Source organism: Prunus persica, chromosome G3 (assembly GCF_000346465.2).
Source record: "Prunus persica cultivar Lovell chromosome G3, Prunus_persica_NCBIv2, whole genome shotgun sequence".
In the NCBI taxonomy this organism is placed as follows: domain Eukaryota; kingdom Viridiplantae; phylum Streptophyta; class Magnoliopsida; order Rosales; family Rosaceae; genus Prunus; species Prunus persica.
Genome location: NC_034011.1, coordinates 624,894 through 763,018, shown reverse-complemented (window position 1 = coordinate 763,018; position 138,125 = coordinate 624,894). Strand labels below are relative to the sequence as shown.

Below are 138,125 nucleotides of genomic sequence, written 5' to 3'. Positions count from 1 at the left end.
TTGTCTCAAAGATTGAAGTGCTTACAATTCTCACATATGGGATTATGCTGCCTCCTCTAAAATTTGGAATATGTTGGGACTGGAAATAAGTTTGTCAAGTTTACAAGTTTAGGTTTTTGCATCAGCCAGTGGTTGGTAGCGTTAATAATAGACAAAATGAATTAAGTTTTACTGTTGATTAGAGCCACTCTATTAGATTGACAAATAGCAATCCGTAGGTCATAGTTTCTAGGTTGTGTGGACAGCGAGACTAAAGTAAGCTCAAACAAGAACACATGTTAGGAGTTTTGTTAGAGTGCTTTGCTCATTCATTATGAGCTAGAGAACCGACCTGTATTGAGCTTTGAGTTCTGGGGAAAAGACAGCGTGAACAAATTCTTGGCTCCAACGTCACTGCGTACACCATATTCAATAAACAAAATTGCATTAGTGCCTTCGTCTCTAAGTGAAAATAATCTTATCTGTGTTTAATTTACAAATCTTCAAATGCTATATATGTCTTTCTGGTCCCCCTTTGTTTTAAAATGTTTTTGGGTTTTCTGTATTTTTTGAAGATCTTCTAATAGAGTACAGCCGATCGGCTATACTTTTAAAATGTTCTATTTTAGGGTACAGCCAATCGGCTATACGTTTGAAATATTCTATTTATCGCATATAGCCGCGCGGCTATATGTTTATGATATTCTATTTATGGAGTTATATTTATAGAGTATAGCCGAACGGCTATACGTTTTAGATTTTCTATTTTGATTATAGAGTATAGCTCCGCCGCGATGCCTTTAAAATATAACGGCCTTCCCAGCTGTCAGACCTGTACTTGTTGCTGCAGCCTGCAGGTGCTTATTGGGTGGAGCCCGTGACCATGGTGGCGTGTGTTGTTGATGGTAATATAATAACTGGGGCTACATATGAAGGCCTTCCTGAGTTCATTAGTCTTTTTTGAAGGCACTATAGGAAGTAACATAACTGGTTCAGATAGGAGGATCCTGTTTCTCTGTGGGGTAATTTTTATTTTCCTTCGTAGTGCAATGAGAAATATGAAGTTGTGATGCCAATCAATATTGAATATATCACTGTTCAGTATTTGTTTTTTAATGTGATTCAAATTGCAGTAACCCAGAATAAACAAAAATAAATGAATAAGGTCAAAATGGTGTATGTGCTGTTGAACCTGTCTTCATGAATCGGTATACATTTGACACACAATACATGCCATATGTCAAAAACTTCTTCCTATAATATGTACATGCATGAATGGGCATAAAGATAAAGTGAAAAGAAGAGAATTGATGGAGATTTGCCCCATTACAGATACTTCTGAAAGATATATAGTGAAAATAACCTGAATAGGCTTCACCAGATTTGCCACAATTCTGGTGTGATAGGGTTCCATCATTCATTCCTATGTGTATTTTCAATGTTTTGGTGGTATGCTTCATTTTAGGGAAAGAAATGTACTGCGTATCCAGCGGTGAAGCTTAATGCGGTTTTGTCAAGAGCAACATGGCTGGAACCTGATCCAATAGATCATTGCTTCACAGATGGAAATTTGGACTGGGCAACCCAGAGTTCATTTCTCAGTTGATGACATTGCTTGATATTCGAGTATCATTTGCTGTTTATTGGGTCAGCTGCTTGCATGTACTATATGTAATTCATGAAAGAATAAGGCATGTATGTTGTGTTATGTTAAGGTGACGTTTGTATATATGAGGGAACAAATGATTCTGGTCTCGATATGTATATGCCATGTTCCATGCAAGTTTGGTTGTGGATGAAGCTTGTATTATACTACTTATGCTTTATTAGTCATCGGCCCCCTTGGTTTCTCTCTCTCTCATCGTACACCTCGAAGTTTTACCTGAATGAATATCAGTTGTCTAGAATTAGCTTATACTTTCACAACCATCCTGCAACTGGGAAATGAGGATCGACAAGATATTGCATTTTCTTTTGAATATCGTGTTGTCCAGAGTTAGCTTATACTTTCACAACCATCCTGTAACTGCAAAATGAGGATCGACAAGATATTGAATTTTCTTTTGAATATCATGTTGCCCAAAGTTAGCCTGTATTTCACAACCATCCTGTCACTGCGAAATGAGGATCCACATTATATTGCATTTTCTTTTGGGTCAATTAATATAGTTTGTTGACAAAACCAGACCTCATAACACCAAGCAAGCAGCTTTGCTGCGTTGGTGAAAATCAACATGGCAGTCGAGGTACAATCAACGCGCACGCTATTCGAAACTATCCATACCTGTTAGAGATAAACATTACATTTATTGTCCATGCCTGTTAGAGATAAACATTACAAGTTTGAATCTTCCTCGAATAATTATAAGACAACAGAGAATATCAAACTTGGCTCGAAACTCATTGAATAGTTATCCGAACTGAAAAGAAGAGAGGAATAGAAAGAGATGCCACGATAACTAACTGCGACGTGTCTAGCTGACTCCACAAACCTCCAAAAACGCTTGTGTGAGTATTAGTATTTAAAGCAGGCCTTCCTTCCTTTATTAGACCATCTCTCTCTCTGAAAAAGAAGAAAGAAGAAAGAAGAAAGAAAAAGCAAGAAAGAAACTAAAGAAGGAAATAAGAAAAGAAATGGGAAATCCGAAAGGCGAGGAGCAGAGGAGGGTGTTGTTACTGTGCGGGGACTACATGGAAGATTACGAGGCAATGGTCCCATTTCAAGCACTGCAGGCATTTGGAGTCTCTGTTGATGCAGTTTCTCCTGGCAAGAAAGCGGGTGATATCTGCGCCACAGCCATAACCATTAAAGTGGAGTCCACTGACCGGGTCAAACTCTGTCTTTCCTGTTCATTTATTTATTTTGTATCCCCTTACTCCTGTTTTAATGTGTGTGTTTGGTTTGGTTTTCTGTACGGACGTACGTACCTTTTTGGGTTACAGGCTTATACCGAATCTCGTGGTCACAATTTCACACTGAATGCAACATTTGATGAGATTGAATTTGACGAATATGATGGTCTACTTATACCAGGAGGACGATCTCCTGAACATCTTGCTATGAATGCATCGGTTGTAGAATTGGTGAGAAAATTTTCTGACTCCAGAAAGCCAATTGCTGCTATTTGCCATGGGCAGTTGGTCTTAGCAGCTGCAGGCGCTGTTAAAGGTCGCAAGTGCACAGCGTTTCCAACTGTGAAACCTGGATTGGTTGCTGCTGGTGCTCACTGGGTAGAACCCGATACATTGTCAGTGGGCGTTGTTGATGATAATATAGTTACTGGGGTCACGTATTATGGCAATCCTGAGTTCATTAGGCTTTTTCTCAAGGCACTAGGAGGCAACATATCTGGTTCTGGGAGAAGGGTCCTCATCATCTGTGGAGTAAGGTTTCTTTTCTTTTTCTTTAATATTGCAATGACATATATAGGACAAAATAGTATGCTCAAGTTCAAGTGACAACCAACCTTAATATTATTAAAAGAGAAAGGGGAGAAAGCCCGAGTCGGCTTTACCAGTTTCGCCACGACAAGTTCATGGTTTTAGGCTTCTAGCCAATGATCAAACTGTTAGATACTAATCATTATCATTTAATTGCTCCCCTCCCCAATATTTGTAATATTTGTAGGACTACGTGGAAGATTATGAGGTAACTGTGCCTTATCAGACCCTTAAAGTTCTAGGATGCCATGTTGATGTGGTTTGCCCCAAGAAGAAAGCCGGTGATACCTGCCCAACTGCTATCCGTGATCTTGAAGGGGCCCAAACCTGCAGTGAAACGCAGGGACAAAATTTTGTTTTAACAGCTGACTTTGAATCCGTAGATGCCTCAAGTTACGACGCTCTTGTACTCCCTGGAGGAAAAGATCCAGAGGTTTTGTCACTAAATGAGGATGTTATTGTACTAGCGAAACAATTTATGGAAGCCAGGAAACCAATTGCATCCATCTGCCATGGCCTGGAAATTTTAGTTGCTGCTGGTGTTCTGCAGGTATGGTCTTAAAGAAAAAACATATATCCTACCTGCATTTTAGTGGTTAAACGTTTGTCACTAAAACATTAATATAATGCTTCCAGTTTTAATGCTACTTATTAAAGATAAAGTAAAACAGATTGAAATACTTTATCGATTGAACTTGAAAAGGAAGTAAAAAAGGTTACATCTAGTGCTTTGTATTTCGGTTCTGTTGAGCTGATCTGTTGTGACCTATTAACCTCTCAATTGTAAATAACTATTGGGAAGAAGGAGGTGAGTACTCTTTAAAATCGCAAACGAGATAATATTTTTTCTGTTTCTTTTGATTAGTGGTTAATGTACTTATTTCTTGATTAGGCACTTTTTAACATGACATAATTGGTTTAATTGGCTATATTTCAGGGGAAGAAATTTACTGGATACCCAGGGATTAAGGCTCATGTGGTTGTGTCAGGGGGGACGTTTGCGGAAGCGAATCCAATAGATCGTTGTGTCACTGATGTAAATCTGGTTACCGCAGCAGCGTGGCATGGCCAACCAGAGTTGCTAATTTAATTGGGATTGATTTGATTCCTACATTCAAATCCCTAATTAAGCCAATCTCGCCAAATCAGGGAGGAATAATTCATTTCCATATGCGGAATTATTCCTCTAAAACCCTAGCCTCTGAGGCCCCTGTAAATAAATGGCTACGTACAAGGGTTTAGGTACGTCTAAATTCTTACTGAAACTCTGCAGAAATTATCCCTCACAAACCTTAGCCGCCATACTCTCTCTTCCTTTTACACAAGGCTCCGACCACCACTCACGGCTCCGGCCATCCGGTTTTCACCTTACATATATATATATCTCCGTACCCTATTTAGCTATTGTTTTCTCTACGAATCAATTGAACTAACTTAGGCATCTGAGGGCTTTTGGCCAACACCTCACGAGTGTGGTCCTCTTGTTTCGATCTATTTTGCAATGAGAAAGGGGCGGCGAAGATGAAAGAGAAATCTTTCAATTGAATATTCTCGTGGGAAGAAATCGCTCCCACAAATATCATGTTGTCCAGAATTAGCTCTTGTATTTTCACAACCATCCTCATGCAACTGCGAAATGAGGATCCACATGATATTGCATTTTCTTCTAGGTCAAGCAATATAGTTTGTTAACAAAACCAGACCTCATAACACAAAGCAAGCAGCTTTGCTGCTCTGGTGAAAATCAACATGGCAGTCCAGGTAAAATGCACGCGAACGCTATTCCAAAAATATCACGGCTCAAAAAGCATGACCTGTCAGAGATAAACATTACATTTATTTATCCGCATGGTCCTTATAGTATAGGGACATTAGCTTTTCTATTGGGCCACACACGTGCTACAATGAAGGCAAGAGGAAGATGAGGACTCTAAAGAGCTTTAATATAGTATAGGGACATTAGCTTAGAAGCAGGGGTGGTCCTGAGGGTGTGCAAGTGGTGCCACGGCACAGGGCCCTTAATTTTTTAGGGGCCCCAATTTTTTTTCATGTGTATAATATATGTAGAGTACAGCTATTTTCACCCACCTCATATTTTTCCACCCACCTTATTTTAAAAAATTTAAAGACAAATTTATCCCTATGTAAAATGACTTCTAAAACCCTAAAAATAAAACAAATTTTAAAAAGAAAATAAATTTTTTCTTTTACTCTCCATATTCTTTCCATCTTCCTGGCCTCAACAAATTCAGCGAGCATTGATCTACCCATCTCAATCATTTGAAAAGTTTTTAAAAAAAAATTCAAATCAAATTCTCAACTCCACCTTTAATATTGTGTCAGGGTTGGTAGGTGTTGATAATAGAGGCCAAATTGTCCTATAATTTTATTCCATTTTAAAGATTTTTTAGTCTGATTAACCCACATACGGGTCCTTATTCCATATAACATCACTTCAATTAAAAATCCATTGTAGTCTTGTTGGTTGTATGTTGTTGTGGTGGTGGTGTCGTGGTCGTGAAGCCACCAGTACTGCTAAGGGGTTTATGAGAATATTAATATGGTAGGGTAAGGTCGTGATGTTGAAAACACATGAAGAAGATGAAAAATGTTTTTTTTTTTTTTGGATTAAAATTTTTATGTTTTTAACTTGGAGTTGATGGTGTTTGGTCGAATTAATAATTAAAGGGTTTTTTAGGAATAATGTTGGGTGGAAAAGTAGGATTTTAATTTTTCAAATTTACATAGTGGGTGAGAAAATAGGACAAGTGGGTGGAAATAGCAGCACTCTATATGTATAACAAATGTTATATATATACAGAGTGAGCAAATTGTTGACACAAAGACGTTTCTAGTTGTGTTGGTTTGTAGGGCCTCAACTTCTATTCAGGACTCGACTTCAAAATCTGCTTGTGTTAAAGGCTTGTTCGATGTCAACACCAACATTCAATATCCCATCTACTTTCACAACCACAAACGGAAATAATAAATACCCGATCACAATGAATTAGTCAATAATTATGCTAAGATATTCAATTTCGCAAAAATAATGCATCCAACTAAGTCAACCAAAATAATTGCATCGAATTAATGATGTTCTTGGAATATTGATACAAAATAAATTAGGTGTTAAAAAATATTTAATATCTGAGTATGACCTATGATGACAAAGACTCATCGTCACAATCATGGTGATTATTCAAAAGGTGTAACATCTCTGACTCAATGTAATCAATTTAATCCAATTTAATTCTTTTGTGAAATTTCAATTTTTTCCTTGGGAGTAGGGGTACTTTGATCACTTGAAAAAAAAAAAAAATTTATTGTATGGCATTACATAATGGTGTAAGTTTGTGTTAGCTTATGTGAGGCCCCAATTTAAGGTTTTGCACAGGGCCTTCAAAATCTCAAGACCGGTCCTGCTTGGAAGCATTGAGCTTTTCTATTGGGCCACACACGTGCTACAATGAAGGCAAGAAGAAGAAGATGACGACTCTAAAGAGCTTTTCTATAGTATAGGCTTGGAAGCATTGAGCTTCTTCTTTTTTTCAATCGAAAAGGAAGCATTGAGCTCGAATATTTGAATATTCACAATAAGACAGTGAGTACGCTTCTTTGCACTATATAATTTAAATATTTCTCTAATAATTTAGATTATCATTTGCACTCGTAATAAGACAGTGAGTCCACTCCTTTGCACTTAAATTTGTGCTCTTTGCACTCAAGTTAGAATACTTCCCTAATAATTTAGACCATTATTTGTATTCACAATAAGAGAATAAATCCGCCTCTTTGCAAGTTTTAATCATCCTCCAATAATTTAGACTCACTTGGTCCGTGAAGAGAACAAACTCAAGTTTCAATCTTCCTCCAATAATTTAGACCCACTTGGTCCGTGAAGAGAACAAACTCAAGTTTCAATAATTTAGACTCACTTGGTCGGTAAAGAAGACAACAAAAAAACGTATCAAACATGGAGACGGTGATAGGCTCGAAACTAATAGAATAGTTATCCGAACTGAAAAGAAGCGGCGAATAGAGAGATGCCACGATAACTGACTGCGATGTGTTGCTCAAATTGCGAGCGACCGTATCGAGCTGACTCCACAAACCTCCAAAAACGCTTTTGTGAGTATTTAAGTAAGCAAAGCGGAGCAGCTCAAGCTATAACCTACCTTCTTGTATTCAGACTCTCTCCCTCTCTCTTTCTCTCTGAAAAATCTCTCTGAAAACTCTCTCTGTGTGAAAAAGAAGAAAGAAACTAAAGAAGGAAATAAGAAAAGAAATGGGGAATCCGAAAGGCGAGGTGCAGAGGAGGGTGTTGTTACTGTGCGGGGACTACATGGAAGATTACGAGGCAATGGTCCCATTTCAAGCACTGCAGGCATTTGGAGTCTCTGTTGATGCAGTTTCTCCTGTCAAGAAAGCTGGTGATATCTGCGCCACTGCCATAACCATTCAAGTAGAGTCCACTGACCAGGTCAAACTCTGTCTTTCCTGTCTTTCCTGTTCTTTTTTATTTGTAAACAAGAGGAATATGTTTTATATATTTAATATTGAACACAGTTGTTGGAAAACAACCTCTGATGAGTTTGAGTTTGAGAGACAAGCAAGACAAAGAAGCTTGAATTCCCCTAACCATTACTCTTGTTTTAATGTGTGTGTTGTGTTTGGTTTTCTTTCGTGTACCTTTTTGGTTACAGGCTAATAAAGAATCTCGTGGTCACAATTTCACACTGAATGCAACATTTGATGACATCGAATTTGACAAATATGATGGTCTAGTTATACCAGGAGGACGATCTCCTGAACATCTTGCTATGAAGGCATCCGTTGTAGAATTGGCGAGAAAATTTTCTGACTCCAGAAAGCCAATTGCTGCTATTTGCCATGGGCTGTTGGTCTTAGCACCTGCAGGCGCTGTTAAAGGTCGCAAATGCACCGCGGTTTCAACTATGAAACCTGGATTGGTTGCTGCTGGTGCTCACTGGGTAGAACCCGATACATTGTCAGTGTGTGTTGCTGATGATAATTTAACTACTGGGGTCACATATTATGGCAATCCTGAGTTCATTGGGCTTTTTCTCAAGGCACTAGGAGGCAACATATGTGCTTCAGAGAGAAGGGTCCTCATCATCATTGGAGTAAGCTTTCTTTTCTGTTTCTTTTATATTGCAATGACAAATATGGGACAAAATATAGCCAATGATTAAACTGTTAGTTACTAATCATCATCATTTAATTGCTCCCCTTCCCAATATTTGTAGAACTACGCGGAAGATTATGAGGTAACTGTGCCTTATCAGACCCTCAAAGTTCTAGGATGCCATGTTGATGTGGTTTGCCCCAAGAAGAAAGCCGGTGATACCTGCCCAACTGCTATCCGTGATCTTGAAGGGGGCCAAACCTACAGTGAGATCCGGGGACATAATTTTGTTTTAACAGCTGACTTTGAATCCATAGATGCCTCAAGTTATGACGCTCTTGTACTCCCTGGAGGTAAAGCTCCAGAGTTTTTGGCACTAAAGGAGGATGTTATTGTACTAGTGAAACAATTTATGGAAGCCAGGAAACCAGTTGCATCCATCTGCCATGGCCTGGAAATTTTAGTTGCTGCTGGTGTTCTGCAGGTATAAGAAAAAAACATAGTGGTAGTGCTTTGTATTTTGGTTCTGTTGAGCTGATCTGTTGTGACCTATTAACCTCTCAATTGTAAATAACTATGGGGAAGAGGGAGGTGAGTGCTCTTTAAAATCGCAAAGGAGATGATATTTTTTTCTGTTTCTTTTGATTAGTGGTTAATGTACTTATTAACCGATTAGGCACTTTTTATCATGTCATATAATTGGTTCAATTGGCTATATTTCAGGGGAAGAAATGTACTGGATACCCAGGGATTAAGGCTCGTGTGGTTTCGTCAGGGGGGACATTTGTGGAAGCGGATCCAATAGATCGTTGTGTCACTGATGGAAATCTGGTTACCGCAGCAGCGTGGCATGGCCAACCAGAGCTTATTTCTCAGTTGATGACATTGCTTGATATTCAAGTGTCATTCTAGGCACCCTTTACCGGGTCTGCTGCTTCAAAGTAATATATGTAATTCCATAAACAAATAAGAGAATAAAAGAAAAAGAAACATAGTCAGAAACTCCGTGTAATTCAATAAAAGAATAAAAGCATATGTTAAGGTGATGTGTGTATCTGTGAGGGAACAATGATGCTCTGATTCTGCTGTATATATAACAATTGTGGATGGATCTTGTATGTTTGTAACTACGTAATGTTGATTATGCTTTTTATGGAAATCCTTGAATCTGCTTTCAGATCTAGCGTTTACATTCTTAGTTTAATGATTAAAATCTGGCCGTATTTCGAAAAAAAAAAAAAAGGCTCCGGAGGATGCAAATGATCCCACCATAATAAGATGCCTTCACCATCTCCTTGTGTTGATGGATAAAGTTTTTTCACTCAAGCCACCCAAACTCATTCTCAACTCTTAAGATAGTTTCTTCTCCACTTCAATTTTATGAACCATTCATGTAAATACCAACAGTTATGCAGTATTATTGAATACTAAAGATTTAAGTACATCAAATGTTTGGCTCTGGGGCATACAACTAGCATTTGTGCTTTACATGAAAAACCAAGAGGAATTCAAACAAAGAAAAAGGAGTGTGAAATCACTGTTGTTAACAATCCTAGTAGACATAAAAAAAAAAGGTCTTTGCTTTGAAACTAAACATTGAAAGGAAACTTCCAAATTTTAAGTACAAGAGTTGAAATATACTTCTTTAATTAAGCACTTAGCGACCTGAAACTTGAGAAACCGATACGGTGGCGTTGGATGTGGAGGAAGCAGTAGAGGTTGATGTGTCTCCCTTCACTCTCTTATCAGAATCAACAAAAACAGGCCTAGTGAGCGCCCTATTCTCCAAGGAGCTAGTGCTTTTAAGTAGAACTATAACTTCAGACATTGTAGGCCTTTGAGCAGCTGATGGTTGAGTGCACATCAGAGCAATTTCTATAATCTTCTTTACATCTTCTGGTTTGTATTCATTTGGATCCAAATTTGGATCCACCAGCTCCACGTGCTTGCCATTCTCATACAGTTTCCATGCCTAATCATTAATGTGAAAAGAAATAAAATAAAATAAAACATGTCACAATTCTAAAGTAATTAAGCAGAATAGAAATCTCAGGGAAGAATTATATATAGAGTTTGGAAGTTACCTTTTCAAGTAGAAATTCACCCATAGCATCAGATTTGATTTCACTGCTCTTTTGGCCACTTATGATTTCAAGGACAACCACACCATAACTATATGTATCCACCTTTTCTGACAATTGTCCATGAATTGCATATTCAGGTGCTGTGTATCCCCTGTCAGTGTCACACAAGATCAAATTAGTGGAGTCACCCTAGTGTACCGGCCATGTATATAGTAGATTCATATCACTTTTTGAGTGCGAATAGAACCGCAAGTAGGTCAAAACAAAAGATCGGTATAAACATTGTACAAGAGTAATGATCATATAGATCTCCAGCAGCGGTTGATGCCTGTGGGAATTGAAGTACTTTAACTTACAATGTTCCAGCAAATCTGGTACTAAGATGAGTCTGATCATCTGGTAGAAGCCTTGCCAGCCCAAAATCTGCAATTTTTGGCTGGAAACTATCATCCAAAAGAATATTGCTGGTTTTTATATCTCTATGTATGATGCATACATGAAACTCCTCATGTAAATAGGCAAGACCCCTAGCTGTACCCAGGATTATGTCATTTAGCTGTTTCCAGTTGAGAGAGCCTCTTTTTGGACCTATTTCCCATGGAAGAAGAAGAAAAAAAACAGATCTTTAGATGAACAAATAAAACAATAAAATGTATATGTAAGCATACATTTAGAGGTATAGCTGAACAAAGAAGCCTAAAATTACCAAATATGAATCTGTCGAGGCTGTTGTTTGCCATGTATTCATATATGAGAAGTAACTCTGGTCCTTTGCTACAACATCCAAGAAGACGAATGAGATTCCGGTGATGAACGTTACTTATCAGCTTCACTTCGTTTATGAAATTTGCCTTTGCCCTGTCGGATTGGAGAATTGCTAGTTTTTTAACTGCAACTATTTTTCCGTTGTTTAGAGTACCCTGTCCAATCATGTAGTTGTAAATGAACATTAGGGATTATATTTTGAGCAATAAAATGAAATATGCCCATGGATAATCAAAAGCTTGACAATGCAACTTTCCCATTTTTTTCAAAACTTTATGCATGTCAAAAAGGAGTACACCATATTCGACCGTACTGAACTGAACTGAACTAAATTATCTTAGAGCTCTTTAATTAGCATATAATTTACCTTATAGACGTCCCCAAATCCTCCTTCTCCAAGTTTGTTTTCTTCACTGAAGTTTTTGGTTGCTGACTTCAAATCTTTATATTTGTAATTCATTGGTCCTTGCAACTCGGTTGCACCCAAAATATCACCTAAAAATGAGTAAATTTAAACAATTGAAGACATGTACGAGCAATTTTTTTATGTTTATATATATACGTAAACATGGTTAGAGCAGGAGCTAATTGAATAATAGTATATATGTAAGAGGAAATGCAACTTCGAATTCTGTGGTTGTGGCAGAAGAATACCTCTACGAGCAGCCTCGGGCTTTCTTGAAAGTTTAAAATAGAGTAAAACTCCAACAATGAGAATAAGAAGACCTACACCTCCAACTACGACTCCAATAATGATGGCTTTCTTTCTTGAATTGCCTCCTGCCAGATAATATATGAAAAACATTATGCTTTCGGGTACTTCCAAATTAAAGACAAAGTACTTTACTCGTACGCATAAAATTGTTAGGACCATCAAATTTGTTCACCAAATGATGTAGTAGATAACAATACTTCATGTATCTAAATTCGGATTCACGTAAAGCCTAGCTAGCTTATATATTTCTAAAAAGTTTACATGTAACGATGACACATTATTTAATGAACAAATTTAATGACTACATGATAAAAGTTTATTCTTACCGGTTTTTAAGAAGGACACTATGTTCGTAGTCTGGTTGTCAGGGAAGAAAGAAGTACTAGAGTACCTCAAGAAACACCCGGCATCGACGGCCCTGCCATCCGTATCAGGCGGGCAGCTTTGAAGGTTGGCGTATGCCACATTCAAGCAATCTTGGCAACCAGTCTTGCTGATTGTCTCAGCACATTGTGCCACACCATAGACTGTTTCATTTCCACTACCACTACTAACAACTTCATTCTTAGTTGCTGCAAAGAAACCGTTGATCTTGGGAGTTGCAAGTTGGAGATCCACTAGCAATTTTCCAGCAGCTGCACTAAATGCGGTAGCTTGTGATGCAGTTTTATTGCTACAAAGCCCTACATTACCAGGAAGGGAAGTCTGGTCAAAGAACCCAGCGCTCTCGTACCTAAACCAACCAGACAAAAGTTAACAACGATGTGACTAACTTTAGCAACACGCTATGTTTATTTTTCTTCCACTGCCAAATTTTTCTTATTGGATTATCGTTTAAAAAAGAAAGAAATAAGTGACTAACTTTGGCAGTACGTTTGGTTTCTATTGTCAGCGTTTTCTATGTGTCTATAGGTTGCCGTATCTTAATTTGTTGATCAATCTTCATCGACAATAATCATCGACGGCAACTTTGACTAAGCTATCGAAATTATTTCTCCAGTAATATTATTTACATTTTTTAAAGGATCATTAATTCATAACCTTAGGCCTCGTTTGTTAGGGAGGATTAGACTAGGCTAGACTAGACTAGCAAAATGGCTACATTTCATGTGCAATTAAGGCGTAACATGAATATTGTTGTCTTGGAGGATGGAAGACTATTTATAAAAAGTTGATGACTAAAAACTATCCCTCGTAAATTAATTTCCGAATTTTCTTACATATAGTTTCCATCATAATCTTATAATTTCATAAGACCCACATCATCATGTGAGAATTAATGTTAGAACATGTCCCTATTATTTTTGTTAACGACTTTGAAGTCAATTATCAAATTTTGTAGCTACTACTTAGTGTTGATTCAATGAAGTTATGATTGAACTTGTTTTTGGTCAACGATCACCATACCCGTTTACTGATTAGGCCAATCCCACTAATATCTAGCTCTATTGGTGATATTGTGTCTCTGTACATAAAAAATGTGGCTGGCAGCAACTTGGAAAGATGCTAGGCTGCCACGACAACGTCGACGACCCTAGGAAGGATGCAATATGTTCCAAGTATATTTGACTTCTTCTAATTCTGTACTTTCTGAATTATGACACCGACTGCCAATTAGGGTGAGGAGCCATAGATTTTTAGTTCAATATTCTAGAAAGGGTAAGGCATTATTATGTGGAGCAGATGGAAACTTTGGAAAATAATAAGGGCACGAATGTCATTTAGTTAAGCAATTATTAGAATGAGAAATAATTGAATTTGAATGAGAAATAGCAAGACGTGATAGATATTAATGCATTTGTGTTTTGTTTCCAGCAAGTGGGTGTATCTAGTTGTCATTTAGTTTAGAAAACAAATAAATATACAAAACTAAATCATGGAAGAGTAGTAGAGACCAGGGTGTACCTGAGGAAGCAACCGTCGTAGATGACACGGGCACCGTTGGCAGCGGAGCAGTTGCGAATTTGGGACACCGCGGCAGCGAAGCAAGCAGCGCAGTCAGCCGCGGAGAGGTAGTTCCTGCACTGCACCATGGCGTAGACGGGATCCGAACCCCTGGCCTGCTGTGCCGTGGCAAAGTGGGTGCTGTTTTTGTTGAGCTGTGTTTTGAGGTCTGAGAAAGTGGCATTGAGATTAGTATAGAAGTCAGGCAAGTTTGTGGCATTGTATTGGCTGCAGCCCTTGTTTAGTAGATTGATCTGTGGGCTTGCATCAACGCCTCTGATCAGACAACTCCACCACCATATTGATGTAATTGTTATTGGCAATACCATACCCAGATATCCTTGCTTCATCTTCAGTGCCTGCGTAGCTTGACCTACCATTAAGGACAAGGTAGTTGCTAATTAACACACACATTATATATGAAGACCGGGAGGTGAGCTTATATATAATATGTTGCGGCCAATGGAGGCAAGACATGTTAAAAGACAACATCATCCATGACGCAATGCATTATATTTACATAGCCTCGCCTATATATATATATATGTCACACCCCAATTATTTTATTTATTTTTTGGGAGTGTGAGGTAAAAGAAAAATTAAAACTAAAAATTTAAATATCAAGAAACATGAAGATTGAACACAAACTTCTATTTAAACCAAAGTAATTTACATTGTAATTTTATAAGCAAAATAACAAGAAAATAACAAACTTTCAACAAAACATTCAAAACTATCCACAACTCGTTCTTCTTGTTTCCTCGTCACAAACTAAACTTCAGATTCAAAACCTGCAATAGATTCAATAAGAGGTGAGCATTACATGCTCAGTAGGGGTCCTATGTCTTATGTGATTAGTGAGATTTATAATGTAGGTATTTTACCACTGTGATTCAGATAAACTAACACTCATCTCAATTATCCCATAATTCCCCTTTTGCTAGTCATCTTGTCTACACCATTGATCTCCTAGCCCAAATCACTCAATCGACAATTATACCGTCGATTTCCAAATCTACTGAGCACACAGGCTCGCCTAAACTTGGTCCCTACAATGGTCAGACTCAACTACACAAAAGAACCTTCCCATTACCCTCTTTTCCATAATTTTTTTATCAACCCAAGAATTCCAACCACCACCGATAACATATGAACATGTCAATATTAATCAAATTATAATGATAATTGACAACATGTAAACACCCAATATCAAGGATAATAATCAAATAATATTACCAAGCATAATATAGTGTTCACAATATTTAATTAAATCAATTTATGTAAAGCTTCCCCAAGAAAAAACCCCTACCTCAAATTCAAAGCTATTGTATAACTCTCAGTTGCAAGTCCAAACACTTTGAGCTTCTCCAATTTGTCTACGATTTTAGGAAAATTAAAGCAATTGAAGAACCTATGATTCATAGGCGAATGAGCTATCATTTTTAGCCTAAATCGTATTTTGAACTAAAACCGATTTTTCATATTTTGATTTTGTGGGAATTTGATTCTCTAGTATTTTTATTTGAATCCAAATAGGGGGTACTTCCTTACTTACATTGTAAACTTAAGTAATATTTATTTTTATATTACTCCATTTACTTAAATGTTAAAAATAAAAATAAAGTAATCTGCACAGCGCCACTGACTGAACTAATATTAAAAATAAGTTAAATATATAAGTTTTTTTTTCCCTTAAAAAATCACGCTTGACTACAGCCCACTGGAACCCTTAGTGTGGTCCCGGCCATGCCTATGAAACAAGGAATACTAGGTAGTGCTATTTATAGATAGTTAAAGTCGGCAAAGATATAGATGTAAACTTAATTTTGTGCCACACAACTAGTCTATAGGATAGTCTATAGGTTCCTAGACTACTTCAGTGGCTTGAAAATAATCTGCCATTCCAAATAGCCTTATGAATACCTATTGTGCTTACACCTCATGCCAACATATCCCACCTCATGCCTTAATTGGTTTTGAGGACTCCATAAAGCAACACGTCAATCTTTAACAGAAAGCTTAGTAAGCAACTAAAACCTTTCTAAATGCTTTTGTAAAGTGTGTGTATAATATATTGCTTCTTTTTTACCACATTTATTTACTACATTGTTAACACCTCTCTAATACAGCAAGTGGGTCCCACACATGCACTAGGAGGAGTCCAGTCTATTAGAGGCGAACGACTTCCATGCATTACATTTTTCAATCCACAACAGACTGAGGGATTTGAGGTTGTCTGAGCTGGGAATAGTCTCTAGATAAGGACAGTCAGTTATTCTTAACTCCTCAAGAGATACAGGGCTTTGTAGCACATCCAATAAATTCCTGAAATTTTGACAAACTGGATACGCAGAAAACGAAGACAAGTACAAGATTCTAGGCCACTCAGTATGCTTACAAATCCTTCACATTTGAAAACTCTCAATTCATGGAGGGATGCGCATCCCTGTAAAGTTGGAACAGACTCCAGTATTTTTGCAGTAGCTTATAGACAACTCCTCAAGACATGGAGGGGTGTAGAATCTGCCAATGATAACATCCATCACACCTATGAATCTCCAATTTGCGGAGGGATGTCAGACCCTGTCTTATTTCCAACTTCTGAAGAGAGGTCAAGTTTTCTTGCCCACTCGGTAGGCTCGATAGTTCATCACAAGCTGTAATATTCAATTCGCGGACGGGACCACTCGGCAGGCTTGACAATTTATCACACCTTAAAATCTTCAATTTCCGGAGGGAGGGAAAATGACTATCGATGTTTCTCATCCTAACGTATAGCCGCGCGGCTATACTTTTAAATTGTTAATATTATAATTTTTAAGTATAGCCGACCGGCTTTACTGTTAAAATATTCTATTTAACAAGTATAGCCGCTCGGGTATACCTGTCTTCATGCATTTCACACACAATACATGCCATATGCCAAAAGCTTCTTCGAATAATGTATACGAGCATGAACGGGCATAAAGATAAACTGAAAAGAAGAGGATTGATGGAGATTTGCCCTGTTACAGATACTTCTGAAAGATAGTGAAAATAACCTGAATGGGCTTTACCAGATTTGCCTCAATTCTGGTGTGATAGGGTTCCATCATTCATTCCTATGTGTATTTCCAATGTTTTGGTGAGTTGTGAACTTATTATACAACAGGAATTTTGGACCTCACGTCATAATAATCTGTGATTTTGGACCTCACGTCATATATATATATATATATATATATATACAGTCCCCTTCTATTGAGGGATCCCTCAAATAATTTTATTTGAGGGACGCCCTTTAGAGTACCCTACAATTCTTTTCTCAATAATCCAAACCATCTATTTTTTAGGTATTCATTCATAGATCATCCTTACAAAAAATTAGACAAATCGGAAACCGTTTCGACATCCAATTGTGTCTTACAAAATCAATGAACACGGTGCTTTAAGAAAAGTACTAAAATTTCAATAACTCAATTGAGTGGTCACATGATATCGGATTCAAGTGATTTTTTGTAGAGATGATCTTTGAATGAGTATCTACAAAATAGACGGTTTGGATTAGTGAAATACAATCCGTAGTGGGGCCTACAAGAGGTGTCCCTCAAATAAACTTATTTGAGAGATCCCTCAATGGAAGCTCTCTGTATATATATATATATATATATATATATATAATTCCTGTTGTTGGGTCACCTGGATATCACCACTCTTGGGCCTAATATATAAGGTGGTATATGCCGATACTGGGTGGCCTTTGAGTGTATTTGTTTTTGTTTTTTTCCAGTAAGTTTTTGTGGCTTAGTTATCAATATCTCCAATACAGTCTGCTTTATCTTCTTTTGGAAGATAAAAGTATAGTGGAGGGCAGGTTATTGTCTTGAATATTGTCTCATGCTTCTGTTTATGGGACTTGTGATCCAAGTTCTTGCAGATTTGTAGTTTACATGCTACTTAATTATTTAATTATTGAAGCTGTGTTTGTTATTGCAGGACATTGCCGTACGCAACCTTGACTATATATTTACGGTATCATCACAAGCTACTGCTAGTGCTTCACCAGATATTCTAGCTAACCTTGAAAATATATTGGACCTAAGGTCATCTGAACCATGGAGTTACCGTCGTCCCCCAAACCTACAGCTAAAGCGAGCTTGCTGAGCTTGGTGTTCCAGTTGAGACACCACAATTGAAGGCATCATCTTCAGTTCAGCCAGATGGAAAAGGGAACAAAGGGGTTTCACCCCAAAACCAATTGGCAATGGGAGAAGTAGCTCAACTCCTTATAAGCCCTTGCTAGGTTTCTCAACTTTCTAATGTGGGACTTTTTACCTTCGCATTCTCACAGAGCTATAAAAAAAACAGAGAAAGAACAATAATATGAAGTTAATTTGTTAGGCACACTCACACAAACTGTCATGATTCAATTAGGTTTGAAATTGGATGATTTGTATTCACATAGAACTAGAATATTTATACAGGTGGTGGATACTTGGTCTCCAAGTACATTCCTATTTGGTTAGAATTAACTATTTGGTATAGTGACAATAATGTTGCTTCCCTGAGCTGAATCAAGTTTTGTCAAGCAACTCATCATCTAGTATAAGAATATATATTTTCCTTTCAAATTTTCTTGAAGGTTTTTAAGCAGTGCATCATGACTTGTGATCCCAACCCTTGTTGAGTTAAGGGATTCTAGCATTCGACTCAATATAGAATTTACGTCAAAAGTGTCAGAGACATATTTTCTTATCAAAGTGTCATTTTGTCTCAAATTCATTGTAAACTGAGTTAGCCAAAGTTGCCTTTCCTAGGCCTGGCATTCCAACAATGGCCATAATCGAAACATTTTCTAGATTTTTGGAGTTGATCAAGGTTGTAATTATACTTGACACAACCTCCTTCCTTCCAACGATGTTTTCATCTTTATCTAAGAATGAGTTGGTTTCTCTGTCCCCTACAATTCCACGAGGGACGTACTGCGTTGTAGCCATAACATTTTTTGCAACTAATCCAATAACAAATGCTCTATTCTCCAGATTTACCAAGGATGCATTTATGATCTTAATTTTATGTGCCATTTTAAGATGAAAAGCACTGGGATAGGAGGGTGATCAATACCTTTATGTGGATTTGGTTTCGGAGCCCTACTTTACTCCGAAGATCTTCATATTTGAACTCATCCAACACATCATCAGCATCATAAGCTATCTGTTTAAGTTTCTTCACCCACTCCTCTACCGCCTTGCCCCGACCTTGCGGTTGCTCGACAGCATCACTTAAGATATCTTGAATCATGTTCAAAGATTCACTGAGCCTTGTCAGCTCTGCTTTGAATCCCCAGGCAAGATTGAATTCTTGAGCTGCAAGCGAAGCCACCTTCTTCAGTATTCCCTCAGCAGCAAAAGTAAGGAAAATTTCCGCCATGCTTACATAGTGCTTAATCGCCAATTAGCTAGAAGACAGCAACACAAATTAAGAGCAGAATACTACTAGCAGCAGATTGAAGACGCACAGGTGTGTTTCTCTGGTAAGCTAGAAGACAGCAAACAAGCTGCAGGGTTGAAATTGCTGCCTTATTATAACTTTGAAATTTTCAGAATAATTGAGGACACGCATGCCTATTTTTCTGATCTCTTATATACGACTCTATGCGTAGAGGATTTTATTTTTATTTTTATTGAGAGTGGAGGATTTAAATTTCGGATATCTTTCAACGTTGGAAAGAAAGTACCAGTTGGTGTAGAGGAAATAAAAATATGTGGGATCTAGTTTAATTATATATAAGGTAATCTAGAAATATTACAATGTAGAAGACGGTGACTTGCACAGAACAGAACCCTCAGTTATAACTTACAATTCTGGTGTCTGTCTGACCCACAGGAACCATTCATCCAAGAACGAGAAACTCATATTCAACAAAAGAATTACGGTTTTACAATTTCGGCAAATGAAGCCTTATGAAAGAGGATTGCATCATAAAATAATGATCCTGTTGTAACAAGTGCTTTCAGCAGATTGATCAATTTCTATGAAGGACACAAAAGCTTACTCATAAAGAAAAATAACTCGTTGTTAACAGACGACCTTAAGTGGCTATGCTTCATGTAATTTCCTACACAACATCTTCTGATGCATATAATTTGCAGGGAAGAAAAATAAGGAAGGGAACAATTACTTGATACTTTATATTCTAGATAGCATTTGATTCAGAACGGCAACAATGTTCTCATAGCATTGTCGGATATATGATGCATCTTTATCCCTAGCTGCATAATCAAGCTGCAATGCACAAAAAACTTGGTCAAGTCAATTGAAATAATTTTGTCAAGTCCTATGTTTATTGGGTGGAAATGGCAAAAACTTACTCTGGTCACATTGTTGAAGAGGTCAGAATAAAGTTTTCTCAGTTGAGGCCTCTCATTTGCAGGTTTTGCTTGAATTAGGGTATATATGTCCTGTTTCAAGACCGATGAGCTCTTCCTGAGAGCTATTTGTACTTCTCTCCATGACTCTAAATCTATCAGCTCTTTCACTTGTAACAGAGCTTGTGCATGCCCTTTGATTCCACTCCGTGCCTCTTCAATTGTCTGACCAGGTGCTACCAGTTGCAAGTCAAATCCATTTGCAGCTTCAACAAAAATTGCTTCTTTCGCCGCCATTAGTGCCCAACTTACTGCTGCTATTGCCCCAATTCTTCTTTTGATATTGAATTCAAAATCCTTCAGTGGATTCTCCCTGAACTGAAAGGATGGTTTCAGGCAGCAAGAAAATGTGGGGTTGAAGTGTGGTGGGTTTTTCGGTTGCACTATAGCTGATTTGAATGCCATTGTTCTGGTGAGCTTCATGTACAAAGAATGAATCAAGAATTAAACTTAGAACCAACCTGGGATTAGTAGGGGATTGGAGAAGATTAGAGAAGAAGATAAAGATTGGGATTGGGGATACCGTGGAGGAAAGGAGAAGATGGGTGGGTTGGAAGATGGAGAGGAACAGAGAGCATACGAAGAGATAGACATAGAGAAAATAAAGCAGAGTGGGAGTGGGATAGCTTGAACGGTTAGTGGGGCTGAAGTTTTGGGCTGGGCTGAGGTTGAGACCAGGTTGGGCTGAGGACAAACAATATTACTTGGGAATTTTAGAAATAAAAAAAGAGTTGAGTTAAAAAGACGATATAATCACATAAATGCCGCACAAATTGATATCTACTCAAAGTGCTTGGGTAAATGCCACGCAAACTTGAGGTTCAAACAAAAAAGGTTATAATGTAGTTGATGTGAGTTAGATCAGTTGTTTAAAGTAAATATGCGTTTTTCTTGCATCCGAAGTCGATTTCCTTTCTCACATATTTAGAGCAATTAGAATATCACTTGTTAAAAAATATATATATAACGCCCATAACATTTTTTTTTCCTTGAGTTGGGTAGGATGGGTCATTTTTCTTTTCTAGTATGATGATTTTTTATTGTAGTATGAATAATACGATGATGAGGAATTTTTTTTATAAATATTACGTAACACTTTAAAACATAGTCCGTACTCTGACAAGGACCACTGAAGTATGGTGGCACATGGCTGCTGTCACATCAGTCTCAGAGTGGACGGTTAAGATTAAAAAGTACGGATCCGTGGACGGCCGAGATTAGAGCTTTCCCATAACGCTCCCAGACTCTCTTCTAGTATGAGGTCCAGCTCGGTCGGGACCCTTATAAGAGGGAAAAGAGTAAAGACCATCACTCTTTCTCTTTCTCTTCTTCTCTCTCACTGTGAGTTTCAACTTTCAAAGCAAAATCTTCCTCTCTTCTCTTTCTTTCTTTCTCTCTCTTTCCTTTTCTCTTTCTCTCACTTTGGGGTTTGAATCGAATGGACAGTGATAGACCGGAAAAGGAGGAAGAAAAAGCTTTTTACTAAAACAACCACTTTGGGTAGTCTCTCAGAGCTTTCTTCCTGCTTCAGCTGTTGCTTGTTTCCATGGCGATCTCTTAGAGCAGAGCATGATGTTTCTATGGAGGGAGGGGTTTCCTCCATTTGGGGCTTCAATTTGGGACTAAGTAGGAAAAAGGATCTTAATTCTGTCGAGCATGGTCTAGAAAGGGGGTGACTTGAAGCCAATAAGTAGCAGTAGTTGTCAGTAGAGCTCATTTTCTCTCTTTGATGGTTATGGCTGGTTCTGTAAAATTAGGGTTTTCTATTATGGTTTTTATATAGATAGAGAAAGGCTTAAGGTTGATATTGATAGTTATATTGATATGAAGCTTTCAACATCAGGGTTGGGTCAGCAGGATCATGAAGGTAACCCTATTTTAAAATTTCCTCATATTCTGCTTTTGTTTATTATATTTCTGACTTCTATGTTTAACTTTTCTCAAATCTCAATCATTACTATTGTTGTTGTCATTGTTATTGCTTTTTGAGAATAAAAACAAAAAAATTAAAATTGAGCTTAAAAATGACAGCAGCCGGAGGAGCTGAAAAGAAGTGCTTGAATTCGGAGCTATGGCATGCATGCGCAGGGCCTCTGGTTTCCCTGCCAACGCCTGGAACTCGTGTTGTTTACTTCCCTCAGGGCCACAGTGACCAGGTTGCTGCCACTACTAACAAACAAGTTGATGCCCACATACCAAACTACCCGAGCTTGCCGCCCCAGTTGATCTGTCAGCTGCACAATGTCACAATGCATGTGGGTTCCCTTTGTCTTTGTGAATTTTGATTCAGCTACGTCACTCTTACTTGTTTATTTCTTCTAGAAGAAAGAAAGAAAAAAGAGTTAAAAATTGGAACACAAATGGAATTGATTAAGCATTGGATTTCAGGCAGATGTGGAGACAGATGAAGTATATGCCCAAATGACATTACAGCCTTTGACGCCAGTAAATTATTCTTTTCTTTTTCTTCTTGGTCTTTTTTTGGTTTAATTTGTTGGAGTTTTAGCTTAACATAATAAGTTGTAATGTTGTTGAAACCACACACATTCTCACACAGCAAGAGCAAAAAGAAACATTTCTTCCAATGGAGTTGGGAATTCCAAGCAAGCAACCCACAAATTACTTTTGCAAGACATTGACGGCGAGTGATACAAGTACACATGGAGGCTTCTCTGTTCCTCGTCGTGCTGCCGAGAAAGTTTTTCCTCCACTGGTATTTCCCTTCTCAAACTCTTGTTGTCTGTTCTATTCTTTTATTTGACCGTATTTGGTTGCTGATATTTTTTATTTAAACCCCTTTATTGTATCCTGCAGGATTTCTCGCTACAGCCACCAGCGCAGGAACTTATTGCCAGGGATCTCCATGATGTTGAATGGAAGTTTAGGCATATTTTCCGAGGTAGGATCTGGAGCATTTCTTTGTGGCATTGCATGTTAGGGCTTTTATATTTCACTTTTCCATCTATTTTTCGTAATGTATAATTTCTGCATTAAGTTAGGATTATTTTGAAAAAGTTCAAAATGCTTCAACTGCCAATTCTATCAGGATCTATTCTTCTGATGACTTGCAACATAAAACTACAGTTTTCAGAGTCATCATGTGCCCAAGACAAGCACATATTTGTAGTTTCTCATCTTCTGTTATTTACGCAATGGAAGAAACTTTAGGTTACAATCATTCATGTAGCTGCAGGATCAATTGGGTTGTGAGGTTCTTGTTTTAAAATTTTGCTCATGCTGTCTTAATGGTATTAATACTTATTTCGTGGACTAATCCACTTATTTGTATATGCATCCTTTCTTGCATAGGTACTCTTCCTAGGATAGGATCTCTCTCTGTTTAAAACATCAATGTATAACACATGCAGGTGTTATACATATATCCAGTGGACTAATCCACCTATTTGTCATGCATCCTGTATTTTGACTAGGTATCGTTATAGGATTCTGTTGGACTCTGTTTTAACACATCAATGTATAACACAGGCATGGTATATATGATTAATTCTTTGTTCATAAATGAGATGTTAGCCAAATTTTCTATACCTCTGTGGGACACCGCATTAAGTTCTTTATTGCTGTATTGCCTTCAGCACATGCATCCCATGCCATATCATGTTCAACAATGGTGCATAAAGCACTTAAAGTGTTTATTAACAATGTGCATAAATTCCTGGATGTTTCACCTGCTCCTACCCTTCCACCAATCCCGCTGAATATTTTAGTCCTAAGTCCTAACGTGCACAAGAGATTGTGATAAGCAGCAATGAGATAATGTATGAATAAAAAACTGCTTCAGAGGAAAGCAAAATCTTGAAAGAGACAGTTTAATGTAATGGACGCTCAGTCTCCTATGAATATGTTGAGGTCACTAGACTTACCACTCTGGTTAAAGTTGTCTTGAATAATCTTGGAACAGTAATTTTGTTGATGAGACGTTCTTTGGTCAGATTTCATCTACCTGGTGTGGTCCCTGACAGAGTTTAGTCACCTGAACTGGTGACATATGAGGAATAAATTTGTTATTCTTGGGCAGAAGTACATATGAAGAAGATAAATAAGAGGACATATTGCTATTTTATTCGTGTTTATAGTGTTTTATTGAGTGATCTCCTTTACCTTTCAGATAATCCAGCATACTGACGATATTAATCATTATGCACAGGCCACGTTTTCCACTTAATGAGTAATGTTTTCTTGCTAGACGTTTGTTGCCAGACTGTGAATCTGGACCACACATTCAGGGAAAAGTCAAACGGATCAATGAATTAGGTTCAGAGTGTGGCAGGAGAACTTTGCTCCCATTTAATAGAGTAATATAAATTTGTGACATTTAAAAACCTAATAATCTCTTGATAGTGTCAGCAAGGTTGATATAGTTGTTAATATTATTGAGAGAATAAATGGTAATGATATTTGACCAGTGGTTGTTGGATGAGATATTCCTTATAGCAATATCAAGGTAAATTACTAATTAGTAATGAACATTATGGTAGATAAGAGAACATGTAATCCATGTTGAAGCCTTTTGGGGAAGTGCTGCTAACATTGGCTGTATGTTGTGAGTGAAGGCTTTATTTGAAGATGTTTGACTGGCTGTCCCAGGTGTTAACTCAATAGACATTGTTGGTCCATTCCTTAACAACTTGAGCTTTTGAGCTCTAATGGTTATCTGACTCCAAGTATTATAAGTTGGTTTTCTTTTCTTTTTATATTTTTGTTTTCATGTTTCACACGGCCAGGCTCCCTGTTAGATTTGTGGCACTTAGATAACACATATCTTCTGAGCTGTGGTTGCTCTTTATCTTTGGATTCATCTTGGATGAGTAGTTCACTGATCACTGCTGTGTTGACAGTGCTAGATAGTTTGGCTCTTTCTGATATCAGTGGTGCCCTTGCTGTTTGAGTAGTTGCGTGGAGGAAGCAGTGCATGACGCCAAACACCGGAACTTTTGCTGGTGTGTGGCCCATGTGCTGCAATGGTTCCAGATGACACATCCTGGAAACAAGAGATCTACATGCTCTGATTCTTATGATATCTATGTTTGGGAAAGAAATAACTTATGATTAGATTGGCATGTACGACATACACGATTTTGGCAGTGGTACATGTAGTTTGCATCAGTGGTGGATCTGAGGTGGCCCATGGCTAGGTTCTGTTGAATATGTGATGCCTGGAATGGTTGCAAAAATGATGAATTGAATTTGGGCTTTAATAGTTGGCCAGGACAAGAATGATATGCAAGAATGCTCTGATACCAAATAGTACTTCTCAAAAAGTATAGAATAGAGGTTTAACGAAGGAAAGAAGAAAAAATAATGGAAAGAGATCAAGGAGGAGTCTAAGAGAGGCAAAGTCGGATAAAGGCAATTCTTTTTATCAAATCAAAGTATGTGAGCCCAAAAAATATACAGGACTTCTAAGTTCTAACCTCCATATATAATGGGAAGATCCAAAATATTATAAAATAAAGCCAAATAAATAGTGAAATACTAATTATAGTAAATAAGATATAGTTAAAATAAACCTAGTTTATGAGTTTGTACTCATGCTTAAGATATAGACAACTTTTCTTCTTGCTTGCTTTCCATTATCAATGCCTCCACTGTTATGTGATTGTAGAATACCAAAAATGTCAGAAGTACAATTTTGTAGGATTATTGAAGATAGATATGCTCTATAAAGCAGAATATCTCTTCTCAAAACTTGCCTCAAGAGTAAGTGCTGAGGTGATGGTGTTGGTATGGATTAGTGGAAACATGAGCAAGGATAAAATAAGATAAGAATCCGGTTAATGTTAGTGAGGGCACAAACGTGTGGTGAAGACCAGCAAGTGCTATGGGAGAAATTTGATTCAAGTCCAAAGTGCCATAATGCTAATAAGAGGATGAAATGCATGAGCAGAACATGTTGAAGATATGATAAAGGGATATAGTTTTTTTTTCCATCTTTTAGAGTTGTATTTTGTTGTATTTACTTGCTACTTCCCAGATTGTGGGTTCCTTATCCGCTCTTTGTAATTAGCATTCCTACTTTAATAAAATTATGTTTCTCTTCCGAAAAAAAGGGGATATAGTTGTATAGGATTAACAGTAAGAGATGATCTGTGTAGTTGACCCAAATTATTTGGAATTAAAGCTTGGTTGAGTTGAGTTTATGAACACTTGGGAGGGGATTGCATAGCCAAATTTTACTGTTGTTTGTTCATAAGGTTTTTCTTTTGGTAATTCTATATGAAACAGTTTTAAATGCAATTTGTTTCAAATTGTTCCTTGATGGACGTGCTTAACTCAGTTGTACCCTATCCATATCCCCTTCTTCTAATATTAATAAAAACTGGTGATCTCTATTTCTGAAAGTACTTTAAAAACAAATTTTGCTACACTGCTGAGTGGATAATGCTGTTATATGTGCCGAAGTGGTCCACTAGTACTTATAAGGAGATACTTGGAAAAACTGACCTGTTCTATATCTTGTTCATCTTGCAGGCCAACCCAAACGACATCTTCTTACCACAGGATGGAGTGTGTTTGTTAGTGCCAAAAGACTTGTTGCAGGAGATTCTGTTCTTTTTATTTGGTATATCTTTCGCCTTCTTTTTTCCTGTGATTTCTGTATTTGCATGTAAAGTCGTGCATTAATATTCTGGTAAATCCCATAATAGGAATGAAAAAAATCAGCTTCTTTTGGGTATTCGCCGTGCCACTCGACCGCAAACTGTGATGCCGTCATCTGTTTTGTCAAGTGATAGCATGCATATTGGACTTCTTGCTGCTGCTGCTCATGCTGCTTCAACTAATAGTTGTTTTACAGTTTTTTATAATCCAAGGTGGCAAAAGAGTCTTCCAGATTTTTGTTTTCCTGCAATGCTTGTATTACCTTTCTGCTTATATGTTTATGATGTCCAGGGCTAGTCCATCTGAGTTTGTCATACCCCTATCAAAATACATTAAAGCAGTATTTCACACACGTGTTTCAGTTGGGATGCGATTTCGGATGCTATTTGAGACTGAAGAGTCAAGTGTCAGAAGGTATCATAGCTTTTCATGGTTAACTACGATATTAGTATTGTTAACCTAATGATCACTTATGTCATTTGTATAGGTTTCTTGCAACTGTAGAATCATTTATTGCTTGTTTATAACTTACACATAGCATAAGTAGTTTTTATTGATTTTGGTGCACATTTCTCTAGAATTAAACCACCAAAAGATCAATATTTTTTTATTGGGTATTACCCTATGTTGCACGGACACGGACACGGGGACACGGATACGCGACACGGGATATGGGGATACGGAAAATATATAAAAACTAGGACACTAACACGGCAATTGAAAAATAAATAAATTTATAATAATGCTTTTATATATTAAATAAACAAACTGTTCATGTTCATACTTCAATTTATAATACCATAAATAAAACAAAGTACTCATGTACTTCTCATGATTCATCCACATAATAATTAAAACCACACAAAATAAAACATAAATTTATCTCAAGTACCAAGAAAAGAAGAAAATATAATGAAAACTAAGAGAAAAAGAAGAGAAGAAAAAGGTGGGGAAAGTTGGGAGAGAGAGGAAGGGCTGAGAAAGTAGTTGGTATAAGTATAAAAGAGTTTCGAAATTATAATTTAAACCCCCCCAGTTATTTTAAAAAATTTCAAATTAGTCCCTCAGAAAGTTTCAATAATTGTGTTTTGACCCCAGTTTTCTTTAAAAAATACAAAATCGCCCTTGCCGTGTCTGGACCATGGGTTGACTGTGTCCAAGTACGTTGACTCTGTCCAACGCGTGTCCAAGCTGTGTCTGAGTGTCCGACACTCCAACACTTTAGCTAATTGAAGTGTTCGTGCAACGTACCTAATACTGAGGCAACAAGTTCATATCAGCAAACATAGATGTTCCTTATGCGTGTTGCATTGTTATACTTAGATGTGCACTATTGACATATCCAATGCTTCTCTTGTCAAGGTACATGGGTACGATAACTGGCATAGTGATCTGGATCTGTTCGGTGGCCAAATTCTCATTGGCGGTCTGTCAAGGTAATAGAGCATAATTTTCTACTGTAGTGCAATAAAGTTTCCTTCCAATTATCTGTATATGACTCCACTTCTAATCCTATATAATGTAGTAGGTAGGACAGTGTCTGGTATTGTTTGATGAAGGATAACATGACCTCTGAAAGACAGAAAAAATCTCCATCTACTTTCTCTGATTGTGCTTATTATACAATGACACCAACTTGTCTAGGATGCTGTTTCATGCAATACTAGAATGTACAATAAAAAAGGGGAATTCTTTATGGTTCTACAATTTTTTAATTAACCTGTTTCCACTCATCAAAGAAGAAAAGGTGGATATGAAAGAAAGAGAGAACAAAAAGTTGTTACCGTGTTCCTTTTTTTATGACTGGTGAACTATGTAGATCCATAACAGGATTCATGTGTCCAGACCATGTTGTTTCTCCCTTGAAAGTAGTTTTTATATTTAATATATTGTTCTTTCCTATTTGTAGGTTGGTTGGGATGAGTCCACTGCAGGTGAGAGGCAGCCCAGGGTATCGTTATGGGAGATTGAGCCTTTGACAACTTTCCCCATGTACCCATCATTGTTTCCCCTTCGACTAAAACGCCCTTGGCATCCTGGGGCCTCATCTATGCAAGGTAAAAGCTATATGCGTGCTGATTATTTGGTGCCTTTATCTTCAGAAAAACCAAATGCAGTTTTCAATTTATTTTTTCTTGCTTTTGGGGTTGAGTGTATTCATCTTGATACGCTTATGCTTGATATGCTTATTCTTAGTGTGACCCAGTTGAGGTCAATTAAATTTCTTTATGGAGAAGTGTTAATTTAAAATTTCAAAACTGGTTCAGTAAAATACTCTTCTTTATGCATGTACTGATGTTTAGTGTTGATAATATTATTTGGTGCCTTTATCCTCATATCTACTCCATGCTTTTGTAGTCTCTCACTGAGGCAACAATGATTGGGGACAGGTTTTTGATTAAGTCTAAATCTTTTTATTTTAGCACAAAACTGACTTTAGGGAACAAAGATCGAGTATTTGAATGCTTTGGTAAGCAAGAATGTACCTAGGCACAGCCATGCAGGAAGGTTGAGGAAACTGAGAATGGCAGGATACAACTGACAATAGTAGGAAGAGACAATAAGATAGTAAGTCTAGGGCTGTTGAAAATCACACGCATATTATTTTTCTCCATTCAATATGCTGTTTGTTTCTCATGTTAAGAATCGTTGAGTTTTTAGGCATCATCTCTTGACTCTCATATAAAATACATTGAGCAAGAAGGCCGTGGCACATATTGCTTCACTTTATTCCAACATAAGACGCAAGCATTTCATTTTCCAATGAGATAAGCATGACCCATTTAGAGTTCCACTTTCCATGGTTTCAGTCAAGGTAGTGCCATTTTATATGGTTTTGGTCAAACTGTGGTATTTCATTGAAACACTATATAATTCACTATAAAGGCAGACCATGGTGTTTCCATTACCCCCTGTCATCAGCTTGTCTGTTGTTAGAATTTTTCCATGAAAGCTCACTCCAAAGGTGTATTAGAGGCCCAAATAGCTTAAATTCTATTTTGTTTTTGTTGTTACTGCAGATAATAGAGATGAAGCTAACAGCTTAATGTGGCTACGGGGGGGAACTGGAGAGCAAGGTCTTCACTCCATGAACTTTCAACCTGTTGGTATGTTTCCTTGGATGCAACAGAGAGTGGATTCAACATTGATTGGAAATGATCACAATCCGCAGTACCAGGCCATGTTGGCTGCTGGTTTGCAGAATGTAGGAAGTGGAGATCAGCTAAGACAACATATGATGCACTTTCAGCAGCCCTTTCAGTATGTTCAGCAGTCGAGTAGCCACAATCCGATGTTGCAGTTGCAACAGCAAATTCAGCAATCAATCCCTCATAATATTCTGCAGGCACAACCACAAGTTTCACTGGAGAATCTGCCTCAGCACCTTCTACAGCAACAATTTAACAATCAAACAGAGGAGCAGGTGCAGCAACAGCAAAACAACTATCATGATGCACTCAAGGTTCAAACTGAACAGCTCCAACAGAGTCAACAAATGAATGTGCCATCTCCATCATTTCCTAAAACAGACTTCAGTGATTCAAACACAAAGTTCTCAGCATCTACTACCCCTAGACAGAACATGCTTGGTACACTTTGTCCTGAAGGGAGTGGAAATCTTTTAAGCTCATCCAGGGCTGGTCATTCTATGCCAACTGAGCAGTTACCTCAACAATCTTGGGCTCCAAAGTATGCACATGCACAGGTCAATGCTTTTGCCAACTCAATGTCATTTCCACCATTTAATGAGAAAGACAATGCAGTTGAGCAAGAGAATTGTAATTCAGATTCCCAGAATCCTACTCTCTTTGGTGTTAATATTGAATCATCTGGACTTCTGTTCCCCACCACAGCGCCCAGTTTTGCCACTTCTTCAAATGATGCTGACATGTCAATGCCATTAGGAGACTCTGGATTTCAGAGCTCTCTGTATGGTTGCATGCAAGACTCATCTGAGTTGTTGCACAGTGCAGGGCAAGTTGACCCACCAACCCCAAATTGTACATTTGTCAAGGTGTGAGATGAAAGTAATTAGGTGTTTTTGTTCTTTCAATTTTCTTGCATTTTTAAAATTGTTGGACGGATGATACTGTGTTGTTAGTGCAGGTTTACAAGTCAGGTTCGGTTGGCCGCTCACTGGACATATCCCGGTTCAGCAGTTACCATGAGCTGCGAGAAGAGCTGGGGCAGATGTTCGGAATTGAGGGGAAGTTGGAAGACCGTCTTAGATCAGGCTGGCAGCTTGTATTCGTTGACAGGGAGAATGATGTGCTTCTCCTTGGTGACGACCCATGGGAGTAAGTTCTTGGTTCAGTTACATATAGCTGGTTTGCCATTAGATATTTGTATGCATGGAGTTCCTCTCATATCCGAATTTAATCCTTGATCATTACACTAATAGATATCCTATAAAGAAACAATGACTAAGCTAATGGAATATGGTCTTCATCATCATTCGAACATAAAATAATTATTGGATCAGGTCCTAGTAACTTACTTTTTGGGAAGAATTGAAAAAAGAAAAGAAAAAAGGAACAAAAGAAAAAGATAACTGGGTACCTTGAGAAGGGGGCTTAGAGCTTCTGATGATAAGTGGGATGCACCTTAGAGCTCCTGGGTTGTGGTTTGGGAGCTGTGAAAGAGGGGAATGGATTTTGGAGAATTTAGTTATGGTTTCTTAATTTCTATTTGGTCTTATGGTTTCTCCTCTTTATTTTAGCAACTCAGGCCATTTGGCATGGGCTGTTAAAATTTATAAAAGCCCAGGCCAAACAATGCCATTTGGCCTAAGAGTTTTAAGAAGAGATTGGTACCCAAGCGGTGCCTCTCGTAAGACACAGGCATGCAGATGCCGCCTCAAGGTTCTCCTTTGTTGGTTTTCCTTGAGGTGTGTTTCAAGGACACCATTAAAAACACGGAGTTCAAAATCTTATGATTCTTTTAACAGTGGTAAAGCAACAAAAGTTTTTTAATTTTATGATTATTTTGGCTATACTAATCAGAAAACTGGGGACCTTTCTGTTGACTACTTTTAAGTCTTCCTGAACAGTAAATGGAATAATTTAAAGAGGCTGTTGCATGTGATGGGGAAATTGATTTGGTCCTAATCTATTTACACCATTTTTAGCGTTTTTTGTCCAGGAATTTTCTGGATCAAGTGTTCACTTATTACAAGACATACGCATGATCTGCATGTGAAAGAAAGTAAAATGGGCTATATGTAAAATAGAAGATTCAGTTTATGGAGGATGTGGACTCATTTAACCTTACAAAATTACCCATGCTCTTGTTCAACTCAACAAAATTAACCTCATAATTTTTTGGTGGAATAAGTGAAGATGTTCTGCCTTTGTGTTGGTAACAGATGAAGGAAGGGTAATACAGCTTAAAGCCTAGTCAACATCTAAACTCCAGGCCCCCACTGTAGCTAGATAATCTTAAGTTATATTGTGTATATTTTTTAAGTAAAGTTTTTCTTTTGATTGAAGTTTTCTGGGTAAAAGTTAGCCAATGATGCTTGCCACAAATATCGAATCAATTACAGGCTTTGTTACATGCTAAAATTTTGTCTATAGGTCAATAAAGAAAAGACCTTCACTTAGAGCATTAACACATTTGAAATTGTGTGTATTACACAGTAATTTTCGATATTTCCATTTTCCTCTCTCTTTATTTCATATAGCAAGTATTCAAAAAATAAAATCTCACTGTTAAACCAAGCCTTAGAAAATCTGCCTTGTTTCTCTTGGTCAAAAGGGAGCTTGAGGACTAGGGAAGCGAATGGGGGAAGAGAGGGGATGAGGGGAAGGGTGAGGTTGAACTATTGCATGGAAGTGCTGTACCATTGGAGCTATGAGCCTCACACAGATAACCTGGATGTCAAATTACTGGTTTACTAAAATTTTAAAAGAAGAATTAGAGTGGTTTCATGTTGACGTTGAATTAACATTATTAATCAAAGAAGCACCAAGAATAATTGAAAACTTTCTTTAGTCTTCGCTTCAACTTTTCTTTTTAGGTGGTTTCTCTAGTTCATTGAACTGTCCTTATAGTAGGGAACAATTAGAAACGGCATTTTTGGGAGTCTGACTAATATATGAAATCATATGATATGCAGGTCATTTGTGAACAATGTTTGGTATATCAAGATACTTTCGCCCGAGGATGTACACAAAATGGGGGACCAAGCAGTTGAACCCTTTAGCCCGAATACAGGTCAAAGGTTGAACAGCGGTGGCGGTGAAGCTCAAGACATTGTTTCCGGGCTCCCATCTCTTGGCTCACTTGAATATTGAACTTAGCTAATTGTATGAAACACTTCCACGAGTTGGTTCTAGTCCTCTTACAGAGGGAGAAACTTCCAGTTGAATGTATATGCTCAATCTGGTGCTCTCTCCCTCTTTCAGCGTGCATTTCCATCAGTATTATATGACTTATGTTTTCAGAGACTGTTTAGCTCTGATGAATATGATACGTGGTTAAATTATGTTTGAAGTTTGGAACTCAGAAGAGATAATCATTAAACGTTGAAGATTTCTAGCATTGTATCTTTTTTTTTCTTTGGTTCCAGCAAGGAATTTAGCGTCAAGAAATTAATGGATTGTGAAGTGCAGCTTTGTGGATGTGGCATTATTCCTGATCTAGCAATTTTTCCTGGTTGTCTGATGAAAAATACTAGAAGCACCACACCTGCGATTGCATGGGATAAAATTGTTTGCTCATCCTTTTCAAGTTCTATGCCTGAAAGTTTATTAAAATATTGAGAAGAATTTAATTGATTATAATTATGTGACTGGACTCACTTTATTTTCCTTCATTATCTTAAAAATTAGTAGGCCAAAGGTCACTTTTGGTTCATGTGGTTTACCTCTTTAAAATTTCAAGAGTATAGCCCGGCTGTACTTCTAAAATATTTGAATATATTAAAATAGTATAGCCGGGCGGCTATACTATTTTAATGTTAATATGCTTAATACATGTAAATGGTATAGCCGAGCGGCTATTCAAAGAGTACAGCCGCGCGGCTATACTCTTTAAATATGTTTCGGGAGTATAGCCGTGTGGCTATACGTTTAAAATATTTGGCTGTACTATGTAAAATTCAAAAGTGTATCATTTTTAGGAATTTTTGCATGGTGCTATGCTTTGTAAATCCCCACTACATCAAGCGACCCCATTACAAAAGCATTCAAACCCTAGAAGAAAAATAGAAAGGGAAAGGAAACACAGGAAAATTATACACCCTTTTAAAAGGAACAAACACCACCACTCCCATCTTAATCTGTTACTAACACAACTTCTTCACTCATACCGCCATCACCAATATCATCAATAATAATAATAGAGGGAAAGAATATACTCTCGAAAGAGCAATACCTAAAATAAGTCTGCTATTCGAGGGAGGAACCTAGCTCCATATGCTATTTTTCTTTAATTCATTGGTAACAGGGCATTTGAATTGCAAAAGAAGGGAAAAAGAAAAAAGAAAAATGTGAATATAATCATTATTGTTTCATTTTTTTGGTACCTAGGTCCATGGGTTACTGAAGAACCTCTATTCAACTTTAGTGTTACAGAATCCAGTGAACATTGCAAAGTGGGCGTTCATCGCCTAAGCCAGCCTCATGAGTACCGTTGTATGCAGTACGAGCCTTTTTGATTGCACACAAAAGAAAGGGAGGGAACTAAAACAGACATTATGGGAATTAATAAAAATTCTTGGCACGGCAAACGTTCCTGATCTCATCCCAACATTCAAGCCATTTGATCCTCAAGGATTGAAACGGAGAACATTGAAGATCTTTTGGAGATTTGATGCTTTTTTATGAGAAACTAATCAACGAGAAGTTGGAAGAGAGGGAAAACAGAATCAACAAAAGTAACCAGAAGGAAAAAATGGACATGTTAGAGATGTGTTATTGGAATATAGAAGTGACAGAGATGACGAATTGAGAAGCCTCTCCGGAAATATCATCAAAGGGTTGCTTTCTGTAAGTCAATCGTCTAAGATTTATATACGTTGCTGACCTATTTCAGTATTGTAGCTATTGCTTGCTTAACTAGTCCATCCGAAATCGATCTTTTTTTATTTTGGTTTTACAGGACATGTTTCTTGCAGGCACGGAGACAAGCTCAAGTACTATCGTGTGGGGTATGACAGAGATCCTAAGAACACCTGATGCATACAAGAAAATAGTTATGGAGTTGGACCAAGTGGTCGGAAAGGACAGGTTTGTTGAAGAGAATGACATTCCCAAGTTAGCTTACTTTCAAGCAGCAGTGAAAGAAGTTTTCCGGACTCCACCCTACAGCCCCTTGCTCATCGCATGGTGCACTTTTACTTGGCAGCTTTGCTCCATGCTTTTGAGTGGGAGTGCCCTCTTGAGATCCTGAACAATATGGAAGAGAGACTGGGGCTTACAATTCAAAAGGACAAGAGTCTTATTGCAATTCCTAAACCTGTACTGCCAACTTCTGTTTACCTGTAGTTAATATGGTGTGACACTGCTGCATCAATAAACTGTCAAATAAAATGGCCATTGTTGTTGGAGTCATACTAAGCATAGCTTGTTGGTATGGGGTTCAAAATCACACCTAAGGTCCTGTGTTTGAATCCTCTCCACCAATTTTTTTTGTATAAGAGAACGAATCACCTTGTTCTCCAATATATCATATTGGAAAAATAAAACAGAACATCATGGGCCGATTTTGGAAGGAAAAGCTCTACATCTATATTCATATCAGATTTCACAAGGCTTTAGAGGGATTACGTGTAAACACCATGTTCTGCAAAAGCATTGTAAGCTCAGTTTTATAATGAGAATATTATGAGAAGAATGGTGAAGCTTATTGGGGTATGCTCTGAATTTTTATCAGGGCATTTGTTTTGTTGTATCATTCCACTTCCCTTAAGTAGATATATTATGGGGTTTGGGTCATTTTTCAAAACAAACTCAGATTGGCTCCAAACTCCAAACTCTAAAATAATATATGAAATCAAGTAAGAGAGCTCTATCAATCTTGGATCAATGTCTCACCATGGCGCATATCAAGCAAATTCAAAGCCACCTCACAGTTTCAGGTACCCTTTTCGACCCTTATGCAGCTGCCAAGATCATTACCTTCTGTACTGTATCCAACTCCGGCGATTTACGACATGCGTTTCAACTCTTTCGTCATATGCCTTACCGAACCACCTACATTTGGAACGTCGTGATCAGAGCTTTAGCTGAGAACAATGAGTCCATGAGAGCCGTATCTCTATACAGTGATATGATTCAGAGTGGCTTATTGCCCAACAACTACACTTTTTCCTTTCTTCTTAGAGCTTGCGCTGACCTCTCTTATCTCTCTTTCGGTTTGGTGCTCCATTGCCATGCCATTAGGCTTGGTTGGGAATCTCACGATTTTGTGCAGAACGGGTTGATCCATTTGTATGTGACTTGTGATTTCATAAACCCAGCTCGTAAATTGTTTGACATGAGCGTATATAAAGATGTTGTTACCTGGACTGCATTGATTAATGGGTATGTCAAGTCTGGCCAAGTTGTCATTGCACGGGAGCTGTTTGATCAAATGCCTCAAAAGAATGCAGTTTCTTGGAGCGCTATGATTAATGGGTATGTGCAAGTTGGGTTGTTTAGGGAGGCCTTGGAGCTTTTTGTCGATATGCAGGTGTCTGGGTTTTTGCCTAACCACGCCGGGATTGTTGGTTCACTCACTGCTTGTGCTTTTCTTGGTGCACTGGATCAGGGAAGATGGATACATGCATATGTCAACAGGAAGGGGATGCAATTAGATAGAGTGTTGGGCACTGCTCTCGTCGACATGTACACAAAGTGTGGTTGTATTGAAACTGCTCGTGCTGTATTTAATGAGATGCCGAGTAGGGATGTCTTTGCTTTTACTTCTTTGATTTCGGGGCTTGCCAATAACGGTGATAGTGCAGGTGCCATTTCGCTGTTTGCAAGAATGCAGGATGAAGGAATTGCACCTAATGAAGTTACATTTATATGTATGTTGAGTGCTTGCAGCCGAATGGGCTTGGTGGATGAGGGATTGCGTATATTTGGAAGTATGACTAGTACTTTCAGGATACAGCCAGGCATCCAGCACTATGGTTGTTTGGTAGATTTACTAGGGAGAGCTGGGATGCTAGAAGAGGCAAATAAGGTTGTGAGAGAGATGCCCATGGAACCAGACTCTTACGTCTTGGGTGCATTGCTCAATGCTTGTAGAGTTCATGGAGATGTTGAGTTGGGTAAAGAAATGGTTAAGCGCTTGTCCGGGAAAAGTTTAGACCACAGTGGTGTGCATGTTCTTCTTTCAAACATCTATGCCTCTGCCAACCAGTGGGATGATGTCACAGTGCTAAGGAAGGGAATGGAGGAAAAAAAGGTGAGAAAGGTGCCGGGTTGTAGCTTAGTTGAAGTTAACGGCGAGGTTTTTGAGTTTGTTGCTGGAGATAGGTCGCATGTGCTCATGGACGAAATCATGTTGGCGTCGCTTGTAATTGACAAGCATCTAAAGTCCCGTTGCTTTGACAGGGATGATGACAAAATAACTGAGTAACTCAAGTTTTAGCAACTCAAATGTCATTGGCCAAGCATCACAACAGTGTTGAACTGTTTGTATCACTCTTCTGGGATCGACTTCTTTCTAGAGGTAAACACTGTTTTACATTCGATTAAGATTTGACACATTCAACAGAAAGGCCTCTTCATGACATTAAACACACATGTGTATGACAAACTCGTAGTTGAACATCAAAATATATATAACCTAGTTGGAGTCAATGGTGAGGTTTTTGAGTTTGTTGTTGGAGATAGGTCACATGTGCTCAGGGACGATATTTTGTTGGCGTCGCTCGCAATTGACAAGCATCTAAAGTCTTATTTGTTTGACAGGGATGATTACAAAGTAATTTAGCAACTCAAGTTTTAGCAACTCAAAAATCACTCTTCTAACACATATCCAACAGAAAGGCCTATGCATGGCATTAAACACACACAGGTTTGAACAATGCAAGCGATAACTCAAGTGGTTAGGAGCATTTACCTCTACATTATCCAAACTCGTAGTTGAACAATAACAAACAACAGTAATATGCTCAAAAAGGTAGGAGTTTCTGCAATATTTATATTTTTTCTTGATGTGTCTCCAAAACGTATCCTTCTTGTCCTTGTTTTCTTTGATCTGATATGCTGCTTTTCCTTGGATCCTGGAACTTACCCGCCATTCCCTGGAATCCTGCAACGTAGAAACGCGTGAGATTGAAAACATATACATACACTATCAAATCAAGTTTATACTTCATTCATTATTATGTTGGCAACAAATTAAATCCAAAGGCTTACTGATTATACTTGCAATTCATGTTTCTTTTATTTTTCTTTTATTTATTTTTGGGGTTGAAGCACAATAATCAACAATTACAACTACAACGGATTTATTAGTGCAAGGAGTTTGTATTCCTTCTATTTTTTATAGGCCCCGTGCACCTGAATTCGAAGAGATGCCCGCATGCTGCCCTATCATCCCAAATTTCTTTGCTTGCTGCTTCAATCAGGAAACCAGTGTCTTCATATCGATAGCACGCAGAAGCTAGAAACAATATCCATTACATCAAATCTTAATGCCACTTAAGAGATAATAGGCAATATCATTTTATTTTATTGGAAATTAACCTTTAAGCAATTTTTGCTTTAAGTTTAATCCATACGACTTCATTGTTTAAGTGAAACAATGTCTTTACTTGAATCCAAAAGCAAAACATAACGTTGTCATTAGTTTGAATTGATAGATTGAATTGCCTCTTTAAGGACCAAAAAGAACAAGCTTAACAGATCCGTAACGGTTGAAAGATTAAATTTCCTCTATAAGGACCAAAAGAGAAAAAGCTTAACAAACAGTCTTCTTTTAAAAATATAAATAAAAAATAAAAAAATATTAGTTAAATGCTATATTTCTCATATCCATATTCATTATAAATATTGAGAAGTGTAACGATTTTATGGTATTACGGCTCGTTTGGTACACCGTATTAGACTCTGGATAGGAGTAAATAGTCTATGTTAGGTGTTTGGTGTCAACTTGTATTATTTAATTACCCGACTATTTTATACGGGTTGGGCTTTTAATACTCTCCTTACCTGACTAACTAATACAACTCACACACCCCGGTTTAGATAATACACGCTTAATTATACGGCTAGAGAAAAAGAACACTCGTTCTACGAAAAAAAATCAGACGCTCTTTTCATCTTCTTCTCCCTAGGGTTGTTCTCTACTATCTTCTCCACAAGTTATTTTCTTCACTCTTCTCTAGGTATCCATCTCTCACTCTCTCTCTTTTTCATACTCTCTCCAATATGCTTTATATATTTCAATTTTTTAGTGGAAATTAGGTTATGAATTTTTTTTTTTGGCATTTTTTTTAATCGAATGTTTTCTTTGTATGTGATATAGTGATTCGACGTTGTGGGAATATTTAGATTGTTGGTATTAAACAGAGTATTGCCAATTTTCGTCCAAAAATAAAAAACTGTGCTAGAGTTGGTAGTTTAGTTGAATACATACATACATGACGACTAGGAGAGCAAAATTACAAAATTAAAATTGTATGAACCTGAATTCTAGGAACCATTTATTTTTCTTTGTCAATTGCTATTAGAAAAGCAAAGATGGATTTGTCTATTAATGACCAAATTAAGGCACTACGGCTAATTTTGGAGAAAGCAAGTGATGAAAAAACATTCTTGACATTGGATGGTGCTATGAGAAAAGCATTTGTTCTTCTCTTACTTGGGGCGAGGGAGTTGTGATTCACTCTTTGATGTAGTTTGGTTTATGAACAACTTTCTCTTTTGCTCTTAGCACCTTAATATGTGATCACTTTGAATTATACATTATTTGGTACTGTTTTTATTAACGTATGCGAGTATGTTGGAATTTTTATGAGATACTACAATTATGATAATGGGTTATATGAAAAAAAATCTTGGCAAAAAAAAATTGAAAAACAAATCTTGTCATATGAATCTTACCAAAAAAAATTTGTGTCATTTGAATCCCAATTTCCATTAAAATTATCAAAGATTTTTTTTTATTTTTTTTAATTTATAAATAGTCTGATCTGATGTTATCCGAAACATCACCAAACACAGTATAACTTAGTCAGATTATTTATCCGGAACAGCACCAAACGCCTTATAATATTATGGATAAATAGTCAGTACTCTCCGGAACAGATTAATACTATCCGACGGAAATTAGTCAGTACAGTCCGACGTACCAAACGAGTATGGTCACATGGTAAAATTATAACAATAGGGAAAAAGTCTCATTGTATCAACGTCAAAAGCCGCAAAGAACCCACTAGTGTTGTGGTGTGGAGCAATTGCTCTCCCAGGCACACTCCTGAGTTCGAGTCCTAGCATCTATGTAGTGTGTGTGAATTTAGTATATTATCGTCACTTTCAATAGAAAGGATAATATAAAAAATTGTCAAAAGCCAAATAATCATGATATAGCATAAATAAAATATCAATATTGTCAACGCACTAGTAATCATGCTACTTGAGAACTTTACCACAATAATAGTGGTATTTGAGAGAATTTCTCATTTTACTTTTAGATCTCTTTTACAACGAATTCGACCAAATGAATTAAGAGCGGAAGCATTACAAAAGCTAAAAATCCAAACAAAGTGGCTCGAGTTAAGGCCCAAATACAAAGATAAAGCCAACAAACTCTCTTTAAAAAAAATAAAGCTCACAACCACATAAAAGAAAAACCCTTGATCTAGGAATAAACCACAGCTCCCCACCAGTACACCATCGGCGCCACCATCGCATATCCACCATCACCACTAAGGACAAGTAACCAGTAACAAGATGAACCAAAGCTTTGAACTGAGAATGGGGTGAACAAGCCACCCGCACACAAAGCTCTCCCATAATCCAAGTAGTTAGTACATATTGCACTTTAAAAGCATCCCCAGACCACAACACGCCACCGAGAAAGATCAACAACAGCGGCACCTGTGGAACTGAGGAGCAGAGGATTGTGGTAGAAAACCATCACCAATACACAACGGCATGCCAAAGGGGAGAGAGCCGTGGATGAAACGTATCCTGAAAAACGAAGAACTCACACAAAAAGAGCAAACTCTCACAAAAGGAGAGCAAAACTCTCACAAAAAGGAGATAGCAAAAGGGGAAACCAAAATTGCAGGGGCTATTGAAGAAGAGAGGAAAACCAAAAATGCATACAGAGAGGACAGAGAGAGGAGTTGAGAAAAAAGAAAGCTGGAAGAGAGGAGAGGAGGGGCAATTACCTCCTCCCGCCAAGATTCATCTCATGTCTAGGTCTTCCATATCTTAGATCTGAAACTCTTTGTCAAATTGCTTGCTCATCTCTCCTCTCTCACGCTCTCCCTACATTCGTTTTTCTCGTTCAAGGCTTGCTCTTGATTGTTCATGGCTGGAATCGAAATCTAGGCCTTGGTTCTCTGAGTTGGATTCAATTCTATGGTTGTGGTTTGTCATCACTCCAATCTCACCCGCATTTTCCCTTTGCAATCTTGGCAACCAAACCATCGGCAAGTCCAAGACCGTTGAGCTTCACAAGTCAAGTCACGAGCAAGTTCAGATCTTGGTTGCTCTTGTTGTATTGTTGCTAAATATTGAATATCTCCAAATATGCGTGTTAATAATATGAGTAATCAGTATAAAAGTAGATCATATCTGGAGTGTTTAGTGGAATGGAAAGTTGGTTAGAAAATATGAGAACGTGATGATCCAAAAGGAAAAGAAAAGTGATGTAATTTTGACAATTATTCTTGCTTTGCAACTTTACATCCAAACATGTAGATATGAAATCTATGAATTTCAAATGCATAGGTTCATAGATTTGAAATCTAAATACACATTCAAATCCTGGGGATCCAAACGGGGCAGATTTACAACTGGAAAGGCCTAGTTCTGAGAGTTAATCTAACCTCCTCTTGTTTCCCTCTTCCATTCTATTCAAGAATTTACTGCGCAGTGCGCACTCTTCAGCTACATGAAGGCTTCATCATATCTGGATTCTTTATCTACCAAATACAACATAACACTAAATCCAGTGCGCAGCAACACTATTTCGCGCGATTATCACCTACCATCACAACGGCCATAACTTGACCTCTGAAATTCTATTTCACCTGCAACCCATAACCCATCTCTTATGACTTCTGAAATATTCTCGTGTATAACTTTTCACATCCAACCCATAACAAAGTCTTTTTATCTTAACCCATTGAAACCCTATTGTTCCTCAATGACTTGCCACCAAGGAATTATCACAATCCAACCCTTTTTTAAGACTCTAATTTGCTCCGAAATTAATGGTTCTTGTGACCTCTAAACACCCCTAGCAAGCGTTCCTAGCTAGTTATGAACCAGCACCTTTCATGGTTAAACAGCCCTTAAATCCCATGATTCCCAAGGTCACTAAAACCATGCTCACTAAACATAACTGGTTTGAGATATTCATGCTATCATCTATGCAACTTCAGAATGTGCTTCTCTTTCCCACTTAAAAACAAGAAAGCTTATTATTTAAAATTTAACATATTAATCATAAAACTGCCCACTTACAATAACTGAGAAAACAATGCTATCCAAGGTACAGCCAAGAATGGTATATACATTAGTAGCATTCAATAATATCATGTTCACACAAATAAGTATAAATATTCTCAAATAAAACGCCATATTTTTGTTTTTACTCCTGTAGAGTATGCACTGCCAACTATCAGTATACATTGTAAAATGTCAGCACATGAGTTAATTGATGAAATCAAACAATTCACAGTATTATGATATATAACCTTTACAATTTGAATTATGCTATCTGGCTCATCATCAAATTTTCCAAATCATCCTATTAACAAACTCCAAATAGCCAAGCCTTCTATAAAGCATATCTTTCAAAAAAATATTAATCTTTCCATAGGAAACAGAGACAAAAAATGAAAACAGCAAACATAACTCTATAAAGTAAGAAAATTTACAGTTAACTGTACCAAAAACAAAGATTAAAATGATTGCCTTCTCCCTACCTGATGTGCAAAATCTCCAAGTAAAATGAGGTAAACTACAAACACCATCAAAACCAGTCATGCAGTCGTGAATACAACAGGGAGACAATCTTTCACCTTCCCAACAATAAATGGGTGAGAAACAGTTAACAAAAGACCCCAGACCAAGTGAAGTAGTAAGGGTATAAACTCAATGTATGTGCACATATATGCATATGTATATGCTAAACTGAACCCATTCATCAGCATTAAGGTAAAAACAATTACAGAAATATATAATAGAGTACAACAACAGCCCAAATGTATCATATTCAGATAATATATGGAGAAAGAGCAAGAGCCAATATTTTAGTCATAAAATGATAAATACATAACACAGCGTCCGATATAAGCTTATTTTATCACGAATCCACAACACAGTCACAACGTGCCCATCATCCAAAGGCAACATTTTTTTAAATTATAAATTATTTATGGAATTACCAATTTGCCATAATCGTCATATTCACACCGCGGCGGCTTCCTTGACTGGAGACGGTGGTGTTGGCACGGAGTCAGCGGCCACCTCCGGAATCTTTACATAACCTATCTTCTTAGGGCTGGCGTCATAGAAATCGTCATCGAAGGAAGACGCAGAGCCATTGTCGTAGCGACTGAAGAAGACGGACCAAGCCAAGTACATGGTAGCGGCGGTGAGAGCGCCGCAGCCGACGCCGAAGAGCAGGGAAACGACGATGCTCAGGATGTCCCTGGTGCGATCGCGGAGAGAGTTGAGGTCGTAGGACGAGGAGGAGGCCGACGACGTTCCGATCAAGGGAAAGAGCGACGCCGCCTGAGTTCGCTTATCATCTTCTTCGTGGGGTTGGAGGACAAGGTCGTCGTAGCGTACGGGGCGGAGTCGGCTGATCTCGGTGACGACGGTGACGAAGCCGGAGGAGGAAGAGGAGGAGGGGAGACGACGGAGGGAGAATGAGTAGGAGGAAATGAAGAGGGTCTTGCAGGGCCTTGTTGCGGTGGCTGAGATTGCGAAGATCGAGAGGGTTAGGAGGGCGATGAGGAGGGGTCGTTGACTCGTTGACGCCATGGATTACAGTGTAGGAACAATGAGAACCGTGAGCCTCTCTTTCTTTCTTCCTCTCTCTCTCTCTCTCTCTCTGTCTTTCCGTCTTCCGTGTTTCAATTTAGGGATTTCGTGTATTTTGGCGAGCACGATAATACGAGTCACACAAATCCCTATTTGTTTGCCATTCAAAGTCTAAATATTTACATCATTATTTTGTCCTATTATTTGTCCCATCAAGAGAAGTAAAATGACTAATCTACACCAAGTGCTAGACCAAGTAAAATACAATTAAGATTACTAAAAAATTTGGTAAATTTAATTTAATATTACTAAATTGAATAGTATTGTATATTTTTTCCAAAACGAAAACAATAATAATAATAATAATATTATAAATTAATGGTAATCAAATTTTTATTGCAAAGAATAATAAAATTAGAGCAACATTAGTTGTACTCCCAAAAGGCTTCAATGCACTCTTGTATAAAATTCAAAATATCGATAATATATTTTCACTTCATAAGATTGTGTCTTATATATAGTGTCAAAAACACTTTCCATAAGCTTGAAAAACTTTTAGTTGCAATGTGCTTTATAAAAGGTGGTGAGCAAAAATAATTTTATTTGGTGAAATAAAGGTATTGTCGTTACCAATCACGTCCACTCAATAACTCACCTTTTTTTTTTTAAGACAACAACCTAATTTTCATACAAGTTATACTCCATGCTATCAAGTTCTTAATAGAATTCTGCAAGGATCAAAAGAGATAATAGGAGGAAAGGAAAAAAATTATGAAACCAAAATCACGGTCCGTTTATAAATGACCTAAACTGACAATAGTTTTGAGTAGTAAAATTGACATTTTATCAATGTGTGTAGATAAAGAAATCTCATTTACCATTTCACAATTTAGCTAAAATTACAAATTGACCATTATTTTTTATCTTTTTGTTCAGAATCTGACTTTTCTGTTTTATTTTTTTATTTTTTAATTTCTCTAAAATAAAACGAAACCCGTGAAAATCAATGCCATCTTCGAGCTGTCGGACCCGAACCCCTTTACTACCAACTACCAAGGTAAACGAAGGCAGAAGAGACAGAGGAGGAGCAAGAGAGATGGGGAAGCGAGTCGGGAGCAGGAATTCGAACGAGTCCGCATTGACTCGGTGGGTTCAGTCGGTCTTTGGGTTCGTCAAATTCGCCGAGTTTGAAATCCTGTTTGTTCTTTTCTTCGTGATCGCGTTCCTCGTTTTCAAAGATCTCGTAAGTTCTCTTTCTCTTCTTATAATCCATGCTTTTAGGTTTCCCAATTCTCGTTATATTCTGTTGTTTGGTTGATAAAGTAATTTCGATTCTTGAAATTGATTCTGTTCATATTGCTAATCACCTCATGCGATATGTGAATCTTACACAACGATTGAAATATACAGATTCTTGCAATTTGGTAACTTTTTCTTATTGAACTTTCCAAATAAAACTTTTGGGATATGTGATGAAATTAAATGAAACTTTTGGAGGTTTTTTAGACGAGTTATTCTGACTCAGAGTTATGGATGAACATAAGAAAAGCTTAAATCAGAAACCTTGGGTCCTATTAAGGTTTGGTAGTATTCAAAGTTTGTTTCTTTACCTAAGTGGCCATTCATATGGCAATTTCCACAGTCCTTACACCCCCAATTTGATCTTTCAACCTGGGAACTCTTCTTTCAACCTCGCAATTGTAGTCTGCTCTAGAAGTTAGTTAAGAAATGGCGCCTTTTCTAGCTAGGCTAGCGTAGCAAGCCCCATCACATGGAGTGTAGCTGAATTGGAGGTTTGACATAAGTAAGGAAGGAAGCTAGGCATATGCATTTCTAGGAAGCTAAAAAGTTAATTGCAAGTGCATATAAAGAACAAAATTCCCTGGCCATCTCAAGGAAACCTATACCCAGTACAACTAAGCCAAAATCTGATGTGATCACAGACATTGCATTTATGAAAACGTAAACAAAAACCCAGCAAAGAAACAATGAAAATCCACCACTCCTAGGAACAAATTCTGAATACATCACATTTTAATCCCTATACTTTAAATTCACTGCTAAACTTTATTAACAAATGAAAAATATTTTGAGAACCTGATTGGATCATTGGATGGAAGGTAATATTGCTTATTTTCACCCAATGCTTGATGATTAAGCTACTATAGAAATTTATTGAAGTTGATGCTTATTGGATTACCAGCTTGTATTAATTAGAGACCAGAACAAAAATTGGTATGAGAAACCCTTGAAAAAGTAAAGGGTAAAAACAACCAGCAAATGCACCAGGTGAAAATGAAACAACTATTTGATCTTCTGAACCTTCACTTACATCCCAACAAGGTTATATGATTTGTGATATAAAGAAGGGCCACTTTAAGGATCCTCTTTGCTGTTTCAACCTGCTTTTAGTATCTTTTGTTTTCTTTTGGCGAACAATCCGATTTTAAGTATCTTGATGTTCTGAGTTATAGATGTTTCTAAACCTTCCAAGACGGAAGCTTAATGCACACGACAGTGACTTAGTTCATGTTCTTCCCTTTTTTTTTTTCTTTCCATCTCAATTGAAATGGTTTAATTTTTGAGTTTTTCTATTTTAATCCCGCACTTTTCTTTGTTCACCCCAATACTTAATCCTTAAGCTCTTAAGTTTTATTATTGTGTAAAAAGACCCAAATATATATATATATAGAAAAACTCGACTTTTTTGTGACCAGCATCTTAACATTTGAATGTGTAAACTGCAGACATCGAGGCCGGAATACAGTCAGATTCTCGTAAAAAAGCCAGGTGGAGGTGGTTTTTGGCCGTACTAGCTGGAAATCTCATTGTTGGATTAACATTTGGTATTTTGATTATGGACTTTTTTTGTTGCACTACAGGATTTCTTCCCATCCGTGTTTTTGTTGTAATTATATGATTAAACAACAGCTATCGATATTGCACAATTTTGTCTATGGTGCTTGTTTCTACATAAGCCGAGAAGCAGGGGGAGAACTTAAAGAGCAAGGCTTCCTTGAACTCCTGAAAATTGTAGTATTGGTCTTTCTTGACCGGCCTGTTCATGATGGTCTTAATGCCACGGTTAAGGAAAAATGAAGTAAATGAACAAAGTACATGAAGTGCATAAGACTTACAACTTAACAATTGCCTTGTAAAATAAACCAACCAACAAACGAACAAATTATCCATGGTTATAAAATGATGAGCATATTTTTTCTGGAAAAAAAAAAGTTCAAAAGAAGAGCAGGCACATTGATCATGGCAACGTCCGCCTTAATACAAGCAATCATAAAATGTTCCTGGAAACACTCCATGCATAATACAACAATCAACAGAAACAAACCCCTTCAAGCCATACAACTTCGGTTTATGCACACAAATTAATCTGTCTTGACCACTTCAGTCGCAAACTCTGCCTCATCTAGGCCACACGGAGCAGTAAGTCTCTCCACTGGAATTTTTATAACATCACGACGTATTCCGATATCAGAAACCAATCGGCTAACACAATACATGCCGCAACCAACAGCACCCAGACCAGTAAAACTAGTAGTCAAAAATCGAAGCGGTGAAGAAATAACAGCACTTGCAGCTGCTAAAAAGGAAGCAGCCTGTCCACTCCTGCCCACACTAATGCTAGTGTACACGAGCAAACCTGTTTTGCAATATATTGCAAAGTCTTCACAGTTGTTTTTGAAAATGTCATAACTACCAAAACCATTCTGGAGAAGATAAAAAGCACGATGAAGGACATCTTGTTGTGGGTCAGACGCGGCAAGCGTACAGGTACCCCCTCTAGCTTTGGCAATAAAGAAAGCAGCATTGACACCATATTCAAAGAGGTAGAGATCACCGCCAGATAGAAAACAATCTATGCAAGAAGACATGACACCGTCAAGACTTGATTGATCACCGCATTTTGGGCAGGGATTGTCCGGGGAATGGGATGGGGAGGAGCTGAAAATGATGCGGTCTAACACAGTTCCTGTGCCAATTTCCTGGCCAGCTCCCCGAGTGAAGTGGATAACCTTTCCCTCACCGACATATATCCCTGATATCACATAGCAGATAAATTATCAGCAATGCCATGGTGACCTAAATGCAGCATTTAAATGTCAAAAACACAAAGGTTCTCCTCATAGACAATTAAGGAAAACAGGTGAAAACTACAAAGAAGAAAAACTAAATTATAATGGATGCCGAGGGAAAGAAACTGTGCTAAACTGTTTTCACCCATAAAAATTACAGATGCAGAGGTAAAGAACTAAGATGTCAACACTCCTTTTGTACCTGCTTCAAACAAAACTTATTAACTTCAACAAACCACCTCTTCAGAGGTAGTCGATTCATCTAGGTCATTCCTATCAATCCAAACAATAGGTTCATACTCCAACCCCAGGATTATTCTTGTGGAGGGGGAGGAGGCGGTGAATATCATATTATGAATCTATTTAAAATCAAACCACACATTTTGGGAACAAATTTAGGGACATAACAATTGGAGATTCGACATATTTTCCATGCCCTGAGTGAGACAATGGCTAAAATACAAACAGATCGCCATTGTCACCTACAGTCACTGTGACATTTCTTTAGTTCAATTCGTACAAACAAAATATCAATAAATCAATGCTCATATGCTATTGTATGTCTATTCACAATAGTCTTATCTTACTGTTGTACTCAAAAAGAAGAAGAAAAAAATAGAGTCTTTACTCAAGATTCATTTCCATAAGACCGAACAACAAAGATATATACAAAATTGAAAATCCATCCAAAACAACGACATCAGAAAATCACGAACATGAAATACATAATAATAATGAAAAATAAAAATAAAAATAAAAAATCAGGGGGAAAAGGAGAAGAGAACCGTGATGGGCATAGAGGTAGGCGCGCCTCCAGGAATAAATATGATCTCCAGGTCTGAGTTGATCCCTCTGGATCTTGTTTGAGAGCACCCCCATTCCTTCTCCACCGGCTGCTTCTGCTGCTTTCGCTTGAAATTCTCTCAACTTATAAAAACTGAAATTGAATCACAGAAGAAACTGAAAATGAATGGAGGCAAGGGAGGCAGGCAATCGCTTCCTTCGCCTGTAAGTCTCCCTGCTCAACTTTCCCGTAATTTAATTCCGACGCTTTCCCTTCGATAGAGACATCCACTCTGGGGGTAGGGTAAGCACAATAACAGAATAAACCATTCAAACAAATTCGAGTAATTTGTCCACAAAAAAAAAATTCAAACAAATTCGAGTCCGTTACATAGGGCTTTGTGTGTCATTTTGAAGGTTGTCTAGAAATTTTTATGCCACGGACCCTCAAAAGAATATACTTTCGGCTTATTTACTGTTTTACTTTTCAGAACTCGAACTCGCTCTCACTTAATCACTCTAAAACAGTAAATAAGCAAATACTTTTAGACTGAACTTAACTTTGTAGAGAATATAAACATATTACACAAAGTCCCTATTTATACTGATACAGGAAATCTATTTAAGGTAGGAAATAATATAGACATGAATACAATCCGATTTATAACAGGAAAAATTAATTGCTATGAGGAGATTGTGAAGTTAACTTCCGTGTGTGCTAAGAAAGGAAAGCAAACCAAACGTGAAGTTTGGCTTGCAAATTGTCAACAAAAAAAAAATTATTGGTGGCAAATATACAGTCCTAATATTTCAGAGAGTATTTGTGCAATTTTCTTTTAAATGGTTGCGAAATATTATAACTTATATACAATATAAATAGAAGAAAGAAAATCAAAGCAAAGCCACCATATTATCATTGTCAATCGAACCACAAGAAGAGTTTTAATTGTTTATAGACAAAATTTAGTCCTTAATTTCATAAATGTAGACTTTTAGAATAAATTTAAAATATAGCCAAAAAAACAAAAAAACTCACTAGAATATACTTAGATGCCCTTAAAATTAAACCCAATAACACCTAAACGCCAAGATCATTTAAGATGCTTTACTTTACATCGCGGACGAGTTATGCATATGGTTATGGTACATCAGTGGGTCAGGGCAGCACTGACCTTAAATTTTCAGGCTCAGGCGGGACTAGAATTCGGCCAATTGGGCTTAGTCACTTTTTTCGAGAGGGACGAAGATTTCAAAATATCGGGCCAAGCACGCCTATGTGGCTAAGCCCTTTGGGCTAGGCGAAATACTATCATATTTTTACCCTCAACTAGTTGGATACTATACTTCCGGATTTTTTCACCTTAGTTTTAAAAGAACTATACTGTTTTTTTTTTATAGCTAAATTAGAATTATGGGTGATTGCAATTCGAAAACCGACCGAATGATTGCGGTATAGCCAAAATATGAATCATCACCGAACCGCATAATTGCGGTTACCGGGGATGACGGTTGTCATGAAGTGCGGTTGGATTTTGCGGTATACCAAGTATGCGAAAAAAAAGTGAGAACAAAGATGCGAAGGGTAAAAACCGGAGATCAAACAGAGAAGAGGGAGGAGAGAGAGAAGGAAAAGAGAGGGGAAGGATAAGAAAATAAGTGAAGGCTCGTATTTTTGTGTTTCTTTCGGCAGTGAAAGGATTCCCTTGGGAACACCGAGGGATAAGTATTAAAAATATATTTATGGATATAATAATTTTAAAAAAATGAAGGTGGTTTTTTGTTTTTTTGTCAACGAAAAAATGACGGTGGTTGGTTTGGGTGAGAGACAGACTGCGTGTCAGTTTGACATTGTTTATTTAGGGTAATAAGTGATTTAAAAAAAAATTTGAGAAGGCCAATCCGTTTGGTAAACTATGATAAATTACTTATTGTTAAAAATTACTGTGAGAGAAAACTATAAAGGAAAACAGCTAATGAGGTGCTTTTATTTTCTGATTATGCATGAATCAGTTTCAAATAAGCGCTGGGTTTAATGATTATGCGGCAATCATTTTATGATTATGCGTAAAATTAATACTAACAACACTTTTAACAAAAAATTTATCAAACACCAAACTGCTTTATCTCACAGCTGATTTCTCTCACAGCAAATCTGACAGCAATTATTTTCACAACACATCAATGCCAAACTGGCTCTGAGAGTGAGAGATATTGAGTTGAGATGGAAGAGAGGTTGAGGGAGGAGGAGAGGCTTAGGGATTCATGTAAGTGCCCGTTTGACATTGCTTATTTGGGGTAATAAGTGATTTTTTAAAAAAAATTAGGGAGACCAGCTCATTTGGTAAACTATGAAAAAATCACTTATTGTTAAAAATTGCTATAAGAGAAAGCTATAAGGGAAAGTAGCTAATGAGGTGCTTTCATTTTCTGATTATACAGGAATTATTTTCTGATTATGTGGGAATCGGTACCAACGACACTTTTAATTAAAAATTTGTCAAACGCCAAACTATTTTCTCTCACAACTAATTTCTCTCATAAAAAATCTGATAAGAATTATTTTCACATTATACCAATGTCAAATTGCTCCTAAAAGTTGTTAGGTAAATATTTCCATAGTTCATGTTCTATCCTTTCTGATGGCATGGGCGAGTCCATATTTCATATTTCTATATAGAGAAAGACAAGCTGGCAGCCGCGAAAGAGGATTGGTATGACTACCCTCGCAAAATTCCAAAATATTTTATTGTTGGCCTTATCTCTATATCTATCAAGTAAAGTATAAAAACAAAACGCACTCTGATGACACTGAACTGAAAATAATGGAAGACCTGAAGCCCTCCCCTCCAAACTCATCTCCTCTTACTCCCCTCAGCTTTCTAGAAAGATCTGCCACCGTCTACGGTGACTGCCCCTCTCTTATTTACAACGATACCACCTACACATGGACGCAGACCCACCGTCGATGCCTCCGAGTCGCTTCCTCTATATCATCGCTCGGCATCAAGAGTGGCCACGTGGTGTCTGTTCTCTCTCCCAACACCCCCGCCATGTACGAGCTCCACTTCGCCGTCCCCATGTCCGGCGCTATCCTTAACACCATCAACCTTCGCCTCGACACCCGCACCATCTCCATACTCCTGCGCCACAGCGAATCAAAACTCGTCTTCGTCGACCACCAATCGCGATCCCTCGTCCTCGACGCCATCTCTCTCTTCCCGCCTGACACCCCGAAACCTCTCCTCGTCCTCATTGCCGACGATGCTGACGCACCCCAACGCACACCGCTCGATCGTTTCCTCTGCATGTACGAGGACATGGTCGAGAGAGGCGATCAGGACTTCGAGTGGGTTCCGCCGACCAGCGAGTGGGACCCGATGACCCTCAACTACACATCGGGGACCACGTCGTCGCCGAAGGGCGTGGTTCACTGCCACAGAGGCGTCTTCATCATGGCCGTCGATTCCCTGATCGATTGGGGCGTTCACAAACAGCCGGTCTACTTGTGGACCCTACCCATGTTCCACGCCAACGGCTGGAGCTACCCGTACGGGATCGCGGCCCTTGGCGGAACCAACATATGCCTCCGCAAATTCGACGCCCAAATCATCTACGCCGTGATTAAACGACACCGTGTAACTCACATGTGCGGCGCACCCGTGGTGCTCAACATGCTCACAAACGTCCCTCCCGGAACCGAAAAGCTCGAGAACCCGGTTCAGATCTTGACAGCTGGAGCTCCGCCACCGGCAGCGGTTCTGCTCCGGACCGAATCGATGGGGTTCGTGGTGAGCCACGGGTACGGGTTGACCGAAACGGCGGGGCTAGTGGTGTCGTGCGCGTGGAAGGGGAAGTGGAATTTGTTGCCTGCGAGTGAAAGAGCGAGGCTAAAGGCGAGGCAAGGAGTGAGAACGGTTGGGCTGACTCGAATGGACGTGGTGGATCCGAACTCGGGGCGGAGTGTGAAACGCGACGGTTTGTCGCTTGGGGAGGTCGTTTTGAAAGGAGGGTCTGTGATGCTGGGGTATTTAAAGGACCAATTGGGGACGGCCAAGTGTATGAAAGGCGGATGGTTTTACACCGGTGACGTGGGGGTGATGCACGCCGATGGCTATTTGGAAATTAAGGACAGATCAAAGGACGTAATTATAAGCGGGGGCGAGAATCTGAGCAGCGTGGAGGTTGAGTCGGTGCTGTATACGCACCCGGCAGTGAACGAAGCTGCGGTGGTGGCGAAGCCTGACGAGTTTTGGGGGGAGACGCCGTGCGCGTTTGTGAGCATGAAGAGTGACGTAAGCCCTAAGCCGACGGAGAAGGAGATGATGGAGTATTGTAGGGGAAGGCTGCCGCACTACATGGTGCCCAAAACGGTGGTGTTTAAGGAGGAGCTGCCGAAGACGTCGACTGGGAAGATTCAGAAGTTTGTGCTCAGAGAGATTGCCAAGGAGATTGGGTCGTCCAGCAGCAGGGTGAGCAGGATGTAATTAGTCAATTAATTTAATTAATTAAGGAACGATAATGATTTGATTATGATTATGATGGGGGAGATTTTGTTTAGGTACGACAAGGTGCTACATATCGTTTCATGTACGTGTACTTTTCTGTGAATTTTCAAATTCACGTATGATTTAATATTCCTCATTTTCTGGTTGTGTACGAAACCTTGAGGCTTGATGGAGAAAGAAAATGGAATATAATAACGCTGTAAAGTTGAATGTCGGTTTACTGCAGCAAGGAAGGAAGGTGGTCCATGAAACAGAAAATTGCAAAATTACTTCAACAGGGTATTAAATGAATTTAATTGTCGATAAAAAAAAACAATCAATAATGCTATTGGACACGCAAAACAAAATTGACCATATTAGTTGACCAAATTTTTGAAGATCTCCATTAGCTTACTTGTTTGAAGATCTCCATTTACTCTTGAATTCCTAAAATCACTTAGAACCTACAAGAGCAACATGAAAATATTTTACCATAACTGACCCAACAACCCACTCAGCCATACTAACCGCGTGCCACACTTTGATAGGCTATCACCTTAACGTATTGCCACGAAGTAATACGTTAACGTATTTAAAGTTGAGGACTCTCCATCTCCTATAAAACGAAGACCAGTTACATACTTTGATGAGGACTCTTTTTGTCCCCTTTTCTTTGGGACCAACCCACTTATATGTCAAAGACACATGCATCTCACATATTTAAAGTTGATCGAATTTTAGGTATCATCATCCTTAAAATGACATTCTTGTTATCCCAATTAGTGGAAGGAAGTGAGTCAATAATTTAGTAGGGCCCAAATCAGATAAGTCATTCTATAGTAAGGGCCTTATTTATGGCTCTTAGGTGATGTCTTATATCTTAACTGTTGGATTAGGCTAACTAATTTGATTCAACGACTGACTAATTTGATCCAACGATTAAGAGATAAAACCTTATATAAGGGCCATATATAAGGCCATGTTTGTACCCAGTTTTGGTAAATGGACCAAAAATGGTCTAACGGGTCAAAAAGAATATTTTAAAGGAAAAAGCAGGCCCATTAACACTTGTCTTTTCTTAAAGAGTCATCTTTTTCCTAACGGGCTTTTTTTTTTTGGTATAAATCAATAAGAATGCCCAAATTGTAAAGGATCAAATCCTTATCTCGCACTAAAGGTTAAAAATCGGCAAACATGTTTTCTAGGCCCACGTGGGAGGCTGAAGGGGATTATCATCATTAATGACGACTTGACCTCCTTCTCTCCCAACAAGAAAACAAGCCATATAGAAGCCACCAAAACCAGAGTAGGATCAAATTGCCAGCCAGGTCTTCAAGTACGAAGGAGTCAAATCAAGAGAACTTCATAAAGAAAACCGACGGTTCCTGACAGAATCCCTCCATCATTCCCTCTATGAACTGGTTAAGACCAACAAACCAATAGCTGACCTTGAACCGCAAGCCAAAGGTCTTCGCAATTTCTATCATTACGAGCTCCTTCCATCTCTATTAATAAAGAGGCTCTACTTCAAAAGAAGAGGACTCTCTCCCCAAAATCACACGCAAGCGTCTTAAAAAACACTTGACAACTCTTAAAGATAACAATCTGCCTACTTTCTTTAGATAACCAGTCGACAACGCTTGTGTTTATCTCTCGTTGCTCTGCCATATTCATAGTATGATTTTCTTTTAAAAGTAATATGTTTCAATTCATGTAATCACTTAACTGGATTGAGAAATCTCCAGTCTCTCATTCCTTGCTTTGTAATTTGAATTTAAGAATGATTGATGGGTTTAATTCAAGAAGGTTCTGTTATTCAGTCTTGTTTACACTTAGATCAGGTATAAGTTGCAGAAAATCGTCTTAAATAAATTCATCTAATTGCCTAAAATGAATTATAGATTATTTTAACAAGTAAAATTGAATTCCCACCTTTGTTCCTTTATAAAAGTCCAAAGAACCAACGTTCGAGCCCTAAAGGGAACTAGGGCCCGAATAAAACAGTAACGAGATAAGGGATAGGAAGTTGAGTTGGGCCTGAATTATACCACTGGGCCTGAGTTAACTATTAATCCAGCCCGAGGACGATATAGATATTGAAACTGGTTGGTAAAACCCAGATAAGGTCTTACTAACCACGATCTTGGTCTCTTTCTATCTCTCTCTCTCTCTCTCTCTTACCTGTTCAGGTACTGCTCATACTTGTTAGGTTGACACTCGCGGAAGAAAGAATATTGAAGTCTTCTTAACTGAGGCGTAGAAAAGAATCAATCCAGGCCAGTACCCCCTTTGGAGCACAATGGCTTGAGAAGAGGTCCAGAAAGAGACGCGCGAACTTCATCAGGATTAATCATTCATAACCATCCACACCAAATCTATTGGGCTGGTCATATACCCAATAGTGGCACGCCTACGCAACACCATGAATCATAGTCACGAAGAGTTGAGATACAGGGCCTCGATCAAGCCCGCTCGCTTTTGGCAAACTGATTCAACTTTCAATTTTATTCAGAAATTGAAGAAGTCCTCTCTGCGAGCCAAGAGACGCATCCAATCGAGGCATTGGTGTTGATCAAGCAAGCCTCTCCGCTCCTTTGAGCAAAGCCAACCCCCGCAGGCGGCAAAAAGGAGCGGTGGACAAAGGAAAGGACAAACAGGCCCTCACTATAGAATTCTTGATATATCTCTCGGACTCTGAGCCTAGAAACCCTACTTGGGTCCTACAAATTGTAGCCCATCCCATACTCAATGTTTGTTGATCGGGTTTTTCTACTTCAGGAGATTAAGAAAGATTGACATTAATTTGTGCATTTACCTGGCACAACTTTATGTAATTAATTTTTTTAAAAGTAAAATAAGATATTTTTTAAGAAAATATATTAAACAGAACAAACACATATCTCAAACCATTCATGCGTCTTCTAATTAAATGTCCTCCCTTCCATGTGTAACGTACTGGCTGGCTTGACATGTCTTTGTTTTTGGTACAAATTTGCTTCACATGAGTCTTTGAGTAATGCACGCCATGTGTTCGTTAAATTATTTGTCTAGCTAGGTTTACCTTTGGGCTAACAAGATTGCTTGCTCGTTTGTCCAAAATGAAGTTTCGGAAGATGTCTGTGCCCAATGTGTTTCATGTGTTTCATGGTACAACTTATTACTTCCGTGCTTGAAGTGTCTCTTTTTAACGAGGTTCATGATAACTTGATATGTTCGGTCCAAGTTTTCAATGCGTTTATTAATTGCCTTTTAGGCTGCCTTTTCATGAAGTACATTTTTTTTTTTGGTTACAATGAAAGCCCATCTTAATACAACACCGGATATAAATTACAATAGGACAAAATCTTTTTCTTTATAATAGTAAATAATGGAGTTTACGTTTAAATGTTGAGAAGAGCTTCAAGGAGGGAAAAATGATCGAACTAAGAAAGGTGATAAAAATAAAAATAAAAATAAAAACGTGGGAGAAGCATGGCTAGTGGTGCAAAAAAAAAATTCTGCTAACGGGGATAATATTATTTTGCTATTTTCGACCAATAATATAAAGACATGTGAAAAAATAATCCAACATGTCATTACGTTATTGGCTGAGAATAACAAAAAGTGTTATATCCATTGCATGACAGTATTTCTCTCCAGTGGCGGAACCAAGAATTTATGTGTTAGGGGGCCAACATATAAACCAAACAAGACATTAAAAAATTTCAATTTTTCAACCTTAACAATGTTTGGAAAAATAAAAAGCAGAAAACAATTGTTCATTCAATTAGGTATTAAAATAACACTCGTCGTTCTATCATATCTCGAAAACTATCTATGATTGAGTCAATGCTAAACTTTTATGCAATTTTCCTTTCGATGTACATAATCAAAGAGTCTGTGAGAAATTTTCACTCATATAAACATATACAAATATATTATCATAAAAAATAAATAAACAAAGGAAAAAAACTATGACTACGTAAAGTTATCTAACTTGAAATTAAAAAATTTGAAGCAGGATGTTGGAGAGCAAACAACCAAATTCAATTATTTCATTTTGATGTGTGCGACGACTGCTTCAAACTAAGTTCATGTTGCTTCATATAGGAATAAAAATTAAAATTTCAATCTTTTTTTATTTAGGTAAAAGTCCACTTCCTATTTGATAAAGGAGATTTTTTGAAACTAGTGGGCTCCAAAATCACTTTTAGTCTTTCTATTTTGTGAAGAAATCACCTAGTCTTTTACTTGTAAAGAGAAATACATCTTTTCTTTATTGTGAGGGAGCCACAAACAATAATTATTATGTATACTTCCTACACCAATAGAAAGCAAAGACCAAATATTAGATTGTGTCAAAATTTTGGAGGACCCAGACCCCTTCAGGCCTTAACAAGCCTCCGCCCCTGTTTCCCTCGGCACAGGATGATCTAATATTTCTCTCTTTTCTGTCTCCTTTGTTTCTTTTGGGTCTCGCTTTCTTTCATATAAACAGTGTGGCAAACAAAATATATCATTTAAACAGAATTCAATGGTTCATGGAGGAACGATTGCTTAGAGAAGAGTAAAGAGGTGAAAAAGATATCCACCTCTTTCTTTCCCTAACAACAACCATGCCTTCGTTCTGTTTTGATTTTCCCTTTTTTGCGTTTAACGAACATTTTTTTGTTTTTTAATTTTCACGTGTTTTGGTCCCCAGTGGTCCATTTTTCCCACCCGCATTTATTTTCTTAAAATATTCACAAGCCGGCCTCACGTACCAGCTTGACCCTTGACCCTTGACCCTACCTTCACTAAATGAAAGACCGTACGAACTCCTAATAAAGCCTGAATCCTGATAAGAGGAATGTTAACAACTTTTTTTTTGGATTTTTTCTCTTAGTTTTATGATAAGTGTCATTTTTCTTACATTTAAAATAATGTCATTAATGCATCACACAATTTAGTTTTTGTTTTTCAAATTTATCTTTTAAAATGTATTGGCTTTTATATTTCCTTCAATTTATTCAAATTTTTCTTATAATTTCTTTAGCACATTGTAAAAAAATAAATAATAAAAAAAACATAAGAAAAACGTTATATTTAAAAATAAAATAAAAATAAAGTTTGTTTCATGACATTGTTATTATCTTTATTTTGTTACGCATTCTCTTTAGAAAAATTAAAATTTTAAAAAAACTTTAGTTTTTATTTTCTTATTTAATTTTTAACAATGTGGTAAGAAAGTTATAAAAAAATTAGCTTGTTATTAAAAAAAATAAATACATTTAATAAGGATAAATTTAGAAAATAAAAATTAGTTTATGTGATGCATTAATAATATTGTTTTTAGTGTAAGAAAAATAACACTTGTCATGGAAAGAAGTGAAAATGTCCAAAACAGAAAGTGTGAGAGAAAGTTGCTTGACACTCCCCATAAAGCCTCAGCTTTTTGTGTACTTAAAACCAATGCAAACCTCCCTCTCCTTTCACCACTCTCACAACCTCTTCATCCTCTCTCTCTCTCTCTCTCTCTCTCTCGCCATTTCAAACTCCTCCCAAAAATGGACCAGTTGAAGCCAAGCCCTGCAAATCTCTGCCCTCTCACTCCCCTCACTCTCCTCGAAAGAGCTGCGGTTGTCAACGGCGACTGCCCATCCATCATCTACACCGCCACCACTACTACCACAACCTACACTTGGTCCCAAACTCACCGTCGATGCCTCCAGCTGGCCTCCTCCATCTCCTCCCTCGTCAAGCGCTCCCAGGTGGTCTCCGTGGTGGCCCCCAACACCCCAGCCATGTACGAGCTTCACTTTGCGGTCCCCATGTCCGGGGCCATCCTCAACAACATCAACACCCGCCTCGACGCCCACACCATCTCCATCATCCTGCGCCACAGCGAATCAAAGCTCATCTTCGTCGACCACCTCTCCGTCTCTCTCACCCTCCAAGCACTCTCTCTCTTCCCGCCTCACCTCCCAAAACCGCTTCTCATCCTCATCACCGATGATGAGCACCGCTCAACACCAATCCCAGCCGTTGATAATAAGTACTTCCTTGACACTTACGAGAATCTAGTGAGGAAAGGGAATCCGTCGTTCGAGTGGGTCCGGCCGGCTAGCGAGTGGGCCCCGATGGTTTTAAACTACACCTCCGGAACGACGTCGTCTCCGAAAGGCGTCGTGCACAGCCACAGAGGCTTGTACATCGTCACCTTGGTTTCCATCATAGACTGGTCCGTACCCAAACACTGCGTGTACCTGTGGACTTTACCGATGTTCCACTCAAACGGGTGGGGGTACCCGTGGGCCATGGCCGCAGTGGGTGGAACCAACATTTGCCTCCGCAAGTTCGACGCTCCCAAAATCTACAGCTCAATCCGAGCCCACAACGTCACTCACATGTGCGCCGCGCCGGTCGTGCTCAACATGCTCGTCAACCACCCGATATCCGTCCCGCTCCCTCACCCGGTTCACATCCTCACCGGTGGAGCCCCGCCGCCGTCAAGCGTCCTGCTTCGGGCCGAGTCAATCGGGTTCTTGGTTTGCCACGGTTACGGGTTGACGGAAACGGGTGGGGTGGTCGTGTCATGTGCTTGGAAGCCGGAGTGGAATAAATACCCGATGACGGAAAAAGCGAAGCTGAAAGCGAGACAAGGGGTGAGGACGATTGGGATGACGGAGGTGGACGTGGTGGATCCGGATTCGGGTTCGCCAGTGAAGCGAGACGGGTCGGAGATTGGGGAGATAGTGTTCAAAGGCGGGTGCGTGATGCTGGGGTATTTCAAAGACCCGGAGAGTACAGCAAAATGTTTGAAGAAAAACGGGTGGTTTTATACGGGTGACGTGGGCGTGATGCATCCCGATGGCTATTTGGAAATTAAGGACAGATCCAAGGACGTTATTATAACAGGGGGCGAGAATCTGAGCAGCGTGGAGGTTGAGTCCGTGCTCTATGCGAATCCGGCTGTGAACGAAGCGGCGGTGGTGGCGAAGCCCGACGAGTTCTGGGGGGAGACGCCGTGCGCGTTTGTGAGCTTGAAGAGTGACGTGAGCCCTAAGCCGACGGAGAAGGAGATCATGGAGTATTGCAGGGAAAATCTGCCGCACTACATGGTGCCCAAAACGGTGGTGTTTAAGGACGAGCTCCCGAAGACTTCGACTGGGAAGATTCAGAAGTTTGTGCTCAGAGAGATTGCCAAGGCGATTCGGTCGTCGTCGTCGTTGAGGACGACAAGTCGTATGTGAGAGAGAGAGAGAGAAAGAGACAAAAAAGTGGCAGAATAAACAGTGAAGAGTGACGTGGATTTGAGTCGGGTCGGGTCGGGCGAGTTCAGTGTTTGTTTATAAAGTTGACTAATTACGATTATTAACGTGATAATTATGCTTAACGAGATTCTCAGATTCCCGCGTCAATATATTGTGCAGGGCCGGCAAATTATTCATTGGAAGAGAACTGCATTAATCATATGCTTTTGATTAGGGGTGGGCACGGTTCGGTTTGGTCCGGTTTCACCCTCAAACCACAGCTGAACCAATTAAACTTTTACGGTTCGGTGTGGTTCGGTTTGAGCTAAAATTAAAATGAAAACCGAACCAAACCAAACGATTCATATCCGGTTCGGTACGGTTTGGTTCGGCCGGTTTAGCATAAAAGAAAACATCATTTTCTCTGTGTCACCGAACATGTTCATTCTCAAGTTTCCTAATATCAAACGCATAAAACATTCACTAATCATACAAGAGGTAAAGAAAAAACATACAAAGAAAAGAAGCTGCAAGCAATAATAATTATTAGAGAACATGATTCTCAAAGAAATACAATCTTATTGTGCTTAATTATATAGTTATTACAAAGGAAAAAATAGGACTGATGGTTTGGTGGCAATTCTCCACACTTGTATCTTCCCAAGTGCTGCACCAGCTTTTGTGTGGTATTAAAAACACTAAGGAGGCATGAGATTCCTCTGTTGGTTTCCTCCCCACGCATGTCTCTTCTGTTGTTCACAACATTTGATCTTTTCTCTTGTGAACAGGCATCAAGCATTAATATCACATAAGCAACATTTTATATACATTATTCTATGAACAAAACTAAATCAAAGCAAGGTATGCTACAGTCTTTTTGTACAATAAAATAGATTAGCATATTTTACAACCATAAAAATGAAAAATTAGGCCTCATAGAAAATACCATTTTATTTTTCAACTCTCTAACTTTTTATATATAACCAGTTATTGGAGACAATACAAAAAATAAAGTAGTAGACAGAACTAGCATATTTTACAAACCCAGCTGATGATGACGATCCACCACCAACAATATTCCCATAATCAATCCTTGCATAACCTGGTGGTCGATGATGGAACTTGAGTTTTGTAGAGATGGATTTCGCTGAGGACAAATGGGTGGGTTTCGCCGAGTTCGAATCATGTTGGCTTGAGTTAGCGTCGAGGGAGAGGGAGAGGGAGATGTAGCAGAGAGACAAAGAGAGAGGGAGAGGTAGCAGAGAGACAAAGAGAGAGGGAGAGGTAGCAGAGAGAGATGGAGAAATAATGAGAGGGAGTTGCAGCTAGGGTTAAGAGACGAAGGAAGGGAGATAGGAGAGAGGCTCTTCTGAGGGAGAGAGAATGGTTAGATAACTTAGATGTGTCCGTGAGTTGTAGTTTTGGAGTCCAATCAAGTGTTGCAGGGTACATGGTACACTCTTAAATAACCACTCAAACCTTGCCACATGTAAACTAAATTAAATAAATAATAAATTGATTTATAATCGGTCCGGTTCGGTTTAGGACAGTTTTTAAAACTCTCAAACCACAGCTGAACCAAACCAAACCGGTTCGGTTCGGTTTTCAAAATGTTGACTTTTTCTTTGGTCAAAACCAAACCAAACCAATCCAATATAATCGGTTCGGCCGGATTGATGCCCACCCCTACTTTTGATACATATTTTTCTATTTGGAAGTTGTGTAAGATAAAATAATTAACATTGTTAAATCCATCTCATTATTTACGTGGACTTGATTTGATTTTGTAATTTATCCTTTGTCATGTATCTTGCAAATAAACCTGTGTTACAAATTAATTGATCCAAAGATTCTTGGGAGACGAAAGCCTCACTCTACGACACCAACTAATATCAACAAAGAGAAGATAGTTAATTCGATTCTTTTTATTCTTTATTATATTATCTTTCTTTGTATTTTCGTTACTTATTAGTAAACATGTCATTTCTATAGTTGGTTTGCGGAATAGGCCTATCTCATGGAAGAGTTTCTCAAAAGTTCGGAATAATGTGAGCAATTATTTATAATACGTGGTGGTAGGGTGGGTCAAGAACTATGGATATAATTTCTTCTTTGCATAAATCATACACTTTCTTTTGCGCGCATTAACAACAATTATGCGTACTTTTTCTGGATAGAATTAGATATGGTGGCTTACGTGTACTGCAAACAAGCCATGTTTGTTCAAGGTGGAGTTGATTACAAAGAAGAGGATATTTTTCAGCACTAGCATCGCAATCGCATGCTGCATGCGAAGAAGAGCCATTTCGGACCAATTCGGTGGACAACGGGGACACGTGAACATGTCATGTCTTGTTCTGGAAAAATGGACTACTCCTCCAACCTTACAAGGCCTCTGGATTAGGCTAGTCTGCATGCTTATAGTTCTGTGACGCTAGTACAATCATTGATTAATAATTATGATATTATCGTAATTGTACATGACTGACTTACGTTAGCAAAATTCTTAAATACCCTGTAACGAGACATTTTTAGTTTGTGACCTTGGTTCAACATACAACTAAAATATCCAAAAACTTGAGGCGCTAGAAGCTTCAAAACGCAGTTGTCTTTCCTTTTTGGTCATCATGCGTCCAAAGACACTAACTCAAAACATTTCTTAAATTTAATCATATTATTATCTCTCCTTTAATAATTGTAGTGTCATTTAAAATGTTAGGCTGAAAAGATTTGCATTTCACGTGTTCATATACTCGTTGAGATCCACAATGAATTATTATTATTATTACTATTAGACATGTGCATTATCATATTTTCATAAAATGAACTAAAGTAGATTAGAATAATGTATCTTGATTTATTGTGGATCACTTAACGTGATTTATTTGGTTTTGTTTTAAAAAGTCTTGTTATTAATAATTACGATTCGTTTGAGAGTGATACTAGATATGTCATAATTACTTTCGGAGAGAAGCACTTCCCATGTGGTTCTCCATAAAATCACTTAAAATCACTACAGAGATTATATATGAAGAGGTAATTCTCCACAGAAGTCCTTTTTAGTCTATCCAAAATCACTCTCACACGAGCCTTTAATAGTCAATTACCCAGCCACACAACCCTAATAATACATTCCTTAATCTACTCTTCCCTACATAATACTGTTCCAAATATCTCATAAAATTCTAAATTATGACAAAATAAAGAGAGTCATCAACTCCTTCTTCAAATGCATAGACTGGTCCATGACAGCATATATATATTGTCTTCAAGAGCAGCAACTCACATGTTTTATAGAGCACAGGTTGTCTTGAAGCAATTAATAAGTGCCCAGTTGTTCATCAAATAAGCTAAGACACATTCACGTGCATGGATAATAATTCATTATATTAACCAATACAATAACATGCATGAGTTAAAAGACCGACAACTTCGATATTAAGTGATCACTTCCAAAACTACCAGCTGGGATCTCCAGACGAACTTATTACTTCCACATTTGTTTTCTTCTATAATCCATACCCTACACAATTAACTCTTTTTTATCTCTTATTGCGGCTCTAAATAAGTCATCTTGTGACCTTTCCTTCTTCTTTAGAGATATTTTCAAATTTTTTTGTTGTTGAAAAAACTGAGGATAATCAAGGTGCAATTATGTGACATGACTTTCAATTCAACCTCTCCTCTCTTTAGGCTTGTAACAAGATCGAATTCGGATGAGATTAGCTTTAATCCAAGTCCAAATCCATTTATAATCAGATTCAGAGTCAACTGATCAATCCACATCGGATTTGAAATAAAAAATATTATTCATATAATATATATATATAGTCATTATCAATCAAATTGCTCTTAACAAGTCAAATTAATATTCATGTAATTAACAATAGACTTGTTGACTTTCTAGAATACCAAAATTTTTAGACTTGTTGACACACTCTATTAACATTGACCGGTGGTAGTTATAGTCTAAAATATTGACGAAATATTGAGGATATTATCGTTTTTTCGAGTCACAGATATTTCGGAACGTATCTTTACACATATCGTATAAATATCAATAATATCATAAAATATATATGTTGATAATTTCGCTCACACTTTAGCAATATTTTGTCAAAATATCGCTATAATATCAAAAATATTGATGCATGCACAGACCCAAAGGGGATTCGAATTCCTGCCATTTCACTCCTCCAACGCCTTAACCACCATATTGCTTATGTTTTTGTGATAATATGCAAATGAGAACTTTATGTGGTACTAAGTCACTTATATATGCAATGTATAAAGTGTAAAATATTGTAGTAAATCATTATATATAAATGATTATGGTGTATTTAATATTCTTTCATCAATTACTACATATTTTCTACACTTACAATGTTTGTGGCTCGCTATATATTCAACTTAAATTAGTTAAACCCATCATGCAATGCATTAACTTCCAATTTTTTGTGATAAACTAATAGATAATTGACTAAATAAACATCTTCCAAAGTTTCAATAAAAAAATTCCAAGTTTTTCTTACAATTTCCGTGGTTTTTATTCAATTTTTATAGATATCGATAATATCCCGATATTTCCATCAAAATTTCAGTGTTTTTGAACTACCAACATTTTCGATACCATCAATATGTTAGACCTTGATGGTAGCCCTTATTAATAGCATGGGTAGAACTTGCCCTAAAAACCGGCTCATCAAGGAAGGATGCTCAAGGGCTCTTAAACCAGTCTAGGATGCTATTTTTCCAATGTGGGATCTTGAGTCATAAGTAACACATTGACTTTGAAAGACATGGAAAATGGATATATAAATACGAAACACTTAAAAACCCCAATTTCATGAAACAAGCTTACAAGGCATATACAAAATTTCATCCACCGTGCGGAGAACTACTGCCTATGGAGAAAACTGAACAGTGGTTCCCCCACATAAAGGACTACAAAAAGACACTCACCCTTCCCCACAACAAGAATCACAATTACAAAACCTACCTATTACTCAAAAAATCAACCTGTATATCCCCTGCTCACAAGGGGACTGCTCCTACATTGCTATACCAGACGGTCAACTATGCTTTGAACAGAATGTCGACTTATGTCACGCAATCATCGTCCTTCGTGAAGATCTTCAGAGAAAACTGCGGCCCTAGACACATTGTCATTATCTAAGGCACTTAGACCAGAGTAAGGACCAGACGAGAACATTGAAGATGACACATCGGACTCAAAGGTAGTTGATGACTGCCTGTGATTGGGTCTGGCAGTGGAAGAGGTTAACATGGAATCCTGATACTCGGTGATTCGTTGCACCATCTTCAATGACTGTACCACTTCACCCATTGTAGGGCGTTGGCTTGCCTCAGGAGCAACACAAGCTGCTGCAATCGTGCAAACTCGTACAAAATCTTCCGTTGGGTACTTTCCTTCAAGACTAGGATCAGCGAGCTCATCCAGCCTATCCTTGTCCCTAAGAATTGGCCTTGCCTGGAAGATAGAAAACCCAATGTCTCACTCTCCCATCCAAAATAATAATGGCAAAAGACGAATTGAATATACTTTATGCTTCAAAAGAAGGAACAAATATACCACTAGTTTTTTTCTTTTTCTTTCTTTCCTAAGAATATTAAACTGGTTACTTTTTATCCTTTTCGATAGAAATGGTCAATTTAAAAACAGAAGAATGAGGGGCTGTATGAATAATACTAACCCAGGTCACAAGATTCTCCTGCCCAGCTGGCTGTGACATATCTACAGGCTTTCTTCCAGTGAGTAATTCAAGAAGGACAACCCCATAGCTGTAAACATCACTTTTAACAAGTAGGTGTCCAGTCATGGCGTACTCTGGAGCTACGTACCTGTAAAATTAAATAATTACATCTAAGTGCCATTCCAAATGATAGAAATGACAAGCTAAGTATGCTAGAAATTGAGACCAACCCGAATGTTCCCATCACACGAGTAGAAAGATAATTTGCTCTGCCTTCAGGTGCCTGTTTAGCCAGGCCAAAATCAGCAACTTTAGCATGAAAGTTGTTCTCTAGCAATATATTGGATGCTTTAAAATCTCTGTGGATAACGCACGGTTGTGAGTCCTCATGCAGGTAAGCAAGTCCTCTGGCAGCATCAAGTGCAATCTTCATTCGGGTGTCCCAATCTAAAGGACAATTTACTCCCAGGGGACCTGAGATGGGAGGAGAGAGAAAGAGAGAGAGCATTGTCAGCAATGCACATAAAAAGAAAAAAGTATTTTCTATTTTGAGGCGCTACACCCAGTAATAATTAAATAAATTTAGTGAAACAGTTAACTTTAGATGGCATTATGTGATTCAAGAAATTACCATGAAGCCAGGCCTCCAAGCTTCCATTTGGCACAAGCTCATAGCACAGTAAGTTTTGTGAGGAGTCACGACTGCTATAGTAACCCACAAGTTTCACCAGATTACGATGATGCAGCCTGCTAAGCATCTCAACCTCAACCAAGAACTCCTTATCCCCCTGTTGCCCTCCGTTAGTAAGTCTTTTAATTGCAACAGCTGTACCATCACTTAAGACGCCCTTGAACACCCTGCCAAAACCACCCTCTCCGAGTATGCTTGCAGGTTCAAAGTTGTTTGTTGCTTGTTTAAGTTCTTCAAATGCCAGAAACCGAGTGCTGCTTGGGTGGGGTAGAGATCCTACTGCTGGAACTGTTTCGACGCTGCTCTGCTTTTCTGGGGCTGAAAAAGTCCACAAAAAGAGGAGGAAAAAAAAGCATGAAATAAGCAACTTGAACAGAAAATCTATACTACTACTAATGCAGAAAAGTCAAACTCAAATCTATTTCAAGTTTCTGCTTTGGTGTTTCATGCAACTCTTTTCATCAGATCTTCAAATTTTTTCTGCAGCTGGTTAACTGGATTTAGATCATTGAAAATGCAACTAGTTAAAAAACTTTAACCATATTTATACACAGACATACACCATTTGTTCACATTGTCAGGCATGATTTACATTTACATTTATTGCTTTTTTAGTAACGAGATAGGAATATCATCTGGATAATAATATCTTCATGACTGCAAACTCTGAAAGCGTAATTAAAGGTTGGTCCACACAATGGTTCCTAGCAGTAGTAAGTTATGACCAGGATAATATCCAAAGATCATGGATACCACTGAAACCAGAAGAAAACAGGAAAATGTATGAATCTGAAAATGGAACCACATACCTGTTTCTATATTAGATTCTTTAGTCTTCTCTCGACGGAACGTGCATAAACAAAGTATAAGCACAGCTATAATGGAAATTAACAGTATTCCGGCACCAATACCAATAATAAGACTCAAATTTGAATGTTTCCCTTTACTTGAAGCAGTTAAGGACGTATGAGTCGGTGATGGTTTTGATGGGGCTTCAACTGGTGATGTAGCAACAGGAGCTTCAAAAAAAAAAACAAAAAACAAAAAACAAGAGCATGTTAATATTCTGATTCATATAATAGAGTTGACTTCTTTGAAGCAAGTAGGCCAACCAGCAAAACAAAAGCACACATTATCTTCAGTAGGGCAAAATTATTACTCTAGCCCTACACAGCCAAAATAATATATACATATATATATAGTAGGGTAAAAGCAAACACACAAATACATTAATGCAGATATTACCTATTTCAAAGTTTTTTGGTCTGGATTAAAAGAATGAAGCTATATCTATTTAGAACTTGAAACATTACTGTTGTCTCACCATAAAGAGTACTGCCATATTGCAAACGAACACAGTATAGAAGATTATATAAACATTGGGGATATGTCAGAATTACCTTGAGAAGCAGGTGGAGGCTTAAACCAAGTTATATTGAGGAGTTTGTAATCGCCCACTAATGCGGGGTCTAAATTAACCTTGTGCATGACAAGAGAAGAGTTTATTGCAGATGCATCACTTGCCGAGAAACTGACCCCTGGATATGGAGTAATATCCATCGAAATATTTAACCTTGATAAGCTGAGTACATAAAAGTTAATCAGCTCTATTTGAGAAACTTTCAAACCAAGCTGCAAAGCTAATTCTTGAAGAAAAAGATTCCAATTAGGATTTTGTGAAACATTTAAGAGGAGGAGGTCAAGCTTAATGGGATAAACACAGTGGCAACCCCGACTTTCGCGTCTCAATACCATGTCTGGTTTGCAACAGTCTGGAAGGAATGAAAAAAAAAACCTTTGTCAGCAAGAGTTAAGTCTCAGCACAATTACATTGTGCATAATAAATAAGAATTGAGTAGTTGATATGTTTTTAATTAGAAATTAGGTAGGAAGTTTAGTAATTCATCACTTGTCAATAACTTCAACATATAAATATTTGGCTTTTTTATGGGAACAGGGAACTATTAAAAAAAATGTATATAATAAAATGAAATAAGGATAAAAAGTCCTTCAAGAAAACACAGCAACCAGTGCTTAAAGGGAAAATTTACTTCAACTCAAAACTCCATAAAATGCTTAGACAAAGAGGCCCAAAGAGAGACTAGAAATTTGACTCTTAAAACCACGTCGTCCATCCTCTTGTCAAATATTATCTTGTTCCTTTCTATCCAAATAGTCAAAATAGAAGCCAAAACTGCACATCTTCAAAGTGTAACAGCCTTCTTCTTTGCCCCATGCCAAATAAGTTCTCAGGAAAAAAAGTGGCAATTTCATAGTTTCTTGGCTAAACCCCGCACAATTCATGAACACTTGCAACAATCTACTGCACACACTTGCAAGAATTCCTTTTGGTGAATCGTAAAAAGAGATCCCCCTTAAGAAGGGGTTTGTGTGTGTATATATTTATTTATTTATTTATATGGTTCTGAAAAGGGACCTCTCTTTCTAAGAAAAGAAACAGACAGCATACGTGATCCAGTAACCCAACTTGATAATCTGACCATTCTTTAAGGCCTCGTTTAAGGATCATCCCAACAGAAAAAAAGCCAAACTAGAAACCATTTAGTCATCTTTACAGTGATTAGAAAAAAGAGACGAACTAAAACCATCATGATGCTAATGAAACGTCTACTATATTTTTTATTTGGCCTTTTTTTTTTTGTTCGTAAGGATGACCATTGAAGGGAGATATAAAAAATGAAAAAGTCTATGTGACTTTCTTTTCTTATGAGAAGGACTAAAATAGTGAAGAATAGGCCTATTAGTGATTATCTTACTTTTTATTTATTTATGATAAAGCAGTCATCTGAAATTATTGAATTCATAAAAAAAGGGGGGAAAATAAATAACACAGTTCGGAGTGTAACTTACTGGAAATGGAAGGAGTGAGCGGGGGCTGTGCTAAACCCGAAGGGATTGCACCAGCACCCGACTGTGCTGGGGCAATATTCTGAAAGCCAGCAAGGGGAGGTGCCAAGCCACTCCTCTTCATTGCTGGCCTTGACAATCGAGAAGTTGCAGGGGGATGACCAGCAGTTATTAAGGGACCATAAAAAGGAGGGAGTGCAGGTGATAGTGCAACTGGCGCAGCACGTGGCAAGAAATGTTTTTGCCAGTGTCTATGGGACACTGGCAAATCAGCAGGCAGGGGAAGATTTGGCATATCAGGTGCTGCCCACGGTGCACCCATGGGAGATATTGATGGTGCTGCATCGATGATGGATATCACATAACAAAACAAAAGCAAGTATTTCATCGACAACCATCGGACCTTCTTCAATATTCCTGCATTGTTGATTCAAAATTAGCGTTCAATTCACCCATAAAAAACTACTCACACTCACAGAAGCTCTCGTGATAAGAAAAGCTCTAAACTCGTTACCTAATTTCCAGCTAGATTGGCTCCAGAACAAACACATTAAAACAGTCATAATCTGACATCTAATGCAAGTTTTACAAAGAATGGTTCACATGGTTGCAGGGACCCAAGAAAACAAAAACATCACTCACTTTGTGAGCCCTAATCGAATGTCTTCATAAAGGGACAAAACCCATAATTATTATTTCTCCTCTTTTTCCGTACTTTTTTCTGCATCCAAATAAAGGGTTACTATGCAACCGGAGCACCTCGCTACCACTCAATTCATAACCAGAAAAACGCAAAATAGCTCTTTTAATTAATAAGCTTACTCACTAAAAAAGTTGTTGGAATTATGGATAGAAAAATCAGCAAAAAATAAAAAAGTATAAGCTTTAAATCGATTAAACAACTAAGTCCTCACTTTAAGAACAATGAGCAACGAAATTAGAATTAGCGGTGGGGATGGGAGAGAACCTGTGAGCTCAGACATCATCGACGCCGTCGATTACTGGGTAACGCTTCAGATCTGAAATCAACAGCGAGATCACGACCGTCAATTAGCGCAGACTTGAACAGGAAGCAACACTAGGAGCTGAGACCGCTGCTAACAGAGCTCAAACGAGGATCAACGGCGGAGACATGGTCGTGAAAATCCGAGCTCGGAACAGTGAACTCAAAGTCGAAATCACCATGGCCGAGTTCAATCGTTGGAACGGAGTGAGTTGAATTCATAAGTTGGGTCCCGTTTTCCGAGAGAAAAAGAGAAAGAGAAAGAGAAGTTTGTGACTGTTGGTGGAGGTATCGTTGAGTTCACTCTGTTATCAGTGCTTTTTGCTTTTTTTTGTTTTTTTAATCGTTTGGTTTGTGGGGAGGCGCACAGGCTCTTTTTCGTTGCTAACGTGCGCGGTTAACGGAAATAACAACAGACAAATTAACGGTAAAAAAAGGGACTTTTGGCTTGGCTCCTCCTAGCAGGAAGTGGGTTACAATATTGTATGGCAGCAGAGCACGGCTATGAATGGTGTTTCTTTCTGTGTTGTGTGTGAAATGAAAGTGTCTGTTTTTTAGGAAGTGGGTTACAATTTCTACCATATGTAACCACGTCATCTTCTGGATATACTTAAGACCTTGAGATTAAAGCTCTATTCTACTAACAGAGCGATTAAGGAGCCTCCTCATCTCACAATTCGCATATTTTCCAACTTCAATTTAAGTAGTCAAACTTTTGGACTAATGGAGTGATTTAGTGACTATTTTCAAGTATATTTGGACGAAGAGGTATATCATCAACGTCTCCATAATCACGCATACTTGGAAACAATCATTAGAATGGTTAAGACGAGATTTAGGAGGATGTTTTACACATTTGAAATGCAAACCAAGAAAATAATATTAGGAGTCAATACCAATTGGATATTAAGGCCAACTCGTATGATCAAGTACTTCAAGATGGTGCTCTTGTGGCTCGTAATGTATGGCCACCACCAGGGGTATACCGTATACTTGTCGTAGGCTGCAACTCCAGAGGATGATGCATATTTGGAACTACTTAATCTTGATGCTGAATCATATGCTTTAGTTGATCTCACTAGTTCCGGATCACCAAGAGAGAAGGCCCTCCAGGATGATCATCTTGAACTTGTGATTCCTCATATACCTGTTGTAAAAACACCTTTGCAGCTAGTTTGTTTGTTTGTTTTTTTTTTATCAACTAATTTTTGTAATGACTAATTAGAGATTGTTGATGGCCCAAAATTGTACATAACTTAGGATTTGTTTGGGACTGTTTATCTAGAAAGTACTTTTGCTTATAAGAGCTTCTAACAAAGTGCTATAAAAATCTTGAATTTTCATAAAAAATTAAAGTACTTTGTGTTTCATGAAGAAGCACATAGCAGGTGCTTTTCCAGAAAGCGTTTCTATGACCTAGAAACGTTTCTAAACTTTTATGCCAAACGCTGTTACAAGTGCTTTTAGTAATCAAAAAGCGCTTTTAGTCTTTCCAGAAGCACTCCCAAACAGGCCCTTAGGGTGATATGTATTTGATGGATGTTGTGTGAATCAATAGGCAACGTCTTTCGGCAGGTGTGTGTAAGCATGTAAAAAACATAAATGTAAGTAGTTTACTTGAATGCGCTACGTTCACAAAGAGAGATGCTCTCACCATAATAAAAGTATAGTTGTTTACAATGTACAAGGAGTTGGTCTTAAAAATAAAGAGAAGAAGAGAGAGAATCATTTTAAAGTGAAGAGTGGAGTCCCACTCTCTCACTTCTTGTAATATGTCGATATGGGCTCACTTCTTGTAATATGTCGATGTGGTACTATAGATATTTTCTCTAATTACTTGGTTAATCACGTTACCAACATATGATTTAACGCGGCTCTAACAATCTAATTTAGTCTTTTTCAAATAAAATAACAATTACACCATTGACTGGTAACCATTGTAATAAGTTTACAAATTGGTGTAATTGTTATTTTATTTGAAAAAAATTTAATGGACAATTTTACGTAAAGAAATTGGGCCTGGCCCAGGCTAAGAGAAGAAAGCCCAATAATGTAACGAATCCCAAAAGAAAAGAAAAGATATCCAATACAAAAATGTCGATTAGGACCCAATCAGCACCCGACCCGGAACCATCTGGCCCGATCCCAAATCTTAGTTGATAGTCGGCGACCGTTGGCCCCCTCCGGCTTACTTCTCGTTAAACCCGCTCTTCCTATCTCGTCAGAGCTGAAACCCCTAACCAATTCCAAACCCTAGACCTAGGGTTTATCTTTTTCAAGCTCTCTCTCTCACACACACATACCAATTTAGGGTTTTCTTCACTGCAACCAAACCTTACAAATTTTCAAAGATGTCGAAGAGAAAATTCGGATTCGAAGGCTTTGGCATAAACAAGCAATCGACTTTCAACTTCGAGCGGTCCCAGCAAGCGCCTCAGCGACTATACGTGCCTCCGTCGTCGCGTGGACAAAGCCACGACAACTACGAAGACACCGACCTTGACAACATCGATTACGACGATAACGATGGTTCCAAGGACCCTGGCAATAACAACAATCACGACGAAGGTGGCGGTGGCGGTGAAAATGATGAAATTGACCCTCTTGACGCGTTCATGGAGAGCATTCACGAGGAGGTGAGGTCGGCGCCGCCCCCGAAGCCGAAAGAGAAGGCTGAGAAGTACAAGGACGATGAGGAGGATGATCCTATGGAGAGTTTTTTGAGGGCCAAGAAGGACGTGACGCTGACGCTGGCCTCCGATGCGTTACACGCTGGATACGACTCCGACGAGGAGGTCTATGCGGCTGCGAAGGCCGTCGATGCGGGAATGTTGGAGTACGATTCGGATGATAATCCCATTGTTCTGGACAAGAGGAAAATTGAGCCGATTGCAGCTCTCGATCATAGTTCGATCGACTACGAGTCCTTTAATAAGGATTTTTACGAGGAGAAAGAGTCAATTTCAGGTAAATTCCAATCAAGCAACTGAGAAGTTTGTTTCCGTTTTAATAATTCAATTAGTTGGTCTGAATTTAGTAGAAATGTACTTCAAATATTTTAAATTTGAATGACAATGAAAATATTTGATTGGTAGAAGTTCTCAAGTAGAAATTTGAATGGGAAGGATGTAGTTTATGGGCAGATTTTCCATAATGAAGACTTATTAACTCATGTTTTGTTTTCCTTATTTAGGGATGAGTGAGGAGGATGTTGCTGAGTACAAGAAGAGCTTGGCCATCCGTGCGTCAGGTTTTGATGTACCGAGGCCACTTAAGACATTTGAAGAGTGTGGATTTTCTTCACAGCTCGTGAGTGCAATAAAGAAACAAGATTATGAAAAGCCTACACCTATACAGTGCCAAGCTCTACCCATAGTTCTTTCTGGGAGAGATATCATTGGTATTGCAAAAACTGGTTCTGGAAAGACTGCAGCCTTTGTCCTTCCTATGATAGTCCACATTATGGATCAGCCGGAACTTCAGAAAGAAGAGGGTCCTATTGGAGTGATATGTGCACCTACTAGAGAGCTGGCGCACCAAATATACTTAGAGGCCAAGAAATTTTCCAAATCACATGGGATACGTGTCTCTGCTGTATACGGTGGAATGTCTAAGCTTGATCAATTCAAAGAACTTAAGGCAGGATGTGAGATAGTTGTTGCTACTCCTGGGAGATTGATAGACATGCTTAAAATGAAGGCACTGACGATGCTGAGGGCAACTTACCTAGTACTTGATGAGGCTGATCGGATGTTTGACCTTGGGTTTGAGCCTCAAATTAGGTCTATTGTTGGTCAGATTCGGCCAGACCGACAGACATTGCTCTTTTCTGCGACAATGCCCCGTAAAGTTGAAAAGTTGGCCAGGGAGATTCTCTCTGATCCAATAAGAGTTACAGTGGGTGAGGTGGGAATGGCCAATGAGGATATCACTCAGGTTGTTCAAGTAATTCCTACTGATGCTGAGAAGTTGCCTTGGCTTCTTGAGAAGTTACCTGGAATGATCGATGAGGGTGATGTTTTAGTATTTGCTTCAAAAAAAGCTGCAGTGGATGAGATTGAATCACAGCTTTCCCAGAAGGGTTTTAAAGTCACAGCTCTGCATGGTGACAAGGACCAGGCATCTCGGATGGATATTTTGCAAAAATTTAAATCTGGCATTTACCATGTTCTTATTGCAACTGATGTTGCTGCTCGTGGTCTTGACATCAAGTCAATTAAGTCAGTTGTGAACTTTGATATTGCAAAAGACATGGACATGCACGTCCATCGAATTGGTAGAACAGGTCGTGCTGGTGATAAAGATGGGACTGCATACACCCTTATAACTCAGAAAGAGGCACGGTTTGCTGGTGAATTGGTTAATAGCTTGGTTGCTGCTGGTCAGAATGTCTCCACGGAGCTCATGGACCTTGCAATGAAGGTAGTTTCGTAGTACTATTAACGTATTGTTATGGCTTATATATTCAGTTTATGCATGCATCCACCTATGTTAGTTTCTTTTAGTTTTAGAGCTGGTGGCTATAACCATAGTTTTGCAATCCTAATAATGCATTATGTTCTGAGTCCAGGAAAATACAAGTTATTAGATATACTCTGCTAAGATGTTCTCTTTTAATGCAATATTTAGATAAGTACATCTGCAAGTGTCTGTCTCATAAATAAACTATATTTATGTGCACTCCATTATATAGGTGCATAGGTTGGTGATGTAGAACAGATATTATGCATTCTGCATCGGTTGGTCCTGATTAGTAGTGCACTTTGAGATTTGATGAACTGTTTAGTCGTTCAAGACCACATTTTGAATTGCTTTAGTATGTTGTTGGATTTACAGGGCTGTATGGATCGTTGGTTTAATACTGTCATGATTACCCATTGCTGAAAAAGTGCCTAGTTTTGATGGTTAGACGGTTTGTAGTACTCCCATCTTGACTTGTAAACCAGTTCTACATTACAATGAGTTCTTGGGGTGTTTGCGTGGATTGAAGAATAGAGATTAATTGAAAGCTCAAGCTTAGTCCTATCTAGAGAATATTTTAGGGACTTATTATGTAGTGGGGTGTTAGCGTAGTGCGGTGTTTTATGTTAAACTGGATTATGCGGGCCCCCTTAAAATAAGAAGCGAGTGTTACCAAATGCAGGAGAGAGTCCTATTTAAGGCTGTACCTCCTAGCCCCGTGTAGAAACAGGCCGTTAGTATACTATCACATATTATTAGACATTAATGCACCAGTTATCATATGGTTCCACGTGCACTAATATTACATAGTTTTACATTTCAAGAGCCATTGATGCAGAATGTCCTCAGTTCCGGCCGTAGGATTTTAATGTTTGTTTTCTATCTGTCATGTAGCTTTGTGTTTCGTATCTATCATACACTACAATACTATTCATGCTGTTTTTTGTTTGTTTTTTTGTGTGTGGGTAGTAGCAGTTTCTATCACCTATGTGTATGTGCATCTCTATGTTTTATTGAGGGTGTCATTGTCTCCTGTGTGGAACTTCTGATGCTCTCCCTTACTATGTTTCTTGTATTATCGTAGATGTTAGTATGAGATCTTACATGCTCTATTTTAATGGGATTTGTAATTTATCAGGATGGCAGATTCAGGTCTAAACGTGATTCAAGAAAAGGAGGTATAAATTTTGATCATATTATAGCTGCTATTTCTTTAGATGCTTTTGCAAGGATAAGGATACTCACTTTTGCTGGGTTCTTGTAGGAGGCCCATTACATATTATATTAGCCTTTTCTAGCATTTCAAATGATTATAGTGTACGGGTTCTGCAGGTGGAAAGAAGGGTAGAGGGAGGGGCGGTGGTGGTGGTGGCGGCGGCGGCGGCGGTCGAGGTGTGCGTGGGGTGGATTATGGTCTGGGTATTGGATATAATTCGGAATCCAATAATTCATCATCTCATACTCCTACTAGTCGATCTGCTGCAGTAACTTCTCTGAGGACAGGAATGATGTCTCAGTTCAAGACCAAGTTTGTTGCTGCTGCATCAAACTCTCCAAGTCAGGGTTCAGGTAACAGCTCTAGTGTTCCCCAGAGACCAGCATTAAGAGGATTTGTATCGGGTGGCTCCATTGGCGGGGACATATTTAGAACTCAGGCAACAAATACAGTTACTCCTGCTCCTACATCAGTCGTAAACATATCTTCTCAGAACTCTGGAGAAAATGCCAGTCAGAAGCCTTCTGAAAGGTTAATACGATGTTCTGGTCTACACTTCATTTAGAGTTGTCCATGTTTGCACGTAATTAATTGTGGTGCTGATCAGGTTCATTTGTTGTCTCCATTGCAGTTCTAGAGATAAACCTAGAGAACGTCGGAGGCGCTCTGGTTGGGATTGTTAGTCATACAGTTGAAGAACACCACTCTCACATAAATGAGAACTCTTGTTTTTGTTGTAGATCAAGTCCTGATATGCCTGTATTATGTTGATCTTGGTAAGTTCTATTTTTATTTTTTATTTTTGGTAACTAAAGGTGTATGCTTGTACTTTTGACTTCACTCAGAAATTGGCTTCTGCAGCTAGATCAATCAATTTAGTCAATTTCTCATTGTGTTTTTAAGTTAAAAAAAGATAATTTAGTGAACTGGATTGACTTGCTGCACAAATAGTGGATGATCTTTGTGCTTGTACCACTTATGGTAAAATAGTTTGACACATTATTTTGTTTATGCCCCATTCTTTTATTTCTTGTGTATTGGTTTGCAGCAAACCTCTGCTTTGTATTGGACTGTACATCCACTTCTTGATTTCAAATAAAATGGCCTCAATTAGACTCTGTGCAAGACTAGTCATGCCTCTATTTCTTTTTCATGCTGTTGCAGATCAAGGAAATTACTTGTCCCAAAATTAAATGTTAAAAAAGGAAAGGAAAGAGAGTTCGCAGATGAAGTGCTTTATACAAACGGTATCTCATGTGTGCCCAATGTTCTATTTTCTTTTTTTTTTATTTAAAAAAAAGGAGAGGTTGTTGAGTATGAGTAGGAAGATGCAGAGTACATATGATTTGTTTTTCTATACAACCCTAATGTCAGCAATTTAGTTGTTTTGTAAATTAATTTGCTTATCTATTTTTTTTTTCTTCAGAATTCATGTTTATATTCAAGTTGGTTATCCCAAAATGGAATACTAAAATTAGCAAATTGGTTTTAAACCATAAACTCTTTAATGCTACACTTACCACATTTTTATTCCACATTTTTATACCACATCATGTGGCATGTTCATATTATATGCCACATCAATTAAATCATTGAAGTGTATTTTAATTAAGGCAATTAGAAAAACAAATACTTGAATAAATTATAAAAGAAAAGAAAATATTAAATAATTTTAATTGATGAGGTTGTCAATCTCAACTGCCACATAAGATGGTATAAAAATGTGTTATACAAATGTGGTAAGAGTATCATTATTCAACTTTAAATGGTTTAAAATCTCAAATGAATTTAAGCCTTCAATTACTAACGGTTTATCTGTATTTGTTTAAGGACACAAATCACGACTGGTTGTAACATTATAATCATTTTTGAAAAGATTGTCATGAATCTGTATGAGTAGAGAGAAACTTTCATGTAACGGGGATAACACTTTTTGCTATCTCTGACCAATAATGCAATGGCACGCTAACTTTTCTACGTGTATTATTGGATTATTGACCGGTGATAATAAAACAATGCTATTCCCGTTACAAGAAAGTTTTTCTGGTACGAGTAATTTTCAAGATTAGTGTTAAAATAAAAATAGTCACTCGTCAGCTTAACATCATCAGCCTCATATATGTGAATGAAAATGGCTTGACAAAAAAATGTAAACGAGTGATGCCCTAATTTATTGTTTGATTACAATCTTCTGGGTATCAATATAACGACACAGGATAAATATGTTACTTGGCCTAGAAGAAGCTGTTACCAAAGAAAGGAAATTTTGACACGAGAGATCTTTTTTGCAAGCCTATTTTCAATTGGCTATTGTTATTTACAGCAGCAGACTTTTAGATACAAGAAGGGAGCTGCACAACTATCTAGTTATGTCCATAAGAGACACATCCTTTCAAATCTAGTAGTATGATATATATGCATCTCCAGTTGCAAATGAATGCTGCAGTGTTCATGCCTTGGGGCATTGCTGTACATTAATGTTTCCGGCGAATTCTCTGCGTCGTGTGGCGTTAGGGCAGATGTCCAAGCACGGCTCCTTGAGAGTGGCATCATCTTCAGGAAGCGGAGGGAGAACCCCGAATTTAAACTGCCATATTGGGAGTTCAATAGAGAGTTAAATGCCCTAGAATCAATATGTTGAAATGATGTGTGTAGAGAGAGGTATTGGGTTAACCTGGCAGCTATAGTCGCTGAAGTTTGGCTCCATCACTAAAGGAACACCCATGTAATCTTTCATGAAAGCCTGGAGCAACCATCTTTATGCAATTAGAATCACCTCCTCTACATAACCAAAACCGTTTTTCTTCTTTCGGCTAGCGTTTGACAGAAAACTTTAAAATAGAATTACTGACCTGAGTAGGAAGCTTACAAGTATTCAGACATATTCCGACGCATTTGCTTTGCTCCAAGTACTTACATTTCTCTACAAACACCTAAACCCTCCCATCCCATAACCATTCATTATCTGAGGAGCTTAGCTTAAAACATAAGAAAAAAGAAAAGAAATACATATTGGATATCATAGGTGACCAGACTGGCCACCACTCACCCCACTATTCCACGAGGTGCCGTCGGGTAGGTCGACAGAATTAACAGTGCAGGGTCCCATAAGCCATTCACAAGTAATTGCAGTCACCCTTGCTTCAGTTCAAAACATATCACATATACATATATATATGCAAGGATAAATAATAATAATAATAATATATCAAATGAGTGAGGAATAGGAAATACAGACCAACCATGATGGCAGCTACTTTTCCGCCTTGTATGGGTGCTATTAGCAATTTATAAAGTTGTAGCAGCATTGGTGGAAACAGGGATCTCAGTATTCTCACCTGCCAATTAAGCACAACAAACCATACAACAACACTCACTAATGGCCATTATCATCTTTTTTGTGTTTTTATTGAACCAATTCACTATACATGTCACTTATATTTGCAGCAGAAAAGAAAGGAGATTGTTTGCTTAGAAGGAGACATTCCCGCAAATCACAAATTGTCACATATGTAAAATTAATTCATAAATAACACAACTTTTTACACACATATCAAACTGTCATTGGCGGAAAAATAAAAGTTCTTATTTACATATTCGAGATAATATGTAAATAAGTCCTGGAAAAAGAGAGGTGAGTAGCGAGTACCGCAGCTTCTTTAGTGTGAGAATTGGTTGGACTTATGAGCATAAGCCGGTTTGCAACTTCAATGAGTCCATCATATCCGGGTTTTCGGGAATCCCATCCAACTTCCTCCACCATTTTCTTCCTAAACAAATTCAGAAACACTTCATCCATCACTCCTCCACCCTTCTTCTCTTGCTTCGCCTGTATTTCGGACTGAGGCTCTTTTATCTGCATAATAAATAATTAATAAACATAAAAAATTAGAAATTCCAAAACGAAAACAAAAACAAAAAATCCCACCAAAGAGGACGAGACCCGAAAGCTTTGGCTTCGGAGATACTGAGATTTGGGTAAGGACTGCGGAGGCCATGAGGAAATGCTTGGGGGACGAACAACAGCCAAAGCCTTCATTTTCCGGAGATGAAATTCCAAAAAGCTCGGAACTTGGGACTAGTCTCTTAATAATCAATCAGGGCCGGGTCTGGGCTTCAACCCATGACCCGGCTCGTTTAAATAAGAAAGATGGCAACGCAAAACGCAGCGTCTTGAATCCACCCAATTTGAAGCAAGGTTTAAAATTAAATCCTAACAGAAATACCGATTTGTTAAACCCTACTAAAACCCTTGGCCTTGAGGCACAGAGAATTAACTCTGACGAAAATGAATTCTAGCCGCTCGATATCCGCCGGCACTTGGCTGGTGAGGAAGCTTTGCACGGCGGTTGAGGCTGCGACGGAGTCGGCGCGGAGTCAGCCTGGAAATCCCAATAGGCTGTACCGGAGGCTATCGGCTTTGGGAGCCACCGGAGGCAGCGTGGCAAAGACGTTAAATCAGTACATTATGGAGGGCAAAATGTTGAAGAAGTACGAGCTCGAGAGGTGCATCAAGGAGCTCCGCAAGTACCGCAAGTTCCAGCATGCCTTAGAGGTTAGGCCTATTTCCGCTTCTATCCCTCTCCTTCTTATTTGCTTAATTTTAATCTCAAAGAGTTTTAGGTGTTTCAATTCCAGTCGACCTTGTTTTTAATTCCATTGCTCATTGCTCATTGCTTATTGCTTTTTGCTTTTTGCTTATTGCTTTTTGCTTATTGCTTATTGGTTGGTTAATATATTTCAAGGTAATGACTAGTAGTTTGTTTTGTTGTTGATTTTGTTTTTATTAGTGCAGATAATGGAATGGATGGAGTTTAGGAAAATGAATTACTCGAAAGCTGACTTTGCCATACGTTTGGATCTTACGTCCAAAGTGAAAGGGATAGAGGCAGCTGAGGATTACTTTAGCGGCCTCTCTCCGTCTTTAAAGGATCGATTTACTTACGGAGCCCTTTTGAACTGTTATTGCAAGGAACTGATGGAAGAAAAGGCATTGGCTCTTTATGAGACGATGGATGAGTTGGAGTTTGCTTCCTCTTCTTTGGTCTTTAACAATCTCATGTCTATGCATATGAGAAAGCAGCAACCAGAGAAAGTGGCTCCTTTAGTGCAAGAAATGAAGCAGAGGAACATCCCTCTGGACACATTTACGTATAACATCTGGATGCAGAGCTTTGCGTCTTTAAACGATTTTGAAGGAGCAGAAAGAGTCCTGGACGAGATGCAAAAACAAGATGGAAACCAATGCAGTTGGTCAACATATAGTAACCTGGCTGCGATTTATGTAAAGGCTAAGATTTTTGATAAGGCTGAGCTAGCCCTTAAAAAGTCGGAGGAAATGATGAAACCCCTGAAGCAGCGCAATACATACCATTTCTTGATTAGCCTCTATGCCTGCACTTCTAATCTAGGTGAGGTCAAAAGGGTATGGGAATCCCTCAAGAAAGCTTTCCCAGCAACCAACAATATGAGCTATCTTATCATGCTTCAGGCCCTCTGTAAGCTAAATGATATTGAGGGCTTGAAAGAATGTTTTGAGGAATGGGAGTGCAAATGCTCCAGTTATGATATGCGACTGGCAAATACTGCTATACGTGGTTACCTCAGTCAGGACATGTATGAAGAAGCTGCATTGGTCTTTGCAGATGCCTGTAAGAGGACTAAAGGGCCTTTCTTTAAGGCTCGGGAAATGTTCATGCTTTACTTCTTGAAAAACTGTCAGGTGGATTTGGCTGTTAGCTATTTGGGAGCGGCTGTTTCAGAAACCGCGGATGGGGAATGGCATCCATCCCCAGATACCACAAGTGCATTTTTTAAGTATTTTGAAGAAGAGAAAGATGTTGAAAGTGCTGAGAACTTTTGCAAGATTCTGAAGCGTCTAAATTGCCTCTGTTCCAATGAGTATTATTTGTTGCTTAAGACTTACATAGCTGCTGGGAAATTGGATCCTGAGATGCGTCAAAGATTGAAGGAAGAAGATATTGAAATAAGCCCCGAGCTTGAGAGTTTGCTTGAAAGGGTTTCCCCTGAGTAGATTGACTGCATAGAAGAGGGCCCTATGATTTTAACGCATTTTCACTTCTTTAAATTATACATTGGAATCTTTTAGTGTTCTTTTAAGAGTGCATGTACCTTATGATTGCATAAGTTGGGGCACCTAGGTTGGGACAACGTCTTTTCTTTGATGCGGCTACTATCGTATCAATATGCAAGTACGCAGGTATGCATATTTTTCTTCGATAGGCATGCTTTTGCTTTTAACTCTAAAGCATGACAATCGATGTTTCCAATGCCACATTTATTATACATTTTGCATGTACAGATATATTCAGCGTTTGTTAGAGATGAAGTCTGTTCTCCTTTTATCCCTCTACCCTTGTGCATGTGCATGAAGTTTGTGTATGCTGATATCATTGTCCGAATTTAATCTTACCTGTGTGGTTGTGGTACTTAGTTGATGAACTTTTATTTGTTTCGCGGTAACAAGTTCTGTGCTTGCAATTGACATTGTTGTGCAGCTAATTCCTTTTGAAAACTCTGAGGGACAAAGATTCATGGTGTTTAATTGGACTTCTGTAGGCTGCATCTCACCCCTCGGCGCTCTTGAATTCTGAGCCGCTTTTAGAGGTAGCTGTAAATGATAAAACCATTTGGTTAAGCAGATGTTTCTCTTTCTTCTTTTTGCCAGTGATAAGCAGATGTTTCACAGGGAGCTGTATTCGTCGACTATTATTATTTGTAAAATGTATTATCATAATTACTTCGTTCCTTAATGATTTCAGATTCTTTGTTTTAAATTTTATCTAATGCAATCATTTGTTGAGGTGTAAATTCCTGGTAGATCCAACTTTCGAGGATAGATTGCTTTTGCAAAGAGTTTCAATTTCAACCTTTTATAAGGTCCTATTTAAACAAAATATTTCAAGTTTTTTTTTTTTGGGTCTGAATTGTATTGTCAAAGAAAAATTGTGATGAAACTTGTAGAAAATCCAGAATGAAAAATACCGTAATCTCTGGAAAGATGATGCCATTTTTTTTTTTTGGAAACTAAATCACAATTTTTTGAGTTGGTTAGATTTTAAATATAAAAAAAAGGCGCATTTGATAAGCATATTGGAGATTGCTGGTACTTCAGAAAACAAATAACCCATGCTCTCTCTCCACAGTTTGCCGCAGTTCACATGAATTCCACGTCTTCGTCTTGATGTTCCAGAACAATGGTGGCAAGAGCAAGTCTATATGCTGAAGATCTCAAATTCCTGACAAGGACATAAATTTCCTTTCGTCTTCGCTTCGCTGGCTTCGAATCCCATTGTTCCTCTCTAAGACGATTAAGTACAAATGCCTCACAAAAAGCTTCAGCTACCGGCTTCTTGCTGCATACAAAATTCAACGCGACATAGTCAAGACAAAAAAATAAATGTATAGAACAATAGAAACAAAAGCTGGGAGTTGTGATGTAGCAGGACTGTAAACTAACCTCCCTCGAACAAAACCAGTGGTGACAAAGCCTATTGGCCAACGATGAGATTCTCTACCAACAGTGTCCCCTGGTATTTGGAGTTCCCACTTACCAGAAGATTGCTCTTTGAAGTACGATGTCACAGCCGATTGAGGCATTTGAAGTCCTCCATCGAAACTCTCTGACCTGCAAGACACACACAATGCTATTTTATTTTATTTTATTTATTTATATTTAAAAAGGCTTTAGATTATTGGTCTGCAGCATGGATATTACTATGAAATACAGATAAATATCATTCAAAAATAGCCACAAAACCTACAAGCCACTCCCAAGATTACAATTAACAATGGTCGTATTTAAATTTCAGTAAACTTTCATCAAGGCAAGTTCTGATGGTAATGAGGCATAACCTAACATGAGTCAATAGATCTCTCAAACTATACTGCCTTTATCATGGTCCAGGAACATTGGAGCAGACACATTCGATCAACTTATCAACCACCAACACATTAAGACACCTCTAATAGAAAATAAAAGATGGAGGAAATTACAAGCGCCGCCAAGTGCTAATATAATCATAAGAAGCAAATAGGATATCAATGTAAGGAATAAATCACAAAATTTCAGAATAAAAAGTCCAAAGCAAAAAGGACTACCTCTTCCACATTGATATGTCAGTCAGTTGAGGTGCACAAACGACTGCTCCCTCTTCAAGAAAACCTTCCTTGTAAGCATGCAGTAATACCCTAACAAAACATAATTTGCGATTGTACTTCAATTTGTTAATCCCATTTTGGCCCAGCCCAAGCTTGCTTTCATCCCTCATAAACTTAGTAAAACTTGTCTGTTTATCCGCCACATGAGGACATAGACGTAAATGACAGCCTTGAATTTCATTCAAGAATTTTGTCAGCGAAACAGACGTCCGTGCTACAGAACCATCAAATGAATTACCTAGACAGGCAGCTAATGTAGGATCAGAAAGTCCACAGTCTGAGTTAGATGATGAATTGCTTCTGACGCCATTTTCCTGCCTAAAAATTTCATCTTCTCCAACTGTAGTGGATCCTTCGTTTAAAGCGGCTCGGATAGTGTTCCATGGGGGTAGAATGGGAACCCTCAAAGGCCTTATAGCTGGAGGACGAAGTTCCTCTTTAAGACTAGAGGCAACAGCTTCAGTTTCCTTGAGGCATAAATATGCATTGCAATCAGGAAAATCTGAAGGAAAATATGGCAACCCCACCTGCAAAAGAGAGGAGACTTACATGTGACATTTGACAACCTGACATAAAATATTATAGATACAAAGTTCACATGCTTACTTCACTTGAAATCAAGTGCTTCTCTCTCAAACCCATTGCATGAGCCCCCTTGGAGACAAGAGAAATCCAAAATGCCCTGACCCAGCTTAAGGGGAGGATAACAGACCATCTGTAAGGCAATAAGAGATTGAATTCTAAGGTAACTATACAAATAGATCAAAAGTCAATAGAAAAAATTGATGAACTGATGTCATTTTAAGGCAGGTCAGAAAAATTGACTGTCACATTCTGCTACCCATAAAATTCAGAACTTCAAATATGAGTTATCAATTATTGCACAAAGAGCCAATAGTAAACATTTAAGTCATGATTTTCATGCTTCAGATAAGAAATAGATATGGACCTTGTTAATATACCTGAATCACAAACAAGCAAGAGACTCTACAGCTTTTTTTTTCTTATGAGAAACATAATATATTAACAAGTGGAAAAATACGAACATACAACTCAGAGGACATTGTGTCCACCGAAACCCAAACATAAGAGCTAGCATTAATACAAGAACATAATATTATGCAGCAATTAATTTAGCCCACATAACGCTAAATGAAGAATAAGCAAGGAGAAAAGGAGTTTACCCAATATTCAAGCCCCTTCCATTATTATTTTTCAACAGCATAATAGGGCAAGATCTTGAGCATGGAGACTTGGTTGAAGTATTTAGTGCCCCTGAACTTGAATCATCGAGGCAGAGGAAATTCTTATGCTGGTCATGTTTTTCCTTGCAAATAACCTCCTCTTCCACTGGAGGACTTACTCCACTGCTAACGTCCCACAAACTTTTTTCTGCGAGCATGCCACTACCTTCAGGCTCGTCTGAAAATCTTCCAAAGACAACATGCTCTTTGCGTTCAGTTCCTAGAACATCACCTAGTATACTAGAAGAGCCTGATTCTGGAGCATATGCAATCTTTTCCTTCTCTGTTAATGTACGAGGATCCTTGACATTAAGAGACAAGATTGCATGAGAAGGAATGCTGTCCTCTTTTTCAAGTATAATCTTAGATTGGGAATCATCTTTGGCCTCAGAAACTGAATGTTTCATCAAATTCCAAGAATCATCTCTAGTCCTGTTCAGCCAGACAACACCATTAGCCATCTTTAACCTCATTATTTGGTTAAATGAATCAAATCTTTCCGTAACTCACCTTGTAGTAGGGTATAATGTCCTTTGAAGGAGTTGAAATGCTTTTAGTCCCACTACTTCTAATTTCGCAAGTTGACCCTCAAGTGAGATACAATTAATCAAGATACCCCTGTTATCCATCTGAGATAAAAATGCATGGAGTTAATAACAGCAAATAATATATCGAGAACATGCAGTAAGCATCTAACAGTAATGAGTTTTCTATCCTGACATGAAATCTTCCGACTCTAGACTAGAGGCGAATCTTTTGCAACAAAGCACTGAACATAAACCACTTGAATCACATTTGAAAGTAATGTTGGCTTATCATGAATATCATATACAGAGCATGAAAGTAGACAAAAGTTTTCGTATTGCAACACATCATTATTCGCTCACAAATTAAATGCCAAACCAGTACCACTTACAGTCTATTGTAAGATTCGTAAAAGTTAGAACAAGAGAAGATAAACAAACAAAAACTTAGTTAGATGCAGACTCCAGATGCTTCCAAAGTGAAGTCTGATGAGATTAAGCGTTTGTACCTCTTTCTGGCAAGCTAATTTCAGAGTATGATAGGCTTCAGTGAGAACAGAAGCATGTATCCACACCCAAAGCTGGCGAAAGGTAGAAGAGTTCTCTGTACCCTCTAGTCCATTACATCCATCGCTTGGTTGGCCAGAAGGCCGCCACATATAGGTCACAGGAGCAATTGGGGTTGAAAAAGGTGCTCCCAAATGATGAAGCTGCAAAAAAGGGGTCATACAATTAATATCTCAAGTCATCCACTCTTACAAGAAAAATACAACTGGATAACTTACCATAGCACTGTCATATATGATACCAGAAATAACAGAAGGAGCTGATGAGGAAGAAGGCACCATCACCATTTCTAACACTGATAGTAATGAATCCTGGATGCATATGAAATAAGATAAGATCAAAATTTAGTAAGGAAAAAGAACATATTGCAATACTTTCTCATTTTTTGGAAGGAAAAACAGAAAATAAAAGGGAAAAAGAAGAGATAAATAAATTTATTAGATAGAAAGTAAAGTAAATGCCTGCCTCCGGACCCTCCAATTGGATAGCTACATGATAGCTTGCATCATGCACAAGCATTCCATCCTTGAACCACTTCAGGACAGCTTTGGACCCCCGTCCTCTGCATTAAGGACATTCATTTTATGAATAAATATAACAATAATTCAACAAAAAAAGTAAATGCACAAGTAAATTGGTAATGCATTACCTGCCCTGCAAACCCAGGGGAAGGTAATAACCCCAAAGCTTTGTCATTGTGAACCGCTTCGCATGCCAAATATGTGTTCTAAGCCTCTTCGTGCCATCCCCTGATGTGCAGAAACCGTTTTCAAGGTTCATTTTAAGCTCGGTTCTCCGACGAATGCGACGAGGAACATTCTTTTCGTCTTTCTCTGGAGGCAAAGCATTGCTGCTCTGATCAACAAGTCCAAGTTTTCGCTTCTTTCTGCATCTTTTTTTAGCGGCTTGATTGTCGTACGCGGTGGTTCTTCTTCTCTTGCTTCTCCGAGACCGGAAATCATTGTTCACTCTATTAGATACAATTGTATGGAGTGTCTCAAGCTCCGGAGCTCGTGATTCCGCAAATTTTTGGACATTAATTTTTCGAGGTGGAGCTGAAGAAACCTGTAGCCGTCTGAATCCGTCGGTAGCCATTAGACAGAATCAAACCCCCGAGGGAGAGAGAGGGAAATTACTTGCTGCGACGTTGGGGTTGCGGCGGGTTGGGGAGGGGCTGCTGGGTTTTTAATTTTTTGAAAAGTTATTTTAATAAAGTTTGGAGTTTTTAATTTTACAATAAAAAAAGGGCTATAGCGGCTAGCCTATATGTATTGTATATCAACAATTACAATAAATTCAAACATCGCCCCACACTTTGTGAAAATTACAAAGATGGGCATTGACGCTCGTTATTCTGATTTCTTAACCCCTCGCATGGACTGAAACACTCGACTCTCTGCACTCTCTCTCTAGACTGGTTCATTGTTTTATTATATGATATGAAGCTCGTATAAATTACCAGATCTGTGTCGTTGATTTCAGAGAGACACATCTTCTCGGCTCTCGCCAATCTCTGAAGTCCAAACCAGAAGCGCAAAATGAGCATCAAAGACGCCTCTCTGTTATTATTCTTCGTCGCAATCTCTTGGGTTTCTACCAGTTTCGCCGATTCAATCCACGGTTGTGGCGGCTTCGTCGAGGTAAAGTCACTTGTAGTTTCCTTCTCTGCGTTTTATTTGCCGTTGGAGTTTGTGGGTTCTACCCTTTTACCTGATCAAACAATCACACTTGAAAAACTTGTAGGCTAGCTCTTCTTTGATCAAGGCGAGGAAGCCCACGGATGCTAAATTGGATTATTCTCACATCACGGTAACAATTTGGAATTACCGGCTGATTTTCTTTGTTCGGTTTGACGGCATTTGGCATAAAGCACTCATGTCTTCTTGGTTGTGATTTTAGGTTGAGCTTAGGACAGTTGATGGGTTGTTGAAGGATAGTACTCAATGTGCTCCAAATGGTTACTACTTCATTCCCGTATATGACAAGGTATTTCTTATGTTAATGCATGAATTTTAAGGATTTGTACCAATTCCATGTCTTTGTGTTTGTGTATGCCATTCTATTCCTGCTATATTTTTATTGTTATTCTTTTCGTGTTATGGAGCTTGGAAGCTATATTACATGCTCATGCTCTAGTGTTGTTGTAAAAATACTACATGATTAGCGGAGATCATCAAAACCCATACTTATCTGAAACGTTCTGTGTTTTCATTTGATCTTCAATGCTTCTCATAGCCATTATTTCTAATGCAGGGTTCTTTTGTAATTAAAATCAATGGGCCAGAAGGATGGTCATGGAACCCAGAAAAGGTTTTTCAACTTTTTTGTTATCTATATAATCTTCCCCAAGCATCATCCTCTCTCTCTCTCTCTCTCTATACATATATATATATATATATATATATATATATATGTTCCCATACATGGCCTTTCAACTCAGAATTTGCTTGTCAAAAGATCTGACAATAGTAGTATTTTATAGGTTCCTGTTGTTGTTGATCATACTGGCTGCAATGGTAGTGAAGATATTAATTTTCGGTTTACAGGGTTTGTTTCAATTTCTCCTTTTGTTCTTATTTGAGTTTTCATTATCTTGGAAGCATCTGTCTGTTCTTGTGCTTGGTTTGGATTTCCGGTATAAAATACCTTGTTTATATGTGGCAGGTTCTCAATTTCTGGTAGAGTCGTGGGAGCTGTTGGCGGAGGGAGCTGTTCTGTTAAAAATGGAGGTCCTTCAAATATTGAAGTTGAACTTTTGTCTGATACTGGTGATGTTGTTTCTTCTGTTCCAACATCAGCAGGGGGGAATTACTTGTTCAAAAATATTATTCCAGGTACAAAAGTTGAGTTTTTGTATATATCACCATTCACAAGTTTTTCTGATGTCTGCACATTTCACCAGTTGTGATTTGATTTCCAAAACTTTTTAATTTTTCTTTTATATTATAAAGATTTCCTTCTCTCTCTCTCTCTCTCTCTCTCTCTCCATTAATCAATTTTACTGCAAATGGTATCTTTCTTATCATGCCCTTTCTTCGGTGCAGGAAACTATGAACTACGTTCTTCACATCCTGACTTGAAAGTTGAAATTAGAGGTTCAACAGAGGTTTGTTTTATTCCTTCCTGCCAAGATTGTTTTACTTTCCTTTTGGCCTAGTGTGTTGTGTTTCTTTCCCCTTTAATTCCCAATGTGATCTTTGTACTTGTAACTTGGTTTTATAAGATCCTATTATGTTACCATTGATAAGCGTTTACAAGTTTACATGCCACTTGTGTTGAAATAATATGCTTCTTGCAGGTGAAATTGGGGTTTGGAAATGGCGTAGTTGACGACATTTTCTATGTCCCTGGGTATGATATTCGTGGATTTGTTGTTTCTCAGGTAAAAATGTTACTTTAGAGACGACAATTGTGCAAAATACAATTTGCTTTCTCCACAAGTCCCCATGTTAAATATCTTCTGTCCAATACATTGAGAAATCCATCCATTAGTACAAAAATTTTCTTAATTATGTGAGCTCCCCTAATGTGGTGATAAGGTGAAATTGGACTTCTAGCATATTTACTTATGATTCTTTTTTTTTTTTTTGGGGTTAGGGAAATCCAATATTGGGAGTTCATGTTTATTTATACTCGGATGACGTCTTAGAGGTAGACTGTCCCCAAGGTTCTGGTATTGCTTCTGGAATGAGGAAGGCCCTCTGCCATGCTGTATCTGATGCTCATGGGATGTTCGTGTTTAGATCGATACCTTGTGGTAATTCTATATATTTTCTGTTTATTTGTTCTATTATCACAGTTTCGGTAGCCTTTTTTCCTCATATCCTTTCAGTTTGGGTTTTACCTTTCTGCTTATTATTATTGTTTGATTAGATGTTATTTGTAGATGTACCATTGGGATTTTAACTGTGGGTGCATGTAATTTGAATCATTTAAGAGTATACTTTTAGGGACCGTTTGATAACCATTTCAATTTTAGTTTTTAGTTTTTATTTTTTGTGCTAGTATAGAGGAAAATGAGAGTGAGAATGGGAGTGAGGATGAGAGGTGAGGATGAGAGGGAGGAGTAAACAAAAGTGAAAACAAAAACTTGAAAGTGAAAACAATTTCAAATAGATTTCAGTTTTTAGTTTTAGTTTTCACTTTTGTTACTCCTCCCTCCCATCCTCCCCTCTCATCTTCCCTCTCAATCTCATCTCCACTCTCATTCTCACTTCCATGCTCCCCCTATTTCCTCTATACTCTAGCACAAAAAATGAAAAATGAAAAATGAAAAATGAAAACTAAAAACTAAAATTGAAATGGTTATCAAACAGGCCCTTAAGTCTTTGGTCAGCAAACTATACAGGTACTGCATCTAGCATTTCGTTGACAACTAAGTGAATAATATTAAACATTAATGTGTTCCTTTTATAAAATAAAATAAAATAAAATAAAACATTAATGTGTTGAAGGAAAGAGTAGTTCAGATGAATAGATGCTTGCAACTTTTGCAGAGAACCACAATTTGGTTTTGTCCATTGATAACCTAATATCAAAATTTGGTCTTCAGACAAAAGGACACCACTTACTCCCTTAAAAAGTTAAAAGAAGGTGTAGTGGCCGCATGAGTCTTATCTCCCTACAAAGGGCAGAACATTTATGTTCAGATTTATGTTTATATAATTTTCTTCTGCAATCAATGTCTTGGCTACCTTATTTTGTAGACCAAGTATTGATTACAAATCTCAGTTACTGCACCACCTTATTCAGTTGATGAAATTTTAAGATTCATCTGGTTTGAAGTCCTCTTCCTTGCATGGAAGAATGCTCATCATATGCATCTCAGCAATTTAACTGCTTTCAACTTGAACCTAGTGCTCAGTTTCATTGAATCATTGGCAGGAACATACGAGCTCATACCTTACTACAAGGGGGAAAATACAGTATTTGATGTTTCACCTCCTGTCATGTCAGTAACTGTGGAGCATCAACATGTGACAGTTCCCCAAAAGTTCCAGGTAAGGTGCATAATGGCCAACAAGGTTATTCAGGCAATTTGGTGATGTCGTAGTCTTTGTTTCACGATCTGTCTTCCCTAAATACTTTTGTAATTTCTGAACAAGATTAAACTGGGTTAAGTCACATAGCCTCACTTCGTTTGGGTTAACTCTATTGATTGGCTTCCCATCCATCAATGCGGAACCGTCATATAGAAAATTTGTGCGTGCTAACATTATAAACATATTAAACAAATATGTTATTCATACTGATTTCATTTGGATTAAACAATTGGCAGCCCATGCATCCATTTGAAAATGTTATATAATTTATTTGTGTATGCTAACATTAGTTATTTTTGTGTTGTGTGTGTTGTGATTGTTAGCATATATTTAACAGCATCATCTTCTATTCTTGTTGTGCAGGTCACTGGATTTTCTGTTGGTGGCCGTGTTGTTGACGGAAATGATGTAGGTGTTGAAGGTGTTAGAATCATAGTTGATGGTCATGAAAGGTCCATCACTGACAAACAAGGGTATTACAAGCTTGACCAGGTAAATTTATGCATCTATTTTCTTCCTCCCTTTTAGCTTTCTTTATTACACACTAAAATATTGAAAACGCCCAAAAAAATCAGCAACTTGCAGCTCCCCAATCCCATGAACACTGAACGATATATCTCTAAATGCAAAAGAGACTGAAGCCAATAACAAACTCTTCTCCACAATGAATCTGACTATATTTTTCCTTGGAAGATTCGGGCATTTCATTCCAACCAAACCACCCAAAAGCATCCATTATATAGAACTTCCACAACACTTCTGCCTTTTGATCTCCACTAAGAGCCCGTTTGGTTCAAGGTTTAGGAGCTTGGGAATGGGTTTCAAATTGCATTCCCATGTTTGGTAAGTGAACTCTAGGGAATGGAATTATGGACTCATGGGTATGGACTTCCCATGTAAGGGGGAAGTTCACACCCTTGGTCACCTTGGAAAAATTTTCCCCCCACTTGGGAAAGCATTTAATACAGATTTTTTGGACTAACTTACCCATGTTATTGTTTTTAAATACCACTTTTGACCCTTAAAAAACTCTTCATATATTAACTTTTAATAATTAAAAAATCAAGGGTATTGTTGGAAATTTGATAACTTTTCATTCCTTATACTGCACTAACCAAACATGGGAATGGGATATAGTTGCATTTCCTTGTCCTCATTTCCCAGCATTCCCTTCTCGTGGGATTAGACATGGGAAGTTTATTCCCAAGAAGTTGAATCCGCGAACCAAACGGGCCCTAAAGGAACATTCTTTCTCAACAAACGAAGGTATTCTATAATGAAAATGCATTAGGCAATGGAGAAACAGATCATCAATATAATTGCTCAAGGAACGGCTAATAGTGCCTTTGTGCTTGCTATTAGCCATTCCTGGAGCGTTCTACGGGATGTGGGGATAACCCAACTTAATCCAACTTCCCTAGGCTTCCACCGTAAATCTAATGCAATGGGTCGATAAATAAACAATTGTGTGCATTTCTAGCTTCATCTGAACACATGATACACAAATGGAAAGAAAGGCAAGCATTAACTCTTCTCCTCTCAACCATATCACAAGTGATGGCCCTACCATGGGCAATTATCTAGAATAGAACATGTACCTTGGTTTAGCCTTTTAAATCAAAGGAGCAGGATAAAAATAAGAAAGAAATTGATCGCAACCAACTTCCTTTCAAAAGATTTACAAGATGGCATCCCTGATAGTTCCAACTTCCAACACCTTCTATCCAAACTAGATGGCATACTGTTGTTATTGTTACTTGCTGTTGAATTTAGCTTACTTAGCTGTTCAATGTTTCAGGTTACTTCCAATCGCTATGCAATAGAAGCCACAAAAGAGCATTACAAGTTCAGCAGTTTGAATGATTATTTGGTAGAATATTTTATGAGAATCTATTTCTGAACTTTTGTATTGATTCTATAGCAAGGGTACCATCCTTTTGTGTTGGAAACTACAATGTTCAATATTCTGCATTTAACTAGGTGAATTGTATTGACTTTCTATATCATAATGAATTGTGTTTTATCCTACTTTGCTTGCTGATCCAGGTATTACCGAACATGGCTTCAGTTGTGGATATTAAAGCAGTTTCCTATGATGTCTGTGGTGTGGTTCAGATGACTAGTTCTGGTTACAAGGCAAAGGTAAAATCAGTCCTATGCTCTTCATTCTATGTTATGTGCAGGATTAATATTTGTCACATTTATATTCTAGGTAGCTTTGACTCATGGCCCTGAAAATGTCAAACCTCAAGTGAAGCAGACTGATGGAAGTGGAAGTTTCTGCTTTGAGGTATGTTATCTTTATGTGCAATGAGGATGTGCTCTTTAGTTTCTGGGCATATCTAGAGACTTGTACTTTCTTTTCTTATATTGAGGTGGCTAAGGTTATGAAAGAGAAGGGATAACTGACCCAGTTCTTATGATCAAAGCCGGACTAAATTACTTTGATCTCCTTTTCATTGATTTTATATGCGACTGGTATTGGAAGTTTCGTAAAGTTTTTTGGTTAATGAGCTGATCCTAGTATATTTTTGAAGCAACAAATAACTGGAATGGGTTCAAGTTACTGCTATCTTGTGTTTTTGATTGCTTAAAGTTCTTTTGAACTTCCTATAAAACAAAAAGTGCTTTGTACCAACTTAGTCATTTTTGTTATAAGATTAGTTGATAAGCTATAGAAGTACAACTGCAAATGAGAACTGATCTTGGGACCTTTCTTTGCGAGTATTTATAAATTTAGTATGTTGATTTTTTCTGTTGTATTTCGTTTTTGTTTGTTTTCCTTTTTGCTGGCTTTCATCCAGTCATTAATTGACATATGCATTGAGATCCAAAATTAACCCCATTACCTATGAAATTTGCCTCACCTTTGTCTTTAACGTTGCCCAGGTTCCACCTGGTGAATATCGTTTATCTGCTTTAGCAGCTTCGCCTGAGAGTGCTTCTGGTCTAATGTTTTTGCCATCTTATATCGATGTTGTGGTCAAAAGTCCATTATTGGACGTGAAATTTTCTCAGGTAAACTTATGTAAATTATATGGATTTTTTTTTCTTCTATAAAATATAATGACTTTTATTTTCTCTATCATTGGGTCTTCAATGCTTTCTCATACTAATATGCATTAGAAGCCCTTCTGCCATGAATACAATATCTTGGCATCAACTTGATTTGGTTGGTGGTCTAGTTATTTCATTGCCTAATAGTTTATTAGAACAGATGATATGATTACAGACACCAAAATCTAGTCAACAATAAATTCTAATGATTTTAGATGCGTTTGTTTATGATAGATGTTTAATTTATCACTAAGATATTTGTTTCTGATCCTTCCTTTTTTCCCCCCTCTTTTTGTACAATTAAGGCATTGGTCAATGTGCGTGGTACTGTAGCCTGCAAGGAGAAGTGTGGTGCTTCTGTTTCCGTTACCCTTGTTAGTTTAGCTGGTAAACGAAATGAAGAGAGGACTGTTAGTTTGACTGATAAGAGTAGTGAATTTCTCTTTCAAAACGTCATCCCTGGGAAATACAGATTTGAGGTACATTTCTTGTCTTCTGCCCATAACATTGTGTTTAACTAGTATTTTTGTGCCGCAGACAGTTGTTATGAGATGAGCAAAAAGGTGTGCATGTCGGAATTAGCACTGACTTGCTATACAATGCCATTGATTTAGACATGTGTTTTTCTTTGGATGATTGTTGTTACTTTAGGTCAAACACAATTCAGAAGAACCTGCAGCTGTAGAAGATAATTGGTGCTGGGAGCAAAGTTTCATTGATGTGGATGTTGGTCTTGACGACGTAAAAGGAATTGAATTTGTTCAAAAAGGTTACTGGGTCAATGCCATTTCCACCCATGATGTAGATGCTTATATGACTCTACCAGATGGTTCATCTGTTAATTTGAAAATTAAGGTTTGCTCTGTTCATTTATAAGCCCAGATGAACTAAATGAAGACTGCACCAGCGTGTGAAATTTATTTTCCTCTTTATGAACTGCAGAAAGGTTCTCAGAATATTTGTGTAGAATATCCTGGAGTGCATGAACTTCATTTTGTCAACTCGTGTGTTTTCTTTGGGAGCTTATCAATTGAGATTGATACATTAAACCCATCGGTAAGGTGTTTATCTTGATTCTTCATTTTTTTTTTTATAAAAAATTTCATTCTTTTGTGACCTTGCTTAGGTAGAATCTCCTTCACCTCACATGTTTTATCTCATTTTGCAGCCTATTTATCTGAAAGGACAAAAGTATCTTCTTAAAGGACAAATCAGTGTTGCTTCAAGCTCGTTTGATGGTTTCAATGAGCTACCTGAGAATTTCATTGTCGACATTCTAAGTAGTGGGGGCAGTATTATAGATGGGACCACAGCTAGACTTACTTCCAGTGAAAATGACCAAAGTGCTGCTGTGTATGAATATTCTGTATGGGCCAATCTCGAAGAAAAACTTACCTTCGTTCCTCGGGATTCAAGGTGCATAGTTTTTTCGTACTGCTTAGTTATAGCTCTTGTACATCTCAAATGTTGAGATGCATCAATAATATCGTCCTTTTAGTATATGTCTTTTGATTTGTTTCTTAATTGTTACTCTATCCTTTCACAGTTTTACTTACTTTTTCTTGCTAAGAAAACTTAGTACCACATCGGTGTTACTGATTTGCTGTTATTTCACGATTTTTGCTTATGACATGAGCTGTGATGTTTTGCAGAAATAATGAGATGGGGAAGATCTTGTTTTATCCCAAACAACATCATGTATGGATTGGTTTTTAGTTTTTCTAACTATAGAAATAGAAGTCTCTATTATGTTGTATCAAGATTAATCTTAAAACTTTTCTTCGTCAGGTCGTAGTTACAAATGATGGTTGTCAAGCTTCAATCCTTCCATTCTCTGGTCGATTGGGTTTATATATTAAAGGATCAGTCTCTCCCCCTCTTTCTGATGTTCATATTAAGATTCTGGCTGCTGGAGATAGCCGCATTGCTCAACTTAAGGACGGTGAATTAGTACTTGAAACTACTACGGGAAAGGATGGTTCCTTTGTTGGGGGTCCTTTATATGATGAAATAACATACAGTGTTGAGGCTTCCAAGGTTTGGACATCTATTATGTTATGACATTAATTTACTTAATGCAATAAAGTATTCTGTATGGTGTTCCGTCAAGGTGATGCATTGAATATTGATGACTTGGTAGATGTTTTTGTAGTTTGTTCATTTTTTGGATTCTTGGTGGTGTTTATTTTGTAATAATTACTGATTTTACGAGGATTAAGCATGTTTTAGAGGAAAATCCATAAAAGCAACTTAAGAGATATATAATGTAAGTAGTTCAGATTTTGGAGACCTTGCCCTTCACTGCTAATATATCTCGAGATATAACTTGATAGATTGTTTGTAGGTATTCCCTAAAGATTGTCAGTAAAAACCTCTCTAGCTGAACTTGTGATCCAACCATCGTGTATCTTTTTGACATATTTGTGCTTATTCTTACGTCTTTTATTTTTCTCAATATGGATGAGTTAAATCAAGAACAAAAGACAGGTTGATATCTCTATTCCTGCATTAAGATTCTCCCTTCCTGGCGTAGTGCAATGCAAATTGGTTTTGCCTTAAGATGGTCAAAGTACATATATAATTCGAGGGAATAGTTGGGACATACTTTATATTTGTGGTATTAATGATTAAGACAGGAATGAACTAATATTATCTCACTTCTGAACTGAATACAAGACATACTTGAGACTGCAATTCATTGCTATCATCCTAATGTCTTTCATTTTGTGCAGCCTGGCTATCATTTGAAAAAAGTTGGCCCTCATTCCTTTTCTTGTCAGAAGCTTGGCCAAATTTCCGTAAATATATATTCTAAAGATGATGCTAAAGAGCCTATTCCTTCAGTGTTATTATCTTTGAGTGGCGATGATGGCTACAGAAACAACTCAGTATCTGGAGCTGGTGGAACCTTCCTCTTTAACAACTTATTTCCTGGGACTTTCTATCTCCGTCCTCTGCTGAAGGTACCCTTCTAGCATATGCACTCCAAATAAAAAGCTCATGCTAATTATTTTATTTTTGTTCCTATTCTGCATTCCCTTTCTTTTAAAGTCCTTGTTTTGGATATTCAGAATGTACGAGTTAAGTAACTTTGAACGCATTCTGAGGTTACAAGACATTGGTTCAACAATCAGCATCCATCATTTTACAGCTCTGAGTTTAAAATACATTTGGTTAATCAGTTCAGTACCAAAGTTTCAACACGAGTTTTAGAACAAAACTAGTCTAATGTGCAGTGCTTACCTTTGTTTGGAAATAATATATGACAAGAAAAATCAGTTCCACCGAGTATGTGGCTAAAAAAGCATTGGAACTGAAAAAAAAATTTAAGCTAATTATACAAGCCCATAGTGTATATATATATTTCAGTCTAAATACAATGCCTTTTTTGTTCAGGCTTAGATCTTTTGACCAGTTTACTTTGTCCAATTAGTTTTCAACTTTAACTGTTTAAGGCGGGACAATATTTTTTATTTGGTTTCTACTTTCAAAATTCAAGTTTTCAGTACTACATGCAATGGGTTTTTTGAACCTGGTTTGTCTTTGAAATTTGAAATTCAGAGTTTTGTTAATATGATTTACAAGCTAGTTAGCTCTCTGCCTCTCTTTTTCTCATAAATTTTTGTATTATTAGAGTGTAAGTTTTTCCCCTTAATGATTAAATCCTACATCCGCCACTGCAAAAGACTGGTCATCATAAAAAGATACAACTATGATAGGGCCCTAAAACCCCAATATTAAATGGTTCACTTTTATCCCAAAGCTAAGGTTATAATTAATCACTCCACCCGACGAATGACTTTTTTGTTCCTGACATCCTGTAGGAGTTTGCTTTTTCCCCTCCAGCACTGGCGATTGATCTTGGTTCTGGGGAGTCTAGAGAAGCTGTTTTCCAGGCTACTCGAGTGGCTTACAGGTTTTCCATTAGTCTTCTCTTATATTTAGTTTGTAATAAAGCCATACTTTTTATATGTGATCGTATGGATGTTTATTTATTTTTTATTATTACCTCCACACATATAAACAGTGGCAAACCGTTCTCTCTTTCATGGTAAGAATTTTGAACCACGTGGAAGTAATTAGGATTTGTCCTTTGCCAAGACTGGATAAAAGTTAAATCGAGCCCCCAACACTTGGTATAAGCTTATGTAATACAACTGTGCCTCATTGATTTTGTTTTCCTTCCCTTTTTAGTCATTATTGTTTACTTTTGGTGATTAGTATGCTACTGTAATTTTGACTTCTAATCAATAATTTTATTTTATTTTTCAAATGGACTTTATATTTTATCTTATGCTACTTTGCATCATATCTTTCAGAGCATGCATGGTCCGAGTTTTTGTAGTCTATTTTTTGAATATTAAATAGCACTCTATAATTTGAATGGTGTAACTGTGTAAACATGCAATTTTAAATCTAATTTATGCTTTCTGTGAGATCTAAGTTGGTTTATACTCTCCCCAGTGCCATGGGTGTGGTCACTTTGTTGTCTGGCCAACCAAAAGAAGGTGTGTTAGTTGAAGCCAGATCAGAATCAAAGGGCTTTTACGAGGAAACAGTGACTGATTCATCTGGAAGTTATCGTTTGAGAGGACTCCTTCCTGACACAACCTATGTAATCAAAGTAGTAAAAAAAGATGGTTTGGGTAGCGCTAAAATTGAGCGTGCATCACCAGAATCTGTTACTGTCAAGGTTAGTTTCTAGAAATTTTTATGCAAACAGTGAAAAAGAAGAAGAAAAATGAAGATGGGAAAATAGCCTTTGTTGATGTTGCTTCTCATATATGTTGATTTCAGCATTTTGCTAAATTTGTAGGTTGGCTACGAGGATATCAAAGCATTAGATTTTCTGGTCTTTGAACAGCCAGAGACAACTATTTTAAGTTGCCACGTTGAAGGAAAGAGAATAGAGGAACTGCATTCACATCTACTTGTGGAAATCAAATCATCTAGTGATGTTTCTCGGATTGAGTCTGTCTTTCCTCTTCCTCTTTCCAACTTTTTCCAGGTGAAGGACTTACCTAAGGGTAAGCACCTTCTGCAGCTCCGGTCTAGTCTTCCATCAAGCAGCCACAAGTTTGAATCTGAGATTATCGAAGTCGATTTAGAGAAGCACACTCATATACATGTTGGCCCACTTAGATACATGTTTAAAGAGGATCACCACAAACAGGTTTGTTCCACTTATTGTCCAATAGTTTTTAAACGAATCTTGTAAATGTACAACGGTATTAACCTATGTTATAGAGCCCCTATCTTTATTTTCTTAAGTCATCATATAACCTAGTTGCTGCTGATTTCATGTTGCTTACTCTTGTTTATGGTGATTTAATTTTTGCATGTGAGGCTATGAAGTGGGTTAAGAGTAAAAACTAACTAAACATTCGTTTCCTTATCGTCTTCTACTTCCATGACCTACAGGATTTGACTCCAGCACCAGTTTTCCCTCTTATTGTTGGAGTCTTAGTGATTGCTCTGTTTGTCAGTATTCCAAGGTATTTGTTATGTTATTTTTCTTCCTAGTACACCTACTTTTGACAGGTTCTGGACATTTTGGTGCTCATGAACTAGCTATAATTATTATCTACTTTTATTATGCCTCACCTTGAAGGTTGAAGGATTTATATGAAGCCACGGTGGGAATACCAACACCCGGATTCACTACAACTGCAAAGAAGGAAGTGCGGAGGCCAATTTTGAGAAGGAAGGCTTACTGAATGTCAGTTTGTGCCTAATGGAAATGCACAAATATTAGATCTGCTTTGCCCTTGCTGTTTCGAGGTTGAAGATGAACTAGCCTAGGAAAGAGCTTTAGAAAATTAGAGCCACTCAGGGTATTTCCTCAAACTGTGACGTAGGCATGTAAGGTCTTGTGATATAAATTTTGCATTTTTTATAAAAAGCAAAAGCTTCCACCATGGTTGAGGCCCCTCATGTCCTAATTTTTGGCCTTCACACTAGTGGACATGCAATTTTAAGATAATATTCTTGTACTTGGAAGTGAGTGACATACGGGACGATTCATAAGGATAGGATTTAGGGACATGAAAGGTATTACATTTCTTAATTCTCCCCCAACACAAGCGGTTGATCAACGGGCACGCGTATGTATGTTTTGAAGCTACACTTACAAACTAACAGATTATGCAATGTTTCTTATTGTGGGTGATGTTGGAATCATCATGAATTATCGTGGTACTTTTTTCATATTATTATCCATTTATCAGTCATCGCATCGCATGTATTCAGTAAATTTTTTAATATCTTCTACATCTACTTAAGGTGGATTGGCTTTTGCAAAAAGTTTTTCATATTGTGCACAATCACTCGAAGAAAAGATAAAGCAAAGGGATGTGTTCTGATTAAGTCAATAATTTATAGATATGTTTTATTTATTTATTAGTTCTTTTAATCTCCTGCTATCTTGGGTCTTTTGTTTTGTTGCAGTGCTTTGTATTTGTATTTCAATCAAAGTTAGCTTGAGAGGTTGTTTAGGGCATCAACTGTAGTTAAAAGATTTAGAGTTATTTACATTGATACTCCGAAGATTTTAGTGTTTTCATAGTAACTCCATGAGGTTTTGAAAATTACAACTCCTGTTGAGGTTTTAAATTGCTTTTACAAAACCCCTTGCGTTTAAGTTTACCCAAAAAAATCAGATGGCATATACACGCCCACGAGGTTTAATTATTGAGGTCAATTTGATCTTTTGAAGAAGTGAAGAGTTTTCTGACAACACCAATAAACCTTAGGTGGTGTTTATTGGTGTTTAGTGTAGATAAACGTTAGGTGATTTATTGAGGCTTTGCTATCTTGCCTCAGCATATGCGTAACGCAAGGGGATCTTGTGCATAGGGAGGGTGTCAAAAATAGTATTCTCATTTTCCAGTTAATCCAACATTTTGTTTAATCAATTCTTTAATTTCCATGTAGAAAATCAATCACCAAACCACATTAGAAACAAGCATGTGTTGGGATTCGGGAGTCACAGGGTTTTCACGTTCCCAACCCACCCAATGCGAATTGAGTTACCTCATGGACTCATGGACCATGGCATGAAAGAATCAGACTGAGGGACTCTGGGAAACACTGGTGGGTAAATATTCCATTGCCGACCATAAAATTTGGAAGGCTACATCCCCTAATGGAAAAATAGACTGCAAAATTCCAAATTCAGATACTAAAAAGAGAGCATCAAGCTAGAAAAATCTGATAATAACACATATATTACATTTATAAACATGTTTAGAAGGATACAAGAAATTGTCATATGTTACATACAACTACTACAAGGCGAGGGCTTGCAAATTGGAGGTTTGCTCCAAATCTGCACTTTTTGGGCAAGTCCTGTCATCGTGAAGAACAAGCACCTCCAGTGTGCCGGATTCTCTTAACCAGGCAGCAGCCATGGATCCCGTTGATATAAACCTACCCAAGTTACACTTGGCAACCCGAAAGGGTGCACCCATGCTGGTAAGAAGCGCCTCAATAGCTCGTCTTAAGGTGCTGTCACCTACTACTTTGCTATGTTTGCCCCACCCTGTCAAAATGCTGCACGGAATTGACCAGAACACTAAACTTTCTGACCGAAAATATTATGGAATAGTGATTTGTTTGATGAAAAGAAAAAAAATGCAAACCTTAACAGGTTCGGCAGTTGTTGGCCTTCAAACACTATAGAGCGTATATTGAGCAACCATGCATGAACCATTGCCCGGGCAGCCCCAGAAGACATTAAATGCAAATCCAAGCATGAATTCGACCACACACTCTCCCATACATTTCGGCGCTTCCCTTCAAGCACAACCAGTTGCGCCCCTTGTTTCTATTAAAAAAAACAGAGAAATATTGAAACACTTCAAAAAAACATATTGACGTCATTTCGTATGGGCAAAAGGGAAAACCATGAAAGCCTGAAAAGGTGGCATCTCAATTGGTAAAACTTACCTGTCCGTAGTGCCATAGCATGTCGGTCAGAGCATTATAGAACGCAGATGCAGTTGAAGAGTCCATCTGCTTAACTTCATCAAACAGAGACTCAGCTTTAACCCATACATTATCCCTGTAGCCCATGAGAAGTCCGTGGGCAACACCGTAAACTTTGTTATCAAACAACCGGAGTTCCTCCAATAACATTGAAGCATCTTCAAAAGAATTACAACGGCTGCATTTAAAGGCCATTGAAACAGAGATTAGCCATACCTTCTGGGAGACTATTGGACTACATATACAAAGAGATTAGGGGAAGGCAAAACAGAGATAAAAGCATTGACATTGTACTCAACATTAGATTTCCTAACCAACCATCTAATCATGGGCATTGTAGCCTAAAACTCTCAACGACCTTCCAATACACGGAGGCCACACGTAAATCTCAATATCTAGTAATGCACAGCTCAATTTGATTTTAACGGATCTTTAAGCAACACAGTCCTCAATAATGTGATAAGACATATATGAAAGATAAAAAGATATACCTGCAGGCATTTAAAATGGCAGAAAATGTGACAACGTTTGGTTTGATGTCTAGCTCATGCATCTTCTGAAAGATGCCCAGAATGCACAAGATTTCTTGTCTAACCTTCCTATCTGTTTTTGCATAACCTGCTTTCTCAGCAGCAAGTTGCCCAAACATCTTCATAAATCTGTTATCCCCCCTATCTCCCACCTGAATCCCAATGGCATCCCCTTCAGAAACTGAAGATGAAGATTCTGTCTGTAGCACAATGCCGCCACCAGCAGCATCAGCTGCACATTCTGTTGTTGCTGACCGACCAAAAGCATCAATTATTGAATTATAAGTGACAACATTAGGTCGAATCCCTTCCTTGGTCATCTCATCAAGCAACAAAACAGCAGATTCCACCAGTCCATTTTTGCACAAAGCATTGACAAGTTCACTATAAAGCACAACATCAGCCTTCAGCCCTGCCTGCTTAAACTCTCTAAAAACCTTCATTGCCTCCATATACAAACCACCTTTTGAATACACATCAATCAATGTTGAATAAGTTAATATGTTTGGTGATACACGTTCTTCTTTCATCTGATTGTACATTCTTTTAGCGTCATCATACTTCCCTTGCTTCCCATACCCACCAAGAAGTGCATTATAAGATACAACATCCTTGGCAATCCCAACACTTTCCATTTCCTTGCAAACCTTCAAAGCATCTTCGAACCTACCAAGCTTCCCATAAAGTGAAAGCAATGTATTATACAGAACTCTATCCAGACCAATGGCCAAAAACTTCATTTCATTAAATAAACTTAGTGCATCTTCTAATCTACCAGCCTTAGCATACCCATCAATAATAGTACTATAAGTGACCACATTGGGCAAAATATTTTTTGAAGGCATCTCGGACATAATCTGATATGCCAAATCCATCTGCCCACCTTTACAAATCGCATCTATAAGGGTATTATACGTATAAATATCCTGATCAATTCCTCTATCCACCATTTCACTAAACAAGTTTCGAGCCATCTCCCACAGCCCGCCTCGACTACAAACCGCTAGGAGTGAATTATAAGTGATTCGATCCGGTTGCTCCCCATTTCTCAGCATCTCATTGAAAATCTCCACTACCCTCTTAAACTCCACTCCCCCTTTTCCATACGCATCAATCACTGCATTGTAAGTAACCAAATTCGGCTTCAAGCCCGAATCTTTCATCGACTCAAACACTCTGATAGCCTCCTCACAATACCCATTTCGCCCATAAGCGGTAATCAACGCTGAATACGTATAAACAGTCTTTCCATACCCCTCATTAACAGCCGTTTGAAACACATTCTTAGCAAGCTCAACCTTTCCTAACCTACCAAGAGTACTAATCATAGAACTAGCCAATTTCCCCTGCTCAGTTCTCCTTTTCTCACGCCTCACTGCAAACTCAAAGCACCGAATCGCTTTCCAACACTCTCCTCTATTCCCAAGCTCTCGAAATAAAAAAGTGTAATCATCAGACCCGCAAAGCCTGGAGTGAAAACTAAGCAAAATATCATCAAGAGCAAGATCGTCATTACCGAATTGGACGGCTTGGTGCAGGGCCTCCTCGGCGAGCGGAGAGCGGTAGGATCCCATGGTAGTTTTGGGGCGGCCCAAGTGCATTTTGGAGACGAATCGTGTGGAGCGGCGGCCCGAAAAAGCGGTGACAAGATCGGATTTTGGATGAGGGAGAGGGCAGAGAGAGGAAAAGGAGGAAGTGGGTGTGGCAGTGGGTGTTTTTGCGGCAGTGCGTGGTGCTTGGGATGGTAAAGGCAAAGGCTTTGGGAGGGAAACTTGTTGCTTCGTCCATTGATTGCTTTGGCGGCTCTGGCGCTGAGATTTCAGGTGCTGGTTTTGTGGGTATCGGTGGGTTTGATACGGCTTTGTCGCTGTGATTGAACAGTGTGGAGGCGTTGAAGCCATTGTAGGTATATAGCTAGAGAGAGAGAGAGAGAGAGAGAGAGAGAGAGAGAGGGAAGATGAAGGAGTTGTGGGGATTAATGGAGGTTTTGGTAGGGTTTGGTTTGAGAGAGAGGAGCTGAGGAAGCCATTTGGATATGGCGGAGATTACAGAGAGAGAAAGCGACCTTTAAAGATTTAAGTATGTGCACTGCTGCAGAGTGTAGTCAGCTGTCTTTTTCTCTCCTTCAAAGCCAAAAGTTTTTATTTCATCCTTTTCTTAAACAAAATAGGAAGAAAAAAAATATTTATTTATTTAATTCTTGAATACCCGTGCCGTGTGGACAAACAAATTAGGAATTTAGGATTCCCAGATTTCACCTTGTGTTTTTTTTTTCTTTTGTCCATTTTTGATTCTAAACGCTTTGACTTTATAAATATCAAAATTTCCATTTATAACTAAATATTTTAGTGTGTATTTTTGCTCACCGCGTAGGCTCCCAAACTTGCCAAACTTGCCCCAGTAAAGTCCACTCCAACATCCATTTTCTTATCCCTTGACCAATAGCATATAATTGAAGGCTTCTGAAACTCAAGAATGCATGATAGCTGCCACGCTTGTAAAAGTTATCTCCGCAATGAGTGGAAGAAAAAGAGCTTATACATTGCAGTTTGTATTATATGAAAGGGGAGAAGAAACCAAAGATAAAAACAATGAGAAATAATGGGTGCGTGATCATAGTGAATTAGCAATGTTTCATATTTAATAAATAAAAATAAAAATTAAAAAAACAATGGTTACAGAGAAAGTATTTGCCCGTCCAGACTTGATACTTTGACGCTGAGGCTGACAAACATTGAGGTGTTTCCTGTTGGAATGTCATATATAAAAGGAGTGGAGCAGTCTAAGATTCTTCCGAATAGATGGAATGATTGACCTGAGGATGAACATCTTGATCAAATAAGTAATGAAAGGTATCCGTCTCGGGCTTGTAATGTTCAAGATAAGATGGGTTCGTCTGCCTCCTAGAGAATTGATGTTGATGAATACGAGCCCGATGGTTACATAGAAAGTATTTGCCCGTCCAGAATTGATACTTGGACGCTGATGCTGATACATTTCCAACAGCAGCAATCTGGCTCGAAGGAGGTGTTTCCTGTTGGATTATTATATCTTCACTATTTGATGGGTCCTTCTCGTACACAAGCTGGATACAGAACTCCTTTGCCCAGAAACTAAATTCCTCATTTATTGAAACATGTACTTGTTCTCCTTCCTCCAATTCATCATTTTCAAACCGCCAGTGGCTTAGCCATAGCATGTCTTGGTTCTTTTTTGGGAGACCTGCTGCAACTGGGCAATAGGTCCACTTAAGACCTTTGGTCTCATTACTGACTTTAAGAAAGTTTCTACTACTAAACCAAAATGGGCAGCGTGAATGCATAACACATATATTTAAGCCTCGGATCTTGAGATTAAAATGTGAAGGTAGAATGATAGACAAAACAGATTTACCCATGCTCCTGTATGTGAACCGATCTGGAATCTTGTTTCCATGAACGAAAATACTAAATATGCCACATTCATAGAGTCCCTGTTTCATGTAAATCATATATTCCAATGACAAGTTAATTATGCAAACATAAAGAGAGAGAGAGAGAGAGAGAGAGAGTATATATGTATAGACTATATACAGAGAGACAAAGACCGAGACAGAGAGAGAACCTGGAGGGGGCCGTTCCTTGTTGTACATGTCAGGTAATTGGTCATTTCAACCTCAGTACCTACGCCTGTGGATTCCAAATTAAACAGGCCCATATCCCTGATCATTTCTATGTCAACCCTTTTCAACGGTTTTATATCGAACAAGCTTTGAACTTCAACTAATTTCTTGCATTTCCAAAGACTTGAATCCAATGATTCAAACATGTTTGGTAGACTCGTTATTCTTTCCAGTGATGTACAATAACTTGCATGCAATTTTCTTAGACTCCGTGGGAGCTTTGGAAGAGTGCGTAGCTTTGCGCAACCTTGTATCTCAAGAGTCTGGAGCATAATAAGACCGTTCATGTTTTCTGGTAGCCTCAGAATTGGGTTTCTACTTAGATTCAAATGCTTCAACAAGGACAAGATACTAAGATCACCAGGAATCTCTGACAGATTGCAGTCAGCCAGACTTAAGGTTCCTAAGCAATTTGGCCAGATTTCCATGGACAAACTGGCTAATTCAAGCTTATTTCTTGTTGATACCCATGACCTCCATGACCATGTCGATTGCCATATTTTTTCTGATAACATATTTAATTTCTTCCTAACTCTAGTTGTAAAGTGTAAGTGATTAGCAGCAGTCGTACTGGTATGAAGCACAAGCTTTGAGCACCCAGAAAGATCAAGTTCCTGAAGAGATCTCAACATGGTAATTCTTGTTGGAAGCTTCATGAGACTTCTGCAGTCTTTTAGATTCAAGAAGATGAGTTTCTCTAGGTTTCCAAGGGATTCATCAATCACAACCAAATTTATGCAGTCTTTAAGAATCAATTTCTCAAGGTTAGGGACTCCTGACAAGTCGGGGGTTGTCACAAGGCTATGCGAATGACTGAGATTAAGAATTTTCAGTCCTAGAAGAAACTGTTTGAAAAAGATGGCAATTAGTTTGGTTGAGTATATATAATGATACCTAAACTTGTGAAGAGTGAGAGAGAGAGAGAGAGAGAGATTAGTATCATACCCTGGTTCCCTTCCAAACATGTTGTAGGTTGCTATTTCGCAAGTCAAGACCAACTAGATTTTCCAAATAAAATTTTTCTGGTATTGATTTTAAAGGGAATCCTCGCCAGCACAACCATATTAATTTTTTTGGAAAATCTTCATAATCTCCACTGACTTTTACATTTTCGAGCAGGAGCAGTTCAAGATTGTGCATTCTTCTAAATGCCTCTGCCTTGAAGTCCACCTCATTTGATGCAGCAGTTGAATTTGTTGAGGAAGAGTTAATAGATATCCAAGAGTAACCAAGTCGACGTCGTCTCGAACAATTTCCATCAAAGTCTTCAACATGGCGCCGCTTTTGGTTACTTGTACTAAATATTGCCTCGCTTGGAAGGTTGAGCATGAGGCCCTTAATAGTTTCTGTTCCCTGCTACGAAATCAGAACATCTGGTAAGTAACAAGTTCACAAGCATTGCACAAATATAAAAGAGAGCAAGTTTCTTACAGTTAATTTTCTCAAAACGTCAGAGGAATCTTTATGCCACACTCTACTACGCTTTCCAGGGTCCTCGGGTGATTCTTCACGAATAATTGCCCTTCCCATGTCTCTAAGTAATTGATAGACGATCAACCTGTTGTCTATATCAATTTCCACTAGACATCTATCAACTAGATTTTGAATTCCAATCCTTGTGTAAAAATTTAAATTGTCTAGTACTGTAATTGTATAACCCATCTTCTTTTCTATGAAGAAACAGACAATATGAAGGAATAAATTCCTGTCATGATCATCTTTTAGAGAATCAAAGCTTATTCTAAGAATCTTTTGAATCTTGTCATCAGGAATCACGTGCAACTTCTGTAATGCACTTTGCCATAGATCTACACTTTTTCCAAATAGAGAAGATCCCAAAACTTGGAGAGCTAGTGGAAGGCCTTCACAGTGTTGTACTACAGATCTTGAAAGGTTCATGTAACCTTTGATAGGATGCGCTTGTTTGAAGGCATGCCAACTGAAAAGCTCCAGTGATTCCACCCTCACCTAATCCTTTAACCTTAAACATTGCATAAACTGCATGATCAATTAACAGATTTTCATGTCTAGTTGTTATGATAATTTTACTTCCTGGATGAAACCATTCTCGCATTCCAAGAACTGCATTGAATTGCTCAGAGTGGTTCACATCATCAAGGACTATAAGAACCCTTTTGCAACGCACAACAAGTTTGATCTTGCTCATTCCTTCATCTATGCTGTATATTTTCTTTGTTTTCCCTTTTTGGATATCCGAAAGTAGTTTTCTTTGCAAGCAAACCAAACCATTAGGTTGTTCTGAAGCTGCTCTAACATCTGGAAGAAAGCTGCTACCTTGAAATTCATCAAAGTTCTGCTTATAAGCAGCTTTGGCAATAGTGGTTTTGCCAACTCCACCCATCCATAGATAACAGCTACACCAACATCATTTGATCCATCCTTCAACCACATGTTTATGCCTCGCACACGATTATCTATTCCAACCACATAGGGAGAAATGTTCGGTGTTGTGTGATTCAGTTTATTTTCAATCTCTTCAACAATATTTTGGATAAACTGCGACTCGTACCTATAAATGGTTGATATCACAGTATACATTAAGTGTTTGAGTGTTTGTGTGTGAGTTTATAGTTAGAAGAATGCAACGGATGATATATCATCAATTGAAATGAAAGATAGCCCCCATGGTATTGTCAATTGAGCATAGGGTAGTAAGCAATTGAATCTTCTAATTCAAACTGCTACTTAGTTACTTGAAAGAAAATACAAGCAAAATCCAACCTTAATTCCATATATAAAGCTTCACTAATATTACACTAAATCAACAGGCACTTGCAATTTGTTTTCATATTGTAGCTGTTTTGAGCTAGGATTCCTGTTATTATTCATTTAAATTCTAATGAATTGTGCTTAATTGTTGACGAATATATAAATACCTTCCAAAAACTATGTTGAGGAATTAGAGAAGTGAAAATACTTTAGAATAAAAATCAACCATGGAGTAAGAAGTTTTTGGGAATGAAATTACCGATCTCCTAAGACCATCCCTCCCAGATCTGCTACATCTCTAAGAGCTCTTCTCCACCCCTCCACCTTGTCGATGTCCTCGAAGTGCTCTTCAGGTCCAGAAAACGCATTTGCAAAACTACCAGTCAGCTTCCTAACATGGGATGGATCCACATCATAGAAAACTGGCATCACCATGAGTCCATCATCAGCTTTTCTACGTTCCATGATCTTCACAAGTTCGTCCAAGCACCATGTTGAGGAAGCGTAGTTCTTCGAGAAGACAATTATCGATACTCGTGATTCTTGTATTGCTCTCTGTATCTCAGCTGCAATGTTTGCTCCTCTCTTGATCTCATCATCGTCTCTAAAGGTGTGGAATCCAGCCTGCTCCAAAGCCCTGTAGAGGTGATCCGTAAACCCCTTGCGTGTATCTTTGCCTCTGTAACTCAAGAACACATCATAAGAACACCGGTAAAAGGTGGAAGAAGCATCCAGCTGGGCTATTATAGCAGCCATTTGGAAGCACTGATCTTTGTCTAGTAATAATAACGGATCAGGAAGAGTTTATATATGTAGTTTGTGTTTGTGAGAGGCAGTACCCAGTATTATATGCAAATGGAGAGAACAAAATAACGATAAGAAAAGTGGGTGGTGGATGATCAAAGTGAAAAGCCCCACCAGGCCACGATTTATACATATGATCCAACTCCAGAGGAAGCTTCCTCTGTGCTTTTTGTCTTTGAGGTCAAGTCAACGAGGAAGCTGCTTCTATATGTAAGACAAACAATTTTTTTCATGCACAAATGTAAACAATTTATTTTTCTGTGTATTGACTGATGAATAAGAGGCCAAGTCCACCCAAATATTTATGATATAGACTGAAAGCTAATTAATTGAAAACTTTTAAGTATTTGTTGATTAGTTTGTGGTCTTGAAATTGTGTAATTATTTAGGAAAAAAAAATGGAAATGGGAACTTTAATTTTGAGTCTTTTGAGTGTTAGTCTTCAGTTTAAAACCCAAAACAAAATATCATATGCAAATGTAAAGCATAATTACAGATAAGAAAAGTAGGGTTGGATCGATGCACATATTAAGGAAAGTCAAGAGGAGTGTCATTGACTTATCTCCGTGAGGACTTGGATTCCAATCTAATGATGAACAAAGAGCAGAGCTACGTTTTCACCACACAGAAGTGGGCCAGGGTGGATTAGTAAGTATGCTCGCTAACTGTTCGATGAAATTCCCGACTCAGACACTGTGGAAGAAAATGGACCATCCCAAATCGAATGCTGTTCAGTATTCTCCACCTCTCTCACTCTCTCTGCTCCAAGAATTTGAATGGGTGCAAAACTGAAAAGGCTGAAAGGCTGAATGGCTGAGTGCTTGCTCGAAAGCGGAAATGTCTTGATAGCTGACGAAGAAGAGGAGATGAAAGATGCTAACAGAGAAGCTGAAGAAGAAGAAGAAGAAGAATTTGATCAGAGCAACAAAGCAACTACAATCCCATTCAACCTCAAGGAGCCTGCACCTTGAATCCCAAGCAAAACACAATCGGCTGTAAATCCCCACAGCTCAGCTTCCACTACAGAGCTAGACCCCAAATTGGCCCGGATTCCATCCCAGTCACTCTCAGGCGAAATATGGTTATGTAAAGGTGTTACGAAGATGATTGCTCAACTAGAATACCTGTTTTAACAACCCAGTTGATGCCCTCTGGAGTGCTCGGCCCCTGTCAAGTGATGGAATTCTAAAAGTCAAACATGTCAAGATGTTGGTTACTTGCTAAAATTTCACAAAGCTAACATGACGTCCTGAATCAAATCAAAGGGCTCCTCATAACAACCAAAATAAGCACCTTAGGGCATATTCAGGCATAATGTATTAATATAAAATAATTCAGGCATATAAAATAAGTATACTATAAAGCACAATATCCGTCTTCAGCCCCTCCTGCTTAAACAGAGGAGGGCAATAGGTCCACATAAGACCCTTGGCCACATGCACAAGACGATTATGAATACACACAATTAAAAAAGCACATTTCTTACAGTTAATTTTCTCAAAACATTAGAGGCATCTTTATGCCACACTCTACTGCGTTTTCCAGGGTCCTCAGGTGATTCTTCGCAAATAATTCCCCTTCCTGTCTTGAAGTAATTGGTGCATGGTTCACTTGTAATGCACTTTTCCATACATCTGCAGCTTTTCCAACTCAAACTTTGATGCTTATCCTATATGTCTATGTATGAGACGACTCCTATATGACTATGATTACAAATAACGTATTCACCCATCTTAACCGACTCAAACCTTGATGCTGACGCTGACACATCTCCAGCAACGACATGATTCTGGGTCGAAGGAGGAGTTGTTTCATGCTGGAACATTGTGGTTATATCTTCAGTTACAGTACCCTCATTATTATTCTGCTCGTACACAAGCTGGATTCCAAATTCCTTTGTCCAGAAACTATCGGATTCATCTCTAACTGAAACACGTATTTCTTCCCCACCCTCCAATTCATCGTTTGTGAATCGCCAATGACTAAGCCATAACATGTCTTCCTTCTCTTTTGGAAACCCTATTGTGACTGGCAAATAGGTCCACTTAAAACCCTTGGTCTCATTGCTGATGCGAAGAAAGGGAACGACCGAGTAACATTTCAAATCCTCAACAAGAACCTTACCTTGTGCATAAACAACACATGCATTTAGGCCTCGGATCTTTAAATTAAGATGTGGAGGTATAGTTATAGACAGCTCAGAGTTACCCATGCTCGACTTGTAGCAGAACCAATCTGGAACCTCGCTCCCAGGAAGGAATATGCTAAATATACCACATTCATCCAGTCCCTGTTTCATGCATGCATGGACAGATTTATATATGTTCCAGGCCACAGAAAATCATAGTCATCATAAAAAACTATACAATACATGAGAGAGAGAGAGAGAGAGAGAGAGAGAGAGAGAGAACCTGGAGAGGACCCTTCCTCGTTGTACGTGTCAAGTAGTTGATCATTTCAACTTCAGTGCTTCCTATGGATTCCAAATTGAACAGACCGATATCTTTGATCATTTCTATGTCGAAGCTTCTCAACGGTCTTGTTTTGAACACGTTTTGAAATTCAACTAAATTCTCGCATCTCAAAACCTCATGTCCCATTGATAACTTGTTGGGTAAGTAAGTTTGTACTCTTTTCAATGAAGTACATTCCCATGCTTGCAATCTCTCTACACTCGGTGGGAGCTCGGCAAGCATTTCGAGGTTTGTGCAACCATCCAACAAAAGACTCTGGAGCTTACTAAGACCATTCATGTTTAGGCTCAAAAATGGGTTTCCACTTAGATTCAAATGCTTCAATGAGGATAGGCTACTAAGACCATCGGGAATTTCTGACAGATTGCAGTATGCCATACTTAAGCTTTTTAAAAATTGTGGCAAACTTGCACTGGTAAGTTGGAGATTTTTTCTTGGCAATACCCATGATCGGATTGATTGCCACGATTTAACTGCAGATAACAGACTGAGTTGCTTCATGTCACTAGGTACAGAGTCTGACTGATTTTTAACAATCATACTGGCAGGCAGCACAAGATTTGGGCAACCAGAGAGAATAAGTTTCTGGAGAGATCGCAGCATACTAATTCTTATTGGAAGCTTCATGAGATTTTTGCAATCTTTTAGATTCAAGAAAACAAGTTTCTCCAAATCTCCAATGGATTCATCCACCTCTTTCAAATTTATGCAATCTTTAAGAATTAATCTCTCGAGGTTAGGGAGTCCTGACAAGTCAGGGGTTGTCACAAGGCCATGTGAATGACTGAGATTTAAGATTTTCAGTCTTAGAAGAAACTGTTTTAAAAAAGAAGTAATTAGTTTCTATAAATATATAATCATCTTTAAATTTGTCTCAGTGTGTGTGTGTGTGTGTGTGAGAGAGAGAGAGAGAGAGAGAGATATTAGTAGCATACCCTAGTTCCCTTCCAAACATGTTGGAGGCTGCTGTTCCGCAAGTCAAGAACAATTAGATTTTCCAAGTAAAAATTGGTTGGTAATGACTTTAAAGCGAATCCTCGCCAAGACAACCATATTAAATTTTTTGGGAAATCTTCATAGCCTCCACTGATTTTTACATTATCAAGCAGCAGGAGTTCAAGATTGTGCATCCTTCTAAATGCCTCTGTTTTGAAACCTATCTCATTTGATACAGGAAATGAGTTTGTAATTGACTGCCAGGAGAAGAAACCAAGCCGACGTCGGCTGCTTGAACAGTTTCCATCATAATCTTCAACATGGAATCTTTTTCTGTTACTTCCACTGAATATTATCTTAGAAGACTCATCTTTTATTAACATAGGAATGTTGAGCACGAGGCCCTTAATAGTTTCTGTACCCTGGTAACAAATAAGAACATTGGGTAAGTAACTTGTCACATGCACAACACAATTACGAATACATAGACGTAAAAGAAGATATTTCTTACAGTTAATTTTCTCAAAACATTAGAGGCATCTTTATTCCACACTCTAGTACGTTTTCCAGGATCCTCAGGCGATTCTTCGCGAATAATTCCCCTTCCCATGTCTTGAAGTAATTGGTGCATGGTTAACTTGTTGAATCCATCAATTATCAGCAAACATCTATCAACCAGATTTTGCATTCCAATGTTTGTGGCAAACTCACATTCATCAAGGACTGTAGTTGAAAAATCATTGTCTTTTCCTACGAAGAAACAGGCTATATGGAGGAACAGACGTTTGTCATGATCTTGCAGAGAATCAAAGCTTATTCTGAGAATCTTTTGAATTTTTCCTTCAGTAATTACATCTAAGTTCTGTAATGCATTTTTCCATACATCTGCAGCTTTACCAAATAGAGAAGATCCTAGAACTTGAAGAGCTAATGGAACCCCTCCACAGTGTTGCACTACAGGTCTTGAAAGATCCATGTAACCTTCGCTAGGATGGGGTTGTCTAAAGGCATGCCAACTGAAAAGCTCAAGTGATTCATACTCATGCAACCCTTCCACCTTAAACAATATTGCATAATTCTCATGAGCCTTTAACAAATGTTCATGTCTAGTTGTTATGATTATTTTACTTCCTGGATGAAGCCATTCTCGCATTCCAAGAATTGCATTGAATTGTTCCAAGTTGTCCACATCATCAAGAGCAATAAGAACTCTTTTGCAACGTATCGCCCGTTTGATCTTTGTTATTCCTTCATCCAAGCTGTATATTTTCTTTGCTTTCCCCTTTTGGAGATCTGAAAGAAGGTTCCTTTGCAAGTGTACAAAACCATTGGGAAGTTTTGAAGTTGCTCTAATATCTGCAAGAAAGCTGCTACCTTGAAATTTATTGTAGTTCTGGTTATAAGCAGTCTTGGCAATGGTGGTCTTGCCAATTCCACCCATCCCATAGACTACAGCTACTCCAACATCACTTGATCCATCTTCTAACCACATGTTTAGGCCTCTCACACGATAATCCATTCCAACTACATAGGGATCGACTCTTAATCTCCTATTCCATGTGTGATCCAGTTTATTTCCAATAATTTCAACTATATCTTGGACAAACTGCGACTCGTACCTATAAATTATTGATATCAAAACACACAAGGCACAACAAGTTATTTCTTTTCAACAAAAAGAAACTTATTTCTTTATTATTTTTATTTTTATTTTATAGAAGAGAATTGATATATATATCATAGGTTGAAATGAATGATATTAAGCCAATGAACTTTCAAAACATAAGTGCTGCCATCTAACAACTACAAGAGAGTAAAGAAAAAGCTTCACTATAATCTAATTTAAAAACTATCCAAGATAGAGTGAAAACCACCATTTTGGGAATGAAAAAGTACCGATCTCCTAAAACCATCCCTCCCAAATCTGCAACATCTCTGAGAGCTTTTCTCCACTTCTCCACCTTGTCCATCTCCTTGTTGAAGCGCTGTTGGTGTCTGGCAAAAGCTTGTTCAAAAATTCCTGTCTGGTTCCTGACATGGGATGGATCCACATCATAGAAAATCGGCATAACCATGTGCTCATTAGTTTCTCTACGGTCCATGATCGTCACTAGTTCATCCAGGCACCATCTCGAGGAAGCGTAGTCCTTGGAGAAGACAATGATGGATACTCGAGACTCTTGTATTGCTTTTTGAAGCTCTGCTGAAATATTTGCTCCTCTTTCGATTTCGTCATCATCTCTAAAAGTGTGGATCCCTGCCACCTCCAAAGCCCTGTAAAGGTGATCAGTAAATCCCTTGCGTGTATCTGTGCCCCTGAAGCTCAAGAATGCATCATAAGTGCACCGGTGAGAGGACGGATCCTGCTGCGTGCTGGTAGCAGCCATTTGTATGTTCAGCTTGTGTTTGTGTCTGAGAAATAAAATCTTGCTCTATAAAAGAGAACAGAATAAAGATAAGAAAAACAGGAACCCATGACGAAGTCACAAAGTTAGTGACCAAAGTGATAAGTAACAAAGTCAATATCTATTGCCCCACCAGCCACTGAGCATTTATGATCTCGATTTTCACACTGAGATGCGAGAGATGTATTGAGGACGAAGCTTCCTCCATATGAATTGAACACCGGTCCACTACTAAATTCTAGATATACGGTTACTAGAAGCAATACTGATATCGTTTCATTAAAATTCAGAAAGATGAATTAGTCGTTTATTATTAGCAATATCAATATTGTTCATAACTTAATCAAGTACAAAGTTCAGTAGATGTTGGGTTTTATTACAAAAGATATTGGTGTTATTATGAACGAAACCACTTATTATAAGTTGTAATTTATTTAGTCAAGTTTCCGACGTGTGACTTTATATTTTTCATCATTAACTACTGAAAAATTTAAAAGCGAAATTAAAAGTTAGACTAAATTGCGGAGATGAAAAATATGGTCATTCAAGAATATAGATGATATATTCAGTAATAAATGGACTACAGTATGCTCACTTGTGATGCAAATGGAAATATACATGTTCAAGCATATTGACTAAATGATTCATTGATTGAAAACTAGCTAGTGGAAAAAGTGGTCAAGTACTTGATGAATAGTTAAATAATGTGTATGACAGATTAATATACTAAGAATATAAATGAAAAACAACAGCCAGTGGAGCATAACTAAAGCCAGGTGGAGTCAAAGTCAATGTTGATGACTTATCTCCATGAAAGTTTCAAGTCAGAGTTAATGAGGACCATTTGGGACCATTCTCTCAAATTAAATGTTGTGCATTCTCCACCTCTAGTTGATAATTATAGTTGCTCTCCGTCTCCGTCATGTTCAAATTTCAATTGGATTGAAACCTTGCGCTCTCTCTGGCTCCAAGAATCTGAAAGGGTGTAAAACTCAAAAAGCTGCAGGGCTGAGCATTTGCTCGAAAGCAGAAAGGTCTTGAAAGTTGATGAAGAAGAGGAGGCAGGAGATGCTAACAGAGAAGCTGAAGAAGAAAAGTTTAATGCTAAGAAAGAAGGCCAAAAGTCACAATTGGTACTTGTGGTTTGCTTTTAATTTTCTCCTTTTGGTTCGCTACTAATTTTTGTTTTTTTTTTTTTTTTGGTGAAACAGGGGGGTATAAAACCCCAGAAAAGGACAAAAACAGCTAAATAGAACTAATAATACGGGTCTTAGTAACCCCTATTGAGTCATCCAATAACAGAGGCCTAAGCCAAGTCGGATTATCCTCAAGAAACCAGCACCCCAGATCAATGTCGTGGCTCCAAGCAGCCAATCTGTCAGCTACAGCGTTCTTTTCTCTGTAGATGTGGTGAAGAAAACATTTTGGAATTTGGCTCAGAAGTCTCTTGCAGCTGTGAACCAAACCAGCCATAGGATGACAAATATTCAGATCATTACTCAAGATAAGATTAACGGCATTGATAGAATCCATTTCAACAACAATATCCATTATTCCTCTTGTGGTAGCTAATTTTAGACCAAAAAATAAACCCCACAGCTCAGCTTCAAGGATTTGTCCTTTCCCCAGGTTGACAGCGAAACCAAAAGGAGCATTTTCTCAAACATGCATTGTTAAAGTTAGGAAGGGGTAGGAGCATTTCCTCTTGTGGTTTGTTTTTTAATTTCACTCAAATGTTCTTTTTTTTTTTTTTTTTTTTTGTGTGGTCAAAGTTAGGAAGGGGTAGGAGCATTTTCTCAAACATGCATTGTCAAAGTGCCATGGAATTCCAACGTGAATGCTGTTAGACTAGCTCCACCGAGGGAGCCCAGCCCGAGGCGAAGGCAGGAAAAAAAAAAAGTTGCTCCAGCGTTCAGCCCAGGCCCGGGGGTGGTGTGGGACCCACCAACTCGGGCCAGCCCGAAGGCGAGACCAGCCCCAGGTCCAACTCGCGTGTTGCTGACGTCAGCGAGCGCAGTTCAAATTTTTTTTACCGTTGGCGCGTGCATTGCACGCGCCAACGGTAAAAAAAATTTAAACCAGCGCGCGCTGACGTCAGCTCCAACGGTACGCTGCCACGTGTCGCCTCCCCAGCCTTCCGATCTGCTTTTCCAAATTAATCCAACAGCTGAGGCTTTTTTGGGCAATAAAAATATGAAAAAAAATCGTAAATTTTTTTAAAAAATTCTAAAAAATTCTGATTTTTTTTTTTCTATAAATACCTATCAATACCCTTCACTTTCAACACCAATACTCATACATTTTCTTCTACTTCTACCATTATTCACTCTTTATACTCAACATTTTCCTCTTTTTCATCTAGTATTTTGATTTCATATTTTTATGGCTTCTTCTATCGAAACCGGAGGGGCTTGGAGCACCATGGAAGATGTTTCATTGTGTGAGGCTTGGCTCCAAATTTGTCATTGTCCCGTGTCCGGCAATGAGATGAAATTTTTTCATATGTGGAAAAAAATTCATGCCGAATTTTGTGAAAAAATTCCGGGGTCTACTCGTACGGAGATGGCGTTATCCAGTAGGTGGAAAATCCTGAATAAAGAGTTGGGAAAATGGAGAAATGCCCTAGCAAAAGCGATGGACAACTATAGAAGCGGGCAAAATCGCACTAACGAGGTAAGTATTTTATAATTTTTGTTTTATTAAGTTTAATCTCCTAATATATATAATTTGTTAATATTGCTTGCATTTTCAATATTTTGTTAATATTTCTTGCATTTTAAATATTTTGTTCATATTTCTTGCATTATCAATATTTTGTTAATATTTATTGCAATTTAAATATTTTGTTCATATGTCTTGCATTTTCAATATGTTGTTAATATTTCTTGCATTTCCACTTGTTTCTTAATTTTCTTGCACTTCTAATTTATTTGTAAGGTTAATTGCATTTTCATTATTATATTTTTTGTTACTTGCATATCCAATATATTTTAAATATTTATTGCATTTCCATTTTTTTGTTAAATAGATTATACAAGCACAAATGTGGTTCGGTGCAACCGGGGGTGGCAAAAAAAGTTTCACCCATCATGAATGTTGGGAGGTGGTCAAATATTGCAAACGGTTCATAATTATTCCAACGGGTCCCGACGTTGTATTAAACGAGACGCCACTCCGTGATTCAATGGCACCGGATTCACCTCTTGATTCTCCTATGAGTCAAGACTCACCCATGGAAAAGGAGCCGAGGCCCATTGGCCGAAAGGCCGCGAAGGCAAAGAAAGTGGGTAATTCAAGCAATTATAATTCAAAGTTTTTGGAGGAAATTGCAAGGCAAAATGGCCTAAGAATTGAAATGGAGCAAAAACGCCAAGATAACGAGTTGACCCTTCAAGCTGAGTATGCACGAGAAAGGGAGTATTTGCGCAAAAAAGATATAGACAACACGGATCGGGAAACCATGGCCATGGATACAAGTCATATGTCCCCTGAAACAAAACAATTTTGGAAACTAGAACGAAGGGATGTTATGAGAAGAAAACTTTTCCGGGATGATGGGCCTAGCAACACGGATTGGTTAAATGATGGAAACCATTAAATTTGTTAGCCTACCTTTTATGTATTTGTATTTTTCATGTTTTCTTTTAAAGTTGTTGTAATTCATGTATGAGCTGAGATTCTGATTTTATAGAAAAATTTGGCAAGATAGACATGCCACGTGGCTTGATTTTATTGGATGAAAATCTTATCTGAAATTTGAAATTCATCCGAAATTTGAACCCAAATTTATCTGAAATTTGAACCCAAATTTATCTGAAATTTGAACTTTGAAATTAATCCGAAATTTGAATCCAAATATCTTATCCGAAAATTTTATCTGATTATGAATAGTCTTGACACGTAGGAATCCGAAAATCTTATCTGAAAATATTACCCAAATTAATTATTTTCATTAAAAAATAGGAGGAAAAAACAAAAAAATGAATAGTAATTGCCATGGCTAAAGGCAACGGGTGGAGACACAATTTACTAGTTGCAAGGGCAAGTACTATTCACGTGAATAGTGCTTGCCCTAGCTCCACCCTTACCATGGCTAAGGGCAAATGGGTGGAGTTGCTCTTAGAGAATTGTTTCATGGGCATTTCTTGAGCCGGCATCGAAACACGAATATCTTCGTGGATAAGCGCGCATGCATAGTTCAGCGCCTAAGAAAAGTTGCAGTCAATTTATGGTGCAGCTCATACCTATCGGTCTTTGCAACACCTTACATAATAATAACTCAAAAAATTGTTCAAAAAAAAGAAAAAAAAAGCAGTCCCAACTTGTGTTGCAGCTCGTCATACCTATCCGTCTTTCATACACAATATGAAACGTATTCCCCCGCGGGGTATAGGGCTGCTTCTGTTCTTCCCCTGTCCCTAATTAATCGTTTGCAAACCGCCAATGACATAAAGATCAGTGCAAAAATTCATATTTAGAACAAATGGAATCATCGTCCAGCCTAAACAAAAATTGATGGAGGTCTTAGGCTCCTATTGAAAATCAAGATGAGCTGGGTTCTCCGAGCTCAATCTGAATTGATATTGGTCCTTATAATTACAAAGAAAGTATTTGCCCGTCTGCAGTTGATACTTTGAAGCAGACACAGACACATCTCCACCAAGCACATTCTGCCTCCAAGGAGATGCTTCCTGTTGGATTGTTATATCTTGATCACTAGTTGATAGCACACCCTTACCCTTATATCATCAAGAGCAAGATCGTCGTTACCGAATTGGACGGCTTGGTGCAGGGCCTCCTCAGCAAGCGGAGAGCGGTAGGATCCCATGGTAGTTTTGGGGCGGCCCAAGTGCATTTTGGAGACGAATCGGGTGGAGCGGCGGCCCGAAAAAGGGGTGACAAGGTCGGATTTTGGATGAGGGAGAGGGCAGAGAGAGGAAAAGGAGGAAATGGGTGTGGCAGTGGGTGTTTTTGCGGCAGTGCGTGGTGCTTGGGATGGTAAAGGCAAAGGCTTTGGGAGAGAAACTTGTTGCTTAGTCCATTGATTGCTTTGGCGGCTCTGGCGCTGAGATTTTAGGTGCTGGTTTTGTGGGTATCGGTGGGTTTGATACGGCTTTGTCGCTGTGTTGAACAGTGTGGAGGTGTTGGAGCCATTGTACATATATAGCGCGAGAGAGAGAGAGAGAGAGAGAGAGAGAGAGAGAGAGAGAGAGAGAGTAGGTAGATAAATAGATATGTATAGAGAGAGAGAGAGAGAGAGAGAGAGAGAGACAGAAAGAGAAGGAAGATGAAGGAGTTGTGGGGATTAATGGAGGTTTTGGTAGGGTTTGGTTTGAGAGAGAGGAGCTGAGGAAGCCATTTGGATATGGCGGAGATTACCGAGAGAGAAAGCGACTTTTAAAGATTTAAGTATGTGCACTGCTGCAGAGTGTAGTCAGCTGTCTTTTTCTCTCCTTCAAAGCCAAAAGTTTTTATTTCATCCTTTTCTTAAACAAAATAGGAAGAAATTTTTTTTATTTATTTATTTAATTCTTGAATACCCGTGCCGTGTGGACAAACAAATTAGGAATTTAGGATTCCCAGATTTCACCTTGTGTTTTTTTTTCTTTTGTCCATTTTTGATTCTAAACGCTTTGACTTTATAAATATCAAAATTTCCATTTATAACTAAATATTTTAGTGTGTATTTTTGCTCACCGCGTAGGCTTCCAAACTTGCCAAACTTGCACTCCCAACATCCATTTTCTTATCCCTTGACCAATAGCATACAATTGAAGGCTTCTGAAACTCAAGAATGCATGATAGCTGCCACGCTTGTGAAAGTTATCTCCGCAATGAGTGGAAGAAAAAGAGCTTATACATTGCAGTTTGTATTACAACTTAACCATGTACTACAGATCTTGAAAGGTTCATGTAACCTTTGATAGGATGCGCTTGTTTGAAGGCATGCCAACTGAAAAGCTCCAGTGATTCACCCTCACCTAATCCTTTAACCTTAAACATTGCATAAACTGCATGATCATTTAACAGATTTTCATGTCTAGTTGTTACGATAATTTTACCTCCTGGATGAAACCATTCTCGCATTCCAAGAATTGCATTGAATTGCTCAGAGTGGTTCACATCATCAAGGACTATAAGAACCCTTTTGCAACGCACAACAAGTTTGATCTTGCTCATTCCTTCATCTATGCTGTATATTTTCTTTGTTTTCCCTTTTTGGATATCCGAAAGAAGCTTTCTTTGCAAGCAAACCAAACCATTAGGTTGTTCTGAAGCTGCTCTAACATCTGGAAGAAAGCTGCTACCTTGAAATTTATCAAAGTTCTGCTTAAAAGCAGCTTTGGCAATAGTGGTTTTGCCAACTCCACCCATCCCATAGATAACAGCTACACCAACATCATTTGATCCATCCTTCAACCACATGTTTATGCCTCGCACACGATCATCTATTCCAACCACATAGGAAGCAATGTTCGGTGTTGTGTGATTCAGTTTATTTTCAATCTCTTCAACAATATTTTGGATAAACTGCGACTCGTACCTATAAATGGTTGATATCACAGTATACATTATGTGTTTGAGTTTGTGTGTGAGTTTATAGTTAGAAGAATGCAATGGATGATATATCATCAATTGAAATGAAAGATAGGCCCCATACTATTGTCAATTGAGCATAGGATAGTAAGCAATTGAATCTTCTAATTCAAACTGCTACTTAGTTACTTGAAAGAAAATACAAGCAAAATCCAACCTTAATTCCATATGTAAAGCTTCACTAATATTACACTAAATCAACAGGCACTTGCAATTTGTTGATGCTCAAAATGGCCCGGCCAATATTGAGTCCAACTTAGTGATTAGATGTGCTGAGTCTTCAGCAGAGAAGAGGGCTGAGGCCCTTGGTGAAATGGGTTGGTGAGAGACCTGTAGAAGGTAAAAAGAGGAGAAGCGATCGTCAAGCTTCGGACACCGGTGTGGTGCCGGCCGAAGGCTCTCCGATGCCTAAGTCAGTTACGAGTAGTAATTCTGGCAGAGTAACAGTAAAAGTGGGAGAGTAGTTCTCTCTTTGTTTTACCTGGGTACTGTTCCCTATTTATAGGGAAGTGAAAGTGGGAGCTTTGCACAAAGTTCCAATGTGGGACTTTGTGCAAGCCGTTGTGGTGGCGACACGTGTCCCGGAGATTAGGTTTGGCAGCTGAGAGCTTCGGCAGGTGTCTGGCACCTCGGAAGTGTGTCTTCCTTCGGCATGGGAGAAGGCGTGGCTGCCTTGGTGCTAGTCGCTTTGATGCTGGGTCTGCTCGGTTCATTATGGTGTAAACAGTAGTCCCCCAAGTTCGCGGTCGAGAAGTAACTTCTGGGTTGGGAACTTGTGAGTTTTTGTAATTGTAACCGAGCATTCCAGCTTCATTGGGAGCCGCAGGGCACTCCCTAGTCCCCCAAGTTGGCAAGCTAGGAGTTGCGTCAACACATGGTAGCTGGGTACCTGGGTACTTGGGCATGTTGCAGATAGGATGGGAGTTGGGTCCCTAGGGGAGCAAGGCCTTCGAAGGAGCCGGGTCCTCTGAAAATTTTGGAGAGAAACGGATTCTTCCACAATGTGTCCATGGCCCTTGCCGAAGCTTGACGATCGCTTCTCCTCTTTTTACCTTCTACAGGTCTCTCACCAACCCATTTCACCAAGGGCCTCAGCCCTCTTCTCTGCTGAAGACTCAGCACATCTAATCACTAAGTTGGACTCAATATTGGCCGGGCCATTTTGAGCATCAACACAATTTGTTTTCATATTGTAGCCCTGTTATTATTCATTTAAATTATAATGAAGTGTGCTTAATTGTTGACGAATATATAAATACCTTCCAAAAACTATGTCAAGGAATTAGAGAAGTGCAAATACTTTAGGAGTAAAAAAAATTTGGGAACGAAATCCAGCCTGCTCCAAAGCCCTGTAGAGGTGATCCGTAAACCCCTTGCGTGTATCTTCGCCTCTGTAACTCAAGAACAAATCATAAGTATCCGGTAAAAGGTGGAAGAAGCATCCGGCTGGGCTATTATAGCAGCCATTTGGAAGCACTCGATCTCTGTCTAGTAATAATAATGGATCAGGAAGAGTTCATATATATGTAGTTTGTGTTTGTGAGAGGCAGTACCCAGAATTATATTCAAATGCAGAACAAAATAACGATAAGAAAAGTGGGTGGTGGATGATCAAAGCGAAAAGCCCCAGCAGCCACGATTTACACATGATCCAACTCCAGAGGAAGCTTCCTCTGTGCTTTTGGTCTTTGGGGTCAAGTCAACGAGGAAGCTGCTTCTATATGTAAGACAAACCATTTTTTTCATGCACAAATGTAAACAATTTATTTTCCTGTGTATTGACTGATGAATAAATTTAAGTATTTGATGATTAGTTTGTGGTCTTGAAATTGTGTGAATGCCTTCTGCATTGTAATTATTTAGGCAAAAATGGAAATGGGAACTTTAATTTTGAGTCTTTTGAGTGTGAGCCTTCAGTTTAAAACCCAAAACAAAATATCATATGCAAATGTAAAGCATGATTACAGATAAGAAAAGTAGGGTTGGATCGATGCAAATACTAAGGAAAGTCAAGAGGAGTGTCATTGACTTATCCCCATGAGGACATGGATTCCAAGCTAATGATGACCAAAGAGCAGAGCTACGTTTTCACCACACAAAAGCGGGCCAGGGTGGATTAGTAAGTATGCTCGCTAACTGTTCGATAAAATTCCCGACTCAGACACTGTGGAAGAAAATGGACCATCCCAAATCGAATGTTGTTCAGTATTCTCCACCTCTCTCACTCTCTCTGCTCCAAGAATTTGAATGGGTGCAAAACTGAAAAGGCTGAATGGCGGAGTGCTTGCTCGAAAGCGGAAATGTCTTGATAGCTGACGAAGAAGAGGAGATGAAAGATGCTAACAGAGAAGCTGAAGAAGAAGAAGAAGAAGAAGAAGATGAAGAAGAATTTGATCAGAGCAACAAAGCAACTACAATCCCATTCAACAATCGGCTGTAAATCCCCACAGCTCAGCTTCCACTACAGAGCTAGAACCCAAGTTGGCTCGGATTCCATCCCAGTCACTCTCAGGCGAAATATGGTTATGTAAAGGTGTTACGAAGTTTCAAATCATTGCTCAACTAACTAGAATACCTGTTTGAACAACCCAATCGGCAAATTAACTTATTAATTAATACGAAAATTTACAGGAAATTGGAAATGCACTTTATTTAAAAACACCCTAAAAAGCACAATATCCGTCTTCAGCCCCTCCTGCTTAAACCAAGGAGGGCAATAGGTCCACATAAGACCCTTGGTCACATGCACAAGACGATTATGAATACATACGCATAAAAGAGCACATTTCTTACAGTTAATTTTCTCAAAACATTAGAGGCATCTTTATGCCACACTCTACTACGTTTTCCAGGGTCCTCAGGTGATTCTTCGCAAATAATTCCCCTTCCTATGCAGGGGCGGACGCACAGAGAGACAAGAGGGGTCAGGTGACCCCATGCCGACCGGAAAATTTGCAGTGGAGGTCCTCAGACGACCCCATGGATGGCTGCTGTGCAACCCTCAATGGCACACCATGTGTTTTGACGGAAAGGTCTGAAAGACGTTGCGCTGTTGCTGTGTTGCTATGCGCAGCGCGCGCGTTTCTTTTTTTATTTCAAGCTCGTGGCCAAAACGACGTCGTTTTGGTCCAGGGGCATTCAAATTTTTTTAAATGACTTGGCTTGAAACGACGTCGGTTGGAGCCCGGCTTTGAAAATAAACAATTTCTTCACCCGAGTCCAGCAGAACCCTCCTCCATAACCCCAAAGTTAGAGAGCCAAATGGCTGTTCTTCCAGACCAGAAACAGAGCTCCTCTTGCCCACCAACATCCAAGGTCCACTCTTTCTTTCTCTCTCTAAGATATGTTTACGGTTTTTCTCGCAGATTGAGTATTTGTTTGGTTTTGTTTACAAATAATTTGCAGAGTAATAGGGGAAGACCACCAAAGAACAAGGAAAAATTGTTTCATTTCATCTCTCACTCAGTCACTGATGAGTAAAATAATTATGAGAAACGCTATGCTCTCTTCCTTTAATTGATTGATATTGTTATTTAGAGGGTATTCTGCTGAATTGCCCCCTGAACTTGTACATAATTCTCAATTTACCCCTTGACCTTTTTTTTAGCGAATTAAAGGCTCGAATTAAATTTTATTATCAATGTTCCTCCCACCGTCAAAGTTCGAACATTTCATCCATTAGTCCGTCTATTTGACCCACGTTGACGCTTGATTGAGGGTTATTTTCGGCATTAGGCGCGGATTGAATTAGCAACCTCTCCTCTCTCACACACTTCGCACTTCTCTTTCACATTGGTAGGGTAGGGTTAGAAAGGGACCGGAATTTGGGCGGGAAAAAGGACGAAATCGAAGGTTGGAATCGAGGGAATCTGAAAGCTTTTTCATAAAGGTTCTTTTGGCTCTTTTGATTCGACGCAGCATGAGTCTGGATGTGTTGCCTTTGCAGGTGCGGAACAGAGGGCCTCCTCCCAAGTACAATAAGTAATCGATTTTCCTAATTTGAAATTGTTTAAGCTTATGTGGTCCTTGGTGTCGGTTGTTTGCACATTTTGTGGTGTTGTCTGATATGCTATTTTGAATATGAAACACTTGTGGTCCCGAAGCATTTGTGTTGTTTTGTCTGCATAATTATCGGTGGACTTGAGTGAATTTGAAGTTTAGAATGGTAGTTGGGCAGTAAAGAAAAGTTGGTGTGATAAAATAGTGGTTTTATATATAATTTTCTGTTTTTTTTAGGTGATCCAGATTTGTTCTCCCTAGAAATTCACCATGGAGGTTATATTTCAGAGGGGAAGTATGTTCGGGGTAAGGTTACTTGGGCAGACAACTGTAATGCTGACCACCTGTCAATGCTTGACCTGTTTGATGTTGCTATCTCTCTAGGATATGACCATAAAAAATACAGTACCACTACTGGAACAAAAGAAGGGGGTTTGTTCCAATTGAAGTAGATGCCCATGTAGTTGAGTTTGTGGAGTATACACCTACTTCTAGAGTTCAACCTTTATATCTCTCATATAAGAATCAACCGCATTTCCCAGAGAGCCAGGCATCTGCATCTACTCCACAATTGGGGTTGGAAGTAGAAGTTGAAACTGAAACTGATGTTGGTGAGTTGGGGAACCAGTTTGTAGAAGTGGATGTTGATTTAGATGATGATGGTTATCATGAGGTACATAAGGAGGGAGATAATGAGGCAGATGACAGTGAAGATGATGAGGCTGAAGATGATGATAGTGTAGAAGAGGCTGAAGATGATGACAGTGAGACAGACATTGAGTTGATTGACTCCGACTTCGAGCAGTCAGATGAAGAAAGGTTGAAGACAGTCTTGGAAGAGGATGATAACTTGTTTGATAAACATGTAGTTGATGAAGAAAATGATGAATACAATGAAGAACCTGGTGAGGTTGACAGTGAAGACTACAATACCGACGATCTTGTAAGTCTTGATGAAGAATCTGATGAGGGTGAAGGTGTGAAAAACCGTAGCCGCAGAAGAAAAGCTCCTAGATTTAAGCAGTTTAGAAGAGAATCTGATTTGCTGAAGCCAACATTTCATTTGGGAATGGAATTTACCAACATGGAGCAGTGTAGGGAAGCAATAAGGTATTATGCAGTTTCATGTGCAAGGCCATTGAAGTGGTTGAGGAATGATTCGAATAGGGTGAGGCTCAAATGTGAAGGAGATAAAAAACAAAAGGTTCCATGTCCTTGGATGCTATATGCTTCTCATGTGGGGAAATGTCCAAGTACAAGGATTAAGACATATGTTCCAAGGCATACATGTGGAAGGAGGCAAAGAACCAAGTATGCCACTTCATCATGGCTGTCTAAGAGGTTTGATGAGGAGTTAAGAGATAATCCCAATATGAAAGTGACAGATTTCATGAAGTTAATAAGGAAACATTATGCCATAGATGTAACTGAGGTTCAAGTTTATAAAGCCAAGAGTTTTGCAAAAATGAGAATTCAAGGTAGTATTCAAGAGCAATATGGTAAGTTGTGGGATTATTGTGAAGAGTTAAAGAGCAATAACCCTGGAAGTACTGTTATTGTGAAAACTGAATTGCAAGGTGAGAATCCTATTTTCAAGAGAATTTATGTATGTTTTGGAGCACTTAAAAAGGGATTTGTGGAAGGATGTAGACCAGTGGTGGGTTTTGATGGGTGCCATGTTAATGATTCTCATCCAGGACAGATTCTAAGTGCAGTTGGGATTGATGGAAATAATGGGATGTATCCAATTGCTTTTGCGGTTGTTGAAGTTGAAAATATAGAGACTTGGGGTTGGTTCTTTGACATATTCTTTCAAGATGTAGGTATTGAAAATGGCAATGGATGGGTTTTTATTACTGATAAGCAAAAGGGTTTGGGGAATGCCCTTCATGCTTTGATGCCCAATGCTGAGCACAGGCATTGTGTGAGGCACTTGCACAATAATTTCAAGCTTGCAGGCCATACTGGTGCAGCTTTCAAGCAGAGGTTTTGGGCAGCAGCTAGGGCAACAACAATACCTGTATTTGAAGCTGAAATGGAGCAGATGTTGGGTCAATCTCAGGCAGCTTATAAGTGGCTTCAGGAGAGACCAGCTGCTCATTGGAGTAGATCACACTTTAGTACAGTCCCAAAGTGTGATATACTTTTAAACAACTTGTGTGAGTGTTTTAATGCTGCAATTCTAGAAGTAAGAGATAAGTCCATTGTTACTCTTTTGGAGAGAATTAGAACCTACTTGATGCTTAGAATGGCTAGACTTAGAGAGACAGTGTGGCCCCATAAGGTTGGTCCAAGAATATTTGGTATTGTGGAGAAGAATTCAATTGAAAGTGGCCACTGCATAGCTTCGTATGCTGGTGGGGGGAAGTATCAAGTTAATAGCATGTTGGGAGCTATGTTTGTTGTGGATTTAGAAAGGCATACATGTACCTGCAGAAAATAGGACTTAAGTGGAATTCCTTGTCCACATGTCTTGGCTTCAATAGCAAAGAGTGAGCACAACCCTCTGGATTTTGTGCATGCACTTTACAAAAGGCCGGCATATGATAGGGCTTATGAGGGCTATATATCTCCAATGCCTAGTCAAGCATATTGGAGAAAAACAGGGCATGTACCTATCAAGCCACCTGTTTATCGCATCCAACCAGGAAGGCCCAAACTTAGCAGAAATAGAGAAGCTGATGAAATACCAAAAGAGGCAACAAAACTTAAAAGGTATGGCATTGTAATGACATGCCACAACTGTGGACAAGAAGGTCACAATTTTGCTGGCTGTCCCCAACTTGGACAGGTTATAATTGTTCTTAATTTGTTTGTTTACATATTTTTTTTTTGTTGAAAATGGCTATGTTAATATGTGATTGGACTGTTTTTACTATATTAACATGTGATTTGTTGTTCTTGACAATGAAGGGGCAACCTAGAGGTAGAGCAAGATGCGGTAGAAGGGGAAGAGGAGCTGTGAGGGGAAGAGGTGCAAGGGGAAAAGGAGCTACAACTGGTAATGGAGATGTTGATGCTACAAGTGTCAATGCAAGTGGAACAACAACTGTCAGAGGTGTTAAGAGAGGCAGAGGTGTTGTCAGTGAACAACAACAAACTCAGGCCAGACCAAAGTTTAATGTAAGTACTTGGATTATTGTGGTGTGCTTTGAATCAATCATTGCATTATTGAAGGCTTAAGGGATCTATGCTTGGAACAGGTGAAAAGAGGAGCTCAGGCCCCCTATGTCATAAGGAAGACCAATCTATTTGCTGATTCACAAGCTGGCCAAAGTTCACAAGCTCCTTCCGGACCTGCCCCAAGTTTACAAGCTCCTTCAAGACCTGCCCCAAGTAAACAAGCTCCTTCACAATCTGTCCCACATTCACAAGGTCCTTCACAACCTGCCCCAAGGTCACAAGCTCCTCCACAACCTGTCCAAAGTTCACAAGCTTATCAAGGTTCAAGTTCACAACCTCAACCTATGGTAACTTCTCCAAAAAGGCCTAGGTTAAAATCTCCAGCAAAACGAATAAGGCCATGGAGAGTTTAGTCAGCAATTTGAAGTGAATGGTTCAAGAGTTGTTATGTTTATTTTGGTGTTCTAGATCATCTTGGTTTGCAATCTATTTGCTAGTATATTGTTGAACTGATTTTGATATGAAGTGAATGGATGAAGATGTATTTTTGAAACTGAATTTGGACAAGCTTTTATGTAATCACATGTGAATTCAAATGTTGTATATTTTGGCCTTTGAAGTGCAGTTCATTTGGTGTGATAGTTACTATTTCAATGGTCAAAATGACAGCTTGCATTTTCATTCACCAAAACAGTTCTTACATTGTCAATTACACACCCTTTCTTACCCTTACAAAAAGTCAATCACCCATCTCTTTCTCACCATTACAAATTGCCAATTACCCATCTTTCTAACCATTACAAAATGCCAAGCACTCATCCCTTTCTAGCCCTTGCAAAATGCCAACTACCCATCCATTTCTACAACTGCCCATTTGTGCCTTTATCTTCATTCAAAATCAAGCACAAAATAACCCTAAACATGCACAATGACACCTAAAACCATGGGTTTTTCAGCTTCGAATTCCCTTTCTTTTTTTCTGCTTCCAAACTGTTAATTCTCCTCAGCAGTCCTGGAATTATTTGCTTAGATCTATTGCACATAACAGGGTCACCCCACTCCCACATTTGACAACGTTTCTGCAAACACACAGTTTTAAAAGGTGGAAATTCAAAACTGCAAATTTGAAACCCAAACTTCAAAATTCAACTCACCTGCGCACAAACATAAAATCTTCGTCCTGGATGTGAAGAGGTCCACGAAGTCTGAATTTTTGCAACCTTCCCACAGTAGCAGACCCGTGATGGCAACATCCATGGATTGCCATCTTCCAACTCTGAACTCCCTCTGTGTGCGTTCGTCCTCATCTCTATCTCTCTCTCTCTCTCTCTCTCTCTCTCTCTCTCTCTCTCTCTCTCTCTCTCTCTCTCTCTCAGCAACCTTCAATTTCGTTCGATTCCAACCTTCGATTTCGTCCTTTTTTCTGCCCAATTTCCAGTCCCTTTCTAACCATACCCTACCAATGTGAAAGAGAAGTGCGAAGTGTGTGAGAGAGGAGAGGTTGCTAATTCAATCCGCGCCTAATGACGAAAATAACCCTCAATCAAGCGTCAACGTGGGTCAAATAGACGGACTAATGGATGAAATGTTCGAATTTTGACGGTGGGGGGAACATTGATAATAAAATTTAATTCGAGCCTTTAATTCGCTTAAAAAAAAAGGTCAAGGGGTAAATTGAGAATTATGTACAAGTTCAGGGGGCAATTCAGCAGAATACCCTTATTTAGATTAGAGTTTATAATTGATGATGGTATATAAAGTTTTTAATTCAATTGAAATTGAAATTTGTTTGATTTATTATATGAGATTTGTGTTTTCATTAATGGTTTATTGATAGTATTTTAATTAACTGATTAAGGCTTGTGTTTTGATTAATTGATTAGGGTTTTGTGTTTTAATTAGTTTTTTTGTTGTTGGTTGATTAGGAATGAAAGTGCTATGGCTTTAATTTTTCAATCCTATTTCGTCTGAAAAATATTTTCCAACTTTTACACTAAGACCCATGGCTGATGAATCCTAGATCCACCACCGTTCCTATGTCTTGAAGTAATTGGTGCATGGTTCACTTGTAATGCACTTTTCCATACATCTGCAGCTTTTCCAATTCAAACTTTGATGTGTATCCTATATGTCTATGTATGAGACGACTCCTATATGGATAGGGCTGTAAATTGGCTTAAAAATCCGATTCTGACCGATTTCGGTCCGAAAATTTTCAAAAAAATCCGAATCCGATAAATCCGATATCCAAAAGTGCTGAAATCTGAAATTTCCGATAAAATTCGGATCAGAATCGGAATGTATTTGTAAATTCTGAAAATTCCGAAATTCCGATCCGAAAATTTCCAAATTCTCAGAACTCTATCCGATCCGATTTTTCCGATTGTTTACCAAAAATTCCGAATTTATAATTTTAATTGCATTTTTTTAAGTTTATAGGTCCTATATATGTTTCATTTCTTATTTGTTATATTTAAGTGCCATCCAACATACAAATATTCATATATACATGTACAGTTCCGATCTCTTGGACTACAGGGGTCTAAGAGATTTGTAGTCACTCACCGTTGGATGTAAATTCAACGGTTCACTCACTCTTGCACTCCTTTTAAGAAATTTTTTTGAACCGTTGGATGTTACATCCAACGGTGAGTGACCATAGTTTCTTGGACCCCGTGGTCCAAGAGATTGGGGCTGTATACATGTATACTAAACATAGGAGTATATATTACTTTAAGACTGTATTTTTGGCTAACATGTTTGTTTGAATATTACAAAAATTCATGTGTGGTTATCATATCCAAACATACTATATAACAAAAATGCATGTATACTTATGTATTCTATATATGTGTATCTATTTTTTGTTATAATGTATGTGTATATGTAAAACACACATACATGTATACATCAGAATTATACACATGCTTACATATACTAAAAGTTTGTTATATATACATACATGTGCATATGTATAAGAGTACATATCACTTTAAGATTATGTATTTTTGACTATATAACAAAAATGCATATGTGTGCTTGTTACCTGTGAATCATGATAGCAGTATATGTGTGCTTCTCTAGAACAAACTAACACTTTTTTTTTTTTTTTTTTAAGAATGAACAAATATACACATCACAATTTATTTTTCCATTAAATTGTCATTAGTTAATACCACGTGAAATACTTTCATTTGGTTTTAGATGTATGTGTGTTTCTTTTTTTTTTTTTTTTTTTTTGTTACAATGTATATGTATACATAAAACATAAAATCCGGATTCAGGTCTGTTCTGGCCAAAATCAAGGATACCATCCATTATGATTACAAATATAGTATTCACCCACCTTATTATTTTTATTTTTATGGAACCTTGATGCTGATGCTGACACATCTCCAGCAACGACATGATTCTGGGTCGAAGGAGGAGTTGTTTCATGCTGGAACATTGTGGTTATATCTTCAGTTACAGTACCCTCATTATTATTCTGCTCGTACACAAGCTGGATTCCAAATTCCTTTATCAAGATATCATCTTTATCTACTCTAACCGAAACACGTATTTCATCCCCACCCTTCAATTCATCGTTTGCGAATCGCCAATGACTAAGCCATAACATATGTTCCTTCTCTTTTGAAAACCCTATTGTGACTGGCACATAGGTCCACTTAAGACCCTTGGTCTCATTACTGATGTTAAGAAAGGGAGCGCGGTAAAATCCCCTTCCCTTATCATCATCAACCTCATCATGTGCATACACAACACATGCATTTAGGCCTCGGATCTTCAAATTAAGATGTGGAGGTATAGTTATAGACAGCTCAGAGTTACCCATGCTCGACTTGTAGCAGAACCAATCTGGAACCTCGCTCCCGGGAAGGAATATGCTAAATATACCACATTCATCGAGTCCCTGTTTCATGCATGCATGGACAGATTTATACATGTTCCAGGCCACAGAAAATCATAATCATCATAAAAAACTATACAATACATGAGAGAGAGAGAGAGAGAGAGAGAGAGAGAGAGAGAGAGAGAGAGAGAGAGAGAGAGAGAGAGAGAGAGAGAGAACCTGGAGAGGACCCTTCCTTCTTGTAAGTGTCAAGTAGTCGAACATTTCAACTTCAGTGCTTCCTATGGATTCCAAATTGAACAGACCGATATCTTTGATCATTTCTATGTCGACGCTTCTCAACGGTCTTTTTTTAAACACGTTTTGAATTTCAACTACATTCTCGCATGCAATAACCGCAAGTCTAATTGTTGGTAACATGTCGGGTAAGTTTAGTAGTACTCTTTTCAATGAAGTACATCTAGTTGCGATCAAAGCCTCTACACTTGGTGGGAGCTCGGGAATCATTTCGAGGTTTGGGCACATATCCAACGAAAGTCTCTGGAGCTTACTAAGACCATTCAAGTTTACTGGCAGGCTCAAAAATGGGTTTCCATCTAGATTCAAACGCTCCAATGAGGATAGGCTACTAGGAAGATCATTGGGAATTTCTGACAGATTGCAGTACGCCATATCTAAGCTTTTTAAAAATTGTGGCAAACTTGCACTGGTAAGTTGGAGATTTTTTCTTGGCAATACCCATGATCGGATTGATTGCCACGATTTAACTGCAAATAACAGACTGACTTTCTTCATGTCACTAGGTGTAGAGTCTGACTGATTTTCAACGATCTTACTGGCAGGCAGCACAAGATTTGAGCAACCAGAGAGAATAAGTTCCTGGAGAGATCGCAGCATACTAATTCTTATTGGAAGCTTCATAAGATTTTTGCAATCTTTTAGATTCAAGAAAACAAGTTTCTCCAAATCTCCAATGGATTCATCCACCTCTTTCAAATTTATGCAATCTTTAAGAATTAATCTCTCGAGGTCAGGGGATCCTGACAAGTCAGGGGTTGTCACAAGGCCATGTGAATGACTGAGATTTAAGATTTTCAGTCTTGGAAGAAACTGTTTAAAAAAAGAAGTAATTAGTTTCTATAAATATATAATCATCTTTAAATTTGTCTCTGTGTGTGAGTGTATGAGAGAGAGAGAGAGAGAGAGAGAGAGAGAGAGAGAGAGAGATTAGTAGCATACCCTAGTTCCCTTCCAAACATGTTGGAGGCTGCTGTTCCGCAAGTCAAGAGCAATTAGATTTTCCAAGTAAAAATTGGTTGGTATAGACTTTAAAGCGAATCCTCGCCAAGACAACCATATTAAATTTGTTGGGAAATCTTCATAGCCTCCACTGATTTTTACATTATCAAGCAACAGGAGTTCAAGATTGTGCATGCTTCTAAATCCCTCTGTTTTGAAACCTATCTCATTTGATACAGGAAATGAGTTTGTAATTGACTGCCAGGAGAAGAAACCAAGCCGACGTCGGCTGCTTGAACAGTTTCCATCATAATCTTCAACATGGAATCTTTTTCTGTTACTTCCACTGGATATTATCTTAGAAGACTCATCTTTTATTAACATAGGAATGTTGAGCATGAGGCCCTTAATAGTTGCTGTACCCTGGTAACAAATAAGAACATTGGGTAAGTAACTTGTGACATGCACAACACAATTACGAATACATAGACGTAAAAGAAGATATTTCTTACAGTTAATTTTCTCAAAACATTAGAGGCATCTTTATTCCACACTCTAGTACGTTTTCCAGGATCCTCAGGCGATTCTTCGCGAATAATTCCCCTTCCCATGTCTTGAAGTAATTGGTGCATGGTTAACTTGTTGAATCCATCAATTATCAGCAGACATCTGTCAACCAGATTTTGAATTCCAATGTTTGTGGCAAACCCACATTCATCAAGGACTGTAATTGAAAAATCCTTGTGTCTTCCTATGAAGAAACAGGCTATATGGAGGAATAGACGTTTGTCATGATCTTGCAGAGAATCAAAGCTTACTCTGAGAATCTTTTCAATTTTTCCTTCAGTAATCACATCCAAGTTCTGTAATGCATTTTTCCCATACATCTGCAGCTTTCCAAAGAGAGCAGATCCTAAAACTTTAAGAGCTAATGGAACCCCTCCACAGTGTTGCACTACAGGTCTTGAAAGATCCATGTAACCTTCGCCAGGATGGGGTTGTCTAAAGGCATGCCAACTGAAAAGCTCAAGTGATTCATTCTCAAGCAACCCTTCCACATTAAACATTGCACAATTCTCATGAGCCTTTAACAAATGTTCATGTCTAGTTGTTATGATTATTTTACTTCCTGGATGAAGCCATTCTCGCATTCCAAGAATTGCATTGAATTGTTCCAAGTTGTCCACATCATCAAGAGCAATAAGAACTCTTTTGCAACGTATCGCCCGTTTGATCTTTGTTATTCCTTCATCCAAGCTGTATATTTTCTTTGCTTTCCCCTTTTGGAGATCTGAAAGAAGGTTCCTTTGCAAGTGTACAAAACCATTGGGAAGTTTTGAAGTTGCTCTAATATCTGCAAGAAAGCTGCTACCTTGAAATTTATTGCAGTTCTGGTTATAAGCAGTCTTGGCAATGGTGGTCTTGCCAATTCCACCCATCCCATAGACTACAGCTACTCCAACATCACTTGATCCATCTTCTAACCACATGTTTAGGCCTTCCACACGATTATCTATTCCAACTAAATAGGGATCGACTCTTAATCTCCTATTCCATGTGTGATCCAGTTTATTTCCAATAACTTCAACTATATCTTGGATAAACTGCGACTCGTACCTATAAATTATTGATATCAAAATACACAAGGCGCAATAAGTTATTTCTTTTCAACAAAAAAGAAACTTATTTCTTTATTATTTTTATTTTTATTTTATAGAAGAGAATTGATATTTATATCATAGGTTGAAATGAATGATATTAAGCAAATGAACTTTCAAAACAGCAGTGCTGCCATCTAACAACTCCATGAGATTTAAGAAATAGCTTCACTATAATCTACTTTAAAAAGCATCCAAAAGATAGAGAGAAAACCACTATTTTGGGAATGAAAAAGTACCGATCTCCTAAGACCATCCCTCCCAAATCTGCAACATCTCTGAGAGCTTTTCTCCACTTCTCCACCTTGTCCATCTCCTTGTTGAAGCGCTGTTGGTGTCTGGAAAATGCTTCTTCAAAAATTCCTGTCTGGTTCCTGACATGGGATGGATCCACGTCATAGAAAATCGGCATAACCATGTGCCCATTAGTTTCTCTACGGTCCATGATCATCACTAGTTCGTCTAGGCACCATCTCGAGGAAGCGTAGTCCTTGGAGAAGACAATGATGGATACTCGAGACTCTTGTATTGCTTTTTGAAGCTCTGCTAAAATATTTGCTCCTCTCTCGATTTCGTCATCATCTCTAAAAGTGTGGATCCCTGCCACCTCCAAAGCCCTGTAGAGGTGATCAGCAAATCCCTTGCGTGTGTCTCTGCCCCTGAAGCTCAAGAATGCATCATAAGTGCACCGGTGAGAGGACGGAGAAGCATTCTGCTGCGTGCTGG

General features: G+C 38.3%; 22 protein-coding genes and 1 pseudogene across 33 annotated transcripts in view; 11 read left to right on the top strand and 12 right to left on the bottom strand.

Moving 5' to 3' along the window:
- Positions 2,544-4,727, top strand: LOC109948159 (protein DJ-1 homolog D-like). 2 transcript variants are annotated; one of them, XM_020560160.1, is made up of 4 exons: positions 2,544-2,808; positions 2,923-3,363; positions 3,608-3,970; positions 4,358-4,724. In XM_020560160.1, exons 1-4 carry the CDS (start codon positions 2,614-2,616, stop codon positions 4,508-4,510), a joined length of 1,152 nt encoding a protein of 383 aa, XP_020415749.1. In that variant the 5' UTR covers positions 2,544-2,613; the 3' UTR covers positions 4,511-4,724. The 2 variants fall into 2 exon arrangements, with proteins under 2 accessions (XP_020415749.1, XP_020415748.1); XM_020560159.1 differs by having other exon boundaries at positions 2,544-3,363; positions 4,358-4,727.
- Positions 7,592-9,743, top strand: LOC109948158 (protein DJ-1 homolog D-like). Its single transcript, XM_020560154.1, has 4 exons — positions 7,592-7,900; positions 8,124-8,564; positions 8,688-9,050; positions 9,290-9,743. Exons 1-4 carry the CDS (start codon positions 7,706-7,708, stop codon positions 9,476-9,478), a joined length of 1,188 nt encoding a protein of 395 aa, XP_020415743.1. The 5' UTR covers positions 7,592-7,705; the 3' UTR covers positions 9,479-9,743.
- Positions 9,538-14,798, bottom strand: LOC18788051 (cysteine-rich receptor-like protein kinase 2). Its single transcript, XM_020560153.1, has 8 exons — positions 14,036-14,798; positions 12,457-12,863; positions 12,070-12,195; positions 11,783-11,910; positions 11,357-11,570; positions 11,007-11,238; positions 10,651-10,801; positions 9,538-10,538 (listed from the first exon to the last, which is right to left on the bottom strand). The coding sequence occupies exons 1-8, from the start codon at positions 14,452-14,454 to the stop codon at positions 10,224-10,226; spliced, it is 1,992 nt and encodes a 663-aa protein (XP_020415742.1). The 5' UTR covers positions 14,455-14,798; the 3' UTR covers positions 9,538-10,223.
- Positions 17,848-21,164, bottom strand: LOC18788074 (psbQ-like protein 3, chloroplastic). 4 transcript variants are annotated; one of them, XR_002270758.1, is made up of 4 exons: positions 20,425-21,161; positions 20,235-20,338; positions 19,178-19,419; positions 17,848-18,406 (listed from the first exon to the last, which is right to left on the bottom strand). XR_002270758.1 is itself a non-coding variant. In XM_020560157.1 (3 exons), exons 1-2 carry the CDS (start codon positions 20,902-20,904, stop codon positions 20,243-20,245), a joined length of 576 nt encoding a protein of 191 aa, XP_020415746.1. In that variant the 5' UTR covers positions 20,905-21,161; the 3' UTR covers positions 18,851-19,419; positions 20,235-20,242. The 4 variants fall into 4 exon arrangements, 3 of the variants coding, with proteins under 3 accessions (XP_020415746.1, XP_020415747.1, XP_007221507.1); XM_020560157.1 differs by lacking the exon at positions 17,848-18,406 and having other exon boundaries at positions 18,851-19,419; XM_020560158.1 differs by lacking the exons at positions 17,848-18,406; positions 19,178-19,419 and adding an exon at positions 19,429-19,610.
- On the top strand, positions 21,795-33,732 carry LOC18788053 (auxin response factor 8). The gene is given in 14 exon segments (XM_020560148.1): positions 21,795-22,348; positions 22,513-22,736; positions 22,870-22,926; positions 23,039-23,194; positions 23,296-23,380; positions 26,971-27,061; positions 27,147-27,311; positions 27,391-27,513; positions 28,462-28,488; positions 28,490-28,535; positions 29,009-29,156; positions 30,120-31,114; positions 31,207-31,397; positions 33,218-33,732. Coding segments are annotated over 14 exon segments (2,529 nt in total). The 5' UTR covers positions 21,795-22,305; the 3' UTR covers positions 33,396-33,732.
- On the top strand, positions 35,797-38,785 carry LOC18788039 (pentatricopeptide repeat-containing protein At5g66520). The gene is made up of 2 exons (XM_007221413.2): positions 35,797-37,764; positions 38,590-38,785. The coding sequence occupies exon 1, from the start codon at positions 36,091-36,093 to the stop codon at positions 37,669-37,671; it is 1,581 nt and encodes a 526-aa protein (XP_007221475.1). The 5' UTR covers positions 35,797-36,090; the 3' UTR covers positions 37,672-37,764; positions 38,590-38,785.
- On the bottom strand, positions 43,428-59,124 carry LOC18788050. Of its 2 annotated transcripts, none has more exons than XM_020560156.1 (2): positions 59,101-59,124; positions 43,428-44,339 (listed from the first exon to the last, which is right to left on the bottom strand). In XM_020560156.1, the coding sequence occupies exon 2, from the start codon at positions 44,265-44,267 to the stop codon at positions 43,689-43,691; it is 579 nt and encodes a 192-aa protein (XP_020415745.1). In that variant the 5' UTR covers positions 44,268-44,339; positions 59,101-59,124; the 3' UTR covers positions 43,428-43,688. The 2 variants fall into 2 exon arrangements, with proteins under 2 accessions (XP_020415745.1, XP_007221505.1); XM_007221443.2 differs by lacking the exon at positions 59,101-59,124 and adding an exon at positions 55,784-55,809.
- On the top strand, positions 45,254-47,297 carry LOC18788032. The gene is made up of 2 exons (XM_007221455.2): positions 45,254-45,510; positions 47,015-47,297. Exons 1-2 carry the CDS (start codon positions 45,274-45,276, stop codon positions 47,081-47,083), a joined length of 306 nt encoding a protein of 101 aa, XP_007221517.1. The 5' UTR covers positions 45,254-45,273; the 3' UTR covers positions 47,084-47,297.
- Positions 47,401-49,504, bottom strand: LOC18788007. Its single transcript, XM_007221435.2, has 2 exons — positions 49,144-49,504; positions 47,401-48,321 (listed from the first exon to the last, which is right to left on the bottom strand). Exons 1-2 carry the CDS (start codon positions 49,235-49,237, stop codon positions 47,651-47,653), a joined length of 765 nt encoding a protein of 254 aa, XP_007221497.1. The 5' UTR covers positions 49,238-49,504; the 3' UTR covers positions 47,401-47,650.
- Positions 51,841-53,850, top strand: LOC18788006 (probable acyl-activating enzyme 5, peroxisomal). Its single transcript, XM_007221410.2, has one exon. The coding sequence runs from the start codon at positions 51,964-51,966 to the stop codon at positions 53,623-53,625; it is 1,662 nt and encodes a 553-aa protein (XP_007221472.1). The 5' UTR covers positions 51,841-51,963; the 3' UTR covers positions 53,626-53,850.
- On the top strand, positions 59,101-61,000 carry LOC18788000 (probable acyl-activating enzyme 6). Its single transcript, XM_007221409.2, has one exon. The coding sequence runs from the start codon at positions 59,151-59,153 to the stop codon at positions 60,834-60,836; it is 1,686 nt and encodes a 561-aa protein (XP_007221471.1). The 5' UTR covers positions 59,101-59,150; the 3' UTR covers positions 60,837-61,000.
- LOC18787999 (probable receptor-like serine/threonine-protein kinase At4g34500) lies at positions 65,626-71,685 on the bottom strand. Of its 3 annotated transcripts, XM_020560152.1 has the most exons (9): positions 71,077-71,684; positions 70,752-70,830; positions 70,113-70,526; positions 68,642-69,013; positions 68,051-68,260; positions 67,182-67,559; positions 66,781-67,024; positions 66,551-66,698; positions 65,626-66,327 (listed from the first exon to the last, which is right to left on the bottom strand). In XM_020560152.1, exons 3-9 carry the CDS (start codon positions 70,495-70,497, stop codon positions 65,950-65,952), a joined length of 2,115 nt encoding a protein of 704 aa, XP_020415741.1. In that variant the 5' UTR covers positions 70,498-70,526; positions 70,752-70,830; positions 71,077-71,684; the 3' UTR covers positions 65,626-65,949. The 3 variants fall into 3 exon arrangements, with proteins under 3 accessions (XP_020415741.1, XP_020415738.1, XP_020415739.1); XM_020560149.1 differs by lacking the exons at positions 70,752-70,830; positions 71,077-71,684 and adding an exon at positions 70,624-70,724; XM_020560150.1 differs by lacking the exon at positions 70,752-70,830 and having other exon boundaries at positions 65,683-66,327; positions 71,077-71,685.
- LOC18788106 (DEAD-box ATP-dependent RNA helicase 24) lies at positions 73,223-78,247 on the top strand. 2 transcript variants are annotated; one of them, XR_002270734.1, is made up of 6 exons: positions 73,223-74,079; positions 74,306-75,534; positions 76,712-76,751; positions 76,906-77,320; positions 77,421-77,565; positions 77,954-78,247. XR_002270734.1 is itself a non-coding variant. In XM_007221403.2 (5 exons), exons 1-5 carry the CDS (start codon positions 73,464-73,466, stop codon positions 77,470-77,472), a joined length of 2,352 nt encoding a protein of 783 aa, XP_007221465.1. In that variant the 5' UTR covers positions 73,223-73,463; the 3' UTR covers positions 77,473-77,907. The 2 variants fall into 2 exon arrangements, 1 of the variants encoding a protein (XP_007221465.1); XM_007221403.2 differs by lacking the exon at positions 77,954-78,247 and having other exon boundaries at positions 77,421-77,907.
- Positions 78,911-80,931, bottom strand: LOC18788013 (beta-carotene isomerase D27, chloroplastic). Of its 2 annotated transcripts, none has more exons than XM_020558858.1 (7): positions 80,733-80,931; positions 80,439-80,645; positions 80,028-80,127; positions 79,839-79,930; positions 79,642-79,722; positions 79,464-79,532; positions 78,911-79,376 (listed from the first exon to the last, which is right to left on the bottom strand). In XM_020558858.1, exons 1-7 carry the CDS (start codon positions 80,826-80,828, stop codon positions 79,239-79,241), a joined length of 783 nt encoding a protein of 260 aa, XP_020414447.1. In that variant the 5' UTR covers positions 80,829-80,931; the 3' UTR covers positions 78,911-79,238. The 2 variants fall into 2 exon arrangements, with proteins under 2 accessions (XP_020414447.1, XP_020414446.1); XM_020558857.1 differs by having other exon boundaries at positions 80,718-80,928.
- LOC18788087 (pentatricopeptide repeat-containing protein At1g02370, mitochondrial) lies at positions 80,990-83,646 on the top strand. Of its 3 annotated transcripts, none has more exons than XR_002270566.1 (3): positions 80,990-81,344; positions 81,585-83,009; positions 83,369-83,646. XR_002270566.1 is itself a non-coding variant. In XM_020558856.1 (2 exons), the coding sequence occupies exons 1-2, from the start codon at positions 81,078-81,080 to the stop codon at positions 82,821-82,823; spliced, it is 1,506 nt and encodes a 501-aa protein (XP_020414445.1). In that variant the 5' UTR covers positions 80,990-81,077; the 3' UTR covers positions 82,824-83,646. The 3 variants fall into 3 exon arrangements, 1 of the variants encoding a protein (XP_020414445.1); XR_002270565.1 differs by having other exon boundaries at positions 83,308-83,646; XM_020558856.1 differs by having other exon boundaries at positions 81,585-83,646.
- On the bottom strand, positions 83,747-88,508 carry LOC18788083 (uncharacterized protein C05D11.9). The gene is made up of 10 exons (XM_007221493.2): positions 87,955-88,508; positions 87,771-87,867; positions 87,524-87,616; positions 87,248-87,448; positions 86,725-86,843; positions 86,155-86,646; positions 85,577-85,685; positions 84,911-85,497; positions 84,270-84,437; positions 83,747-84,165 (listed from the first exon to the last, which is right to left on the bottom strand). The coding sequence occupies exons 1-10, from the start codon at positions 88,398-88,400 to the stop codon at positions 83,967-83,969; spliced, it is 2,511 nt and encodes an 836-aa protein (XP_007221555.1). The 5' UTR covers positions 88,401-88,508; the 3' UTR covers positions 83,747-83,966.
- Positions 88,672-101,639, top strand: LOC18788085 (nodal modulator 1). The gene is made up of 27 exons (XM_007221489.2): positions 88,672-88,945; positions 89,049-89,114; positions 89,205-89,291; positions 89,559-89,615; positions 89,788-89,852; positions 89,970-90,139; positions 90,350-90,411; positions 90,604-90,687; positions 90,903-91,062; positions 92,190-92,305; positions 92,711-92,839; positions 94,146-94,217; positions 94,394-94,489; positions 94,560-94,637; positions 95,237-95,365; positions 95,710-95,883; positions 96,056-96,259; positions 96,347-96,460; positions 96,573-96,820; positions 97,057-97,102; positions 97,193-97,441; positions 98,137-98,367; positions 99,229-99,320; positions 99,869-100,097; positions 100,221-100,577; positions 100,826-100,899; positions 101,016-101,639. Exons 1-27 carry the CDS (start codon positions 88,844-88,846, stop codon positions 101,119-101,121), a joined length of 3,597 nt encoding a protein of 1,198 aa, XP_007221551.1. The 5' UTR covers positions 88,672-88,843; the 3' UTR covers positions 101,122-101,639.
- LOC18788103 (pentatricopeptide repeat-containing protein At2g31400, chloroplastic) lies at positions 102,605-106,023 on the bottom strand. Its single transcript, XM_007221491.2, has 4 exons — positions 103,882-106,023; positions 103,352-103,568; positions 103,045-103,229; positions 102,605-102,955 (listed from the first exon to the last, which is right to left on the bottom strand). Exons 1-4 carry the CDS (start codon positions 105,819-105,821, stop codon positions 102,691-102,693), a joined length of 2,607 nt encoding a protein of 868 aa, XP_007221553.1. The 5' UTR covers positions 105,822-106,023; the 3' UTR covers positions 102,605-102,690.
- Positions 106,105-111,404, bottom strand: LOC18788105 (annotated as a pseudogene).
- LOC18788099 (TMV resistance protein N) lies at positions 114,983-116,044 on the bottom strand. The gene has a single exon (XM_020559211.1). It carries the CDS (start codon positions 116,042-116,044, stop codon positions 114,983-114,985), a length of 1,062 nt encoding a protein of 353 aa, XP_020414800.1.
- LOC109948293 (TMV resistance protein N-like) lies at positions 116,321-116,951 on the bottom strand. Its single transcript, XM_020560843.1, has one exon. The coding sequence runs from the start codon at positions 116,910-116,912 to the stop codon at positions 116,322-116,324; it is 591 nt and encodes a 196-aa protein (XP_020416432.1). The 5' UTR covers positions 116,913-116,951; the 3' UTR covers position 116,321.
- LOC18788096 (translation initiation factor IF-2) lies at positions 130,107-131,062 on the top strand. The gene is made up of 2 exons (XM_020559210.1): positions 130,107-130,649; positions 130,730-131,062. The coding sequence occupies exons 1-2, from the start codon at positions 130,368-130,370 to the stop codon at positions 131,060-131,062; spliced, it is 615 nt and encodes a 204-aa protein (XP_020414799.1). The 5' UTR covers positions 130,107-130,367.
- The window catches only part of LOC18788005 (TMV resistance protein N), a 4,615-nt gene continuing 169 nt past the window's right edge, over positions 133,680-138,125 (bottom strand). Inside the window, exons 1-5 of the mRNA XM_007221503.2 lie at positions 137,639-138,125; positions 136,254-137,358; positions 135,742-136,164; positions 134,722-135,612; positions 133,680-134,562 (exon numbers count right to left, since the gene is read on the bottom strand). The exon at positions 137,639-138,125 is cut by the window's right edge and continues 169 nt beyond it. Of these exons, the coding sequence (XP_007221565.2) occupies positions 133,951-134,562; positions 134,722-135,612; positions 135,742-136,164; positions 136,254-137,358; positions 137,639-138,125 (3,518 nt within the window). The 3' untranslated portion in view covers positions 133,680-133,950. The remainder of the gene's footprint in view (positions 134,563-134,721; positions 135,613-135,741; positions 136,165-136,253; positions 137,359-137,638) is intronic.

Coding starts and splice junctions, on each gene's coding strand:
- LOC109948159 (XM_020560159.1), top strand. CDS start 2,614: ATGGGAAATCCGAAAGGCGAGGAGCAGAGGAGGGTGTTGTTACTGTGC. Junction 3,364..3,607: donor GGGTCCTCATCATCTGTGGA/GTAAGGTTTCTT, acceptor TAATATTTGTAG/GACTACGTGGAAGATTATGA. Junction 3,971..4,357: donor TTGCTGCTGGTGTTCTGCAG/GTATGGTCTTAA, acceptor GCTATATTTCAG/GGGAAGAAATTTACTGGATA.
- LOC109948158 (XM_020560154.1), top strand. CDS start 7,706: ATGGGGAATCCGAAAGGCGAGGTGCAGAGGAGGGTGTTGTTACTGTGC. Junction 7,901..8,123: donor AAGTAGAGTCCACTGACCAG/GTCAAACTCTGT, acceptor TTTTGGTTACAG/GCTAATAAAGAATCTCGTGG. Junction 9,051..9,289: donor TTGCTGCTGGTGTTCTGCAG/GTATAAGAAAAA, acceptor GCTATATTTCAG/GGGAAGAAATGTACTGGATA.
- LOC18788051 (XM_020560153.1), bottom strand. CDS start 14,454: ATGGTAGGTCAAGCTACGCAGGCACTGAAGATGAAGCAAGGATATCTG. Junction 12,196..12,456: donor AGTGTCCTTCTTAAAAACCG/GTAAGAATAAAC, acceptor ATTATCTGGCAG/GAGGCAATTCAAGAAAGAAA. Junction 11,239..11,356: donor CCTCGACAGATTCATATTTG/GTAATTTTAGGC, acceptor CATGGGAAATAG/GTCCAAAAAGAGGCTCTCTC.
- LOC18788074 (XM_007221445.2), bottom strand. CDS start 20,904: ATGAAGCTCACCAGAACAATGGCATTCAAATCAGCTATAGTGCAACCG. Junction 20,339..20,424: donor TCTTCAACAATGTGACCAGA/GTAAGTTTTTGC, acceptor TGTGCATTGCAG/CTTGATTATGCAGCTAGGGA.
- LOC18788039 (XM_007221413.2), top strand. CDS start 36,091: ATGAAATCAAGTAAGAGAGCTCTATCAATCTTGGATCAATGTCTCACC.
- LOC18788050 (XM_020560156.1), bottom strand. CDS start 44,267: ATGGCGTCAACGAGTCAACGACCCCTCCTCATCGCCCTCCTAACCCTC.
- LOC18788032 (XM_007221455.2), top strand. CDS start 45,274: ATGCCATCTTCGAGCTGTCGGACCCGAACCCCTTTACTACCAACTACC. Junction 45,511..47,014: donor TCCTCGTTTTCAAAGATCTC/GTAAGTTCTCTT, acceptor TGTAAACTGCAG/ACATCGAGGCCGGAATACAG.
- LOC18788007 (XM_007221435.2), bottom strand. CDS start 49,237: ATGGGGGTGCTCTCAAACAAGATCCAGAGGGATCAACTCAGACCTGGA. Junction 48,322..49,143: donor CTACCTCTATGCCCATCACG/GTTCTCTTCTCC, acceptor ATGTGATATCAG/GGATATATGTCGGTGAGGGA.
- LOC18788006 (XM_007221410.2), top strand. CDS start 51,964: ATGGAAGACCTGAAGCCCTCCCCTCCAAACTCATCTCCTCTTACTCCC.
- LOC18788000 (XM_007221409.2), top strand. CDS start 59,151: ATGGACCAGTTGAAGCCAAGCCCTGCAAATCTCTGCCCTCTCACTCCC.
- LOC18787999 (XM_020560149.1), bottom strand. CDS start 70,672: ATGACTGTTTTAATGTGTTTGTTCTGGAGCCAATCTAGCTGGAAATTA. Junction 69,014..70,112: donor GCTCACTCCTTCCATTTCCA/GTAAGTTACACT, acceptor CATTCCTTCCAG/ACTGTTGCAAACCAGACATG. Junction 67,025..67,181: donor CTTGGAGGCCTGGCTTCATG/GTAATTTCTTGA, acceptor CTCCCATCTCAG/GTCCCCTGGGAGTAAATTGT.
- LOC18788106 (XM_007221403.2), top strand. CDS start 73,464: ATGTCGAAGAGAAAATTCGGATTCGAAGGCTTTGGCATAAACAAGCAA. Junction 74,080..74,305: donor GGAGAAAGAGTCAATTTCAG/GTAAATTCCAAT, acceptor TTCCTTATTTAG/GGATGAGTGAGGAGGATGTT. Junction 75,535..76,711: donor TCATGGACCTTGCAATGAAG/GTAGTTTCGTAG, acceptor GTAATTTATCAG/GATGGCAGATTCAGGTCTAA.
- LOC18788013 (XM_020558857.1), bottom strand. CDS start 80,828: ATGAAGGCTTTGGCTGTTGTTCGTCCCCCAAGCATTTCCTCATGGCCT. Junction 79,931..80,027: donor AGTAGCTGCCATCATGGTTG/GTCTGTATTTCC, acceptor TTTGAACTGAAG/CAAGGGTGACTGCAATTACT. Junction 79,377..79,463: donor TCAGCGACTATAGCTGCCAG/GTTAACCCAATA, acceptor CCAATATGGCAG/TTTAAATTCGGGGTTCTCCC.
- LOC18788087 (XM_020558856.1), top strand. CDS start 81,078: ATGAATTCTAGCCGCTCGATATCCGCCGGCACTTGGCTGGTGAGGAAG. Junction 81,345..81,584: donor AGTTCCAGCATGCCTTAGAG/GTTAGGCCTATT, acceptor TTATTAGTGCAG/ATAATGGAATGGATGGAGTT.
- LOC18788083 (XM_007221493.2), bottom strand. CDS start 88,400: ATGGCTACCGACGGATTCAGACGGCTACAGGTTTCTTCAGCTCCACCT. Junction 87,617..87,770: donor TCCAATTGGAGGGTCCGGAG/GCAGGCATTTAC, acceptor ATATGCATCCAG/GATTCATTACTATCAGTGTT. Junction 85,498..85,576: donor AGCACTTGATTTCAAGTGAA/GTAAGCATGTGA, acceptor TCTCTTTTGCAG/GTGGGGTTGCCATATTTTCC.
- LOC18788085 (XM_007221489.2), top strand. CDS start 88,844: ATGAGCATCAAAGACGCCTCTCTGTTATTATTCTTCGTCGCAATCTCT. Junction 90,688..90,902: donor GTGGATTTGTTGTTTCTCAG/GTAAAAATGTTA, acceptor TTTTGGGGTTAG/GGAAATCCAATATTGGGAGT. Junction 95,884..96,055: donor CTGGGAAATACAGATTTGAG/GTACATTTCTTG, acceptor TTGTTACTTTAG/GTCAAACACAATTCAGAAGA.
- LOC18788103 (XM_007221491.2), bottom strand. CDS start 105,821: ATGGCTTCAACGCCTCCACACTGTTCAATCACAGCGACAAAGCCGTAT. Junction 103,569..103,881: donor GCCATTTTAAATGCCTGCAG/GTATATCTTTTT, acceptor CTTTAAATGCAG/CCGTTGTAATTCTTTTGAAG. Junction 103,230..103,351: donor TGCTATGGCACTACGGACAG/GTAAGTTTTACC, acceptor TTTTTTTAATAG/AAACAAGGGGCGCAACTGGT.
- LOC18788099 (XM_020559211.1), bottom strand. CDS start 116,044: ATGGATTATCGTGTGAGAGGCCTAAACATGTGGTTAGAAGATGGATCA.
- LOC109948293 (XM_020560843.1), bottom strand. CDS start 116,912: ATGGCTGCTACCAGCACGCAGCAGGATCCGTCCTCTCACCGGTGCACT.
- LOC18788096 (XM_020559210.1), top strand. CDS start 130,368: ATGGCTATGTTAATATGTGATTGGACTGTTTTTACTATATTAACATGT. Junction 130,650..130,729: donor AGGCCAGACCAAAGTTTAAT/GTAAGTACTTGG, acceptor TGCTTGGAACAG/GTGAAAAGAGGAGCTCAGGC.